Below are 144,179 nucleotides of genomic sequence, written 5' to 3' on the forward strand. Positions count from 1 at the left end.
CGATAATAAGAGTAATCGGTGAATAACAATGTACGTCGGGGGAAATGTTCGAGGGAAGGTGTGTGGCATCCTTCACAGGGAGACCTCTAGTGATAGTTTCATCTACCTTTGTCTGAAAACAATTTCTTATTCACATACTTTGTCCCTTACCCCGCTAAAAACTCCTGTTTATTAATTTCTGTCTATATGGAAGATGTGATCTGCTTATACAGCTTAACATGCAGCGCCCTAAGCAGCGAGACAAGGATCTGAGCCGCATTAACCATTTGTTGGTATAGAACACTGACCAGCCCAAGTATGATTTTCAGGTGGTTTTTCACGCTCGTTTCACTGTCCTCCACAAAAAATACGATGCACAAACAGTTAAAACTGGATAATGCACAATTCATAGTTCATGCGATTCACAGATAGATGGCACACACAACTTCCCATACTTAGGCTAACTGACGGTTGTGGTAATAGGAATGTCATCTGACCACAAAGTTAAATAAAGTTTTCTTCTGCTTCTTCTTCTTCTTCTTCTTCTTCTTCTTCTGGTGTTCAACCCTGAAGTTGGTTTGCAGCAGAGCGCCATTCCTCTCTTCTGTGTGCCTTACTCTTCATTTACACGTACGTGTTACATCCAACGTCATTCATGATCTGTTGCATGAATGATATCGTTGGTCGCCCCCGCAGATTCCTTCCCTCAATAGCTCCTTCTGCTATTGTTCCAATGATGTTATTGTGTCGTATGATGTGCCCTACAAGTTTGCCTCTTATTGTCTGGATGTGCCTCCACAGAGATCTGGTTTCCTCTACTCTTCTTAGCAACTCTTCATTTGTTACTTTCTCTCCAGCTGATCATCATCCTTCTATAGCACCACATCTCGAGCAGCTGTAGCCGTCATCTCTCTTCTCTTCCAATCGTCCAAGTTTCAGCTCCGTATAGGGCCTCACTCCGAACGAAACCTTTCATGATACGTTTACTTATTTTCAGAGTGATATTCATTTTGGTGAGTAAGTTCCTCCTCCGATTAAATGCAATTTTTGGTCTTTTGTAATCAGCTCAAAATTTCTTTCCGGCATCTACCATCCCTTGTAACTTTGCTTCCCAGGTAAGTAAATTCCTCCATCACTTCCAGCTCCTCTCTTCCAATTCTCATTCTCAAAGGTTCATATTCTGCTCCGGTACTGCATACCATCACTTTAGTCTTTTTCTTTTTTATTCTCATTCCATACTGGTTGCATAGAATTCTTTCCATTGTTCGGAGGACTTCTTCTAGATCTTCTTTTGTCTCCGTGAGTATAGGAATATCATCTGCATAACGTAGCAGGTCTATCTTCTGCCCATTAATTTTGATCCCCATCTCAGTAGTTTCTCGAACTTGGTCTATAGCTTCCTGGATGTAAGCGTTGAATATAAGAGGAGAAAGAGCACATCCTTGTCTTACCCCTTTTCTAATATTTTCTTCTTGTTCCTGGTGACAGTTCCTAATCACTGCCCACTGCCACCTCATTCTTATAGAAACTGAGTATCACACGGATGTCTTTGTACTTCATTCCAATTTTTCCTCAGCACTCTAAACATCTGTTGTCAGATAACGATATCAAATGCCTTTTCCAGGTCTACAAAGGCAATATAAATTGGTTTATTTTTCTGTAATTGCTTTTCGATAAGGAGTCTCAGTGCCAGAATCACTTCTCTTGTTCCCAACCTCCTTCTGAAACCAAACTGATCTTCACTCAGCATATCCTCCACCTTCGCTTCAATTCGCTTCAGAACTATTTTTACGAGAATTTTTGATGCATCTGATATTAGGCTTAAAGTTCGGTACTGTTCACATTTTGTAGCTGCTGCCTTCTTTGGTATAAGAACAATGATGCATTTCTGGAAGTCTGTCGGTATCTTTCCTATGCTATAGATGGATTCAAAATGGTTCAAATGGCTCTGAGCACTATGGGACTCAACTGCTGTGGTCATCAGTCCCCTAGAACTTAGAACTACTTAAACCTAACTAACCTAAGGACATCACACACATCCATGCTCGAGGCAGGATTCGAACCTGCGACCGTAGCGGTCACGCGGTTCCAAACTGAAGCGCTTAGAACCGCACGGCCACACTGGCCCGCTTTATAGATGGACCTAATAAGTTTAAGCAGCATCGTTTTCATACTGTCACGACCATTCTTTATTAGTTCTGTGAATAAATAAAGTGAACCTGCCAAATCATGAAAACAGCAGAGCCCGTATGACGGGAATGTGTGAAGTACAGCGTAATGCTGATGGCGTTGGTTCTGGAAGCAGCAGAGTAGTGTGGGTCAAATCACTACCGTTACACAGCCTTTTCTTAATACCAACAAAGAGGACCACAGATTTGACTTCCTCTTCCGACGGGCGGATAGTCATCGGTAATGTATGATGTCATCCTTACATAAGACGCCACGCGCGGGTCCAGATCGATTACAGGACACTGATAGATAATACAGTGTGAGGAACTGCAGGCTACCCCTTTTCTTTTACTGCACAAATCCTGCTGTCGCAAATTTCTTGCAATGCCATGATTGTAATAATTGTCTCCGAGCTGCGCAGCACCGCCTTGGAACGCGACAGTGATCTCGGTTATGGAGGCGGATGGATATTGGAAATCGAGGGATACAGCATTAAGTGCCGGTTTTCTTGGTTCGTTTTATTTTTTTCTGTCTGACAACATGATGGCATTTACACGAAGATGCAACGCTAACCGGTAATAAGCCAATTGGACATCAGAGTCACGCGTTGATGCACAGGCTTCCTATTTGTACGGTGCGCATCTAGAGGTGCTCAGCACTAACAAACACATGAAGGTCAGAAGTAGTTCTGTAATAACAGGCTATAACCATTCAATGGAAGTTTCCGTGAAACAGAGAAGTGGGCACAATATCCAGTAACAAAACATAATATTTTCTATGTGAAAATTCGCGTAAACCCAAGCTAGACGGTGTCCGAAGCCTTGCACTAGGTCTGATTGGGCTTCAGAAGTTGTCGTTTTCTTCCATACAAACCACGTAATATCACGAGTAGTCCGAAATAAATTAGCTGAGTGTTTGGTTCTGTTTTTGTGACGTATTGATTAAAGTATAAAAAGGAGAGGCTGTGACTAGAACTGGCTCGGAGAATTTTTGACTGATGGAATCCAGTATGTAATTCCTGGCGACACATGTTCGACAGAAACGAAAGTAATGTGTGTCCGTGACGCAATGAAGCGTATTGGCGCTGCTAAAATTCTGAGAATACATAAACTGATTTATAAGATATGACCAGCAGGACACTTTGAGATTGTTCTTTCCCGATGCTGTTGGCTATAGAAAAGTACCGCCGCTGGATGATGATAAGAAATTGCAGTACATGTTAGTTAGTACCAATAAACCCTCGATTCCTGAAAGAATCAAACTCCCAAGTATAAAACAGCTTCAAATGTCTGATTTCTTCACAAATGAGGTAATTTGTTAAATATTTGTAGTTAAGCATGTAAGCGAGAAAAAGTATATAAAAAGTCTGAAATTATGCTTAAAGTTTGTTGGATTCACTAAGTGCTCTCATTATGAAGCACTGGATGAATATACTCTGGGTAGTTTGCACTCCGTTTTAAGCAAAAGCAAGTTTCTTACACAGCCCAATTATGATGACGTCATATCTCCAGTACTACGTGTCATTCACTGATATAATTTTGCAGGTACCGTGCATTCAGTGGGCCATCTTAACTGGTAATGAGCATTTGGACAAGTGGTAACTCACGGACCTACAGATTTCTGCATATTACCGCATTTTGTCGCATGCATGTGCTTGACTTTGCTAGCACAGCGACCGGATTGGCTAATTTGAATGCTAAATAACTCGGAAACGGCGCAACGTACCGGATGTTTCTCTAAACAATAAATTCTCAGCACAACCTGCCCTGCAATACCCTTACAAGCTTTTCAGACTGTTTCTGACCACCCTGTATGTAGATATTGTCTACAAACTGTGTTGGGAATTGAGTTAGTAGTAAAGGAGTAATAAATTAAAACATCATACCTGATGTTGAAGATATACTCCGCACCATTTTCAAAAGAGTCTCTTTTTTACGCATCTAAATGTCAATGACACCATATCTCCTGATTTATGTCTCGTCCAATGATATAAATTTCTTAGGTACATTAACAGGTGTATGTGAATACTGTCTGCAGATTGTGTTGTGGGTAGAATCAGTGGTAAACAAATAATGAGTTAAAACATCACGTATGATGCTGAAGTTTTACTGCATGTAAGAGAAAATACAGTAGGTGATAAACGTCTTTCCTTTCGCCATTTCGTGAGAGGTGTTACTGCGAAAAAGTTTCGTAAAGGTTTGACATATGTGTAAAGCTTGTTGGAAGTCGCAAAGTGCTTACATTCTAAAATACTAGATGAACCAAGTCCGGGTATTTATGAGGCGTCAGTTATTCTCCATTAAGACAAACATACAGATCCTAACGGTAATACTGACCTTACTGTGCTAAGCTTTTAACATAGAGTTAGATAGTGACAGCATTCTACATTTTTAAATTCGGCAGATAATTACGCGAAATGTTGAGAAGCTTATTTTTCGTTGGTTCTGGAAGTCCAACTGGTACTGCATACGGGTTCAGGGATAATGTAGATTTGTAGTCGATCTACTGTATGGCATGTCTTTAAGAAAGTAGATAAATGCAAGTAACGTCCAATTCGTAAAGAAAGAATCCGCTAGCATTGTATTGAAAGATTCATAAAAACTCATCGTTTAAATAACTTGAGCTAATGGTTTGAAGCGATATTAAACGGCTTGAACATGAAACCAGTTGTAGCGAAAGAGAACAGAAAACTTAGATTAAGTGTTAGACTTCTGGGATAGTACGGTGCAGCTGTATAGGAAACCGTCTGCAACACGTTTGTGAGGCCAGTTCTCAGAGTACTGAACTAGAGATTGCAGTCCATATCTAGTATGAGAGCAGACATCGACTGAATTCAAAGTGGCCAGTACAGCCAACGGTTCACCTCCGCAGCTGGGCAATCAGCGTGTCTGACTGCCATGCAGAGGATACTGGATGTCAGCGATGTTTCCTTTGTGGGAGAACTCGTGACGCTAAATGATGAGTTACATTAGTGATAAGAAGGGGCTCCAACATCTGGAAAGCCGGCAAGGGCTGTTCTGACTCGATGCATCTTCATACCGCATTCGAATGATGCCACTGGGAGACTTTGACACGGCGGCTGGTCGGCTCCCCATCGTCGCTCTGGGCCGGAACACGAAGCTAAAAGGCAATACAGCCAACAGAGAAGTAACCCAGGCACTCAGGAAACGTATATGGAATCTATGAAGGAAAGCAACGTTGTTCTCAAGAAACGGTGTTGGGTAAATTTAGAGAACCAGTAGTAATGGAAGAGCGCTGAAATTCTGTTGCTTCCGACATGTTGCGTAGGTGGCGCTGTGGTTAAAATTTACAAACCATGGTCAGAAGGAGTAGGGTTCAAATCTCCGCCCAGTCGTTCTGTTATACAGGGTGATTTTTTCCATCGTGTGCAAACTCTAGGGATTGATCGATTAGAGGACACGGAACAAAAATGGTCCGAAAATGCGTGGTTTCCACGCTAGAGACCATTTATGCAATCATACTTTGTTGCGCAGACTGCGGTCTAATATGCGCTGTACCATGCAGCCTCAATTATAGTACAGGGCTATTACAAATGATTGAAGCGATTTCATAAATTCACTGTAGCTCCATTCACTGACATATGGTGATGACACACTACAGATACGTAGAAAAACTCATAAAGTTTTGTTCGGCTGAAGCCGCACTTCAGGTTTCTGCCGCCAGAGCGCTCGAGAGCGCAGTCAGACAAAATGACGACAGGAGCCGAGAAAGCGTATGTCGTGCTTGAAATGCACTCACATCAGTCAGTCATAACAGTGCAGCGACACTTCAGGACGAGGTTCAACAAAGATCCACCAACTGCTAACTCCATTCGGCGATGGTACGCGCAGTTTAAAGCTTCTGGATGCCTCTGTAAGGGGAAATCAACGGGTTGGCCTGCAGTGAGCGAAGAAACGGTTGACCCCTTTTTCTTCTGCGAAAAAAACGTTACAGGACACGTGTATCTGGACATGCTGGAAAATTGGCTCATGCCACAACTGGAGACCGACAGCGCCGACTTCATCTTTCAACAGGATGGTGCTCCACCGCACTTCCGTCATGATGTTCGGCATTTCTTAAGCAGGAGATTGGAAAACCGATGGATCGGTCGTGGTGGAGATCATGATCAGCAATTCATGTCATGGCCTCCACGCTCACCCGACTTAACCCCATGCGATTTCTTTCTGTGGGGTTATGTGAAAGATTCAGTGTTTAAACCTCCTCTACCAAGAACGATGCTTTCGAACTCATTGATGGGGCATGCTGCGCCGAGTGTGTTAGGAACTTGATTATCGGCTTGATGTCTGCCGAATCACTAAAGGGGCACATATCGAACATTTGTGAATGCCTAAAAAAACTTTTTGAGTTTTTGTATGTGTGTGCAAAGCATTGTGAAAATATCTCAAATAATAAAGTTATTGTAGAGCTGTGAAATCGCTTCAATCATTTGTAATAACCCTGTATGTGTTGAAAATGGTTCCCACGTGCCGGGCGGAGTAGACGAGCGGTTCTAGGCGCTACAGTCTGGAACCGCGCGACCGCTACGGTCGCAGGTTCGAATCCTGCTTCGGGCATGGATGTGTGTGATGTCCTTAGGTTAGTTAGGTTTAAGTAGTTCTACGTTCTAGGGGACTGATGACCTCAGATGTTAAGTCCCATAGTGCTCAGAGCCATTTGAACCATTTAGGTTCCCACGTGCCTCAACGCACGCGTTTAGGTGTCGAGCATGTTCTGTCCCACACGTTCACATCGGCCAGGCTGCATCCGAACAGTGCCTAGGGAGCATGAGTACGCTGTTCGAGTGTCTTCACATCTGGAATGGGCTCTGTATACACGATACTGTTCAGATGGCCCCATAACCAGAAATCGCACGGGTTGAGACCCGGTCAACGAGAAGGCGATGCAACTGGAAATCCTCGTCCATCCATCGACCAGGAAAGACACGATTCACATGCGTCCGGACGTTAACGGCAAAGTGAGCTGGAGCACCATCACGTAGCAACCACATAACTCTTCGAATCATGAATGGGACTTCTTCCAGCAGGGGAGACAAAGTCGCCCGCAAGAAACGCCGATAGTTCCGGCCTGTTAGGCGACGTGAAAGGAAGACTGGTCCAAAAATACGGTCGCCAATTATCGCGACCCACATATCCCGGCTGCACAGATGCTGATAATTCGCTGTCGTCATACCATAGGGATTCTGCAAACTGTCCCACAAATGACACTTATGAAAGTTGAGGATACCACCTGCCGCTGTGGCCGAGCAGTTCTAGGCACTTCTACATCTACATCTACATCTACATTTATACTCCGCAAGCCACCCAATGGTGTGTGGCGGAGGGCACTTTACGTGCCACTGTCATTACCTCCCTTTCCTGTTCCAGTCGCGTATGGTTCGCGGGAAGAACGACTGTCTGAAAGCCTCTGTGCGCGCTCTAATCTCTCTAATTTTACATTCGTGATCTCCTCGGGAGGTATAAGTAGGGGGAAGCAATATATTCGATACCTCATCCAGAAACGCACCCTCTCGAAACCTGGCGAGCAAGCTACACCGCGATGCAGAGCGCCTCTCTTGCAGAGTCTGCCACTTGAGTTTGTTAAACATCTCCGTAACGCTATCACGGTTACCAAATAACCCTGTGACGAAACGCGCCGCTCTTCTTGGGATCCTCTCTATCTCCTCCGTCAACCCGATCTGGTACGGATCCCACACTGATGAGCAATACTCAAGTATAGGTCGAACGAGTGTTTTGTAAGCCACCTCCTTTGTTGATGGACTACATTTTCTAAGGACTCTCTCAATGAATCTCAACCTGGTACCCGCCTTACCAACAATTAATTTTATATGATCATTCCACTTCAAATCGTTCCGCACGCATACTCCCAGATATTTTACAGAAGTAACTGCTACCAGTGTTTGTTCCGCTATCATATAATTATACAATAAAGGATCCTTCTTTCTATGTATTCGCAATACAATACATTTGTCTATGTTAAGGGTCAGTTGCCACTCCCTGCACCAAGTGCCTATCCGCTGCAGATCTTCCTGCATTTCGCTACAATTTTCTAATGCTGCAACTTCTCTGTATACTACAGCATCATCCGCGAAAAGCCGCATGGAACTTCCGACACTATCTACTAGGTCATTTATATATATCGTGAAAAGCAATGGTCCCATAACACTCCCCTGTGGCACGCCAGAGGCTACTTTAACGTCTGTAGACGTCTCTCCGTTGATAACAACTTCAGTCCGGAACCGCGCTGCTGCTACGGTCGCAGGTTCGAATCCTGCCTCGGGCATGGATATGTGTGATGTCCTTAGGTTAGTTAGGTTTAAGTAGTTCTAAGTCTGGGGGACTGATGACCTCAAATGTGAAGTCCCATAGCGCTTGGAGCCATTAGAGGATACCAATCCGCGTAAAGGTGGCCTCATCTGTGTTTAGGATAGGTGACACAAATCCCGGACTCGTGGTTGCCTGGTGAAGAAACCAGTGACGAAACTGCTCCCCATGTGGAAATCCTGTCCCTAGTAAGCTCTACACACGCTGTAAGTAATAAGGGTAGCAATAATTGTTATTAAGAATGTTCCAAACGGTCGTTTGGCTTACCCTGTACTGGCGGGCCAACTTCCTGGTACCGACATGGCGGTCACCTTCCACAGTGTTGATCACATTTTCCTCCAAGTCTGGTATCCGAACACTTTGGGTACGTCCTTCACGATTTACTGCTTCCTGAAACGACCTGTCTCAGATAAACGGTGAAACACAGTTCCAAAACTTGAATACTGTGGTTGCTGTCGGAGAGGATAGGTCTCCTGATACAACCTTGCTGCCTGCCACCCGTTGCCGTTTGCCTTTCCGTAAGCAAACACCATGTCGGCAAACTCTCGATTCAAATACGGAACCATTGTGTACAACACTGTATCACATTCACTACAAGGTGAGTCAGCAAGAGAAGTGAATCGGATACAGCATTACCAACTACTATGGTAGGAGAGGGCGCTAGGGCATGACGTATGAGGAACAGTACAACCTTCTAGGAGGAAACCAAGCATACTGTAACTGAGGCTGCATGGTACAGCGCGTATTAGACCGTGGTCCTCTAAAAAAGTGTGACTGAATAAATGGTCTCTGGCATGAAAATCATGCATTTCCTGAGTTAAGTTCATCAGACCTTTTTTGTTTTGTATCCTCTCATCGATCAATCCATAAAGTTTGTACACGGTGGAAAAAATCACCTGTAGATTCTTCCATGGTTTACCTAAGTCACCGAACGGGAATGGTTCACTCAAAAATATCATTGCCTATATCCCTCCTCACCCTCTCCATTTCACCTACCATTCCGAGTCAAGCATTCTCTACATCAAGGAATACATGATTATAATTTTTTCTTCAGTCAGATTGTCATGTACACTTCTGACAAAAAGTATTCAGATACCCCTACGTAATGCGGCATTGACTACTAGATGTCACAAGCGGCTGAAAATCCAGTGCAAAAGGAGTTGGTGAGAGTGTGTTTCGTCAGTAGGGAAGCAGGAACACCAAAATCAGAGGCATACCGACAATCTTTCTTTCCACAAGCAATACGAGACTGGAATAGAAGGGAGAACCGACAGAGGTACTCAAGGTACCCTCCGCCACACACAGTCAGGTGGATTGCGGGGTATGGATGTAGATGTAGATGTAGAAAATGGGTCAGTCAGGAGAGCTCAGTGACTTCGAACGTGGACTACTCATTGGATGTCATTTGAGTAACAGATCCATCAGGGACGTTTCAACCCTCGTAAAGGTGCCGAGCTGAACCAAGACCAGGCAGAACTCATGTCCTGACGGACCGGGACCATCGAGAATTGCGGAGGGTGGCTGTAAAAACTCAGCTGAAATCAATCAGAGGAAAGAATCACTCGTGAGTTCCAAAGCGTTACCAGCAGTCCATCTGGCACAATAACTGAGCGTGGGAGTTAAAAATAATTACAATGCCGGAGCAGCTCCACGTGACCCATACACTTCTGTAGGCAAATGTAAAAGTCGCTTGAGATGGTGTAAAGAGCGACGTCACTGGACGGCTAATGACTGGAAACGAATGATTTTAAATGATGAATCACGCTATAAATGGTTCAAATGGCTCTGAGCACTTGGGACTTAACATCTATGGTCATCAGTCCCCTAGAACTTAGAATTACTTAAATCTAACTAACCTAAGGACATGACACAACACCCATCACGAGGCAGAGAAAATCCCTGACCCCGCCAGGAATCGAACCCGGGAACCCGGGCGTGGGAAGCGAGAACGCTACCGCACGACCACGAGCTGCGGACGAATCACGCTATACCCTGTGGAAATCCGATGGAAGGGTTTGGGTGAGGCGAATGCCTTGATAAGCTTACCTGCCTTCACATATAGTGCCAAAATGTTTTTCGCGATTACTGTATTGTCCTTTTATTGTGCTTAAGAAAACGCTGCATGCGCAAGGATGTGAACACATTATGCAACACTGTGCACTGCTTACAGTAGAGGAATATTTCGGAGCCGATGGTTGTTTGTATCAACATGACAATGCATCCAATCATAGAGCGGCATCAGTGAGGCCAACGTTTATCGACAATAACATTTCTGAAATGGACTGGCCTGACCTGGACCCAGTGGGACGCCTGTGGGATGAATTAGAATGTCAACTTCGCTCCAGACCCTAACGTCCAAGGCCACTACCGGCTCTGGATTCGGCTCTTGAGGAAGACTGGGCTACCATTCTTCCACAGACTTCCACACACCTCATTGAAATTGTCCCCAGCAGAGTTTAATCCGTCCTAAAGCGAAGGCTGGACACATCACGTAATAATTTCCACTGGTAAGTGTCCGGGTACCGCTGATTAGATTCTGTATTCTATATTTTCACTATCAGGATTCAAAGAGTATTAGACTCTAGCGCACTAGCATGCGTAAGTATCTCCGGATGTGGAGGTGGGTTGCCATCATATGATTACAATGAAGCCACATGTACAGGATCAATTGTTTACCACCTAAGAACCGTACATACGCAGTATGAAATAACTCTTCAACCGTCGCTTCAAGAGCATATCCATTTTATGAATGCGATATTATCATATTGGCGCTCTATTGAAATTTGTTAATGTAATGAGATGGATTTCGGTTTACAGGCCGGCCAGAGTGGCCGAGCGGTTCTAGGCATTACAGTCTGGAATCGCGAGACCGCTGCGGTCGCAGGTTCGCATCCTGCCTCGGGCATGGATGTGTGTGATGTCCTTAGGTTAGTTAAGTTTAAGTAGTTCAAAGTTCTAGGGGACTTATGACCTCAGCAGTTGAGTCCCATAGTGCTCAGAGCCATTTGAACCATTTTTACAGTTTCGTAGTTTCTCATCATCGGTAATTAAGGCTGTAGGCAAAAATGGAAGAAGGAAGACTGTCTCGGTGAAATCGTAGTAAGAGGTTTTACAGACAGTAGGTGTGGTAAACTGATATCATATGTCACTGTTGACTGTGAGACACTGAGATGTAAGTATAAATGCCTCATTGAAAAGATTTTTCTTTTTTTAAGTGTATGGTCTGCATAGAAGCGATTTTGATCAATGCGTGCCGTGTTTAACTGTCTCGTCTGCGTTGTCGATGACAGTGAGAGAGAAGGGAAGCTACGAATCCTCTCGTATAGCATCAAAGAGGTCGCCGACCTTAACGTTCCTATGCAACAGACAGGTCACCATCAACTGAGTCACATACTCTCACTCTGTGTGGAGAGTTATGGAGTTTCATCCAGGGCTTTGGCATAAGTTACGATGATCAGCAACTGTAAGCCACCATTCTTGCTCCCCCTGCCGACGAAATACTCTTGATAAGTTATTTTTCAACGCTAGGATTTAAACAGCATCTAACAAAGACTGCAACTAAATTGAGGCCAAGAAATAATAGTCTGCAAAAAATATGTGATACAACTTGGGGTTCTGCAGCTTAGACTTCACGATCGTACGTCCTTAGCCTTGTCTATTCAGTGGGAGGATACTGCAGCCCTGTCTGGATAAACACACGAAGCTAGAAGACAATCAAGTAAATCAAATAACGAAGATTGTCACAGGCTTTCTCCAAGTCGTCAACAAACCATGACAACCTGATTTTTCCCGTAGGATATGGAGTACATTTAAGAGCACCCTGCCTAACAATAGGAGATACGGTGACGCATTAAACACATGGGGAAAGATTGCAGCTGGGGAGTGCACTTGTTGCTTTCAAAGGTAGACTGAGAGATACGCTGAAACTTCCTGGCCAATTAAGAATGTGTGCTGGACCGAGACTCGAACTATGGACCTTTGCTCTTTCTCGAGCAAGTGCTCGAACGACGTAGCTACTCAATGACAACTGACTAGCTTTCCTCACATCATGACTTCCACCAATAGCTCACCTCTGAGAAGTATGGAAGGTAGGAGATGAAGTACTTGCGGAAATACGAGGACTGTCCAGAAAGCAAGTTCCGATCGGTCGCGAAATGGAAACCACAGTGAAACGTTTTATTTGCAACAGTTAGGTACACTTTCCACTTACTTCTCTACATAGTCGCCGCTCAACTTCGAGTGTTGTCGCAGTGTTGTATCAACTTTCCAATATCCTCGTCATAGAAAGCAGCCGCCTGTGCTTTGAGCCAGTTATCTGCAGCTCGTTGTCTGAGGAAAAATTTTGTCTTCATAGCCAGCGGCTCTTGTGAGAAGAGATGAGACTTAGGGGGAGCCAATTACGGACTGTATTGAGGGTGATCAAACACTTCTCATCGGAAACGCTGCATGAGCGTCTTCATTGCCCCTGCAGTGTGCGGCCGAGAATTGGCATGAAGAAGGAACTGCTCGACAGTTGTGTTATGTGGGTTGCATGACACAGGCGAAATCTCTAACCAGGCCCTCTTACTTGGCGGGAGACCCTATTCCTTACGCATCTTCACGTGCTCACTGTTCACTCAAAACTGAAAAGAGCGACGCGACACGATCGACGGGCATACTAGAGACACTGCCCAACACATCTGTGCAAAGCTTTACCGGATTTTCCCAGTGGTTTCCATTTCGCGAACGATCGGATCTTACTTTCTGGACAACCCTCGTTATGTAAATATTTTTCTTGTATTTCTAATGTTATTTGTAATTCCACTTGTGATTAATGATAATAATACAGCAATAATATTGACAATAATACACTGAAGGACAAAATCACAAGAAGAAGTTGTGTGACATGAACGAAAGTTGGTAGGCGTGTTCCTGCATCTGAAACATTGCGTCTATTCCAATTTCTCGCCAGTCGCATAAGAGTGGTGCTAGTTGCGCCACTATAGAGATGCCAATCAGGTTTGCTTTAAATACACCCTGTAACGGTAGTGAGCTATAGTTGCCTTTCAGACTGGACGTGGTGAATTGATGTTAGGTAAGAATGCATTTAAGGCGCAAAGACTCCATTAATAACACCTCACTGAATGAGATTTTCACTCTGTAGCGGAGTGTGCGCTGATATGAAACTTCCTGGCAGATTAAAACTGTGTGCCGGACCGAGACTCGAACTCGGGACCTTTGCCTTTCGCGGGCAAGTGTTCTACGAGACGAGGTACTGGCAGAAGTAAAGCTGTGAGGACGGAGCGTGAGTCGTGCTTGGGTAGCTTAGTTGGTACAGCAATTGCCCGCGAATGGCAAAGGTCCCGAGTTCGAGTCTCGGTCCGGCACACAGTTTTAATCTGCCAGGAAGTTTCAACACCTCATTGAGTTTGAATGAGGTCGTATAATAGGGCAACGAGAAGCTGGATGTTCCTCATGCGATACTGCAGAAAGATCATGTAGCCATTGTACATGACTGCTGGCAGCGGTGGTCATCACAATGTACGATCGCAAAAAGACTGGGCTTCGGAAGGCCACGTGGAACTACCGACAAGAAATACCATCGTGTTCGGTGTGTGGCTCAGTTGCACCGTACACCGTCTGCAGCAGCAATCTGACCAGCAGTTGGCACCACAGTGACACAACAAACTGTTACAAACCGGTTACTTCAAGGAAAGCTCCGAGCCAGACGCCCCGTAGCGTGCACTCCACTGACTCCAGACCACCGCCATTTGTGACTTCAGTGGTGTCAAGATGGAGCTAACGCAGAGTAGGATGGAGGCCTGTTGTGTTTTCTGATGATAGGTGGTTCTGCCTCGGTGCCAATGATGGCCGTGTGTTGGTTGGGAGGAGGCTAGTTGAGGGCCTGTAACCAACCTGTCTGCGTGCTACACACACTGGACTAACAAAAAAATGGTTCAAATGGCTCTGAGCACTATGGGACTTAACATCTGTGGTCATCAGTCAAATGGTTCAAATGGCTCTGAGCGCTATGGGACTTAACTTTTGAGGTCATCAGTCCCCTAGAACTTAGAACTACTTAAACCTAACTAACCTAAAGACATCACACACATCCATGCCCGAGGCAGGATCCGAACCATGCGACCGTAGCGGTCACGTGGTTCCAGACTGAAGCGCCTAGAACCGCATGGCCACAACGGCCGGCACTGGACTAACATCTGCTGTTATGGTCCGGGGTACGATTTCGTATGACAGCAGGAACACTCCTGTGGTTATCCCATGAACCCTGAATGCGTATGTTTACGTCAATTCAATTATTCTACCTGTTGTGCTGACATTCATGAACAACATTCAAATCAAATGGCTCTGAGCACTATGGGACTTAACAGCTGAGGTCATCAGTACCCTAGAACTTAGAACTAATTAAACCTAACTAGCCTAAGGACATCGCACACATCCAGGCCCGAGGCAGGATTCGAACCTGCGACCGTAGCGGTCGTGCAGTTCCAGACTGAGGCGCCTAGAACCGCTCGGCCATCCCGGCCGGCTTAACAAAGTTCCAGGGGATTCTTTCCAACAGGATAACGCTCGGCCACGTAGCGCTCTTGTAACCCAATACGCTCTAAAAGTCACGGCATCTTAACTTGGCCTGCTTGACCACCACATCTGTCTCCAAACGGGCACATGTTGGACATCATTGGCCGACAACTCCAGTATCATCCACAAACACCATTTATCGACCTTGTATTGACCGACCAAGTGCAACAGGCATGCAACAATCCCACTAACTGACTCCCGGCACTGTACAACACATGCATGCACGTTCGCATGTGTGCATTCAACATTCTGGCGGTTACACCGGTTATTAATGTACCAGCATTTCACATTTGCAATGGCTTATCTCGCGCATAAATTAACCTGTGATCTTGCAGTGCTAATCAGCTGAATATTTTACCTAGACAAATGTATTCGTCGAATTTCATTATTCCACGCTAATTATTTTTTGGTGTTGAAATTTCGTTTCCGTCAATGTAATACGTCTGTAATTTTGTAAATTAGTTACATATTTCATTTGTATTTCTAGTGTGATTTGTACATTACCATACCAATATTGATAATAGTAATCTGGCCTAATCCATCGGAATAGGTCAGTGAAACATTTCCTTTGTTAATCGTGGATGACTATGTAGCGCAAGAAAACCGTGCTGGACGCATAGTGTCTGGATGAAGACACAGGGCTTTCTTTTACAATGCACAAGAAAGGAACTTATCACATATTGACCAAAAAGGTGCCATGCCACAATTCAGATAAAGAGATCTTTGAGAAGCACAGAAGCCTAATTCAGGACTTCGATCACAAGTCCTTCAGGATACGAGTCCAGTACATTAAATGCTGCTCCATTTCACTCGGTAGGACCTGCTAACACTACAAACTCAAGTTTCTATTACATATGTACGCACTGTATTAAGCGAAATGTTCTGTTACGGCGCATGGCGTGTTACAGGGGAACTGGTTACGATTATGAGGACGTACGGCTGTGCGTGTTCCGCAATGGCCAGCGGCCGGCTGGAGCCTGGAATGCGAACCGCGACCTTAGCGCCGGGCAGGGCGTGTCCGCTTTCGCGGCGCTTGCCTTGTACTTTCACCAGACTGCCGCAATTATACGCGATCTTGGTTCTTAATGCAGCACCTTGCAGCGCTCGCTGCGGAGCGTATCCAGCCTTCGCTGCTACCGTAAATCACGGAAAACCTGGTCGTGACCATTTATTCACCGATTAAGTCTAACTCTGTTACTATGGTCTGCAATGTAACGTGGTTTGGGTACGGTTTTGCGCAAGCCGTATCATGTTTTCAGTTGAATATTCAGGAACTTAGCGACATTAATTAAAGAGCGATAGATGCTACCCCTTAATGGAATTGGAAAGTTAGAGAACTTGAAAAGAGAAATGGCTAGGTTGATGTTACATGTAGTGTGCATTAATGAATTGTGGTGACAGTAGTTCTGGTCACGTGAGTACAGGGTGATCAACACAAAATCAAACTATGTTTAATAATGAATAAGAAATTAGTATTGAGAGTGGGCTACTATGTACAACACAGTAAACGCATTATCATTGCCAATACGGACAGAAAGTCAACACTCACCATAATACTAAAACTTGATACTTATACTACCTTCGCAGATGACGAAGACATAACAGCTCTTCGTCCAGGTCCTGAAGTCCCGAGGGATGTAAACCGGCCGCAGTGTCATTCTCTGCCATGAGGCGTCATGCGGATGCGGTATGGAAGGCCATGTGGTCAGTAGACCGCTCTCCCGTCCGTTTTGCCGACTTTCCAGACCTTGGAGCCGCTACCTCTCATTCCAGTAGTACCTGAGTTGGTATCACGAGACTGAATCCATCCCGTGCCAATCCTCCCACCAAGGAAAAATCCTTGGCAGTGCCGGGAATGGAATCCTGGTCCTCCGGGTGTCAACCATCTACGCAGACCAGTCAGCTACAGAGGCGGAAGATGAAGAGATACAGGGTGGGTAAAATAAAATAGGTCCGGAAAACGTCTACAAAAAGACTGACGCGGGATTGACTCTTGTTAATGAACATCACACAGGAAATGGCCATTGTTGACGCCTCTGCAGCGCTATGATTGATTAATTAGTCTGTGAGACGCGCATAACGGTTCTGACTGAGGTTTAGCACCAGTAGGGTTTTCAAGCTTCTGCTTACGATCTTCTAGCGTGTGTGGATGATCTGAGTGCACCAGACCATTCAATTTCTTTCGCAGGTAAAAATCACAGGAGAGAGATCAGGCGATTGAGGTGGCAAGGAGATTTCGTTGACTGTGCTGGTGGTCCTCTCCTCGCCCAACATCTCACGCACTGTTGACAAGGTTGTCAAGACGGAGTGCGCTGTTGTTCCATCTTTGTGAAAATATCCAAACAGTCTTTTCGTAAGTTGATGAACTTACGGATTTTAAAGTTTATGGACGTACAGGTTAGCATTAACGATTTGGTGAAAGAATAGTGTTAGGATGACGACACCAGACATTGCGCAAGGAAAGTCAATCTTGATGATGATGATGATGTTTGGTTTGTGGGGCGCTAAACTACGTGGTCATCAGCTCCCGTACAAAGTCCCAATTTTTACACGGTCCAATCTAGCCACTGTCAGAAATGGTGATGATGATGATGAAATGATGAGGACAACACAGACACCCATGCCCCGGGAAGATAAAATTCCCAACCCGGTCGGGAATCGAACCCGGGACTCCGTGATCTAGAGGCAGCAACGCTAGCCACTAGACCACGATCTGCGGACACTAACTTGAAATTATACAACAACTCTTCACAGTACGGAATGGGATTTTCCTATAAGTGTCCACATACCCTGACATGCTGAAAAAGGCCTCATCTAAGGAAATGAAAAACTGAGGAGCCAAAAGTCCTAATTTCGCTTCGCACAGAAACCGCAGGCAGATCTAAACACCATAAAGTTCGCTGGATGCTTTAATACACGCACACCAGTACATTTGTAATGATACACACGTAGGGCCTATTTGATAACGTTTTGTCACGACCATCTCTTAGTTCCTTCTTGGACAGATAAACGCCATGGAGACTTCGTCGTAGTTTGTTCCAGGCTTTTCTTCACTAGGGCAATGTTTTATTGTGTTCCAACACTTTTAGATAGTTGCGGTTTTATTTCGCAGCAGACCCCGTTCCACGCCGTTTTCCTATTGTGCTTTGCATTGCAAATTTTTCTGTAGGTTTTCCCTGAAGACTTTCGTTCTTAAACACTTGTGCAACAGTTTCGCATGCCTTTTTCACTTGTTGTGCTTTGCATAACACTCGACAACGAATACGCGCAGCTCTTTGGTGAGCACCATTTTGTGTTGCATTCAACCAGTCACTAAACACGTCTGCTTCTGTCATTCACTCAGACATGATGATACCGAGAAGTACTCAGGGCGCAGCATACAGGGGACATACGATCATGCTCAAAAGTATCCGAACGACATGAATAACATTCCACCTGATTGCATGCAAACCACATAACTTTAACTTCCTTTCAGATCGTCTCAATACTTTTCGGTACAGTGTTTTGACTATAAAAAATGGTTATCACAAGAGACCACTAGAGAACACAGTTCCGTATGGCAATAATTCCAGATTTAATCAAATAAGACGACTCTACAAATATCAATAAGCAACTCATTAGAGACGATAATACTTCTACAGCTTGAAAACTCAAATCTATTTCAAAAAGTGACTTTATAAACTGTTGCCTATCTCATCAGTACCTGAAAAAACTAATGCTCCAAACACAACCACAAAAATCATTCCGTAATACTTTCCCAACCTAAATGTTTTTCCAATAAGAGATTTTTCAACAAGATCTAGACTCCAGAAGTTCGGTGATAATTCGAACTATTCTTTCTCTCTAAAATGTTTCCAAAGCACTATCAACGGTCGTTTGCATAAACTGGTAAATAAATTAACCAGCTAGAAAATCTCGCTTAATAGCGTCAAGTGCTCTATGGGAACCTCACTATCAACGTCGTATCACTACTAATTTCGCTGTATTCATGATGGCACGTGGACCTATATACCCGAAAGTCATGATTTTGCAATCATTGAAATAAAATCACATAACGGCTGTATACACAAACAGACGGCACTGTAAAATGCGGGAAGCTTTGTTGCAATTGTAGCTACTCTGCTGCGCTATCTGTTTGTGGATGACCTCGCAAAGCGCAAAATATGCGCTGTGTTACTGAACCCGATTTTTCTGTAATTTAGTAAACCGCGTCAGATCTATCTACTAGCAGTGTTAATCTCTTGGAAGGTCAGAGATAATACCCTTCATTTTCTAACCCGCTAGGAGTAGCGAAGCCTTGGGAAAAAGTTTGCGAGAAAGAACTCGTGCTGCCTGTCCTGATCAGAACAATTTCTTCGGCATCAGGCTAAGGGTGACTGATGCTAGCCGGCCGGGGTGGTCGAGCGGTTCTAGGCGCTTCAGTACGGAACCGCGAAACTGCTACGATCGCAGGTTCGAATCCTTCCTGGAGCATGGATGTGTGTGATGTCCTTAGGTTAGTTAGGTTTAAGTAGTTCTGAGTTTTAGGGACGTGAAATATGTTCGATAAACAGAGTGTACACCATGCAGTAACAACAGTGTTATTCTCATGCAGCATAAGACGTGAGGGACAGAACATATGTAATCTGAAATTGTGAGCAAAATTTATCCGGAGAAAGGGAATTTTTGCATACATTCGTGACAATTTCATCTGGTACTTGGGCTACAGGTAAGTGTATTTACCAATCGTAATTTTTTATTTCAGCTTCTAGTATTGCCTATTTGAAGGTTATGAGTAGAGTTGTTTATTGGCCAAAAACACAGCGTTAAGTGGAAGAAAGTTTAACACTTGAAACGTTTCATTCTCATTGGATTTAATATAGGTGTGAAGACAGTGGAGGAAGGTCGAACATGTGCCTTGTATGAGGTGAGTGCTACCGAAGAAATCACGTCAGAAAATAGTTTTCTCTCTTCATGTAGGATCGTTGAGCATGAATTATTCACCATATTCAGGAAACCCAACAGCTGCAGCTCTGTAACGTAAGAGATAAAATGCTAATACCCTACGAAACTTTAACCCAGACCAAATACAGCACTGGAAATGACGGCGTAACGGGGTTTCCACGGACCTAGCAAACAATTACAGGTACTCCTCATTTTTGTAATGAATGCTAAGACAGATAATTTTCAACGATAAAGATGAACTCAGTTGTAGTTTCTGCTTGGAGTGACTTTCCTGGACTAAAAGCATGCATTTGATAGTTAAATGCACATCATAAATAAAATTTATTCTGAGTGTTTAAGTGAAATACCAGGAAAATATTGAACGAAGTTATCAGGATAATAACGTGTGAGTTCAGAAAGCAACTCGACTATCACAATTTTGCCAGACATATCCATAATGTTGAGAAGTCCAGGAAGAAATAGGTTTCCATAGCAGATGTTTTCCTTGAGAGGCCTAGCAATCCAGGAGTGAAGCTTGAGCTTCAAAGACGCAGCAGAAAGTCACCAGATTCCTGAAATACGACATGTATGGGCGAAGATGTATAATTTAACCGAAACACTCTAAACTAAGAGCAGGGGAAGTAACTGGACGGCCCTCCTCGCTATAGCTGTCATTATTTGACTTTTATTTTAGTCTCTATGTTATCAGAGAACTATCAAGAAGTAATTTTTACAGTAGACTGCTACGTGAGCTGATCATTCTAATTAAGGGCTTAATCCTTAAACAATAATAAATGTTAACAACTTGTTTTGGTGGCGCTTACTCACCACGCCCTAGTGCAACATGTGAGGTTACTAATGCGACGGTATAAATGGGCAGATGATGCTGGAATGTGTGGAGACTATCCAGATGCTACTGATTCATTAAGGCAGACTACCAAGGTTCTTTAACAGTGTACGTTGTCAACCAGATTATTACTGAATCTTGCTCAGCAGAGTATGAATGACCTCCATTCCTTTTGTACCCCCCACACAACACAGTTCCATATTACGTTAGTTAATACTGAGCACATTTGTTTTCACTGCTTTTTTCGGTAGCTAGTAGTAACGATCGACTTATTGTCAAAAATTTATTTCTTCACGCATTTCCGCCATAGGTTATCATAACCACATCGTATAACAGTCCATGTACAGTTTTTGATCTGCTGATGGCAGTAGCCGAAAAGAAGTAATAAATGGAGAAGTACATAAAGCGATCCAGACGATTTTATTCACAAAACATAGTGTTGCCTTACGTGATTTCAAACTTAATTTAGCACCAGTGTGAAGACTGGAACTATGTTACATGATGCTATGTATTAAACACTTACATGTGAAGATCTGATGATGGGGTATGCCAAAAATACGAAACAAATAAATATTTGACAACAAGGACCACAGGTATTAGCAACCGTGTAAAGAGATAAAAAACCACGTGCTCAACACATAATGGTTGCAGGGTTACTTTGCAGTTTTATGTCACAATTGATTCTAATGCCTGTGAAATACAGCATTATGACGTATGTTTACACGTTTCTGTAGACTATTTAATAACTTCCACAGCTGACTGTCGTCTCGTTGTGGAGCCGAGAAACAAAATCCACCTCCCTCCCCCGCCTCACCATAAAATTCCATTGTAGATTTCTCACTTCATCTGATAATTTTTTACTACTTCAGTTGAATACTCTAAATGAATTTCACTTGTGATGTGTCATCTATCAAATGCATGCTTTTAGTCCAGGAAGGTCATTCCACACAGAAACGACAACTTATTTCGTCTTTTTCATTGCGAATTATCTGTTTTAGTCATCACTAGGAAAATGAGGCTGTTCATAATTCTGCAGTTGTTCGTTAGGTCCGTATAAACATTGTCACAATGTAAAGCCCAATGCTGTGTTGCTTCTGGTTTCAAGTCTCATTACGAAACGGCATTTTATCTCTAAAGTAACGAAGCAACAGCTGTTGGACTTCTTGAATGCGCTGAATAATTCGTGCCTAACGATCCTACGTGAAGAGAGAAAACTATTTTCTGACGTGATTTCTTCTGTAGCACTCACCCCATACAATGCACAAATGTTCGAGCTTCCCCCACTGTCTTCACACCTCTATTAAATCCAAAGAGAAGAAAATGCTTCAAGTGTTAAACTTTCTCCCGTTTAACGCTCTGTTTTTGACCAACGAACAACCCTACTCATAACCTTCAAGTATGCAATGTTCTAGGTGTGAACGAAAGAATAATACTAGAAACTCAAACAAAAAATTATGACTGATAAGCAACATTCATACCAATCCACCAAACAAAATCCCCAAAAACGTATGCGCAAACACCCTTATTCCGTATAAATTTTGTCCACAATTGGAGATTACATACTCCATATTCCTCACACTATATTCTACATGAGAAATGGTTGCAACGTTGTTGTTACTGCATGGTGTACACTCAGCTTATCGAAAATATTTCATGCCGAAAACCAAACTACCACGTTCACAAATCTTAAGCTTGCCAAAATGAGTGCAGAAACAACTGCCGTAGATCATAGGCTTAAGTCGTGATGCGTCGCATTCACCTTGGCGCGTGGAGAAGAAATTATTCTTACCAGGACAGGTCACTATTTATCGCAAACTTTTACTATCGCTTTATTATTATTGGTGGGTTAGAAAATGAAGGAAATTATCCCTGAACTTCCAATAAATTAGGGGAAATCAGGTTCAATAACACAGCTTATCTTTTGAACTACGCGACGTTCACCACAAACAGATAGTCCAGCGGAGTAGATTAAGCGGAAGGCAACCATTTCTGCGAAAACTTCCACTTTCTACAGAGTCATCTTTTTGTGTAGGTAGCCGTTACGAGATTTTATTTCAGTGACTGCAAATTCATGCCTAATATACGGATTCGGTAGCCGAGGCCGCTGGTTAATGGCGATTCGATGAAACATGGAACTGAGTGTACTGAACAGGCTACAATCCACTCCAGGGAGTCAGGAGTACGCATTCCTATCCAGTGTGGCACACCTGCACTGCGACAAAATTATGATGCAGTTCCCACTCCAGGTGAAGGCTTTAGCTGTCGCAAACAGATCTATTCATCTCCGGTTACGCTAAATGAATAACGTGCGATGCACCGTGGTTCCTGGTCACAGTAGAGGTGATGTCCCTTCGCTCTCAGCTAGAGGTTAGGTTGGGTCACGACAGATGTGGAAGTGACAGCATGTAGAAAGTCATTCACCAGTAACCCTTGTTACACTTGTAACTTTATTTTAGTTAGTGAAACAAACACCTTGTAATGTCACGGGACACTTATTACATCTTTTATTTCGGCTAGAGACGTTGAGTATGTTGGTTCTGGATCCCTTCGTGGCGATAAGATCCATTAATTCATTGCCTGCTCAAGATACCAAACCCCTTAAATGTTACTTCTTAAGGTACGTGACTGGTTTCGAACACTGCTCGAACATAAAAATTTTCATCCTATCTTTTCAGTCGATAGCATGAGCTCACTTGACTGCTGGTGGAAAATAATTTTGATTTTTATTGTCTCTTCATTCGTTGTCGACAGTAACGATATGGGAGGTTTCGACTGCCAGTAAGACACAGAACTTCTCGTCACATCACGTCAGGTTCATATATGCCACTCCTAGCTACTGGTGAAAAGAAATTGGAGCGTTAATGTATCTTCGTATGTAGACAATGACGATATGTCCAGATTTTGATTCCCTGTCGCCACTGATCTCTCAGGGACGTTATTTCTGTTTGAAACATGCAAACATCACATCTATATTTAACGTACGTTTTGGGTAGAAAACAACAGCGATACGCGCCTCATTCGGTCCCCGGCAAGGCAAAAATTTTTCATTCAACTCATTTCAGGTTCAAACATCTCGCTACTGCTGAAAAAATTCGATAGCTAGGACGTAATTGTGCTTAGTTAACAATCCGATTAGATGCTGGGTTTTTATACCTGTCCAACACAAAACGCTACATCGTGTCATTTCAAGGTTGTTGCTTGTGAATGAAACAATATTTAACAGCTTTCATGCTTACTTAATATGGACAATAGTTGCTGGATAGCAGTTTCCTAATGTAATTTAGTTCAGATTTACTAACTGATACCAGCTAATAATGAAGTACATCAGGTCTCAGATGCCTAGTCAGCAATGAAGAACAGTCCTACTTTCGAGTCTCGATCAGGCAACAAAGCTTTGTTTATTTCGTATTAATTATAGATACTAATTTTGAATTCATATCCAGAACGAAACAGCTGGTCATATCTTCTAAGGTTCAGACATATGCAGAACTAGCTGCTCATTATTGTAATGACAACTTTGTATTAGATGATGAGTGTGGCAAGTGACTTTCGGACTGCAAATAGATCACGAGCCATCATGCATACAGCGAATTTTCTTGTGATACATTGTTGATAGTGCGGTTACCATACAGCACTTGAAGCTGCTAATCGTGATTTTCTAACTGGTTAGTTCATTGACCAGTTTGTGCAAACGACGGTTGATAGTGCTTTGGAAAAGTTTTGGAGAGAAATAATACTTCGAATTATCATCGAACTTTGGGAGTCCAGATATTGCTGAAAAATCTCCTAATATCCCAAAAAAATTGGGAAACGATTATGGAATGATTTATGTAGTTGAGTTACAGGCAGTACTTGATTCAGACGCTAATGGAGTTGCAGCATTTTAAAAATATCGTTTATTGTAATAAACTTACGTTTACGAACCTTAAGAATTGTGGCATCTCTAATAACGTGTTCCCTGATATTTGTAGTATAGTGGTATTAATTTGCATCAGGAGCTATTGTCATACAGACTGCCATCTTCTCTAGTGGTCGCTTGTGCTAGCCTATTTCATAGTCAAGTGACTGTACCGAAAAGAGATTCGAGAACCTGCAAGACAGTTACGTTATATGGACTGCATGCATATCAGGCGGAACGCAATTCAGGTCGTTCGGATGCTTTTGAGCATTGTAGTACTTGCGCAGATACGTGACAGCAGCCGACTGGTACTTCGAAATCACGGTTTGCAGCAGTTTCTATGGTGGGCATTTTCCCTGTTCATCAAAAACATCAATGCCGTGGCAGTCTTAAAAATATTTCCCGGGACAGTTTTATTTTGTCTAACCTGCAGATAAAATGTATAATGAGATAAAAGAAATTATAGAGCGTTAAAGGAAAAGAAAATTTAATTGTGATGGGGCACTGGACTTCGATAATAGGAAACGGATAGGGTGGAAAAATAGTCGAAGAACATAGACTAGAATAAGGAATGAAAGGGCAAACCGCCTGCTAGAATTTTACACAGAGCACAATTTAACCATTGCTAACATTTGGTTTAAGTATCATGAAAGAAGTCTTTTATGCGGAAGAGGCCTGGAGATAACAGAATGTTTCACATAGATTACATAATGGTGTGACAAAGAAGTCGATACCAGATTTTAAACTGCAGCACATTTTCAGGCACAGCTGTGGACTCTGACTCATAATCTATTATTTATGAAATAAAGATTAAATATGAAGAAATGGCCCAAACGTAAGGAATTACAGACTTGGATAAAATGAAAAAACGGAGATTGCTTAAAGAGGAAACAACAGACAACGACTGACAGAAACAGGCAAGACAAATGCAACCTATGACAAATGGGCAGCTTTCAGAGATGAAGTACTGAAGGCAGCAGAGGAACAACTAGGCAAAAGTATATGGCTCCCTGAACACTAGATACTCAATTTAACTGATGAAAGGCGAATATATAAAATGCAGCAGGTTAAATGGAATACAGACGTCAAAAAATGAGATTGACTGAATGTGCAAGTGGCAAAGCAAGAAGGAATGCAAAATTGTAGAAGCATACATGACTTCATTCCGGTAAAGGAAAAATCAAGAAACGTTTGGAGATAAGGGAAACGTCTTAATTAATGTCGTAAGCTCAGATACCAAGCCAAGCCAGAACTAATAAAAGTAGAGAAGGCAGAAAGGTGTAACGAATATATAGGAAGACTATATTAAGGAATGAATCTTGAGAACAACGTCACGGAATCGGAATCAGAAGTACGGAAGATGAGATGGGAGATATGATGCTACCAGAAGAATTTGACAGTAGACTGAAAGACCTACGTCGAGACAAGACACTTAGATAAGGCGAAATTCCCTGAGAATTACTGAGAGGCTTGGGAGGACATACGATGGTGAAACTATACCACCTAGTACGCAAGGTATGTGAGACAGGCAAATGTCATAATTCCAACTACGAAGAAGGCACATGCCGACAGGTATGAGTACTACTGAACCCTTAGTTTAGTAGCTCATAGTCGAAAATTCTAACATGAATCAGTTTTAGAAGAAGGAAAGAGTGGTAGAATTCATTCACGGGGAAAATCAGTTTAAAAATAAAACTAGAAAGCCACGAGGCATCACTGACTATGCGACTTATCTTAGAAGACTGATTGAGAAAGTCAAACGTACTTTTATAGAATTTGTAAATTTAGAGAAAGCTTTTGACCATGTTGACTGGAATAAAATTTTTGAAAATTTGAAGGTAGCAAGCGATAAAATACAGGGAGCGAAAGATTATTTATAACTAGTATATAAATCAGAGAGCAGTTATATTACTCGAAGGAAGGAAAGAGAGACAATAGTTGAAAATGGAGTGAGGCAGCTGTAGCTTATCCCTTACGCTATTCACTTTGCACGTTTAGCAAGCAGTAAAGGAAACTAAAGACGAATTTGGAAAAGAAATGAAATGGAAGAAATACATTCTTTAAGGTTTGTCTGTAACACTGCAATTCTCACAGACACGGTGTAGGACTTGGAAGATTTTTGCAGAGGAATGGATCATATTTAAGACAAACACAAAACAAAGATAATGGAAAGAAGTTGATTTAAATAAGGAGATGCAGAGAGACTTAGGTTAGTAAATGAGGCCCTAAGAGTGGTAGATGAGTTTTGCTATTTGTGTAGCAAAATAATTGACGATGGCCGAAGTGGAGACCATGTTCAATGCGGACTCGAAATGGCAAGAAAAGCGTTTCTGAAAAAGGTTACTTTACTATCGTCGTATTAAGTGTTAGGAATTCTTTGCTGAAGATATTTGTCTGCACTTACCTTGTACGGAAGTGGAACGTGGACGACAAACAATTCACGCAAAGGAGAACAGAAACTTTTGAAATGTGGTTCTACGGAAGAATGCTGAAAATTAGATGGAAAGCTCGGGTTGCTAATGAGGAGATGCTTAATCCAATTGGAGGCAAAAGCAATTTATGGTACAACTTCATTAAAAGACGTGATCATTTGGCATCGAGGAATAATTAATTCTGTAATGTAGTAAACTGTGCCCAGGGTTGGTAAAAATTTCAGAGGCGACCATAGATTGAGTATAGTATACAGAATCAAATGGAGCTAGTTTACAGAAGTAAGGAGGGGTGCAGAAGCTTACGCAGGTAGAGTTGCATAAAACCAAGTTTCGGACTAAAAACTACAACAAAAACACTGAGTATTTGAACTGTTATAATATAGTCTTTAAATACTGCCTGAATAAGTTTATAAAAATATGAGTATATCGCATACCATGTTGCAAATTCACATTCAAAGATGGAATCTCATTGAGTATAAGAAATCAGTTAATGCCGTTCTTGATAGATGTGTAAGATGCACCATCTATAGGTTATGTTAGGAGCTCTTGGCAATATCTTTGTTTTTATCACAATGAAAGATATCCCTCTCTGTAGTTACGTACAGTGAGCACATCTTTATAAAGCTGTGTGTCACATTATGATCTTGTAGCAATGGAATTATTCTAATATTCGAAATTTCATTTCATATAAGAATTATGGTCATGGCTTCATATTTGTAAGTTATTAAATCAGGATGATTTTGCTACTCCATTGTTACATGAACTTTTGTACTTTGCAGCCTTAAGTGTATAGAATTCCAGTTCTATCATAATTATTGTATGAGACATTGGTTGCCATTTTGCCATCGACGGACAATTTAATGCAGTGCTACTGCATATGTGCACTTGAACACAACCAAAGTTTGTGTTTTTAGAGGAATTCAAAATATTCCAGTGCCAAGGGATAAAATTTTACAATTACAAAAAGTGATTTTTGCTATCGCGTTGGATGATGGTGGGATAAATTGTATTGATTTGTGTTGGAAAATCTTTTATAAATTCCAACGTATATTAAATCCATTTTAGTAGAACATTTTATCCACAGGTACCATTACAAGTCATTAAATTCTCTGTATCCGAACATTTGGTGCTCGTCAAAAGCAGCTTGCAGTTTATTTCATTTGACACAATGTGTTTCATTGTCAGTATTCTATCGCATTTAAATTCTACAGTATATGTGCCAAGGAAAGCGTTGTAATTGGTTTCGTAACGAAGTTCCAGATCGGAAATATACTTTTTACCGTAGTACATGACATTTGTAACGAGCTAATTGCAGTGAAAGGAATACTATTGGAAGCTGAAACAACAGACTAAGACTCTTTCGAAACGCGAGAGAGTCTAACTTCGAAATTCACTTCTGCTCTAATTTATTTACTTCTACTATTCTTTTGTTTCTCTATGGCATACGATCGCATAGTCTTATTCTGTGTTTGTGTTTTTACCTCCAAATTACCTATAGAAGCATGTAGCCCCAACACCAAATACATGTAAGGCACTGGGATAATGTGACCATAATCGAAGGGTTATCATGCTAAAGGGGCTAAGTAACAAAATGTACTTTCTGAGTTATTCAGAGTAAACTTTATTCAAATTACAAGAACATAAATATGCACTATCTTCGCATTGACACTCGCTTATTGACTTTACGAAAGCAAGTTATCATTTGGCACGATGCACAAAAAAAACCGATAAACGCTGACTTTTATAAATAAATTTGCACTGAAATGTTAAATGGGCTAAGTCCACCAAACTAGTTTTGTAATATTTTTATCTCTTGCAATCATTTTACTGTTCAGTATTGGAACAGTTCACTGTAGATCTCTTTGAGCACCTCAGGTACGTATTCCATCATACTTCTGAAGGCTGAATACAACACTTTTGAACCAGTAACCTCATTGAATGTGATGGATTTGAAATTTTTACTGTTTTATCATTCTTGAGATTTCTCATCCTTTTATTTCATCGAACGTCTTTTTTCATCCGATTTACACCAGGCGCGCTGCTTTTAATCCATGAGGCAGAAATTATATTAACCTTAGTTATACTGATGATCATATCAGCTGCTTGCTGAAAGTCCACACAGTAACTGTCTTTCGTCTGAATAACTGTGAATGGTTGCTTATTACGAGCTGTTGCTATTGTGTTCATTACATCATCAGCTTTTCTGTTATCGTACTTCCCTTTGCTAAACTATTCATTTTGTTTTCACTATTCGTTTTTCCGACAGTGAAGAGACGCAAGAGACAAGTTACAAAACGGCAGGAACAAACAGACTGTTGTCAATTCTTGTAACACTTTCTGCACTTACCCCATTCAGCATGAACAAGTCATAGGAGTTACCTCTCATTCCACCTACTGGCCTTCGTAGCACCTAATATAGACATTTCTGGAGACAGCCCTTTGTGTACGTAAAAGCCCTGTTCACATACGACCTAACGAAGTAGAAAAAACAATTTACTCAAAACAGGCGCTTAGCTCGTTTAGCTAGGTTACCCTTTAATTGACGCGTGAATAATTTTCACCCAGTAAATTAGCTACTTTCCGTCTCCAGATTGATAAGGGTAGCCCAGCGAAGACATCAGCATCCGGTATAAATAAGCTGCGAAGCAAATAATTCAAACTTTAATGTTCAGGAGATTGAAACGACTGATTCAAAAAATCAGGTCTAACTGCACTGTTTCATCGTAGAAAGAATAATCGTGTCTAGGAGAAAGTACACGGGTCTTTGCGGTTTTCCGCATACCAAGTGACACTTCTATTGCCTTCTGACGCTCCAAGGAATGGGGATAGTTCAACGATAAGAACATAGTTTAATAAATTCAGCAACACTCGTTCTCTCGTTACAAAACATACAAGTACATTCACCCGGAAACACCCTCTGAGAAAAAGTGAACTTTACTCTGCAGTATGATTTCGCCAGCCTGTATCAGTAACGAGCAGAGTCAGATACGTCTGTCAAGCGGGGAGAATACGTTTATATCGTATCCTTTCTCTCTGTGGATAGTGTTTCTATAAGGCACATTGTTTCTGAAAACCTATGTAAGTAACCTAACTCATTATCTGTTTCCAAAACTGAGAAGTTGAGATATTCTAGTATTGGCATGCGAATCCTTAAGAGATCATTTCATACGTCTTGGGCGTATTAACAGATGTCTGAAAGATAAGTTAATATGCCATACTAAGGTTATGCGTTATAATACGTGCACAGGACACTCGTTAAATAATAGGACCAAAGTAAAAAGACCTATACTAGATTAACATTGTTGGAAAATCATGGTTGCACAGAGCTGTATTAATCAGTTTATTGCACAATCAGTTTCAGTTATAAGCAGACCCTTTTCAGGTAAAGTGCGTCGTCATAATCACTGTGTGTCAACCTAGAATCGCTATCGAGCAACATGTCAGAAGAAGCACCTTCATTCAGCTATAAATCAGTAGCACATATAGCATACAGTAAATCTGAGTAAAAGCACATGACAGTACTCATATGTTCAGTTTACGGCTGATACTGGTTGTGTGATAAATCGATTAAAACAGCTTGTGTCAATCCATGAGAGTTCAACAGTTTTAGCACTGTCTAAATCATCGCTTTGTCAAAACAATGTAGCTAAATTGAACTTCGTTTTAAAAGGTTCATGTTCTCTGCAGTAGGATCGACGATCTGCATAGTAAGATAACATCGTTTTATACTTGAAAAATGCAATGGAAGACCATCAACGATGTCTTTTTCTGTTAAGAACCACGGTTCTACCATGTGATTATCAAACAAAAAAATCCAAAGAACTGGAGCGGTAGAAATATGGGGTTCCAATTTTCTTCCCAAACATAGGTCATTGTATACCTGAGTGGCATGTGGCAAATCGTATGCGCAAAGGCACGACAGCTCTCGAAACTGTAGAATACATGTCTCCTCTTACATCAAAATGCCTAGCCGATAGAAGTGTAAATTTTGGTGAATCATGCTGGACCTCATAATGGACCTCATCAATCCTATATTAAAATATTCTCTTGATTTTGTCCCTCCAAACCAAGAAAAAAACATGTAACTGTGCATGTGGTTCCACAGTGTATCATAATTATTCAAGAAACACCTCTATAGAAGACTATAAGAATGGAGAAATGTGTTACTGATAACGATTAAGTTTTATGAACACGCCTGAAAGAAGGGCTTTTAGCACCGTGTCATAATTCCATCACACAGTACTTGGTAGACTGAATTAAGCGAACGTTTTATGGATGAGAAAGCACAATGATATGAGTGTGAAGTAAAAATTAAAAACAGTCAACGCAGATGTGTAGCTATATATGGTATTATACGTGAATTAAAGTAAACTGAAATACATGGAGATTTTAAAATTCTCGTAATTTCCAGAGCCAGCAGGGATCAGTGCTGAGATCCGCCCAATAGCTGCATTTTCCACACCCATAACGGGGTACTTTGTGTGGTAGTAGTTGCAGAGGATCTCGTATAAGTGACCAATGACAAGCAGCGGATTTGGATATTGTGTCTTTCTTCAGTATTTATTATATTTTTCCTACATGTTTGAGAAAGGTTGAAGTAAATAAGAGCACTGGCTGAAAGTTAGTCACCCCCCAGAGGAATCCACACTGATACAGTGTAACCCACCTCCCCTAGCCATAAAATGGCGTCAATTAGACGAGGAAAGAGTCCATAAGTTTATTCGCGAATACCTAGAGTTGCGCCCTACCAAAAATTCTGTACGGCAATTTTGGTACACAATATAAATGACGCAGTAAATGGTAGGATTACGATATTATTAGCAGTATTGGTAGGGAAAGGAACACAAATGAAAGTGTAAGAGAGAAACTGAGAGCCGACGATTTCTCTTTATTATTTTTTGTTCATTTGGTTGTTTGTTTTGCACATAATTAGAACCGCACATCGTTCAGTGTTAGTCCGTTGTGTATTTTACATCCTTATAGAATAGAAACTAAATTTTATAAGTGGTCAAACGTAGGTGACCGCTTAACTTCTGCGCCTTTATGTAACCAAAACGATTACTTTTGAGCCAACTACAGTTTACATGCACAAACAATACATAATTATTGTCGTTATTGTTTACTCAATACAAAGTTTTTCATCGTGATTAATGGCAAGAGTTTCCTTTTATTACTGACAAACGTGGAAGTTGTTTATGAAAAGCAGAAACATGTTTAATATAAGTTTGACGAAGATTTTAAACATGGCAGCCATCATATACCTCCATGATGAAGGTATGTTTAGATATACCGAAACCGTGGTCAAGAATTTTAATACATGTTTATCCTGAAACTGTTTTGGCTGTCATCATTTACCGTGAAGTTCGACGAAGTATTGAAGCGGTGTTTGATGTATTTCTATTTTGCGGGTTTTTTATTTTACCTTTTTGTTGAGGAAGCTACGTTTTCTTCTGCTATATGAAAAATCTGTATTGTTACCTTTTTTTACTGCAACATTCCTCTATTTCACGTTACAAATCAACAATTTCCGAACAAAACCGGAATTAAACATGGAGAAGTTCAATTTTGCTATAAGTACTGTTTCTTTTTGAGTGACTGACAGGAGGATAACTTTGTAAAACAAAAATGTTCCGTAGGTTTCCCGGCCCTTTATATATTCTCAATCAGTTTCTAAATGGTTCACCACTTCCGGTGTTTAGGGGAAGACACTGATCGCCGTATACGTAAAGAAAGCGACAGTTATGAGGTGACGCCCAGTAGGTATGCAACACACCTAACATACAGATAACACAGTTACGACCTTAGCTGACCAAAGATGCGAGGAAAACTAGCGTAGTCTGCGCTTACTTATGGTAAACTATGGTAGCCTATGGTAGTTTCACAACTCTACGTATGCCACATTGAGCTGATGCCATTCATTTATGATTAGATCCTGCAGAGCTACCAAATAACGAGGATATCGATTACTACATTTCACCCTCTTTAGAATTAATTTGGGGTAATTTAACACGCCAGTCGAGATGTAACATAGTGCATGGGTGTTCGACAAACCAAAACCTTTTGTGTGCAGACCTTTGAACGGGAATGTTGTCATCTTCGACGATGAAGGTGTCCACTTCTTACTCACCATGAAAATGTGGAAGAAATGGCAACTTTTACTCACCGAGAACGTTGAAATAAGCGTCCTGATTCATTTTCACGGTAGCCCGAATGGATATCCATTGATAGAACGTGACACCCGTCTCCTGATCTTTTACCAGCACTGTTTTGCACCATGTTACATGGCAACAAGTGGTATTCCATTCCTCGTAGACATGTGGGACAATCTGCATTGATACACCAAAAGATCGGGCAACTTCACTGACGATGTACACCATAGCTTTTTTCAAATATTCTGTCACCTCTCCGCGTCGACAATATTACCCCGTCTATTCAGTATAACAAATTGGCACACACACGTCACTTCACCGCCATGCCTTACTTCAGCGGTGGACGGTCACATGATCCCCTGCTACCACTTCTACACCGTCTGCAGCCCTACAAAAGGATCATTGTGCTCTTTTAAGGGGTGGCTAATATTATCACCTGCTGGCTTACTGCTGCTGTAAAAGTAACAATAAATTTCTCTTCTTTGCGACAAGAATTTTTCTGTTCATATAATGGCAAATCTTGTACATTTCTAAGTGCATAAATCCAGCATTATTAGCAAAGTAAATGTTTTAGAAACGCTAAAAGTGGTGTCTTACTTGACATGTGTAGGTAAATTTTTTCCTTCGTGAGAATGCATTCTTATGATGTCGTTTCTTAATTATTGCACTTATTTCAACAATGATTATCGGCTTCGCTCTTTACAGAACATCTTCATATGAGTCGCAGTTTGAGACACATTGTAATAATTGAGTAGTCGCAGATTATATCCACTTGATAGTATGTCAAGCTTTCAGAATACATTGTCGGATACCAGATATCCCTGTCACGTGTAATGTAAAAACCAGTACAGAAAGAAATCAGTTCTTGTTATCTATTATTTTAAAATTATGAGTCTTGTTGACGGTAGGTTCTGCGTGTCTTGTAAAAAATTATATCTGAATATTATTCAGTTGTATCGAAAATATAAAGCAACTGTATAATCAGACCGGTTATTGTTCTTTCACACAAAACTCTGCAGTATCTTCGTCAAACAGTGACATGGCAGGTATTTATAGTGATGAATCACACTTCACTTATTTTTATTTGTTGGATGAGTGTATGTACTAGGTAAATTTGAGCGAAACTTTAGGCAGCACTTAGACTGCTATTATCAAGATAGATATTGTAAACACAATATGCAAATGGCTCTGAGCACTATGGGACTTAACTTCTAAGGTCATCAGTCCCCTAGAACTTAGAACTACTTAAACCTAACTAGCCTAAGGACATAACACACATCCATGCCCGAGGCAGGATTCGAACCTGCGACCGTAGCGGCCGCGCGGTTCCAGACTGTAGCGCCTTTAACCGCTTGGCCACCACGGCCGGCACACAATATGCAGATTACAATGGTCCAATAGTGCTAGTGACACCGTTAGTGTACAGAAAACCATTCTAGTTAGGTGTCCAAACGATGAAAGCTTTCATTTCAAGTATCACTTTCAATGACAAATTTGTTTCTTGCTCCAACACTGGTCATATCATGTTTGTCACAGCAATTACATGACAAGTTGGGGTACGTAATTATCTGCGCTCTTTTATCCGTTGATGTCTATTTTAAATTTGTTCTTTGTTTATGTTGCATGTCATCAAAAATTACGTATAGACACATAGCTATAGTTATTCGTTTCATCATAACAATAACCTATAACTTTATCTTTACTTAGGAATAGTATCAGGTAAATGAAAAGGGGTATGTAAAAGGAATGAAAAGCTGGTAATTTTACGTATTAACGATTTATTTATGTTTTACAATACACTGAAAAACATAATGGAATCCAACATGACTTTACGGTGACAAAAATGAGATGTTAAGGGTAAAGGGAATGTTCTGGATTCAGATTACATGTAGAATGACAGAATATCGACGCGAAGGATCCCTGTGAATAATTAATTTTAAAATATTTTCACTTTCAGTGAACTGAGCAACAACAACCGCAGGTTTAGTAAATTGTTGTGCTTTTCGAAATTATTTGGTCGGTTACAGGAACGTCAGCAAGATTCACTGCTCCAGAACAATGACAGCACAATGAATTGTCAGAATGTGATGTCTGTTGCCAATATTCAGTAGCGTGAGTAATGTAGAAGAAGAAATGTATATGGGCTTTACTTGTACTTGATTCCACTTGCAGTCATTGGCAACGATGTAAAGTATTTGGTAGGATGTTTCAGTTGTGCTGTGGTGATGATTCCTTTCCCTATAACATTTACCACACACATACAGTACCTAACATACAAACTCTGACGTGTCAACGCCAGAATAACCACTCACGCCATCTGCTCTGACAGCAGCTTATTTCCGCGACCTCTTGCCCTCATCAGCGTACCACTTCTCACTGAAACGAAAGAAAACATGAGAATATTATTACTGCTACTGTACGTCATGATGGTAAATCCAAAAGATTATCTCATTACTATATTTACTTCAGTAATTCGTAAGTATGTGTCCTATGAATAAGGGTGGTAGGTAGCTGATGCTTATTATAAACTGTGAAAAACCGTCCTTAAAAAGCTGATATCTGTTTCTTTACTAAACTGCGCGGAAATAATGGCATAAAGCCATTGATAATGAAAATCTTCAGGGAGGGCAGAAAAGCATTTAGATGAAGTTTCTTGGAAAAAGAAGAAGTAAGATCCATTCTGAATAGCAGTTTTCACTAAAGTACTTACTGACGTTACAAAATATACTAGAAGCTCCAGTTTTATAGTTTTTTTACATCCCAATAATTACGATTACAAACACTTCACGTAACTTTAACATATACTAGAATTTGGTATTACTCTGACCATTATTGCTGTGGAGAACAGAATACTTGTCAACGCTTCCACTGAATTATTTTTAGGTTTAAAGAATATCTAGAACCATGAAGAACTGTAAATACTGAGAATCGTTTGCTAAGACTCATCAGCTGATAACTTAACGACAGGTTTTATTTTACAAGGAATATTTGTAAAGAAAAGATTTGCTCTCCAGCTAAATGACAAGATTTGTTATTTTAATTTTTGTTAATGTTTGCCAGTGATATCGGGTCATCGTTTCCATAGTTAACGAAAAAGTCATACTTTGTGACGTCGTGTCATTAATGCGGATACGAAAAGATAATATCCTCCTGGAAAGTGAACAGTATGTGACTTGAAAGTATCTCTCCATGGATAGTTCACTGCGTGTCAAGCGCAATTAGTCTAACAAAAAACACATAGATGCCATTTCTCGTTCTTGCCGCGAACTCTAATTTGTAACATGGTCTTGGTCAAAGATTGTTCATCAGAGAAGTTTCTGAGAGCTATGTGGTAAAATGTTTTTAAATCTGTTGTAAACATTCTCTACTGCCCCCCCCCCCTTTTGCTAGCTAATGGCCAGACCCACCACAGGGGTTTGCCGCAGCTAAAGGTGAAACACTGGGTATCAAAATTTTGTACTTTACACAAAAATCTGATATCTTGAAAGTTCCAGCTATCATCCAGCAAACGGTAGTTGTCGTAATGTGTCATTAGATGTACTATAATTTTGGACAACTGCTATATATTCATATGACACCAGTGATCCGAAAATAAAAATGTGTTACTAAAAGAATAAAGATCTGTAGGGTCATTTCAGCGATGGAAACTGTTTTAATATAACCATGGAAAGATTACAGTACAGCTCTTGGAGCTAAGGAGTAGTATCAATGAAAGAATTATAGCATAGCACGGATTACCCAGCTGGAACGAAGTGAGTGAATCTCTTGGTACCTATGATGGAATTCACGGAGAAGCGAAGGAAAGAAGCCAAGGATTCTCGTCTCGTAGTCGTCGATATCGTTAGAGACAGAGAACCGTCTCAGACTGGACAAGGGTAATATCTACATCACTTAGCTTTGCAGTGGTGCGAAATTAAACTTGGCTACTTCTGGATCCTAATTCATAAAAGAACCTTTGAAAGCCAAGTTCAACATTTCTGCATTTGCTCTGATACCATCAATTTTAGTTCCTATGCCATTCACGATTGTCAGGCCATTAGGTGTGGTGCCACTGAGATCTTTTACATATGCACAAAAGTTCTCTGGGTTTGGAGAGAGGTATTTCCATAAGATCATGCTACTGTTGTTGTTGAAGTCTTCAAGCAATGACCTTTCATCTGGAGACTTGGTGACAATTTGTTCCTCTACAGTCTTGTAAAGTCAGCAGACGATCAAAATCAATAGTACTGCAAATGATTTAGACAAGATATATATGTGGTGCGCAAAGTGGCAACTGACCCTAAATGATGAAAAGTGTGAATCTGCAAAATTTCGGTTACACGATAAATCACACAAATGTAAAGACTGTGAATTCAACTAAATACGAATGACTTAAACTGTAACCTTTACATAGATTATGTTATGGGGAAAGCTAAAAAAAGGCTGCGATTTATTTGCAGAACACTTAGAAGATGCAGCAGGTCTACTAAAGAGACTGCTTACACTACAGTTGTCCGTTCTCTTCTGGAGTATTGCTATGCGGTGTGCGATCGACATCAGAAAGGGCTGACGGAGGATATCGAAAAATTTCAAAGAAGGGCAGTTCGTTTTGTGTCGTCACTAAATAGGGGAGAGAGTACCACGGATATGATACGAGAACTGGGGTGGTAATCGTTAAAACACAGCCGTTTTTCGTTGCGGCAGAATCTGCTCATGAAATTCCAATCACCAATTTTCTCCTCAGAGTGTGAAAATAATCAGTTAGCCCTAACCTACATAGAAAGAAATGATCATCATAACAAGAGAAGAGAAATCAGAGCTCGCACACGAAGATTTAAGTGTTCGTTTTTCCCGCGCACTGTTCGAGATTGCAACGGCAGAGAAATAATTTGAAGGTAATTCGATTGTGAATTGCAAAATAGTCATGTAGATGCAGATGTACATGCACCTGTAGGACGTCAAGCTGTAGAACTCTTGCACGTCTCTTATAAATCAAGATTCAGCGTCATTAAAAGTTCATCCTAAGTTAATATTCGGTAGTGATTTGAAATTGCAGCAACTGATGTCTGATGCGAGAGCCCTGAAAGTTAGTATTTACAGCCAAACTCCTGTTTACTCTGATGGTATGGGAAAAACAGACCAGTTAAAACGGATACCGGTATTTTAGTTCTGGATAACCGTTATTTATCGGTATTTATTTTGTCTCGGTTATAATAGGTGTTCTTTATTTTTTACCAATAAACAGGTAAAAAACCAAAATATGAATTAGCCATAGCAAAAGTGCTAAAGTCTCTGGTTTAAGAAACTGGTAATTCTTATCCATAAAATTTCCATTGTAAATGGAATGGTAAAATTTCCTATATTTCAATATTGCTTTATTACAGAAAATGGCAACTGCGATCAGCGTTGTTTTCATAACAATGCCGGCAGAAACAAGCAACAAAGAAATGGAGTAAGGACTGTTACAGCTTTGCTGAAGACAATAATGTACTGTTACCATGTGGTGTCGCATATAGGATGGTACGCGTGTACATGCAGTGTGTGTGAGAGTTGCCACATCTGACCTACATGGTAATTTTTACGTGGAATGAACCTATGTTCATGTAGTGTGCGGACGAGAACAAAATGAAGATACAAAGGAAAAATACGTCTTTAAAAGCTGCATGATAAAAACGATTATACTGTAATTTTTGTGTTAGTATTAAATAACTGCATGTATTTTCTGTAAGACCTACTGTAATTACTGTAAAACGATTAAGAAGCAGTTAACAATCACGCAGTCTAAAAATATAAAATAAAAAAGCTTCACCTAGGTCTGGACTCGAACTTTCGAACTCGGGTATTCTAACGAAAAATTCAACCCACACTACTAATTGCACAACACAATTACACAGTACTGAATGAAGTTTCCTGTCATGTGTGTGGTTACAGAGTTGCCAAATTGCCTTCATTTGACGGCTATTTTCTTCCAAAAATATGAACGGTACGAAATTCTGGAACAGACAAAAATGACTATTCCATAATTTCGTACCGTTCATGTTCTGTTAGCATGCAAGAAAGCGCACTGTGGTATTCGAGTGCGAGAATTTTAGCTCATCCTGTATATTAATTGCGCCATTACTAGTCACATAATTCTTTAGCGACTTGGCGAGTGGTGTTAGTTGCTGTTGAGAACATTTCGCTGATTGTAAATATCCAGTCAGATCTCGACAGTTTTCAGTTCGCTACGAAACTGGGAACTAGCTCATACTGAAGTTTCCGTGCACTTGATAGAACATTAAAAAGTAGTGTGCTGTGAAGACGTAAGTAACGAGTCACAATTAGAATCAGACAACTTATACAAATACCTGTAGTAATAGTGTGTGGAGATACGAAGTTGAACGCTCTCATGTGCTGAGTTCTAGGTTAAGCAAGTGAGAGGCATCAGTTTGCTGGTAAAACACGGGTATATTTCGAGCTTATCTACGAAACAGATTTCTTACAAAGGAGGCAACTGATGTCCGCTGCGATAGCCTTGAAAGTTAGTCTTTACCGTGAAACTCCTGTTTACTATGGTGGGATGGGAAAAACCGACCAGTTAAAACCGATACCGGTTTATGATGGAACACGGGTATATTTCAAGCGTGTCTACGAAACAGATTTCTTGCAAAGTATTTAAGGGGAAATATTGGAATAATGCTCAATTTTGTGGAATCCATCTATTATTAAACTAGAAAGAGACATAGAGCCTATGAAAACAAAAGCAGCGTGGTCACAGATTTATTTTTTCCTCTCTACAGGCGGAAATACTCTGTGAGGGCGGATTGGGAGTCGTACTTGCATAGCTCACACAGTAGAGTATTTGCTCGTGAAAGACAAAGGATCTGGGTTGGAGTACCCTCCAGTGCATAGTTTTAACCTACCAGGAAGTTTCAAATCGTCAGTCCCTCTGCTACAGAGTGAAAACTCATTCTGGAAATAACTGATTTCTGTACGTTTCCACAGTAAGCACTTTTCCGTTTGTATTGCTGTAGTTGTTCAGCTTTGAAAGAATCCACGGTTTCAGGTGGTATGACAACCGGTCACAATAGGTCTAATGTGATCAGTTCCAGTCACAAGCGTGAAGACGGAGCACGTAACGCTGAGCTAACAAAATGAGATCGATGCGGAAAACGGGCGGGGAACAGAATCGTGCTACAGGGTCAGCCATCGGGTGGGCGAGGCGTTGCGCAATGGCGAAAGCCGGCGCAGGCGGCGGCGGTGCGGCCATGAGCGCAGACCAGCCGCGGGTTTGGGCCAGACGCTTATGCAACGCGCCGAGCCCAGCCGCCATTCATACACGTCCACGCTGCACAGCTTCCGTAAAGCGGCTCCTGTTTTACATTTGCCCTAATATAGGGCGCAAGCGAAAGCAGACGTGACACACTGATTTATAAATGTAGTTCGAGGCATGTGTCGCGCACAGCGGCAGCGATCTGATGGAAGATCTGGAGTCCCTTCTTCTAAATTTTCATTCGTAAGACGTAACTGAAACCATCTCAGAGCGAATGATGTACGTATTTTTGTAACAACCGAGATCTGAGGAATGATTAATAAGTAATGTGACATAATTTCTCCATAACGTACCGTATGAAAGAAATACTTGTTGTTCCCAATTATTGGTTCATGCAGGGACAGTCAGAGACGCAAATGCTCAGCAACTGAGAGGGACTATGCAGCATAAATAGGAGTCTTTACTAGGAAAAGCATTTTGCGATGGTACTGAAGTGGTTTGACAAAATCAGAATACATTTAACAAAGGATTTTGTGTTCAGAAGCCAAAATGTAGCTTTTCAATAGAGATCACGTTGAGTTAAAATTATCTCATAGTCTTTAAACAACACTTTTCTACGACAGTGAGGTGGACCACGAACGTACATTTCTCAAACCGGGTGCTGTTAAAAGGCGTGAAGACCTGAGGAAGGCAGGCCGCTGTGGCCGAGCGGTTCTAGGCGCTTCAGTCTGGAACCGCGCGACCGCTAGGGTCGCAGGTTCGAATCCTGCCTCGGGCATGGATGTGTGTGATGTCCTTAGGTTAGTTAGGTTTAAGTAGTTCTAAGTTCTAGGGGACTGATGACCTCAGATGTTAAGTCCCATAGTGCTCAGAGCCATTTGAACCATTTTTGAACCAGAGGAAGAAGGAAGGTTAGGGTTTAACGTCCCTTCGACGTCGAGGTCATTAGAGACGGAGCACAATCTCGGCTAGTTTGAAGGATGGGGAAGGTAATCGGCCGCTTTTTCAAAGGAATCATCCCGGAATTTCCCTGGAGCGACTTGGGGAAATCACGGAAAACATAAATCTGGATAGTACGAGGCGTATTTGAACCGTTCTCATCCCAAATGCGAGTTCACTGTGCCAATCAATGTACCACCTCGCTCGATAAGGCCTGAGAAAGCTGAAGAAGCAATGTAGCTGAAAGAACCAATTTCTGACTAGACTGAGGAAGTTTTATTCCACTAGAAACAACAGAACACAATTTTCCCTTTCTCAGCATAAGACAAGACTAAATAATTCAGGTTGAGATCTTAAGTTTTTGCTGATAGTTTTTTAACTGATTGTTTCGAAATATCAGCAGTCAATGACAACAGTGGTTTGATGTCACACACGTGGGTGCCATTCGGGAAAAAGGTAGTTAGCCTAAACAGTTTCAAGCAGACCCTACAATGGTTCCTTCAACTAGGTGTTGGACGACTGAGTCCTGTTTCGCCTGCAGTGGCCTAGACATCGACGAGTTCGTAAGCTGTAAACCAAATTTATTTTCACTCAGAAGAAAATACACAGGAAGTACAAACAATTCACTCTTCAACGTTCGCTTTTTCTGCTAATTTCAACCAATAAGTGAACTTGCTCTCGACGAGTCTTTTGAACCGCCGCATTCGTCACGGACTTCGAACTTAGTCCGTGAAACTGAATCGCAGTCCTATGAAAGCAGTGTAATACGAAATGACCGAAGATCTGGAACGCCAACTCACCCAGTTGGCTTTGCCTTTTCTTACTCCCGTCAAGACGATGATAAGTTAATATAGGACAATTGACACGAATTATGAGTATTATACTACCGAATTTAGTATCTAGCTGCGTGTAGGGTCAGAAACTAATACCAGTCAGCTGCAGAGGCCTAGTGGACACTCCCGATTCGTGGTGGTTCTAAATACCATAGTGTATGCCTGTGATCAACGTCAGGGGTCTGGTCCATCCAAAATTCACATTACAGTATTCGTGTGGACCGAGTTTAGTTTCTTTTTAAAATTACGTTTATTGCGTAACTGACTCCTTAATATCTCGATGTGAATACGGTATGGGAGAATCTCAGTTCACCAAACGCTGCGAGGTATGTACCATATTTTGTAGCAAAATTGAAGATGTTTTAACTAAAGCCACACAAATTCAAGAAGCGCAGTGTCATCTTAAAGCTTTAATCACGTATTAAGAAGAATCTGAGCGTTTACACGTGACAGCGTTGTAATGAAGTCACAACAAGGAACTAACAGTGGCGTCCACACCTCTCGAGATAAAAGTAAATTTCTGGTTCCATGTATGATGTGTGCAGATGTTTCCCATCATGACTATTCTATATCTAGACGCAACTAAAAATTTGAATTACGCTTCTTAGCAGTATTAATAGAAAGTACTAAAATTATTCCCAAAAAAAGTAGGCTATCAGACGCAAGTATGTGCCACAGTGAAAAGTAAACATTTTAGAATGTAAATTCTAAGTGAAATATAAGTTTTTACAGATAACACTAAAGAGTATTTTTTGATGCATCATTTATAGCTTCCTGAAAGTAAATACAACGGGCAGTGATTATAAAATTATGATATTTCTTTCACAGTTATTTATTCAATGTAAACAGTTAAATACAGTAGTTATTTAGGTTAACCCTTCCATTTTCAGTTTCGCAGTTGACTAGAAACCAAATGAGTGGACTAGAGTTCCAGATATTCGGTCGCTCCGGAATACACAGGTTGTATCTTATTGTGATTCGATTTCTAGACCACAGGGGACACAGAATATCTCTCAATTCATTCTCGAGAAATCCGAAAGTTAGAAAAGATCATTTACAACCATGAGTTTCCAGCAATGCTTCATTTGAGTGCCTGTACGCATGTATGCCCAATCTGAACATGAATTGAATGCATCTAGAAGAGTAGATTCGCAGAAATTGACCTTTTGGCTGCTGCCTCTGCGAAGAGGCCAAATTACAGGAATAATCGCAATCTTTTTTGTGGAGTCCTTCACTAGAATTGACAGGCCACGCTCTCTGAGGATTACAGGCGATTGTATCTGTTTTTGGAGAACTGGTATGCTGCCACAGATGCAATTGCAGTTTAGTTTCATGAAATGCAATTGCTACATATGACTCGACAACTAACAGTTCAGCGACAACTAGTACCCCACATAGTGAGAACTCGCGTTTCATCTGGGCGAAACCATAATAACAGTGTATGTACTGAGCTTAGGAATATACCACATAAACAGCTTCAGTAATTCACCTCTTACTGTACTTAAGCGTTCCAGTTACATTTCTCAAGTACGCTTTATTAAATTAGTTTCATTTTAGATAATTCTTGAGTAACTGTATCAAACATTTAATTTGTTTTTCTTCGGGGCTTTTAAACGGGGCCCAGAACATGAACCAACCTGAAGTCTAACTTTTAAATTAATTTGCAGAAATGATTGTCTTCCTAGCAGACATTAAGTCATACATATGATTAATTCAAATCATAGTTGTTTCGTGTATAATATGAATTCACATATCAAATCAAGTTATGCCAGAACTCTAGAAATGATGAGCTTATTATGGTGGTGCGGGGAAATTCCAGAGTTATGTTCTGACAGAGTATCTCATTAATATTTAATGAGACCATCACTGTAAGATTTCGTATTAAGAAATTGAAAATTGATCTCCTATTATTCAAACCCAACAACTTAATGTCAACAACTGAAGAAACTGAGTCAACATTATATCCGATGTCCTATTAACTAAGAGGACACCATGAATTCTCTGTTTTGCACTTCATAGATTCTGCAGGGTTGCTAGGAACCTACAGACAGTACTTCACTTTAAATTCTTTACATAGAGCTCGTTAAGACTAACACTTAATCTACGAAGTTTCTTAGGTCTGTGGAGTCTGACATTATCCTAATGGAAAACTCCACTCAAAGAGACCGACATTCTGTTTGGACTTCGAATGGTCGGTGCAACGTTCGGATATTTACGCTCTTTCTTGCTATCATTAAAACATTTTTAACTTTGACTCTTTCGTTCACGATTCGTTGACATGTTCTCTCAATCAAGCTGTTAAATATTTTTCAGTTTTGCAGTAAATGCCGAAAAATTCTGTTAACCCTTAAATAAATTATTTATCGCAGTATCCTGTTTTACCACTTCCTCGTCTAATACTCTATTTTTTCATGGTTTGTCCTACAATAACATCTTGCGCAACGTGTCGAGTGTATCAAATGCACTTTTTTTTTAATTTTTAAGTTCTATGCCCCTGGGGCATAAGTATCGATACGTTGATATTAATAAACTCTTTTATCGAAAGACCAACGAATACATCGTATATACCTGTTGAATGTATCCACTGGAGGTTGTTCAACGAAATAAATAACCCATTGCATTCTCTCTCCCTTCGCTTTCTGTTGCTCGTCTCTCCTGCATCTGCAGTTTTCATTGCCTTCTTCTTTACTTTCGTCCTGCATTTTCGCTTTCCTCTTAAGTTACGAATCCTTCAGCAAATTGCCTTTTGAATAATGTTAGTATTACACAATAGTGAGGGTCTCACTCGACGGAAATGACTTTTTCGGTACGCGATTCCATTACAGGACGGTCCTAGGATACTTATCGCTCTCATTGAGACTTTCACCTCTGAAAGTTCTTTATATAAGTATTAAGTTTTACTGACATTCAGATTTTGTTTTAATATGTAGGCCTCTTCAGCTTGCAGCATGAAGGAAAGAAAATATCATCTACAATGGAGCATTGCCTAACAAAGCTCTATGCTCTGAAAGCTGCCTCCCAGTTAAGGACAGTTCTGATTTTTTTATGGTAATAATTAACAATTTAATTTTCATATCGGTCGTACTGCTAATATATAATCAGCTGTTTACTAAGTTTCAAAAAGAGGTTCTGCGTATGTTCCATGTCTCTCATCGGTGATCTGTGCGGGTATAAATCAGTAGCTCTCTCAAGAACGAACATAACCTCATAAAGTTGAACAGAACGATACCTTGTTAGTGTAACAATACCGAGACACTAATTAACAGGAAATTCCTGGTTTTCTCTCCAGCACTGCTGTCGAGGTTCCCGCCAGGACCCACTAGTTTCCCAAATGTATGACTTAGCGGGTAAGTGTGTGCAGATAGTTACTGGGAACCAACCGATTCATAGCCTTCATTGAAATCTCATCGAAGAAATCAGTTGGGTCACAATGATCCTTTTGACTGCTCGTCTTGGGGACTTAGCTCAGTGTCATTTATTTGCCCGTAGCCTGATGTGATGATTTGAAACTTTTTAGTTTCGATGTAATCACTGTGGCTCGTCTACTACACATTATACTTCACGCTTGGGATGCGATTTTCAATATTTTGTTGTGAATTTCACTAATATGTTTGTATTCATTTTACTAGACATTAAGTAATGGTTTTCATTTTAAGAAAGAATTTTTTTCCTGACGCTGCTAGAAATAACCCGCTACGGGTTTCATGTGAGATGTAAGTGGTTATATTGCCCTCCGAAGTCGTATTATCTAATCACGTTAACACTAGGAGAAAAAGAGTATGAGATGAGGAGGAACATCTAATAAATTTAGTCACTTTGAATTCTGCACAAAAATAAATTAATCGTGAATGCGGCTTATCTGCAGTGTGTAAAAGTGTGGAGCTTTCAAAATAACATTAAGGTAAGGCCATTAAAATATGATGCAGGTGACTATTTTTGGGTGGGACTGTTGTGAATGAGATATTTACCATCCGGGCACGTTCTCGGGCTCGTCGCACTTGAAGGTGACCTCGTTGTAGACGGTGCCGGTGGGGCAGTTGCCGCGCTGGGGCATGCGGCCGTTGCGGCAGATGTAGAACTTCTGGCAGTCATCCGGGTGCGGGAACGTCGGGTGCGGCAGCACGCGCCCGTTCGGGCCTATCACCTCGCCGTCAGGGCAAGAGAAGCCGTCGTCCAGCTTGTCTGCAACAGGCAAAACACTCTCTGAGGAGCCTGCCAACGTATGTGCCCATCGTACCCTTAGCCAACAGAGGCGAAGGACCGTACTACTTCTGTCCTCTGTGGGGAGATTTTGTCAAATAGTGACAAACTGCAGGAAACGATCGTGAGGGGATAAGGAGCCAACTTCATGGGGTATATGGCCGGAAATGCGTTCCAAGGGAGGTACACAGACTTGAAGGTGCAGATAGATCTTCGATAGGCTGAAAGCACGCAAGAGAACACACCAGGCCAGTGGCCATGTTCTGTTTGTTCTAGTGTTGTTGTGTTACGTTTGCATGCGAATTAGCAACACCGATTCAGCCACAATATGTGGTCGGAGAAGACGTCGTGATGCCTCCGCACACAAAAGTGGAAGTGAGCTGGAGCATCATCATCATCATCATCGTACCACCAAAGGCACGTCTTCGACCACACGAGACAGGGACACCCGCTGGAAGTTCATGTATTACTCATCGCGAAGCGTTGTGGTAGTCTCCAAGAATCCCTGCCCACATATTATTGAGGCTAAACCAGCGTCGACGGTTTGCTGCCACCGTGCTAACAAAACCATAGTACGAACAGAATATTCCCACTTCCCTGGTGTGCTCTCGTGTTCATTTTCAGTCATTGAAACCTACATTGTCAAAGTTCTTGTATCTCCAGCTTCAAGTGGGTGTACCTCCGTTGGGAACGAATTTCTGTCCATATGTCCTTTTCTCCGCTCCTTGTTCTCTCAGTGGACGTTTCCTTCAGTCTGTCCCCATTTAGCAACATCACCCCGTATGGTAGTAGCCCCATATCCCAAATGTGTTTCACAATTTTAGCAGCTCGTTACAAGTAACACATGTCATTTTTAAACTTAAAGCTAATCGATTTGTATGTTGTGATTCATTTTCAAGGTGCTGATGGCATGCATCTAAATACTGGCGTAGGATCTGTCTCTTTTCCTGGTGAAGTGTGTCTATAGTCTAGCAGGATCCGATTGACGAGAGTCTAGTGCAGGTGTGTGTGTGTGTGTGTGTGTGTGTGTGTGTGTGTGTGTGTGTGTGTATGACAGAGGTTGGGATGTCTAGATATTGTCCTTATGGTTCTTGCTTTGGTTTGAAAAAGGAAGTCTGAACTGTTCTTTAATGGCACATATGAAACTGTAAAATTAAAATCCTTATCACGAGTGTCATACGCTTGGAGTTGTCCAGAGTCTCGAAGAAAGATGATTATGGGTTTAACGTCCTATCGATGATGACGTCTGTAGGTACTGAGCACAAGTTCAAACTGTGGAAGGATGGGGAACAAAACCAGCCTTATCCTCTTAGAAGGAGTGCCTACAGCTGGACGGCGATCTGAACGAAAGCGAATGCCGTCCCTCAACTACTAACCCATCTCGTTTGTCGCCTTGTCCTGTAATCTTGGGCTGGGAGTAAATGCTGTAGCGACAGAACAGCTCAGTCACCTACTGCCTGCAACCAGTTCTCCGGGATTGTTGACAATGCCCACGACAACTGGTTTTGCTTACGGTAGCCTGCCATAAACTGATTATATTGCTTACCTCTTGAATCTGATTTGAAAAGTTCTTTGGAGCTATGTCATGTACTGATTAACTACGTTACTGCCTGTCATTCATTGCTAAACTGTGATGAAATACGTCTCTGTCGAATACATACACAATACAGATTTAGTGTGAGAAACGTTCTCACATCAGCTTGATTTTGGCGCACTGAGACTTTCATCCCTGGAGGGACCAAAGGTTTAAGAGTGTAGGAGTTGTGTAAATGCATCTGTCACGTCTGTGTTTGATTGTTATCTAGAATATACGGTCTACAAGCAATCTAACTTCGTGACATGCACGCTGTTCCGTGTAGCGTGTTTAGCCGTTGCGCCACGGAACCCGCGCTCTAGTAAATGGTGTGTGCAAAGCACCCACGACTTCTGCCCGCTTGAGCCAGCTGCCACCTCAGCACAATTTCCTCCTACGCCCTTTAGTCTCTGGTGCGCAGATCACAAACGGAATAATCCTGACACATATTCGTATTAGGAAGGAAAATACAGTAATGTAATGTTCATAATGTACTAAAACAATTGATCGATGTTCTATGAGTACGATCAAGTGTGGAAAACAAAGACTTTGTTCCAGATTTATGTAGATTTTCATTGATTTGAGAAATAAGGTTAATATTTAACATCCTGTTGATAGTCTGATTCTTACAGACGGAAACTTATTCATATACGCACACGTTAAGTAACCTACTGATTTAAAGATCTACTCAGTATTTGTATTTTGTTTCCTCTGTACTCGTATTCATAGGTGTCTCTATAGCGTCATTCTTTGTTCACTGAATTTTTCCAGCAGCTTCAGCATGTACTGCCAACGAAATCACCTCTAGTTCCTGCAGGCCTTCCATTTTATTAACTTCTTATAGTTAATGCTTAAACTCTCATTCATATGGGGAATTTTTACGAGAGTTGCATTGTTTAATTCATACAGAATCACATTTTGGACGATTCTGTTACAGATCTGCGCCTCAGATATCACTTGATGACTGTTTACCACGGTTGAGACCTTATAGCGAAGTTTTCACAGTGTTGGAAGCATCGACAAAAGGCAGGAGGAGCAAGATTAAGATTTAAATGTACTTTCCCGAGACCAAATTCCCAGTAATCTGATTTAATTGATAGATGGTGCAACAACCTCTTTGTTACGTTTCGCTGTGAGATGTTTCCGCCACGCATAGTTCAACAGTTGTGAGGAGAAGTGTAGACAGAACAGTCCTACACAACCGTTAGTCACTTCCATCTAATCTAGCCGCTATATGCACTGCAAACAGCCGTTACAACGTACAAAAGTTGGTAGTCACGGTACCATAACCCGTCAGAGTCTACTATTTTATAATATCAATATCGGACAGACACTAGACATTTCCCAAAAAATTCAATACCACGAAAACAGACGCGAATCGAGTTCTCAGAACTGTTCGATTGATGTTTTACTTTTGGATTAAAAAATAAAACTTTGGTTACTTGTCAAACAACATCAGTCAGTTGTTTTCTGTCACACCTTGGCAACAGTGTTCCATTATGGTGAAAGTGTGACGTAAATAGAGTTCTGCTCCACTAGAAGCTCAGTAGGCGGAAAGAGATAAAGCTTCAAGGCGAAGGGAAGTACCGTTTCCAGAGCCAGCCGTTTCTCGAAGCAGCGGTGGCGGTCCCGTTGCTAAGGCGAAAGCACGGCGGCGTGACCGTGAGCTGGCGGTACTGGGTTCGATTGCAGCAGCGGCACAGCGGCTACAGTATTAATGGAGTTGAGCAACGGCGGCAGTGCTTGCATCACTGGCGCACGCAGATGAGACACAGCTCCGAGCTCTCTCACAGCTTAACGCCACCACGAAAGCGAGGAAAGGAAAGGTTAGGGTTTAACGACCTGTCGACGACGACGGCGCAATTGGACAACGATGGGACGAAATCGACCGTAGCCCTTTAACGGAAAACCATCGTACCATTTACCCTAGCAGATGTAGAGAAACCACGAGAATTTTTAATACGGATGGAAATTCGGGCTCTGCTCATATCGAATATGAGCCCGCAATTATTTTGCTGGTGCATCACTCTAGCGGAAATTCAATAGTTGAAGGAACTGCGCATGATACTGAGTTGAGTTTCCTCATTAACTTGATCTCTACCTATTGCTGCTTTGTAGTGCCTGGTGGTGCTCCAAATTCCTAGTGACGAAAGTTGGACTGGTTTCCTTTTTTAATTTTCATTACTCTATCTACAAAACAATCTTATAAGATTGTAAAGCTTGTAACAAAAATTTGTGGCCAAACATCCAGGAAACATTTCTCATATATATAGAAATAAAATGTGTTGTATGGACATAGGTCCGGACACGTTTTCATTTTCACATTAAAGCTCATTTTGTACTTCCCTTCACAATCAAATTAAGCATGGGAAACACTCATAAACAGAACGTATCAGCATTCCATGAAATGTTTTCTTACATGAAACGATCAAACTTAATAGTACCCTCCTGGTTACGTTTGGTTAGAACGTACTGTGGGTTGTAATTAATAAGTGTTTGTTGTTCCAATTGAATGTTGATATGTGACTCACTTCGTTGCCCGTGTTGACATGCGACTAACTTCATTGCTGCTGCAGCATCAAGCACGTAACAGCAGCCGTTTAGTGCTCATCGCGGACTTGGTTTCCGGTACAGTACAATGGAAGTTACTCAATACAGAGTTGGCAGATGCCCATTTTCTGTATGGATTAGCAGATGGTAATGGCCGTGGGGATCCTCTTTGTATCGGGAGAGATTCCCGGAACGAAGGTGCCACGACAGGGGGGACCTTTGAAGGAAATGATCGTCATTATAGGGAGCTTGGGACGTTTAAGTCTACTACTTGCGACTGAGGGAGGCCTATAAAGACGAGGACACTTCAACTGGAGGAGGAAATCCTTCGTGCAGGTGACGGCTGCCCTGGTGTCAGCGTGAGACCATTAGCTGCATCAAGTAATTTCAACCAGACGAGTATCTGGGGAGCGCTAAATGAGAGCCTGCTGTACACCCACCATGTACAGAGCGTGCAGCAGGCACTGTCAGAAGCTGATCTTTCGGCACGGGTACACTTCTGCTACTGGTTGATTCAACGATGTGTCCACCCTCACTTTCGTGCAGATGTGTTCTTACCGGATGTGGCTTCGTTTCAAAGTAGATGATTAATGCGTTGGAGAGTTGTAGAAACTGAGCTCTAAAACGGAAATAAAGCATTTTCGAACCCATGTCCATATAACATATTTTCTTCCTCTAGGTATGAAGAATGTTTCGTGAAAGTTTAGTCATACCTTTTTGTTACTCCCCGTCTATTCGTGTAGCCTTATAGTCTGTGTTACCTGATGGGAAAGGCACTTCTGTGAATACATAATTTAGGTAATGGACGGTTGGTTGTAAGCGACGTCTATCCTAATCTGCAGTAGCCCATCGCTGTAAGCTCTGAAATTCGTAAGTCAGACCTGATTGCCACAGGTCCTCATACTCAGATCCCTGAAAGTATAATTGCGCTGAAGTACAGAGCAGGATATTTAGTTTTGCCGGTTATCGGTGGCGGTCCGTAACGACGTCGGAGATTTCTTCCAAAGACCAAGTAAACTGTCGCCTTCGACTGTCCCATTTCTGCACGGGATATTTCACTTAAAGCTAACATAAAAAAGTTCTTATGTTTGGCAACTTAGGCGAACGTCATACACAGCTATAACAAAACTTTATAGAGAACCGTGATAAAAGGTCGATACCTCAAAGACAGACGAATGCACTGGTAGCACGGCACTTTTCTTTGCATTTACACCTACAATCATTCTACAAGAGCTTCTATTTAATTTTAATCTGTCACATTAGCTAATAAAACCAGTGATCCAGTTATTTCTAGCAGATAGAGCTACCGTTAACAATAAAATGCTAAATTAATATAGGAAAGAGTTTTATTGACTCGAATTTTTATAGACCTCGAAAATGTTTAAAGTAATAAGTCTAAATGCTCTTTCATGTTCATTGGGTGAATAGGTTTCGGTCAAAATAAAGATTTTGATTCATCATCGAGAAACGCTTGGTTCGTGGCATTTCTCGTCAATTTCCCGCATAATGCCGTAGTTGACATCTTTTGTGTGATTCGTATGAATGTAAAGCACAAAAGGGGTAGACCGCGCTCATTATTGTAAGCGTTTTTATTATGTAAGATTTATAACAGTCTTATGTATACTCTAAGGCATCTTGTGGGACTGGCGTGCTCTTGTACTGAACCCACAGACGTGCACAAATATGAAATCGTACGTCTTGAGGCCCAACAACTCCCAGGAGTGAGGGGCAGCCAGTCCCCTACTGAACAGTTCTTCCAATACTGAGTAGCACTGCTCCGGCTTGTGACTTATACTATTTAATCTTCTCTGACATACATATGGTTAAGAGGAAGCGAAATCAAGAGAAACGGATGTAAAGAAATATCTGATAGTTTATGAACCAAAGGAGCTATCGTAAATCCACAGTTTTGGTTTTCTGGTAATTGTTAGTTGTAAACTGAAACCTAAACCGTGTGGCTTACGACTGGCTTCATCGAATTATACAATAAGGAACTGGTGAGATTGAAGGTTTCATTCGTGAGTGATGCTATATCCTTCACTGCCGACTCCATGTGACGAAATTTATGCGTGTAGATACAATCTATAGCCTGAATACAGTAACTAAAGAGAGAACTGTCGTATATATAACGACAATTGTAACTTCGCTGAAACGATAGTAAAGTATGGGGATAAAACAGAGCAGGAAACTAGTCTAACAAACACCACAAACAAATTTGGAGATCACATGCAATATAATTACTAGTTCCGCGGTAGTTTCCAATGTAGGGTCTTCCGGGCTGTGTATAACAACAACAAAAATATCGAGACAATAGTACACAAAAAAGGAAAAAAAACAGAGATAAACGTACCTCAACAGGGCCTGAAAATACAGCACTTTTGTTTATGTAACTAATGGAAGGTCTTGATTATTTTTCAAAGGGAAACCTACTTTGGTTTATCAATGAAAGATTTGTTAGAGAAAGACTGTTATTCGCCTTCCTGGTATCCGGCCATCAACGTTCACAAAGACATATGGGAAACATAAATTTCGATCATCAGATCGATATGAAGTGGTGCAGTTGTTCAGACAATGGATACATTTTATGTAGAATCACAGTACAAGTACTCTTCCAGACATCCTTTCCAAAGGATCCTCGAAACTGTTAAGTCCACCACCATATTCTTTTTCCAGACTCCTACGGCTAAGTTAGTCAAATGGTTCAAATGGCTCTGAGCACTATGGGACTCAACTGCTGAGGTCATTAGTCCCCTAGAACTTAGAACTAGTTAAACCTAACTAACCTAAGGACATCACAAACATCCATGCCCGAGGCAGGATTCGAACCTGCGACCGTAGCGGTCCTGCGGTTCCAGACTGCAGCGCCTTTAACCGCACGGCCACTTCGGCCGGCGGCTAAGTTAGTCCTCCACCCCAAATGACTTCGATGTCGACTAGAATTTAAACACTAATCTTACTTTCTACTATGCTCAGATCAAGATTTGAATTGCTTTATTCTTCTCACAAAAAATTCTAGATATGAAACTTTCTGGTAAATTAAGACGGTGTGCCGGACCGAGGCTCGCACTCGGGACCTTTGCCTTTCGCGGGAAAGTGCTCTACCACTGAGATACCCAAGCACGACTCACTAGCCCTCTTCACAGCTTTACTTCCGCCAGTAACTCGTCTCCTACCTTCCAAACTTCACAGAAGTTCTCCTGTGAAACTTGCAAGACCAGCACTTCTGGAAGAAATGATTTCATTCTGGAATTAGAGATCTGTGAAACTCTGTATCGGCCGCAGGATGTCTGGGACTTTTATTGGATCACGTCAGCCCATAGAAAATCAATGAAGTACCTATTTTAATACCGACACTATTCACCAAGAACTTACGCATTAATTAGAAATCTAGGGGTTTAATACTGAAAAAATGTGGTAATATAAATTGAAAAACTGATTGGTACTGCTGTTTGTCTTTCCTGTCAATGCTGTCACCTACTTCAGGCTGATCAAAAGAGTTGAGTATTACTTACACTTTTCAGCGGTGCCAGAACTGATCCATGTTAATTCAAAACAGAGAGACTAATTATCCAAGCACAGTGAGAGTAAGAATCTCATCCTTATGGAACTGAGGCCACACGCTTATATGGGTGTAGTAAAGGCTAGGCTTGTACTGTTAAAAAGGACCCTGTGAGGTAAACAGTGTACCAAACCTCTAAAAACAGGAATTTCGGTAAGAATAGGAAAGCGCGAGCATACCCTTCTTGCTGTTGGTGCAGTCGTGTCTTTGGCTCTCGGCGGGCCAGGCGCAAGTGTTGCGGCTGTCGTCGTAGATGAGTCCAGGCGGGCAGGGCAGCTCGTTGGGCGTCCCGTCGACGCAGTTGACGAACTTGTCGCACACCTGCGCGTCGGGGTGACGGAAGTAGCCGTTGGCGCGCGGGCAGCCCTCTGACGGCTTCGGCTCCTCTGCACAAGGACCAACACCTCTGTTACAACTTCTTTACGTATCACTCAACTACACAGCTATTTTCATTTCTGTTTTCTTCTCCATATTTCTCGTACCCTTCATTAACTGTTTCTACTCTTCCAGAAGTTAGACTTATAGAACAACCAAGTGAAGTATGTTATAGTAAAACAAGACTGATTTTTAAAATACACGAGGACATAAGCCTAGACAGTCGTCTTTGGTCATAGTCGTCTGATTTCTTCTTCGTAGAAGAAGGCTATGTAAAGATAGTTCCTAGTGCTCCGCTTTTCATTTACCCTACGTACACAAACATCACCTTCTGTCCCTTCCCCCCCCCCCCCTCCCCAGTCACTCCCAAAAAAAAAAAAAAAAAAAAAAAAAAAAAAAAAAAAAAAAAAAAGGAGAATAAAATCGCCCCACACCACAGCGCTGCGCTCTTGTGCCACGCACACGCATTTCCCTTGGGTGGGCTATACTTTACATCAAAGCCCACCGTGACAATCATAACATTGATGATAGACGAAATACTGGCAACAGACGAAATATTATATCAATGCGTGGTGTCCATTCGGTCGGGCAGATCTCGACTCACAATCCCACCTATCGACAGTCCCCATCCATATCCTCCATGCTCGCTAATTCTAGATTCCCGCTGGACTCAAACGTAAACGTGCATTCATGACATAGCCGAAATATCTGAGTCACCTCGATGGGCAATGAATCCACAAACCCCAGTGCAGATTCACATTTACTTTCAACCTCCAGCAGGAATATAAAATTAGCGCGCATGGAGGACATAGATGGGGACTGTGGGTAGGTTGCGCTGTGTGGGACTCTGAGTCGGCCGGGGAGCGTGCCGAGATAATCTGCGCAGCTGTGACAAACACTGTGTCCAGCTGGGGGAAAAATGTGGCGCAGTGATTAACGCAACTGCCCAGTAAGCATGAGATCCCGGGTTTTTAGCCCCGGTCTGGAACACATTTTCACTCGTCACCAGTGATTCCGCATAAAGTCCCAATACATCTGACATCATTAGCTCCATCCCTTTCCTTTCCTTTCTCTCCCCTCCACCTTTCATTTACATGAGATGAAATACTGTCAAGAGAGATGCCAAAACTGTCTATTTTTAAAACATTAAAATGTTTATTGTAGTAGTCTCAGTCATTTGTGGCAATTTGCAACTGAGACAGTTACCAAAAATATTTGAAAATCAGAAGATTAGATAACTGACAGGAGAAGTCATTCAGACCACTGCACATCATATTTAGCCAGTTACATGTAATCCATCGAGTCAGTTCATGGCAGAAAATTTTACATTCTGTCATTACTTTGCTCAAGAAGTTCCTAGTCTACCACACAATTCCTGCTTTTCTCTTTTTCCCGTTAGGTAATCCGCTACATTCAAGGGCGACATATTTTAGTAACCGTTCAGAAATAATCCTGAAGGCAGTGAAGAGTACTTTTACAACGGCTGGCTACCTTTTCTTGCACAAAGGAAAGCAAAAATAATTACCGTGGCATAGTAATTTTCACAATGGAAAACCTTTTCATAAACACTGCTCTTTGAACATAAGTTGTGAACTGTAAGTCAACAACTTCACACTTATTAATGCTCAAGTTATCTCCTCTACATTAATGTTGAATTGAATGAGTCATCTGTGCAAGCTCCTCCAATCTGAACACCAATAATCGTTTAAAGTAAGCCAGGAACTTCCAGCAATGAAGGTAAATGTTAGCAATGCGAGACAGAAGTAACTGTCGCGATTTCGATACCCTTTAACGTAATTACTGTCCTGCTGGGATGAGTCAGTTCACACTTTTGTCCCTCCTTCCAGCACTATGATGACATCTCCCTCCGTCCTGCAGAATTTTCATTTAAGCTATTCCCCATGCTGCTTATAACGACTTCATCACCGCCTACACTTCGTGCTGTTGTTAACAATAATTCATTTACTGCTTTGTTTCAACGGACACGAAAACGTAGAGGTCACCTCTGTCGATTACGTGCCTTCACCCACTCGATAGTGCTAGTAGTGAACGTAGCCATAAAAAACCTAATGGAAGGCATGAAGGGTAGGAGCTGACTGACTGACTCATTCAACACCGGTGACACGTAGAGAGACGGACACAGAAGGCGAGATGTCTTACGCAGCTCAGTTCGGTCGCCGCAGTCGACGTTGTTGGGGTTGTCGCAGCGTGCCTGGTTAGGATTGCTGTCGTCGAAGACCAGTCCGTCTGGGCAGAGCAGCTCCTCGGGTCTGTTGCTGACGCACTTGTAGTACAGGTCGCACTGCACAGGGTCCGGGAAGTAGCCGGACGGCTCGGGGCACTTAAACTGCGCTGCTACCGAACCTGTAAACACAACACACGTTGCTCATAACACGTACTCACCATGCCGGTCAGATTCACTTCCTTGTTGCATGCGATGATCTGGATAGCCCTGCCAATATCTTCATTACACTGATAAGCCAAAACATCATGACCACTGCCTACCGTGACGTTGTATGCCGCCTGGTGGCATTTTGGGCCCGTGACGAGCTGACGAAAGTATGACAGCCGAGCAGACACGGACGGGGAATCTTCCTAGCGAAGATATGGGCTGCAGGTGGGGAAATCCATTGAGATAAGCCACTTTGACAAAGAGTGGATTACTATTACGCAAAGCGGTCGAAGGTTCATGTGTTAATGTCGTGAGCATCTACGCAAAGAGGTAGAAGGACAGTGAAACTGATGTGTTGGCAGAAGAGCCAACACCGTGTAGCTAGAGGAGGCCGAAATGCACGCGTTTAAGCTCACGCAGACTGGCGTGAGGTCTGGAACAGTTATGGGAATTTATAATAGCAAATAAAGTACGTAGTTGATGTAATACTTGACTTTAATCCATAATTGGTGTACATGGCTCTTGTTGATACATGATTTATAATCTCAATATAAACTGGTAATGGCGCCTTGCTAGGTCGTAGCAAATGACGTAGCTGAAGGCTATGCTAACTATCGTCTCGGCAAATGAGAGCGTATTTGTCAGTGTAGCATCGCTAGCAAAGTCGGCTGTACAACTGGGGCGAGTGCTAGGACGTCTCACTAGACCTGCCGTGTGGCGGCGCTCGGTCTGCAATCACTGACAGTGGCGACACGCGGGTCCGACGTATACTAGCGGACCGCGGCCGATTTAAAGGCTACCACCTAGCACGTGTGGTGTCTGGCGGTGACACCACAGACACTACCTCTAGGGGCTAAATAGTTGGACGTCCACGACTCTTCACAGAACATGGGGTTCGGTGGCTTGTCTGCAGTGTAAAATAGGATAGATGGTGATCTGGAGCAATTTTTCCGAAAAATCACAGTGCTGGTGCACGCTCAACGCACAAGAGTTCCGGGGCACACCGTTCATCGTACATTGTTGAACATAGAGCTAAGCAGCCCATCATCCCTACGTGTTCACATGTCGTCCCAACGACATCGTCAGTTACGATTGCAGTGGGCACGGGAACATCGGAATTCGATCGTCGCTTAATGGAAACGTGTCGGCTCTTCGGGTGAACCACATCTTTGCTACACTAGGTCGCTGGTCGTCTCCACAAACTCCATCATCGAGGTGAACGCCGGCTTGAAACCTGCAGCGCGCGACCGACGCAGGCTGGTGGGAGCAGTATTATGCTACGGGAGACATTTTCCTGCGCTTGCATGGGACCTGTAGTAGTAATCTAAGACACGCTGACAGCTGCGAACCACCTGCGTCCCTTCATGCTTGATGTTTTCCCCAACGGCGATGTCATCTTTCAGCAACATAATTATCCGTGTCCCGGAGCCAGAAATGTGCTACATTGATTTGAGAAGCGTTACAGTGAACTCGTGCTGATATCACGGCGACCAAATTCGCCTGATGTATATCCTGTGGAACCCATCTGGTTCGCTATCGGACGCCATCATCACGTACGCAAATCAGCACCCCCTTATTTACGCGAATTGCATAACGTGTGCGTAGACATCTAATGTCACATATCTCCACAAACCTACCAACAAACTGTTGGATCCCTGATACGCAGAATCAGTGATGTATTTCGTTCCAAAGACGGACACCCAAGCTATTAAGCAGGAGGTCTTAATATTTTGACTCATCAGTATATGTCCGCCAATAACGCTGAAAGTATCAATCCAATGTCAGTGTTTATAGCCTGGGATACAGGAAAACCCAGGAACAAAAGGAAGATTTTAGGCTTCATATGAGAAACAGAGAGCAGATTCATAAGGGGCAAGAGTAAATGAAATAATCCATTCCATCCTGAGGGATGGAAGTGGAGAGGAACTGTTATTGCCACTGCAGATGAAATGAAATGAGCGTATGACATCGTTGGGTGGGAGGTCTCATCCGGGAGAGTTCGGCCACCAAGTGCAAGTCTTATTTCAGTCGACGCCACATTGGGCGATGATGAGGATGAAATGATAATGAGGACAACACAATACCCAGGCCCCGAGCGGAGAAAATCTCCAACCCGGCCAGAAATCGAAGCCGAGCCCGCTTAAATGGGAGGCCAGGACGATACCACCCAGCTAAGCAGGCGCACACTGCAGGTGAAGGAACGGCTTGCGGAATAACATGGAAGATCATATAGCAGTACACAACACACCTGGTAAAAATCTTTATGGAGAGGCGTATAGCTTCTGCTAACTACATTCTGAGGGGAAAGTGTTGGATGGTGAATTGATAACATCTTCACATATTATGATTGTGCACATGTAACCGAATATAAATGTCCCTTTCTCTCTTTCTCACTCTCTCTCACACATACACACATACATACACGCATGAACGCTCTCACAAGAACGCACGCATGCACACTCATACGCACGAGCGCGCACGTATTCATGCATTATCTGTACAATGTACGGACCAGTGAGAGGTATGGTTTGAAAATGTCATTCAAGGTGGAACAGCCAATCCATGACTACTTTCTCGTGTCCAGTGCGAAACTATTTATACTACTACTTTTTATGTGCATATTTCCGAAATAGTTTGCAGAAATTTCACGGTAGTGTCTTAAATAATGTAGGAACATAACTATTCTTAATTACATCATGTATTTCAGCCAAAGATCACTTCTCTGTATCTATCAGCCCTTTCGTAGCTTAACTGACTGGGGTTTCGACAACTAGTGAGAAGTAACCGACAATCGAAGAGTAGGTGCATCTCTTACTTCTTTTTGGGGAAGAGACCTGCATAGAATTCGACGGGTTGTGAGATGTGGAGGTATACCCGACCAATATCACTTCCACGTAGATAGGGTAAGAGTAGTTTTCAGTCTCTTTTTTTTTCATTCACCTGGGTAAATGTCTCTCCAGTTTCACGTTTCTGGTTCATAACTACAACGCACAACAAAGACTACACGACTCACAACAAGCACAGCTTTTGTTCTTTAAGGTAACTACTAATTGTGGGACACTAAAACCAACAGGCAGCGGGATAAAAATAAAACAATGGTCAAATCATGTTTTTCTGGATTATGATCGTTAACGAACTCTGCCAGGACAGAAAATGGCTGAAGATAAAGAAGAAAAATGAAACGCGGTAAGACTTTTTCACTACACTTAATGAAACGATATACTTTTGATGAGCATTGAACAGCTAACGTTAAAGCGATGCTAATGTCACATGGAAAAGACACCCCACATAGTATCCAAGCACATTGAACAAATAAATAATTGTAAAAACAGAGTAATACTTTCAATACATTTCACGCAATGTATTATGACCCACGACGTATGATTATCGAAATTAAAATTTCTGTTCATCAGCCGAGGTAATGACTGATTTTCTCTCTTTGTGTTGGTTACACAACAGCAGCAGGAGATGGTAAACATAGCTAGCGAAGATCGTTATATGCTGAGGTTATTACATAACAGTGCGTGAGGGCAGCCGCGGAGAAAATGTGCGTAGCACGAATAAGGCATTCTATCCGCAGTTAGTGTGGGAAAGGCGCATCACTGCATCTGACCTTTTGCTGCAGGAGGAGAAACTCACGGAGGTAGGTGGTACTCAGTTTAGATGCTGCAACGACGTGCTTCACCTTTCGTGTCGGCGATGTCATTGACTCCCAACGTCCCTTTTACTCCTGGGAGACGTCCTGTTTTCCATTATTACATTATTTTCTGTCTGTTTTTTGAAACTATGGTTCAAATGGCTCTGAGCACTATGGGACTCAACTGCTGAGGTCATTAGTCCCCTAGAACTTAGAACTAGTTAAACCTAACTAACCTAAGGACATCACAAACATCCATGCCCGAGGCAGGATTCGAACCTGCGACCGTAGCGGTCTTGCGGTTCCAGACTGCAGCGCCTTTAACCGCACGGCCACTTTGGCCGGCTTTTGAAACTATGACTGCATTTTCTAGTAACAGTACAGTGCATAATTCTTCCACAATATTCGTTGTTAAGTCGGCATTTGGCGCGTGCATTGTAAACAGTAACAGTAGACGTCACATAACTCGCTTATTTTTCATGGCGAACGTGAAGAAAATTCACTCTCTCAGAGAGGTGGTTTGGTTAATGTCAGGCTACAAAGGCTCTTTACTGTAGGTTTCTTCTGACCACTTGACCGCGTCTGTATGAAAACTACCGAAGTTTCGGGTATGTTGCAGGTGCCTTCATAAGGCCTCGTCGGGAATCAACGTTCAACAGGCTGTCTGCAATGGTAGCAAAAATGTCGGTGTTTTTATCACATCATGACACAGTCACACACCCAGTGACATCTTACAGAAATGGACTCCGGCCAGGGAAAGTCTGCACTCTGATAGAGACTCTGTCGGGCAAGTTTCAATATGTATAATTCTGAAAATACGTTAGCAGCTATTAATGGAAAGAACTAACTGATGATGATGAGCGTTTGGCGTCATTGGCCGGGAGGCCCCTCGCGGGGCAGGTCCGGCCGCCTTGGCGCAGGTCTTATTACATTCGGCGCCACATTGGGCGACCTGCACGCCGGATGGGGATGAAATGATGATGAACACAACACAACACCCAGTCCCTGAGCGGAGAAAATCTCCGACCCAGCCGGGAATCGAACCCGGGCCCGGAGGACGGCAATCCGTCACGCTGACCACTCAGCTACTGGGGCGGACAACTAACTGATGAGGAAAGTTTAACCTAGCTGACAACTTCAGCTTAATCGTTTTGAGAATATTTCGGCTACATTTGTTTCTGGGATATGTTTTCCTACAAACTCAGAGATTTTCTTTTGGGTGGAGAAGAATAACTGGAGTTCAACTTGGTGAATAAGTTCGTCTACCAAATGTTTATCCATTTCAGGTTCAGAATGCTTTAGCAAACTGCAAACATTTTCAGGAGTCACTAGGTTTTCAAGGGGTAGCTTTCGCCTCCTGTTTTTTCGTGAATGCTTGGGCACTGGCATATTAGCTTGAAATTTTCCACAGTATTTGCTGCTTGTTACTCATCTTGTTTGTCTTTCCTTAAATAGTTGAAGACTAAGAAATATTTCGTAACAATCTCCTTTCGTTAAGTCACCGACATGAACATACGTCTTCTGTCCATCCATTGAGAAATAGTTTCCTTCTTCAAAGTTAGATTTGATGTCGACAGGTAACATGTGGAACTTTTTATACGAAAGAACAACATGTTTGGGAAAGAGGGACCTCTCATATCTAGTTATATACTTTTACAGAGAATCTCATAGCCCGTTCGGAATATCTAGAAGACTCTCCCTGGCAGAGCCGGCCGCGGTGGTCTCGCGGTTCTAGGCGCGCAGTCCGGAACCGCGCGACTGCTACGGTCGCAGGTTCGAATCCTGCCTCGGGCTTGGATGTGTGTGATGTCCTTAGGTTAGTTAGGTTTAAGTAGTTCTAAGTTCTAGGGGACTGATGACCACAGCTGTTAAGTCCCATAGTGCTCAGAGCCATTTGAACCATCTCCCTGGCAGAAGCCTCTGATGAAACATGCAGTGAAAGCTCGATAATATGCGGAAGACTTCACTGCTCTTTGGTGTGAAGATTTTGATTTATGCTGTGTTTAGTTGATTCTCTATTCGTCTAGTGTCCACGAGTCTGTTTCATTCGTCTAATAAAAACCTAGTAGGCTACATCAAGTGAAGGTGCGCAGTGATTAAGGCAATGTATTCGCTTTGGGGAGGATCTGCATTCAAATTCTCGTCCAACTACCCCATTTATACGGTTTCAAAAAATCTCTTCACGGTGTAACAGCCGATATCTTATTGTACCTTTGTCCAACTCGAGCTTGTGTTCTGTTTCAAATAACTTTTCATCCCCGATGGGATGTTGAATCCTAATCTTCCTACTTCGAATTTGGTTCTGTGCTCCAAGTAGGAATGTATTATAAGTTTCCGTCATATTTTTTCCGAAACAAACTGTTTATAAAAATTGTAACAAAAAATGTAGAAAAAGGCATGCAGTGAAATCAAGCTGCATAACATAATTTATCCGAAGTCACAAAGGCATTGCTAAGACCTACGTGGAGTGCCTGCTGGACTCTGAAGGCCTTTGAGATGCAACAGGAGTAACCTTCTTCTTCCCGACAAAACAAGTCATGCAACGCTTCAGAGAGTACAGTGAACAGAGAAATCGTACCAGAGCAACAGGATAATGGTCTGTTTGGCCTTGTAAGACATCTCAAGGTTTATTCTGTCCTATACTTGACAGAAATCTCGGATCGGGAAAAGATGCTTATGAAAAGAATTGGTGATTGGTGATAGCGTACGCAAATAAAAACCAATATACATTTCCACGTTAGTGAAATCTTCTACCAGCACATTATAATTAATTCCTGCTTTAAACACAGTGAACTATGCATCACAAATACTGTATGCAGTAGTCTTCCTGTTTTCGCACAGTAAGAGCTTCCTCTTTTGAAACGAAAAACTAAGTTTAAAACTAAAATATTTCACTTTAAGCCCGAATTCATTCTAACCTGAGACTAGGTCATTTCAGTAATAAATATTGTCGGAGAGTTGCATTTCTCTGTTTAACCAGTAGACAGCATTGTGATGGAAATATCAGTCCGTGAGGAAAAATACATGCTCGAGACAACGGAGAAATGTGACTCATTGCTCTCAGTCAGGTGGAGTGCAGTCAGTTCCACATCCAGATATCACGAACAAAATTTTCCGTCGTTTTCCTTGAATTCGCTTAGACGAATGCAATGAAGGTAACTTCGACAAAACTGTGACCAAGGGAGCCACTGGTCCATCTGTATAGTCCTCTGTCCTAAAGGGACATCAGACATTGGCCATTGCTTGTAGAGACTGAATTACTGGTTTTTTTTAATCTAAAATATCTCGCGGTTCCCAGATTTTATTGTTTTATGTGTCATTTAGCTATGTATTGAAGGCTGATAATGCATTTCAGGCATTTCAAGAAATAAATTCCCTCGTTAAATTTGTTAATATGATTTCTGACATTCTCTGCGATGTAGTACTGCTTGAGATCTTCAAATACAAGTCAACAGCTCGTATACGAACCCATTTAAGATGAATACCTTCTGTTCCTTCTGCTATTAAATTGCTTTAAAAATCAGTGAACGCCCAATACATAACTACTCTGCTAAATAGTTTTCTTGCTTTTCCTTGGTACTAAGCCTTGGTTCATTCAATGAACTCCATAACTCGAGGATGATAATTTTCATCAAACGTCAGTTGGAAATGCAGTATTATCAAGGTATATGCAAATAATGATGTTCACTTAATTTCTTCATTTGTTTGGCCATACAGTCGGTAGTTGCTGTATAATTATGCAAGTTACTTCACTTTCGTCTTTTCAACTATTACAGAATGCTTAATGTTTGTCGTTCACTTATTTTTGAGACAATATTGAGCTTTAAACTTTTTCCAAGAGCTGTTTTTCGTTATCACGTAGTGTTTTATTTCGGAAACTGACAATCCCTGAGTAGAAATGGTGTGTGCGCTTGTTTTTAGTAAGTGAAAAGAAGCAACTGAAATATTTTACATAATAACCTCGATTAGTATCGGCATACACTGTCATGTTTAACATGATTCCAATGGTTAATAACATTTCATTTTCTTCCCTTTAACCGGCATTACAGTCTGCATTTATTTCTATGTGTAGCTGCAGTGCACGTGTATATGCCTGTCTCGAAAAAGTAAGATATACATTCCGATTTAAATGATGACCCAAAGGCTACAAAACTGCCCGAGTTAAATGAGTAAATGTACACTCTCAGTTAACATAGACAGCTTCGATACCAATCCTCTCCGGAAAAAATAAATATATAAATAAAATTAAAAATAATTTAAAAATAACAGATCCACATGAATGAAAATGATCTTAATACTGATCTACGAAAGAGCAACCAAACTCATAATAAATACTTGCTGGTTTATTGAAATAAATTATAATATATACAAATCTTCAGTTTCATAAACTGCCCACGAACTCAAAATGCAAGCGGTATACTAATGCCATGTGCTAGACTCGTGTGAAATGATTGTAAATGACATCCATCATCACACGCGGTTATGCAGTACCGTCGTCTTATTCACTGTCTTCCGAAATGTCAGAGGAAGAGACATTGAGAGTAACCTCGCACCCCCAGTCAATAACGATGCGCAGTTGTTTGTACTGAAGTGAAATCACGGGAAAAGGGTTCGTAAAGGTGAAATTTTCCTGTTGTGCCAGAAATGGAAATCAGTGCGCTGCTCTCGTAAATACTAGTCACAGCGGACGAGTAAGGAAACGCTCCCTGCGGCTGTTCAAAACTCGAAAGTGTTTTCCGATACCTTAACAAGAATGTCGCCGACATTTAGAAACGCAGGTATCCTCTTAAGAGCAACCATTTGTTCAGAATGTTGATCTTTTGGAATTTTTAGCTTCTTTCCTGATAAACATAAACCTATGTTGAAGACAAATCAAGTGAGAGAAAAGGACACGAGCACTGACAATTTAATGAATACACAATATCCCATCTATGACGTTTTTCGAAATCACTTTTCCAGTGAAAAATGATTGATAACAGAAAGATCATCAACATAAACAAAAACTATGACATCATAAAAATGGAAAGTAGGATTAATTATCCTATTCCATTCGGTTCAGTTACCAACGGCAACATTTAATTCTCAGTTAAAAATCTGCAAAACGAAGACTAAACTCTTCCTCTTGACCAATTAACTACTAGAAAGAGATTCAAAAAGACAACTGCAATTATCTTACCACTCTCCAACATTTCAGTTAAAAGTCAAATATTAGGTTCGGAGTGGGTGGCGAATCATGGCCCGTGACCTCAAATGGAAGTAGCAGTTTGAACTCGCTTGCAAATGGTCTCTGCAATTTTCGGCTATTGAGTGAAACGTAAGACTTGAAAATGATCAGCTCTGCGTGTAGCTAATAATCCAAAACACGCAGACTGGCGTGTTCGATGCAGAGGTCGGCCACATCGGTTACATCGGTTGCCTAACTACGGAAAACTACTGATTTGGTACGGTTTCTGAGACTCAACTCGTTTACCTCGGAGATGAGTGTTTCGCTTAATCTTGCTGGTAGTGGAAATGTACCAGTCACCAGTGTCAAATAAATAAAAGACGCGTTTTTTTAAATATAATACGTTATTTTCTGTCTCTGGTAGCCATTGATAGCCATTGTGTTAACCTGACTGTATTTTATTTAGTGTCAGACACGTAACTGCACTGTTAGTTAATACGCAATGAGCATATTTGAAGTATAATAGCATGTTTACTTTATTGTGAATGAATGTGAAAACGAAGGGAAGGAAAAAACGAAATTTGTTGGTGGTGAGTGTAATGTGGCACAAAAATTAATGCATTGGATAGAGAGAGATTTCATGTGATTACCCTTAATCACTTAAGACGAATACTGGGAAGTTTCCTTAAACCCGACTACAATACATTTCCTTTCCTGTACTTGGTCATTACGTCTGTGATGACCAAAATTCTCAGAGAAAATTGAACTGTTTCTTCAATGCTCTTGCTGCCGATAGACAGCCTGCTCCATTCACAAAGCATCAAGGTGATTACCAGGCTTAAGATGGTAATACAACCAACTCATCAGTCCCATCGCTGTTTTGCTCTCACTTTACAGGACAACGGCGGGCATTACTCATGTATTTGATCAGATGCATCATAAAGTTGAAAACCAGTCCTGAATTCAACAGCTGTGAGAGAGGAGTATAGCACGAAGTCTTCGTAGGGTGCATTCTTCTCGTGTTCTACAAGAACTTCGTCTTTTCTCAAGACAACTGGTGAAACTTAAGCTGCTCCAATGAACATTCGTAATTATTTGTAATGTTGTTAGCGCGACCTACATTTACAAATGACGGCCGTATTCGTTATAGAGATATGGCCGAAACCTTTTCGTACGTGACACATCGATTTCAATTGCTCCATAAAAGAACATTGACAGTCACGGTCACAAGTCACAAACAGCAGATCATGGGTCACGGAAATTGTGGCTAAGATATGGAAAGTGTGAATTCTGTGTCTGAGACGAAAGTGTTTCTCTATAGCACAACTTTAACGAGACGTTATAAAACCTGGGATAAATGGTACAATAAGAATAAGAAGGAGGAAGAGAATGAGGAAAAATGTTAGAGCTTGATGTTCTGTTGCTATCGGTTGCACATATCATTGCATAAAAAAGCATAATCTCTGTTCGATAAGAATGAGACAAGTTAGCAAGCATTATCTTTTTGAAGGAATCATCGAGGCATTCGCCGGAAATCATTCGCGAGGACCGTTGAAAACACAAATGATGGTCAACCGTGATCTGGACCACGATCTCTTGAATATGATTCGAATGTCTTACTATGTATCACAAAAATGGAGAAGGAAGAATAGATTTTAACGTCCTGTCGACGACGAGGTTATTAGAGACATAGCAGAAGTTCGTTTTGAATAAGAACGGGAAAAGAACTTCCCCACGTCCTTTCCAACGGAACCATACCGACAATTGCCTTAACGACTTAGAGAAGCCAACATAGCGATGCCTGAACGGGAATATAAACCACCATTGTCCCGAGTGCGAATCCACTGTGCGATCGAAACGCAACCGTGCTCGGTCAAATAGGTCACGCCCGATGAACATAAATGCGTATAGTACACATGAATATACTGGTCTTTCCAAGTGGGGCCATCTATGAGATAGTGCGAACGACAGACATCAGTCGCAGGCATATGTAATGCAAATATTAAGGGGGAACTTGGTTACCCGTAGAGTCTCTCACAAGAGACGGGCCTGCGCCGAGGAATCAGACTAAGGTATTTGACAATGAAGGAAGGGGTGTAAGGGTTTAACGCACTGTCAATAGAGATATCTATAGACGGAGTAAAAGCTAGGAGCGGACAAGGTTATAGAAGAACATGAGGCGTATGGTTTTCGAAAAAACTACCCTAGCTTTTGCTTTAAACGGTTTTCGGAAACCAAACGAAACCAAAATGGGGGTACCCGGACTGGGATTTTATGCATCTACATACATAATCGGAAAGCCACCGCATGGTGCATGGCAGAAGGTACTTTTCACCACTACTAGTCATTTCCTCTCAAATGGGACGAGGAAAAAAGATTGTCTATACGCCTCAGTACGAGCCCTGATTTCTCTTGTGTTTCCGGTCCTTACGCGAAAAGTACGTTGGCGGCAGTAGAGTCGTTCTGCAGTAAGTTTAAAATTCCCATTCTCTAAATTTTCTCTACTTTGTGCCGTGAAAACGATGTCGTTTTCCCTTCAGGAACAGAAATTTTATTTCGGGAAGAACCTTCGTAACATTCGCGTGTAGCTCGAACCTACCGATAACAAATCTAGCAGTAAGCGTCTAAATTACTTCGTTGTTTTCCTTTAATAATACGTGGTGGCGATCCTAAAAGTTTGAACAGTACTCAAGAAAGAGTCACACTAGTGTTCTATACATGGTCTCGTATATAGATGAGCTACAATTCCCTAAAAATTGTCCCAGTAAAACGAAGTCGATGATTCGCCTTCCCTACTACCTTTCTTCCGTACTCGTGCCATTTCATATATTTTATTAACTTTATTCCTGGGTATTTAATGCACATGACTATGTCAAGCAGGATAATACTAACACTATGTTCGAAAATTACAAGACTGATTTACCTACTCATCTGTATTAAATTGCATTTTTCTACATTTCTGCAAATAATACAGATTCTGTCCAAATCATCCTGTACCCCACTAGTCACTCAATTACAACGCTATACCGTGTGCTAAAGCGTTATCAGCAAACAACCGCAGCATTCTGCTCACCCTAAATGTCGGATCGTTTATGTGTATAGAGAACAAGAGTGGTCCTATCACAGCACTCTGGAGCACTCGCGATGAACACTCGCCGTCGAGGACAACTTGCTAGGTTCTATTATATTTGAAAAGTCTTCGAGCCACTCATACACCTCGGAACCTATTCCGTATGCTCGAACCTTCGTTCACAGTCGGCAGCGTGGCACCATGTCAAACGGTTTTCGGAAATCTAGGAGTATGGAATCTATATATTGCCCTTTATCCATGGTTCGCAGGATTTCATGTCAGAAAAGGGAAAGCTGAGTTTAGTACGAGTGATGCTTTCTAAATCCGTGCTTTCTTGAGGACAGAACCTTTTCTGTCTCAAGGAAATTTATATATTCTAACTTACACTATGCTCAGGAATTCTGCAACATACCGATATTAAAGAAGAGAAGAAACTTTGAGCTTCGCCGATGACATTGTAATTCTGTCAGAGACAGCAAAGGACTTGCAAGAGCAGTTGAACGGAATGGATAGTGTTTTGAAAGGAGGATATAAGATGAACATCAACAAAAGCAAAACAAGGATAATGGAATGTAGTCGAATTAAGTCTCGTGATGCTGAGGGAATTGGATTAGGAAATGAGACACTTAAAGTAGTAAAGGAGTTTTGCTATTTTGGGAGCAAAATAACTGATGATGGTCGAACTAGAGAGGATATAAAATGTAGACTGGCAATGGCAAGGAAAGCATTTCTGAAGAAGAGAAATTTGTTAACATCGAGTATAGATTTAAGTGTCAGGAAGTCGTTTCTGAAAGTATTTGTGTGGAGTGTAGCCATGTATGGAAGTGAAAAATGGACGATAAAGAGTTTGGACAAGAAGAGAATAGAAGCTTTCGAAATGTGGTGCTACAGAAGAATGCTGAAGATTAGATGGGTAGATCACATAACTAATGAGAAAGTACTGAATAGGATTGGGGAGAAGAGAAGTTTGTGGCACAACTTGACTAGACGAAGGGATCGGTTGGTAGGACATGTTCTGAGGCATCAAGGGATCACCAGTTTAGTATTGGAAGGCAGCGTGGAGGGTAAAAATCGTAGAGGGAGACCAAGAGATGAATACACTAAGCAGATTCAGAAGGATGTAGGTTGCAGTAGGTACTGGGAGATGAAGAAGCTTGCACAGGATAGAGTAGCATGAAGAGCTGCATCAAACCAGTCTCAGTACTGAAGACCACAACAACAACAACCGATGTTAAAGCTATTGGTCTGTTATTTCATGTGTTCGCTCTTTTGCCCTTCTTATAAACTGGAGTTATCTGTGCTTTTTTCCAGTCGCCTGGTCCAATGCCGTAGAGTATTCATTGTAAAATCAAATTTGAATTCTATGCGAACCTGACTTATTTGTTTTCAGTTCTTTCAGTTGCTTCTCTGTGCCAGGGATGCCTAGTATCATGTCCTCCTTACAGGACTTGCGTGTAGCCAAACGATTGCATTTTTGTGCGACCCTCCTGCGTGAATGATTTTTTAAACGAGAATTTTAAAATTTCAGCTTTCCTTTTTGCTATCTTTAACCTCACACCAGGCTGGTCGACGAGTGACTGGATAGAAGCTTTCGATTTGAACCTAGCTCCTCCACAATTGACTCGGTGTTACACGTACCACCATTTTAGGTCAACGCACTTCTAAAATTTTTCCAGTGAGCAGGATCCATCCCTAAACTGTATATCAGGAAGGTCTTCAAAACAGCCATAATTTCTTCTTTGGATTCGAAAGGTTTTCCATCCACAGATTTCTTTAGATGTGCAAGAATTGGAAGTCAGAGGATGGTAAATCTGAGAACGGGTGCCTGCCCAAACGTTTCTTAATTCAAACCCGTAGTTTTTCCATTGTATTGTTCTTCTTGCAGTCTATGCCTGTTACGTATCTTTTCATCAAAAGGAGGTGCATAATATTATCCGATACTTGTTGTATCTCTTACAATTTAATTATGGACAATACCTTTTGTATCTCTGAAGACACTGGGTATAAGAGTTTCGATAATGACATTATGATCGTCTTTTTGTTCAAGGCGACCGGTTCCAATCATTGCTTTGAATGTTGCTTGGTTTCTAGTGTAGACTGATAGAAACACGTTTCATTCAACGTAACTTAAAGGCGCACAAAATTACTTCTATTCTTTTTACCCAGGCCTGATACTGACGAGATATTTGGTTCTGCATCTTCTTTCAGTCAGCATGAAGTGCGAGTACACGCGGCACCCACCTTGATTTCTCATAGTTAATTCTTCTTGTACACCGTACACATTCTTTTGATATGGTTGTGGTCTCATGTATTTAATGCGTCTGTATTTACCAACTGATCTATGGCATACATCTAATTCTTTACTATTTATAACAAAGGAGCAAATTAGTTTTAAATCTTGGCCAACTTTAGATGAATTTTCGTTAACGATAAACCGTGCATAACAAAGAATATACTGAAGCTAAATTAACCTATTTTACACATTTCAACGAAACATACTCATACAACTATTTTAAGAAGTTGTATAAAGGAAATTTGTTTGAAGACCAACTGCACACTTCTACCTACAACTGCGCAATATGTACCTAAATAACGGAAATACAGTCGAGGCACTCTCTGGGAAAACGACTTAACTGAAATATACTGAGATCTAGATACATAGCATCGAACAGTTTAAATAGTTTTTTTTATTCATTTTAGTCTTCAGTACATGGGCTAAGTTTCCGTCAAATATAAACGAAATATTTTGGTTTCAAAACATATGACATGATGGAGTAATATGTAAGAATTACTGACTGATTTGGGTTTCATTTCAGTCATTGTTCGAGAGAACGCTTCAATTTCACGTCAACTCCGTCTGTTGGTTAGAAGGAGAAATTTTCCCTCTGTCCAAATTTAGTTTTCAGAAACCCAACGTACCATGAAGAAGAATCTCTGAAGACATATATTGGCATCTACAAGGCAGGAGTGTGTCAGACTCATCAAATACATCCCATACCGCTCCCTTATAGGCCCCATGCGTGATAGATGTCACTAAAAAAATCTACACAAAGCATCCAATTTTCGTATCCGTGTGTACCAATGAAGAATGTACAGCCAAGATCACTGAAGTTAACTCATTTCACGTGAGCTCATAGCGACACTAATTATACGAAGGAATATTGAGGTGTAATTTCTCGTCGTCGTGAAGTTTCTTAGAGATGGGGCCTAGGTTCAGGTGGGGAGGGATAGACAAGGAAATCGGACGCGTCCTTTTCAAAGAAATCATCCAAGCAGTTAACCTAAATCGATTAAGGAAACCACGTTTAGGGAGAATTAAAATGTGGACTTATTACATGGTGGAACAGCAGAAGTTGTGTGTATTCTAGAATTACCAATTTTATCTCCTATCGTCTCTCTCTTTCTCCCTCTCTTTACGCTGCCAGAACACGATGCTCTAAATTCGCATCACTGACTGCGCTAATTTGAACCGTTCCGCAGGAGTGCACAAGGATCCGTTAGCCTGCAACAGACCTCTCTCTCTTTCTCCGTCTCTTGCTTGTCGCTCTCTCCTCCAAGGTGACGTTTCGCTGCGCATCTGTTGTTTGTACTAAACAGTGACTCGTATTTTGTACTGGCTGAACAGTTAAGCCTGATACGTGAGAATGAATCCTTGTCTTACGATCAGAAGGGAAACTTTTCAGATTTGTGAGGTGGCCAAATCACAAATCTATCTCATCGTGGTCCTCCGTTTGCCGTCACGGTCTATGTCTGTCCAGTTAATGGCGGTTTCCAGAGAATATCACAGCTTATGATTGAGTGTATCAACGTATTATGCGTAGATGAGAAGTGTGAGGTATACAGGGTAATATTGTTGTTTGTCTATGAAGACGTGGTTTTTCAATACCCTGTAGGGCAGCGTCCCATCGATGGTAAGATCACTATAAACGAAACACGAGCTTGGACTGTAGAAGAATCTGCAATAAATCTAGGAAATCAGCCGTGACATTTTAAAAGGAACTATCTAGCCATTCTTCTTAAGTGATTTACAGAAACGACAAAAAAAGCTGAATTTGGAATTCCGAATGGGGATTTGAGCCTTGTTCCTCTTGACTGCGAGTTCAGTGCCTTTAACACTACGTCGCCTCACTTGGTAAATCCTCTTTCATGTGCCAGAGCTAATTTTCCATATCCTCCTAACTCTAAACAACCAATTGCAAATATAAGAAAACGTCCGACTTGGGAATTGGCTTCCTAGTACGAGAAGGTTTGTTTGTCATTCGTGAGTAGCTGAGATCTGCTTGATCTGGTGATAAGAGACTGATAGTTATGCAGAGTGAACGCGTTTGGCAAGCAGTTCTGAATAAACCCGCCTGAGATGCCAAATGTACCTCCGTCCTAACCCCACCACAGATAAGACCTATAACTGGACTGCACATTATCAACTCAGTGAGTCGTTAGTGGATCGGAATGTTTTTTACAAAGGCATCAATCTCTGAGAAAACTCAGGGTGCTTCTTTCATTATATTATCTATTACTTGCTACTTTTAACTCAGTACTTTGTCTAAATGTGTTAACGAGGCTGAAGCATTCGATGTGTCCTGTTGTACAATAAGCATATACTGCTGCCGTCAATCCGCTATAGACCGCGTTTAATGCTCCAGCTTTATGACCTACCAGAAGACCGAAACTCTCCTCGATAGGAATCAACACGAACTCCTCAAACAACGATCTCGTAAATGCCAGCTCGCTCTGTTCGTCCACGATACCTACAAGGCAACAGACGTCAGCAGCCAGGTTGATGGTGCTGCGTTGCTTGACATCCAGAAGGCTTTCGATATACTTCTGTACTGTCACCTGATGAACAAACATACAACAAAATACGGAATATCAGATCAGTCTTAGGATTGGATTGAAGAGTTCCCAGCAAAGAGAAAAGAACATGTGGTGTCTTTAGGTGTAAAATTAGGTTCAGCGGCACACCAAACGAGAAATTTTAGACAATAACGTGCACAGCATACATATAAATCATACAGTAGATAACGTAGAAACATCCATGAGGCTGTTCGCGGATTGTGCTGTTGCGTAGAGAAATAGCAACGCAGAAAATTGTTGAGAAGGCCTGTGAATGATCGACCTCGATTCACTAATTGGCAGGTAACTCACAGCATGAAGAATAACGTATTGCGCAATAATACACGGAAAAGTCCATTACTGTTTGATTACAGAATTACCGAATAATCACTGTAAGCAGTCACTTTCCTCACTTGTCTGCTTGTATACGTTCGGAGAGTTTTGAACTAAGTTGACCCCAAAAAATATGAAAGGCAGATACCGGACTGAAGTGCATAGGAAGAATTCTCATGGTGTTCAAGTAGGTAACTTACAAAACTCTCGTTCGACTGACAATTCAATATTTCTCGTCAATTGGGGGCCCATAGTATATATAGAGTAAACAGAGAAGATCCAAAGAACTGTAACATATTTCGTCGCAGATCTGTTTAATAAACGCGAAAGCGTGAAGCAGATGCTCAATCATCTCCTGTGGCAAACATCAGAGGAGAGACGTTGAGCATTACGGTGTGTTTACTGTTAAAATTCCGAAAGCCTGCATTCCTACAAGGGTCAACCGACATATTTCTCCCCCTACATAAGGACCAAGACAATAAAATTAGCCGGCCGGAGTGGCCGAGCGGTTCTAGGCGCTTCAGTCTGGAACCGCGTTACCGCTACGGTAGCAGGTTCGAATCCTGCCTCGGGGATGGATGTGTGTGATGTCCTTGGGTTAGTTAGGTTTAAGTAGTTCGAAGTTCTAGGGGACTGATGACCTCAGATGTTAAGTCCCATAGTGCTCAGAGCCATTTTTGAACAATAAAATTAGAGTCGTTCCTCCAGCACACCGTTCACGACTGTAACAGGAAAGGGGAGAGATGAAAAAGGAGAGGACAAGGAGATTAGTGTTTAACGTACAGTCGACAACGAGGTCACTAGACATGAAGCACAAGCTCGGATTGGGGAAGGATAGGGAAGAAAATCGGCCGTGCACTTCCGAAGGAACCATCCCGGCAGTTGCCTTAAGCGATTTATTGAAATCATGGAAAACCTAAATCAGAATGGCTGAACGCGGGTTTGAATCGTCGCCCTCCCGAATGCGAGTCCAGTGTGCTAACCACTGCGCTACCTCGCTCAGAGGTGGAGAGGTGACAGTTGTATAAGAAGTATTTCCGTCACACACGATAAGGTATTTTGTGAAATATAGATGCAGATGTAAAAGTCTAAAAATAACGACAATACTGCATATAACCGTGGGATTCAATGCGATGCGTGTAGAAGCGGATGCCGGAGAGACTCGTCCAATCCATGGAACAGACTCCCCAGTCAACTCCAAACTGAAGAAAATGATGCCATTCAGCTGGATTCAAAAATTTTATTTTATCCTACCATGACACTCCGGTGGCGTTTGAAAAGATCACATCTTTTAGATGATTTCGGTGTGTACATCGTTTGTGATGGAACCGCTGATGGTTTTGAACAGAGTCAAAGTTCCAGGTCAGAGTCTTCGGTCGCGTAAACTCTCTCTCCCTCTTATTTCTATCCATTTGCGCCGATACTTTTGTCTATATTTATCGAATTTTTTGCAACTATCCAGTGTTTTACATTGTGACGTCATATTCGTAGTGGAGTGTATATACACGGTGTTCTGAAATTCCTGCCCCAGCCCCAGTGCCGGACGGTGTGGCCGAGCGGTTCTAGGCGCTACAGTATGGAACCGTGCGACCGCTACGGTCGCAGGTTCGAATCCTGCCTCGGGCATGGATGTGTGTGATGTCCTTAGGTTAGTTAGGTTTAAATAGTTCTACGTTCTAGGGGACTGATGACCTCAGAAGTTAAGTCCCATAGTGCTCAGAGCCATTTGAACCCAGCCTCAGTCATCAAGTCTGTAAACAGCTGCAGCAACGTTGTACCAACCGTATAGTTCCTCGACAGCAGAAATCTACTCCTTGGTTACAGAGCCATTTGAAAGGCACTTTGTGAGCGTCCTCATCGTCTGAAAATCTCTTTCCTCCAGATGTTTTTTAAGCTTGCTAATAAGATGGAAATCGTACGGTGCAAAATCTGGATTTCCCGGTCAGCATCGCCAGCCTTTGGTCAAATTGTTAGAACTGTTTCGCTATGTCTGGACGCGACGTGATATTTGGTCCATATACCGCTAAAATTTCGCTATGAACCTGTGTGCGATTTAGACGTCTTGCCTACAAGAATCATATTGTCCTGTGTATTTCAACTCTGAAGTACATTTACAATTGCTGCGCCACTTTACTTGCACACTATGAGGCACATGCCATCCCTACAGCAGCATAACTATGTCTGCAGGAAACCCGGAATATGTACTCTCTTCTGACAATATCCACCATTGTTGCACTATGACCTTGGCGTGGGACGACTTGTATAACTTACTTTCTGAAGTCCCTACGTACTTTTTAAAACGAGATATACTGTATTATTTTCAGTTTTTCAGTATAATCTGTCTTCGCTGTGGGTTACCAACATGCAGTGTTCGTAACTCGCAGCACCAGAGGGTTCTCGCACAGGATAGATGGTACGGTATTTTAACAACGTATTTTTTGTTTAAAGTTCAGTAACACGCCACATGACGAAGAGCTCGGCCGCAGATTTCCGAACACTTTACGCATTCTACACGATATTCGTTGAAGAAATGTCTAGAATTGTTTTCAGGCTTCCGGGACAAGGACATGCCATACGGAACTTAGGTGCTCTTTCTTCTTGTTAAGCTAGCAAGCAGCTTATGATTGTCTCACGCGATACAGTCGTGAGAGGCCTAGCTAGCGGCCCTGACTCTTGACTCCGTAAAGGTGTGTGCACTGACTCACCTCCTTCTATGATATGTCTCTCTACCGGAACACAGACGTTGTACGGTCAGTTAACAACGTGACTGTTGCTAAATTTGTTTTCCTGAAGACGGAAACATTTTTCGAATACTGCGGAAACAATTTGAGGGTTAAACTTCCCGTGGACGACGAGGTAATTAAAGATGAAGACGAGGTAGTACTAGACAAGGATAGGTCAGAAAATCCGCCGTTGCATTTTCAAAGGAAGTACCACAGTTTTCTTTTAATTTATTTACGGAAACAACGGTAAATCTAAGCCCTTACGGCCGAGAGGAAAGGGGAGGAGAGGAAGGGACAGTGGAGGGGGGGGGGGGGGGTTAGATCGAACATGCATCTCCCGTGTACGAATTAAGTATTTGAGATTGTCTGCTAGTGATCATCTTGAATGTCTTCAGCTGAAATGATTTCGGTGGACGTTTGAACATTTATTTACTGTCACAGTAGCTGCAGTTCTTCTGCAGGTAGTAGTAGATGTAAATCATGGTATCTGGAAAATGTTCACCTGACATGAGTTACTTTAATTTATTTTCTAACATGTAAAAAATATCTTGTGTTCTCACGGGAGTGTTAAAGAAAGTCTTACATGGTATCGAATTCAGTGAAATATTTTGTCTGTATTTCAGAGTTTGAAATAACTTGCTACGATGTGAAGTTCCTTTTGATGTTTTTCCGTGTTTGCAATTTAAAATTTGGGTTGTTTTCAAATTCCGACTTACGCGAACGTTATTTATTTCTTTTTATTCACCCAGTCATGTTTCGACACCTACGTGCCATCTTCTGTGGGTCAAATTTCATTTCTGAAAATTACATTACAATGGAAGCTGCGTTATTGTAGCTGGGCCTTTTTGCTCATTTTGGTCGTTTTTGACAGAATGTCATATTTTCTGTCCTGTTGTCCGTGTCTGGTGGATATATTCCTGCTGCTATTGGGTACACTGGTTTCACACTTATTAACAGAATTTCGCCCACCACTTTACTTCACACGTATTTTCTACAAAAGCTGATAGAACCTGATTTGAGAGGATACTTCTGTCTTCATACTATGGGTTTGAACAGTCACTTCTGTCTCCAAATATGAAGAATGCAATGGAAACAGAAGAGTCTGCTCAAATTATGTTCCGTCACGTGTTGTGGAAAATACGTGTGAAGTAAAGTGGTGAGCAAAATTTTATGGATGCCAGTGTGGAAACAGTGTACCCAGTAGCAGGACAGAAAATATGACATGCTCTCGGAAACGACAAAAAACAGCACGAAGACCCATCCATAATAATGCAGTTTCACTAGCAATGTAATTTTCATAAATAAAATTTGACCTAAAGAAGGTGACACATAGGTGTCCAAACATGCCCGGATCAATAAAAAGAAACAAATAGTGTATGCATAATACTGATTTTCAAAACAACTCAAATTTTAAAGCAACTGGAGAATGTGTTTTAGCCTCTATAACGCACTATAATGTCAACCATTCATTCGACGTCGAATTCAGTTAAGTAACTTGCTGGCAAGACATGATCTGTAGCAAATACGAAACAGCGACTGTTCGACCACCATGTCTCTATCATTGCGTTAAACATTAATGTAGAACAACGCTGCAAGTTATATGTACTTTCTGTCACCAAGTAAAATTCGACTTTTTATGAATGTATCATGGGAAGAGGTGAGTTTCTTAACTATTATAAAGGTAGGCTGAAACATCGAAATACCCTAGAACATTGAAAATCGTAATTTTTCTAAAAGAGCTATCTAAAGGAAACTAGATAAGGAATGTTTTCATAGATATTAAAAGCAGAAGGGTGAAATCATCGGTCATTACTTCTTTCTCCAGCGACACAGTTGTTTCACTGTCATAGAACTGATGAGTTAGATTAAGAGTTTCTTATTGCACAGATCAGAAGCGAAATTATCATTTCTAGTTATACCCGTAGTGATAAAGTGTCAAGGAAAGATCTAACCTACTGAGGCACCAAGATAGCATTGGGCATATGCCAAGTAATTATTAATAAATACCCGGAATAGGAAGTATGAGAAGTGGTCTGCCGTGCCGAATATGTTGACATTTATTGAAGTGGGACGTGACTGGGCAAACCAGCTGCGTATGTGGAGCGCCGCCCAGTTCAGCGAAAGTGGCGGCCGCAGCTGGCCTATCTAGATGTGGTGTCAGCGCCACAGGGGAACGCGTATTGTAATGCTGCCAAATCATATCTACCATCTGGACCAATACGTTGCAGATTTAGACCGCTGACGGCCCGCAATACCCGCTGTCCTGTAGGCCTACAATTATCGCTTATTTGTGTTCCCGTGCGAATTATGTAACTAATAAATTTGTAATTCGAAAATATTCCTGGCTGGCAGTATGATGTCGAAGCCTGATTTTAATTTAATTTTGATAAAATGTATTATCTGTAGTGACATCGAATCTTTCACTGTCCTCTTTTATTATTATTATTATTATTATTCTAAACACGTTTCGTCAAGTTCTCTGAAAAGGCAGGGTTGAATCACTTATATAACACATTTTATCCACAGTTCGGAACTCTTTTCCATCTCATAACAGTTAACAATCAGGTGGCAAGCTTAGAATATGTAAAGCTAAAATGTCATGTTCTGCAACTGATCCACAAATGACGATAACATATTTAAAGCGGTAGATATTCTTTAGTATAATGTTTCTCAATGGCAGTTGTACAGTATGGCAAGAATCCAGATCGTCAACGAATGTATCTACTCCTATATTTCGTTGTGGCTTCCTACAACAATAATTCTTCACGAAAGCAAAGTCTCTGCACGTGTATTGCAGACTATTTTATTTTTGATCAGGGTCATACGAGAGACGAAAACTGAAAGTAGTGACTTCATCAGTGTATACCTCCTGTGTGTAACAAGTAATACGGTATTGGTATGCTTTCCTGCCTTCAGTGGCGTCTAAAGTAGCTGGATCATGACTATTCTCAAAGCAAGCCATGACTTAATTCACAAAAGTTTTTTTTAAAGAAAAGAGTAGACAGCAAAATTCATATAAAGCATTTCGAATTATAAATCGCACTTTTAAGAAAGAAGATCTTCGAAATCTTGCTCAAAGTTCTCAGTGTCTGACGGATTTTTATGTCGTAAAGACTATACGAAAATTTTGCGTCTTAGAAATAGTTGTATTTATGCAATTTCAAGCCCGCCTTTTGTACCTGCGTTTCTTGTACCTGACAATATAAGCATCGTAAATACTGGGCGCTGTGTTTCATTCATAGGGGCTCATATATTGGTCCACGAAACTGGTATTTGTTACAAATAAACGAGGAATATGTAACAAGCTTTTGTAAAATCAGATGGCAGAAATAATAATACTTGCATCCCGGTCTATTTAATACCATAAATCTGTACTACTGGAAATTATAGCAAAATATAAACTAATTTAGAAGATGTTTCAGTACATCGCTAAATAAGCATAGGCTATTTTCTTAATTTTTAACATTTTTATGCAGCGACAGCAACTGGTATTGTTTATATAAGAATATACCTGCAAGTGTAGGCTGTATATTCTTATATATACATAGGCTATTTAATAAAGGAGTTGACATTTCTGGGACACCTGTGCAGGACGAATGAAAATAGATCAACCAAGCAGAAATTCACCTACCCTCTGTTTTAAGGAAGTCGAGGAAAATCTAGGAAAGTCTGACAATTAAAATTACTTATAAGTAAATACTTTAGGATCACAGAGCGAAATCTGGAAGAGTTTCAATCTGAGAGAAGAATTTTTTAAAATTATTATCATCGACAGAATAACAAAGCAGCCCAGCAAACACATGATGTCCTAGAGAAGAAGAAGATCCATGGAAGGAAAGGGAAATGAATTTTAGAGTGATCCTAAATGATTAATTGAACTATCCCTGAAATATGAGGCCATTACATCGTTTTTTTAAGGACGTTGGAGAATGTTTAGCATAGACTAACAATTCATATTATTTATAAGTTCATACATTTAGGAGCAGTTTGCAAAATTTGCAAGAGTTTCAAACTGAAAGAAGAATTTAAAAAAAAAATAGATTTACATTGAAAGAATGATAAAGAAACCAGGCCATCGGAGACCTGAACAAGTCCCATAGAAGAGGAGGACCCGTAGAGTAAATTAGTTTTAGCGTGATCCTAACTGATAGATTCAGTTACAAAGAATAATAATTATCGTAAAACAATTAAATAACAGGGATCTCGAAGGTAATATCGAGCTCGAACTGTGCGGGACGTATGTTCGGTGCTCTGACGATATCAACTAAAAAATAAAGTGACGGCTAGAAAAAAATGAGCATTTACTGAAATGTGAACGTTTTGAAGTCGGGTATTAAGAGTGTCAAACTGAGTTTGACTAGTCCTCTCGAGAAGTGGAAGCTCTGCATTGTATCTACACTAATTTATCATTTTCGAATACGCGTCAGAACACAAAAGCAACTGGTCTGTGAGAAGAGTGCGAGTAGCTGTTGGACGGATGGCGGCCGTTGTGGGTCAAGGCGGGAAAGGTTCAGCCGTTCCGGAGTGTAGGTCGCAGAGTCAATGAACTGGGAACTCACCCAAGAGGACGGCCGCGGATGCGAGGAGCAGAGCTGCGCTGGTAGCCATGGCTGAGTCACGTGAAATCTGTGAACCCTCCCGGCGCGCCTATAGCTTTATAGCAGGCGGCGGCCCCCTCCACACCCCGCATCCCCCACCCCAGGCTGGACGCGGCCCCGGCGCCGACGCCGCACGTCGCCTGATGACACCCGGCTCGGGGTGTGACTGACTTGTACGCACCCGGGGTTCTTCTCCTTCCGGCTGCCGGCAATCAGGCCCTGGCAAATTGACTTTCCCGCCGCATCCGGCCCGTGAAAACCCGCCAGCGTGCTGGGAAGTAATAATGCGGGCTCGCTTCATTCCGATCGTGACATCCACGACGGTTTCTTATCTCTCGAAAATTATTAACCTTCCGACATTGCGAGCGAATCCGTCTCCTCCGACAGACGTTTCATGAAATCTTGTATCACTGTTTGTTTTCTCTGTGAGCTCAGCCAGAATGTTGCGACACACCGAGGATCTGCAAAGGAATCTACATCTACATCTACATTTATACCCAACGGTGTGTGGCGGAGGGCACTTTACGTGCCACTGTCATTACCTCCCTTTTGTGTTCCAGTCGCGTATGGTTCGCGGGAAGAACGACTGCCTGAAAGCCTCCTTGCGCGCTCGAATCTCTCTAATTTTACATTCGTGATCTCCTCGGGAGGTATAAGTAGGGGGAAGCAATATATTCGATACCTCATCCAGAAACGCACCCTCTCGAAACCTGGACAGCAAGCTACACCGCGATGCAGAGCGCCTTTCTTGCAGAGTCTGCCACTTGAGTTTGCTAAACATCTCCGTAACGCTATCACGCTTACCAGATAACCCTGTGATGAAACCTGTCGCTTTTCTTTGGATCTTCTCTATCTCCTCCGTCAACCCGATCTGGTACGGATCCCACACTGATGAGCAATACTCAAGTATAGGTCGAACGAGTGTTTTGTAAGCCACTTCCTTTGTTGATGGACTACATTTTCTAAGGACTCTCCCAATGAATCTCAACCTGGTACCCGCCTTACCAACAATTGATTTTATATCGGAGGAAAAGTAACACGTACCCATTTCATCGCGGTGTCGATATTGGGTAATATGTATGAGAGTAATCCCCTTATATTTATTTCATTATCCGGAGATCTTTTCACAAGGATATAGCATTTGTCATGATAATATAATAAAAATAAATAGCTCATAAGGAGTTACCTCTACCTCCATCCTTGATAGTCCTTGTGTACTCGTATTTGTAGGATGCACATTTAATTGTAGAATTAGCAACAATGTTACTTTTATTGAAGGTAACGATTGGTCGGCTGTAGCTATTGTGATAACCGATAGTACTACTTCTACTGCTGAAGGGTTGGAGATTTTTGGTTCTCGTAATGTGATTGCTCATGTACATGCTCACAGAATATATAAGCACGTTAACGAGGATGAGACAAGTAATCGACCGAGATCTTGCTGAAGGAACTATCGCGGCATTTGCCTAAAATGGTTTAGAAAAAAAAGAAGCAAAACCTAAATCAGACTGGACGGACACAGCAAACTCCATCCTGTGTCTTAAAAACTGCACTTGTTCCTAGTTAGTGCCCTCTATACAATGCTCTTTTGATCATAATACTGTCTTACAAGATAACTTATATCAAACACATTTCACAATAAAATTCTGCCGTCAGTTTCAAACATATTTTTACTTTACTAGTTTCAACAGATTAATCTGTCATCGTCAGAAGCCTACAAAATTATGGTTGTTATGAATCATTAGACCTTGGCCATATATTAATGTACAGTATAAGAAGTGTATTACAAAAATTTACTCAGTACTTGTTTAGCAGATATCAGTACCTTCTTCAAGGAAGCGTAATGACATGACATGACCAAAACTGTGCATATTGTACTTGGTTGTTGTGAACACAGATTGACAGATTGATAACTTACAGTAAATGAATCACATTTAAGGACTTAGCTAAGTTGTTGTGTCAGCAGCAAGGAACTGGTAGCACAGCTACTTGACTAAGTGCATAAATGTGATTCTGTACTTTAAATTTATCAGTCTGCCAATCTGGGTTTATAATAGTAACCAACAATTTGTAAATTCCTTGCTGCTAGCACAGCTACTTGATTGTGTACATAAATGTGATTGCGTACTTTAAATTATTAACCCGTCCAACTTGGTTTGTAATAATCACATACCATACGTAAATTTTTGGCATGCCGGAGCCTAGTGCGTCTGTGAGGAAGATATCTGCAAAACCAATTTTAAGCTCCTGAAGATGAAATATTAATCTTTTGATACCAATAAAGCGAAATAAAAATATCCGTGCAACTGACGACTGACGTTTATTCTGAAATACGTACTACAGTTGCTGACAAAATAACAGCTACGAATAAAATAATACATCAAAAATAGTTTTATACTGTATCACTGCACAAAGTTTAAAAAGTGTCGAGTCACACTCGAAACATTTGTACCTGCAGATAAGCCATTCTTGCAGAAAACCTCTTTTTTTCTTGCAAAGGAACGGTAGAAGTTTTAGCGTCATTCACTATATAAGCAGAAAATAAAGCGATGAGGCACATACTAAATTTTTCTGTAGAACTTTACGCGAATAAAGCGTAAAACATACTAAATAAGCATATATCAACACAAAACAGTTTCAGTCCTGATAGGCTACAATAATCATCTGGTTTGTTATATTACAGACAGATCGAACTAGGTGGCGCTGTAGTTAAGATATTGACCACATTAGGGAGGAGCAAACGCATGTGTAGCAAGACTGTAGGATAGGGTTCCACCTGTTTACGCTAAAACACAAATACTGCTTAATTTCCTTGTCAGAACATTTTTGTCCTCATCTATGGATCTTTATTTTTGTTGTTTACCTAAAAACATTAAATGTTTAAAACTGCCAGTTATATTTAGGACATTAGGCCCAAACATTTTGTTATTTGTATTGCTTTTTTGCTTATTACCTTAACTGGTAGTTCGGTTTATAGAACATTAAGCTGTTTTGGTAGAGTATTCCGCCATCTGTTATTAATAACAGGCTATGCAAACAAAACAGGTGAATTTCCTATAAACTAAGCAACTTAGTAGTTACGGTGAAAAACAGAAAGGAATAATAACGATTCCCCAGTCATACTTGTTATTGTCAAAAGTTTGTTTTTTTAGACGTACTCTAAAAATGAAACACCGATGGTTTCACGGATTTACTGAAACATGCTTGGCCAAGAAAAGTAAGAATAATCCGTGCTTCATCAGAAACAAGCAGAATGCAGCTTGGTAATCTATTAGACAATGTGCAGAAAGAAATGGAAATGAAAGTGAGCTGTGGCGGCATATCGGCATATTTAGGCCTACATTCAGCTCTTTCAGATCTCATGTAACGTCTTGAACTGACTGTGTAAAACTGGTGGTATTATCATTTAGGAGCCTCTCGCTGTGAAGAAATGTAGAGGGAGTAGATATGAAAGCTAGTAACGAAATAGACATTAAAAATATTTAGAACTAAACAAAGAAAAATGTTTTACAAACTATTAGATTTTCCTGAAATTAAAACAGAGTAACTACTTACTTGTTACATGAATAAGGTATTTTAAATAGAACCTTATAATAGTCAATATAATTTAAAATAATTGGTTGGCAGGTTTTTGTTTTACTATTGTCAGCGTACAGATGGACGCCCGCACAGGAGCAGCTGTAGACGACTGGGGGACAGAAACCTACAACAAGAAAGAAATTTATACGTAAACAATAAATATTATCCATAAATGTCTTTTTACGCACAATTTTAGGAAAAGTTTTATGAAAGTATTAAGTATTTCGAAAATTTTCGAGAGATAAAATAAATTACTAATCCACAAACGTTTGTTCATAGATGAATGAGCGAAGGAAATATAATTTAATTATCTTTCATACGAGGTGGAATTTCGTTACAAAGATAAGTAAATGTTGTTAGTATTGCGAAAGAAGGATCACTTTCAAAGCGGGATAATCATGAATGCACGATGCAGCCCTGCCTATACGTGTGCACACTCATACATATAACTAAAATTCAGTGTCAGTCATAATGTAAAGTCATTCTAAACTTGTGAAATGTGTGTGAAAGCCTAAAAGCCGGCCAGTGTGGTCGAGCGGTTCTAGGCGCTTCAGTCTGGAACCGCGCGACCGCTACGGTCGCAGGTTCGAATCCTGCCTCGGGCATGGATGTGTGTGATGTCCTTAGGTTAGTTAGGTTTACGTAGTTCTAAGTTATAGGGGACTGATGACCTCAGATGTTAAGTCCCATAGTGCTCAGAGCCATTTTTTTTAAAGCCTAAAACAATGTAAACGATTTTCTGGATGCTTGATTACTAAAAGAATGGTAAATGAGACAGACAGTCTGAGAAACTTTTTAAGATTTCTTTTCTCAGTAACATGATAATGAGGCCTAACATTAAACAAAACATTAAAACAAGATTGTTTCTGGCATGACTCGATAAACTGAAAATGGAAGATACCAGATGTTGCTTCCCTTTCACATCGAAACAAATTCAATCTATCAACTGTGTTATGATATATTTTAATGACTTGTCTAGTGATTCCTGTAGTTGTTACTATTTTCTCAGTTCTTAAAGTCTCACCACCCATAGTTTTCTTACATTCATTCTAGTTTACTATCTCAAACGACATTAACACTTTTCTGCTGATTTAAGCAGAATTAATTCTACGCCAATGATCACTAGATGAATGATGATTTCAGAAACTAATGGCAGAGTATAATTTACAAGTTTTGGAAAGTAAAACACTGTTTAACGCTTTTTGTGGCACATTGGACGTTCGCTGATGTTTAATTTTTAACTACAAACCATTTACACAAGCTACAAGTTTGTCTTCTTTTAGTTAATACGTGTACATTTCAGGAATGTTCATATTAAACACAATATCAATAAATTTGAAAGTGTAACTTTAAAACAGGTAGTAAGATAGGGAAAACATCGAAATATTCCTTGAATATAACGGGGCTGTTTTTGGTGGATCTTAAATCCGCTGTAGGAATGATAAAACGAGAATTAACACCACGTAAATGCTTCATCATCGATCCAGAAGGCTTTATCGGAATGCAGGGAGAACTGCAAAGGATCGACGATTGGCGCTGGGATTAGCAGCTGACCCTGAGCATAAATACACATTACGTATAAATAGATGAGGAGACCCGTTATTGTTCGATTATGTAAATGGTGATTAAATCAGTGGAAACAGCAATAACCGTAAAATAGGAGTAACCGTCTGGAGCGACGTTAAGTGGAATGAACACATGAAACTAGTTTTGTGAAAAGTAGATGCCAGGCTGATATTGACAGGAAGAATCCTCAGGAAATGAAATTCATCTTTGAAAGACATGGTTACAAAATACACTCCATTAAAATTGCTACACCAAGAAGAAATGCAAATGATAAACTGGTATTCATTGGACAAATATATTATACTAGAACTGACATGTGATTAGATTTTCACGAAATTTGGGTGGATAGATCCTGAGAAATCAGTACCCAGAACAACCACCTCTGGCCGTAATAACGGTCCTGATACGCCTTGGCATTGAATCAAACAGAGCTTGGGTGGCGTGTACAGGTACTGCTGCCCATGCAGCTTCAACACGATACCACAGTTCATCAAGATTAGTGACTGGCATATTGTGACGAGCCAGTTGCTCGGCAACCATTGACCAGACGTTTTCAATTGGTGAGAGATCTGGAGAATGTGCTGGCCAGAGCAGCAGTCGAACATTTTCTGTATCCAGAAAGGCCCGCACAGGACCTGCAACATGCGGTCGTGCATTATCCTGCTGAAATGTAGGGTTCCGCAGGGATCGAATGAAGGGTGGGGCCACGGATCGTAACACATCTGAAATGTAACGTCCACTGTTCAAAGTGCCGTCAATGCGAACAAGAGGTGATCGAGACGTGGCACCAATGGCATCCCATACCATCACGCCGGGTGATACGTCAGTATGGCGATGACGAATACACGCTTCCAATGTGCGTTCACCGCGATGTCGCCAAACACGGATGCGACCATCATGATGCTGTAAACAGAACCTGGATTCATCCGAAAAAATGACATTTTGCCATTCGTGCACCCAGGTTCGTCGTTGAGTACACCATCGCAGTCGCACCTGTCTGTGACGCAGCGTCAAGGAAAACCGCAACCATGGTCTCCGAGCTGATAGTCCATGCTGCTGCAAACGTCGTCGAACTGTTCGTGCAGATGGTTGTTGTCTTGCAAACGTCCCCATCTGTTGACTCAGGGATCGAGACGTGGCTGCACGATCCGTTACAGCCATGCGGACAAGATGCCTCTCATCTGGACTGCTAGTGATACGAGGCCGTTGTGATACAGCACGGCGTTCCGCATTACCCTCCTGAAGCCACCGATTCCATATTCTGCTAACAGTCATTGGATCTCGACCAACGCGAGCAGCAATGTCGCGATACGATAAATCGAAATCGCGATAGGCTACAATCCGACCTTTATCAGAGTCGGAAACGTGATGGTACGCATTTCTCTTCCTTACACGAGGCATCACTACAACGTTTCACCAGGCAACGCCGGTCAACTGCTGTTTGTGTATGAGAAATCTGTTGGAAACTTTCTTCATGTCAGCACGTTGTAGGTGTCGCCACCGGCCACCGGCGCCAACCTTGTGTGAATGCTCTGAAAAGCTAATCATTTGCATATCACAGCATCTTCTTCCTGTCGGTTAAATTTCGCGTCTGTAGCACGTCTTCTTTGTGGTGTAGCAATTTTAATGGCCAGTAGTGTACTTGTAAGACCGATTGTTGAACAATGGTCATCAATCTGCGACACTTACGGGCTGGATTACTGGAAGAGACTGAGACAATCCACCTAAAATCGGCGCTTTTGTCACTGGATATGTATTTTCTTTTTAGCGAGAGCCTTATGGTGACGCTTAGCAAAATCCAGTGGCAGATGCCACAAGAGAGGCGTTGTGCATCACGGGAAAGTTTGCTGTCGAAATTCCAGGAGCGTACGACTTTGATGAAGGGCAAATACACTCAAACACAAAATTTAAAAAAAGAACAGACGCACCAGAATTACAGGAATGGGACCTAAACCGCTAGGTGTTATGTAAATCTACAACAAATGATTACAATTTCCGAAAAATTGGATGATTTATTCAAGAGAAAGAGCTGCACTAACTGAGCAAGTCAATAACGCGTTGGTCTACAAATGGCTCTTATGCAAGTAGTTATTCGGCAGCGCATTGACTGATGGAGTTGTTGGATGTCCTCTTGAGGCATATTGTACCATATTCTGTGCAATTAGCGTGTTAGATCGTCAAAATTCCGAGCTGGTTGGAGGCCCCTGTCCATAACGCTCCAAACGTTCTCAATTTGGTAGAGATCCGGTGACTTTGCTGGCCAAGTTGGGTTTGACAAGCACAGATACAAGCAGTACAAACTCATGCCGTGCGTTATCTTGCTGGAATGTAAGCCTAGGATGACTCGCCACGAAGGACAACAAAACGGAGCTTAGAATATCGTCGACGTACCGCTGTACTGTAAGGGTGTCGTTGATAACAACCAAACGGGTATTGGTATGACCTGAAATTGCACCACAGACCACCGTCCTGGATATTGGGCTGTATGGAAGGCGACAGTCAGGTTTGTATTCCACCGCTGTCTTGGGTGTATCCATACAAGTCTTCGCCCAGTCATCGGGGCTCAGTTCGAAGCAGGGTTCCTCAATGATGATTCCTGCTTCTAATGGAGCCAAGACGACCAGCGAAGACATGTCTGAAGACGCTCCAGACAGTAATGGAATGCCAATCTGACAGTCGCCCGACGTACGGCCCAACAGCCAGGTCTGGGGTGCTATTTCTTTTCATAGTAGGAGCCCTTTGGTTGTCATCCACGCAACCCTTACAACACAGTGGTACGTCGACGATGTTCTATGCCCCGTTTCGTTGCTCTTCATGGAAAACCATCCTGGGCCTACACTGCAGCAATATAATGCCCGCCCGCACGATGCAAAAGTTTCTATTGGTTATCTTCGTGCTTGCCAAACCCTACCTTGGCCAGCAACCTCACTGGATCTCTCCCCAATTGAGAATGTTTGGAGCATTATGGGCAGGAGTTTCCAACCAGCTCGCGATTTTGACGATATAACGCGCGGATTGGATAGAGTTTGGCACGATATCCCTCAGGAGGACATGTAACAACTCAGTTGAACATTTTTGTGGGCCACTTGCATCTCTGTATGCCTGACGTGTTCCAAGAAGAAGCTGAGAGCTTCCAGAATGATACGTCGATGTCTTGTCCAGCAAATTCGCCCTAGTTTAACTCGATGGAGCATATCTGGGTCGCTATCGGGCGCCAGCTCCGCGCTCACAAATCACAGGTCCGTAATTTACGGGATTGGCATGACATGTGAGTAGTCATTCGATATCACATAAGCCCGGAAGCCTACCAACGACTATTCGAATCCGTATCACCCACAATCGCTGCTCTATTGCGTTCCAAATATCGACCAAACGCTATTAAGCAGGTGGTCATTGTATTTTGGCTCACCAGCGTACTTCGACAGACGTGCTTCCCACGCGCCATTCACAAATGGGACATAGAATATGGAAAATGATAACAGTACCAGAGGTACCCTCCGCCATGCATCCTAAGGCGTATAGCGGAGTACTGATGTAGCTGTTGGTATCTAGATGTAACGAAGAAAGAATACGAAACAAATATCTACGACAAACACTCAGCATCAAGTGTTTAACGATAAAGTCGTGGGTTTTATGCAGATGTGGGGCATTATTTAGAACAAATGAGTGAAGTTCAAGGAGTGATCGAAAAGTTTCCGTTCGAAGGCCGTATAGTCCAGAATCGGTATGCCAAATAGGCAAATTCTCTGTGAACACTGAGGCAATAATCCAACCGGCGCACCGTTTGGTAGAACACCGTGTCCTGCTTCGTGAAGAAGTCCACAACCGCCTGCTCTATATCCTCGTCCGTCAGGAATCGTCGACCCTTCAAGACTTTTTTAAGGGACCGGAGGTTTGATAATCGCATAAGGAGAGTTCAGGACTATAAGGTGGGCGCTTGAGTATTTCCAACTTGAGTTTGCGCAACTTACTCGTTATGACATTTGCGATATGAGGACATGTGATATCGCGACCAGCGGCAGCGGCGGCGACAAACTAATTTTCACCGTTTAATTTCCATACACACCACATCAGTAAAGGTTTGGCGGAGGGTAACATAGTATTCCATACGTGCATTATTATCGGTGTAATATACAGGGTCAGTTCACATAAAATACCCAGTAATTTGATCCTTTCAGAGGGAACTCTACCAAACATGGGGCTTTCTCGCACCCCTCCAAAAACTGAAGTCCAGATAATTCTTTAAATAAGTGAGTTTGTAAGATGGATTTTAGCTAATAGAACTCAAAATCAGTTGTTTTGGAAACAACTGAGTGACCCATTCTTTGACATAATAAACCAGTGGAACACTGAGGCAATGGTCCCTAAATACCTCTTTCCTCATATTAATGGTTCAAATGGCTCTGAGCACTATGGGACTCAACATCTTAGGTCATAAGTCCCCTAGAACTTAGAACTACTTAAACCTAACTAACCTAAGGACATCACACACACCCATGCCCGAGGCAGGATTCGAACCTGCGACCGTAGCAGTCCCGCGGTCTCATATTAATCAAGTTGTATACTGTATAATTTGTAATCAACCGGTCGTCCACACACTGGTACAGTGATTTGAACGTGGCAGTCCTGCACGACCGGAGAGGTGTCGAAAGACGTGTGGGTGTGTACATTCCATATTTCTTCCACCATTTGTCGCAAGTGGTGAAGGGGTGTTGGGAGCACAGTTCCATCATGTCCCATGCGTGCTCAAAGAGATACAAGACTAGTAATTGTACTATCCATGGGTGTTGACTAATATCCAGGAGAGCGCGCTGAGTAACACCTAACGTACTGGAATCGGCAACAGAATGGACAGATTGCTATACTGAATGTGTTCCATCTACTAATACCTGAAGTATACTCACAAAATACGCTATCTGAGCGAGTTGGAGCAGTGGTTAAGACTCTAAAGTCGTAGTCAGCAGGAGGGCGGTTCAAATCCACGCCCGGTCATCGTGAATTTATTTTTCCGTGGGTTCTTTCAATCACTTAAGCTGATTTCCAGGACGGCTCCACGATAAAGACACGGCGGATTTCCTTCTCCAATCCAAAGCCGTCCTCCGTCTGTAGAGGTTTCGTCGTCGACGGGAAGATAAACCATAATTTTCCTTTTGTCCTTTCACCTTAGGTTATGGTTCCTGACACCAGTACTCAATGAGATTTTCGAGTAAGTAGCCCCCTGATACTCAGACACATGTTACTCTCCGGGTTCACTCCGAATTTCCAGATGACCATCGCTGACGTCGTGGCACAATATGTTCTTTCTAAACATAATTTCGCTCTATTCATCCTCAAATTACATCTCCGTTTGCATCAGTAGCTCTGCTTCCACAGGGAGGAGTTATGAAAGAGTGCCATTATTTTACATGACCCAGCATCCAGCAAACAAATCCTGATTGTCCCAGTTGACACTCTGGGTGAAACATTCTTCCTAAATTGTTCTTCTGTCATCGAATAATCAAGGATGGCTACTCTTCTGATGCAGCGATCCAGGAGTAATTCTGTGCGACACTAGCTTCCAGAACGGAGGCAACGAGCGTTGTTCCTCGCCGAGGTCCTCCTGTCGTATTTAGCGCATTTCCTAGCCCAGTACAACGCTCAGAACATAAAATCATGTAATATGGGCTCAAAGTTTTCATACACAGTTCTTGGAATGATTTCCTTACTGACATATGACAGTGTCCCAGAATGTTATGGTGTTTCAAAATAATGGCTCTGAGCACTATGGGACTTAACATCTGATGTCATCAGTCCCCTTGAAATTAGAACTACTTAAACCTAACTAACCTAAGGACATCACACACACCCGAGGCAGGATTAGAACCTGCGACCGTAGCGGTCGCGCGATTCCAGACTGAAGCGCCTAGGACCGCTAGGCCACACCTGCCGGCTATGGCGTTTCAAAACGATATCTGAAGAGATGTTCATTTCTCGTTTCCCATTGATGCTGTTGTTGTTGTGGTCTTCAGTCCAGAGACTGGTTTGATGCAGCTCTCCATGCTACTATATCTTGTGCAAGCTTCTTCATCTCCCAGTACCTACTGCAACCTACATCCTTCTGAATCTGCTTAGTGTATTCATCTCTTGGTCTCCCTCTACGATTTTTACCCTCCACGCTTCCCTCCAGTACTAAATTGGTGATCCCTTGATGCCTCAGAATATGTCCTACCAACCGATGCCTTCTTCTAGTCAAGTTGTGCCACAAATTTCTCTTCTTCTCAATTCTGTTCAATACCTCCTCATTAGTTATGTGATCTACCCATCTAATCTTCAGCATTGTTCTGTAGCACCACATTTCGAAAGCTTCTTTTCTCTTCTTGTCTAAACTATTTATCGTACACGTTTTACTTCCATACATGGCTACACTCCATACAAATACTTTCAGAAACGGCTTCCTGATACTTAAATCTATACTCGATGTTAATAAACTTCTCTTCTTCAGAAACGCTTTCCTTGCCATTGCCAGTCTACATTTTATGTCCTCTCTACTTCGACCATCATCAGTTATTTTGCTCCCCAAATATCAAAACTCATTTACTACTGTAAGTGTCTCATTTCCTAATCTAATTCCCTCAGCATCACCCGACTTAATTCGACTACATTCCATTATCCTCGTTTTGCTTTTGTTGATGTTCATCTTACATCCTCCTTTCAAGACACTCCATTTCTTTCAAGTGCTCTTCTACGTCCTTTGCTGTCTCTGACAGAATTACAATATCATCGGCGAACTTCAAAGTTTTTATTTCTTCTCCGTGGATTTTAATTCCTACTCCGAATTTTTTTTTGTTTTCTTTACTGATTGCGCAATATACAGATTGAATAACATCGGGAATAGGCTACAATCCCGTCTTACTCCCTTCCCTGCCACTGTTCCTCTTTCATGCCCCTCGACTCTTATAACTGCCATCTGCTTTTTGTACAAATTGTAAATAGCCTTTCGCTCCTTGTATTTTACCCCTGCCATCTTAAGAATTTGAAAGAGAGTATTCCAGTCAACATTGTCAAAAGCTTTCTCTAAGTCTACAAATGCTAGAAACGTACGTTTGCCTTTCCTTAATCAGTCTTCTAAGATAAGTTGTAGGGTCAGTATTGCCTCATGTGTTCCAGCAATTCTACGGAATCCAAACTGATCTTCCTCGAGGTCAGCTTCTACAAGTTTTTCCATTCGTCTGTAAAGAATTCGGGTTAGTATTTTGAAGCTGTGACTTATTAAACTAATAGTTCGGTAATTTTCACATCTGTAAACACCTGCTTTCTTTGGGATTGGAATTATTATATTCTTCTTGAAGTCTGAGGGAATTTCGCCTGTCTCATACATCTTGCTCACCAGATGGTAGAGTTTTGTCAGGGCTGGCTCTCCCAACGCTATCAGTGGTTCTAATGGAATGTTGTCTACTCCCGGGGCAAATTGGTGTAAACGGTGGTTTAAAAACAGCCTCTAAAGTATCCACATCATTCTTCAAACATCTACAGTCTCTATGAAACTGAGCCAAGGATGGCTCCGCTGGTGCACAATACGATGAGCAATGAACGTCTCGTCGTCACAAATGTAAGAAATGTTAGAATGCTTGGTACTTAAGTTGGAAACCTTTATACAAAAATTTATTTACTTTATACAGGGAGCTGTTAGAGAATTTGTGAATTTATTCAAAGAAATTTACTGGAAGGACGGAAATCGTAAATGGAGATGTGCAATGAAACTCGAGCCGTAATACCTCGGAACTTGTATTGAATGTTTTATCGTTTGCCATCACAGACAGCAGTAACGTGCATGGCGCACGATTTTAACACTAGAGTGAGATACAAGTATCGAACATCGTGAAATGTCAGAAGTCGTAACAAACGTACAGGCGTAGAACTATTGCGATGTGTCTGTGTCACCAACAGACGCAACGGCCGAGAGCATCACTAACACGAATTATAGCGGGAATAAGCTTTAAACAGCACAACATACAGCCTGCTTTGCAAACCATTATTCGTGACTTCGAGCACGCTAGTGTTGACCAAGAGTCTGGAAATGATTCAGCTCCAATTGAGTCTTTAGCTCGTTGTCGAAGTGGAGATAACATTGACTTACTGTTGGCATGCTTGCATAGTGTGATAGCGTGGCAATTTCTAATGTGTAGCGACAAGATTACGCCAGAAGAAAAGTTTTCTTATTTTACTTTTTGGTAACGATAACTATGAGTTAATATTTTAACTATATGCTCCAAAAACTGCAAGGAAGCTAATGTTTGACGATACAGAGGTTATGATAGATTATAAATTGTAAATTCTGACAGCTGCTGAGATGCCTAAGGCTGATCAGTATTCAGTTTATATTTTGAATCAGCTCTCATTAGAAAATGGTGATCTATAAGTTGCAACAAATATGAGGTGCTTTCCAAACAGATCGTGATTTTTGTAGCCTTATTACACAGTTCTTAAATAACTGAAGACCCCCTCCCTGTTTTGAACTTCTAATACACTCGTGTTCAGAAAAAACAGAACGCCTTGAATAACTAGAGATAGGACGTTAATATTCAAAGGACATGTACATTAGTATGTTCTGCAGAAATGATTAGCATTTCAGTCACCTCCACTCAGCACGTCTCCTGTTGTCTAGTAGGCACAGGGTCCGCTATAAGCTCTGATAACTTGTTCCATGCGTGATGATATCGACGGGTATAAGGCGCGAATGACGTCTTGTGATATAGCCACCCTCGTTGCATTCACCTGGTTCCAAAGTCATCTATGGTGGTTGGCATTGGGTCACAGCGCTGTACCCATGGTTTCACCATATACCACACATTTTCGATTGACGACAAGTCTGGTGAGATGGCGAGCCTGACATCCGCTGACACCAAGAAGGCTCGTGTTCATGCAGCAACACGTGGTCGTGCATTATCTTGCTGAAAAATGACGTCTGGGGTGTTGTGCAGATAGGGCATGGCTAAGGGTCGTATGATGTCACTGACGTAAGTCACACTGGTAATAGTGCCCTGGACATGCACCAACTGTGATTTGTGATTATAGCCAATAGCACCCCACACCATAAGTCCTTGAGTTGGCAATGTATGCCTTGTGCGAATGTAGTCACTGTGATGCCGCTCCCCCTGACCAAAATGCGGCCATCATATTCAAACAAACGGAATAGTCCGAAAACACCATCCAGTGCCATTGCTGTACCGAGTGACGTCGTTCCATACACCATTGTCTTCTAGCATGTTTCTGCACATTCGTCAAAGGTAAGTGCAGAAGTGGACGACGTGCACGTAACCCGTTCCTGATAGTGTACGATGTGTTACAGTGCTCCACTGTTGCGCCAGAGCTGAGGAAGGCGCAGATCTGTCCTGCAGTGACATTCGGATAAGGTGTGGATCTTCTTGGGGGCTGGTCTGGGGGGAGCAAACTGACCCATCTCGTCTTGTTCTACGGCCTTCCGTCAACCATTCTGCACACATCCGTTGCGCTGCCGGAACGCTTCGCCCCACACGAGTAGCAATTTTCCGGATGGATGCATCACATTCTCTCATGCCAGTAATGCGCCCTCATTCAAACTCACTGATTTGACAGTACGGTTCGCGCATACGTCTGCGAGGCATCCTCCACGTCTGTTCAAGGCACACTCATCCATTACCTTCGGTTTGTAACGTCGACGAGAGCCGCAGGCACATTTTACCTGTAGGTTCGTGTCACGCCACGATATACAGGGTGGTCCATTGATCGTGACCGGGACAAATATCTCACGAAATAAGCGTCAAACGAAAAAACTACAAAGAACGAAACTCGTCTAGCTTGGAAGGGTAAACCAGATGGCGCTATGGTTGGCCCGCTATATCGGCGCCGCCATAGGTCAAACGGATATCAACTGCGTTTTTTTTAATAGGAACCCCCATTTTTTATTACATATTCGTGTAGTACGTAAAGAAATATGAAAGTTTTAGCTGGAACACTTTTTTCGCTTTGTGATAGATGGCGCTGTAATAGTCACAAACGTATAAGTACGTGGTACCACGTAAAGTTCCGCCAGTGCGGCCGATATTTGCTTCGTGATACATTACCCGTGTTAAAATGGACCGTTTACCAATTGCGGAAAAGGTCGATATCGTGTTGATGTATGGCTATTGTGATCAAAATGCCCACCGGCCGTGTCCTATATACTGCTCGGTATCTTGGACGACATCATCCAAGTGTCCGGACCGTTCGCCGAATAGTTTCGTTATTTAAGGAAACAGAAAGTGTTCAGCCACATGTGAAACGTCATCCACGACCTGCAACAAATGATGATGCCCAAGTAGGTGTTTTAGCTACTGTCGCGGCTAATCCGCACATCAGTAGCAGATAAATTGCGTCGGTGTAGAGAATGCTACATCAACATCGATTGCACCTGTACAATATTTCTATGCAGCAGGAATTGCATGGAGACGACATTGAACGTCGTGTACAGTTCTGCCACTGGGCACAAGAGAAATTACGGGGCAAGGACAGGTTTTTTGCACGCGTTCTATTTAGCGACGAAGCGTCATTCACCAACAGCGGTAAAGTAAACCGGCATAATATGCACTAATGGGCAACGGAAAATCCACGATGGCTGCGACAAGTGGAACATCAGCGACCTTGGCAGGTTAATGTATGGTGCGGCCTTACGGGAGGAAGGATAACTGGCCCCCATTTTATCGATGGCAATATAAATGGTGCAATGTATGCTTATTTCCTACGTAATGTTCTACCGATGTTACTGCAAGATGTTTCACTGCATGACAGAATGGCGATGTGCTTCCAACATGATGGATGTCCGGCACATAGCTTGCGCGCCGGCCGCGGTGGTCTAGCGGTTCTAGGCGCTCAGTCCGGAGCCGCGCGACTGCTACGGTCGCAGGTTCGAATCCTGCCTCGGGCATGGATGTGTGTGATGTCCTTAGGTTAGTTAGGTTTAAGTAGTTCTAAGTGCTAGGGGACTGATGACCATAGATGTTAAGTCCCATAGTGCTCAGAGCCATTTGAACCATAGCTCGCGTGCGGTTGAAGCGGTATTGAATAGCATATTTCATGACAGGTGGATTGGTCGTCGAAGCACCATACCATGACCCGCACGTTCAGCGGATCTGGCGTCCCCGGATTTCTTTCTGTGGGGAAAGTTGAAGGATATTTGCTATCGTGATCCACCGACAACGCCTCACAACATGCGTCAGCGCATTGTCAATGCATTTGCGAATATTATGGGAGGCGAACTACTCGCTGTTGAGAGGAATGTCATTACACGTATTTTCAAATGCATTGAGGTTGACGGACATCATTTTGAGTATTTATTGCATTAATGCGGTATTTACAGGTAATAACGCTTAACAGCATGCGTTCTCAGAAATGATAAGTTCACAAAGGTACATGTATCACATTGGAACAACCGCAATAAAATGTTCAATCGTACCTACGTTCTGTATTTTAATTTAAAAAACCTACCTGTTACCAACTGCTCGTATAAAATTGTGAGCTATATGTTTGTAACTATTACAGCGCCATCTATCACAAAGTGAAAAAAGTGGTCCAACTAAAACATTCATATTTCTTTACGTACTACGCGAATATGTAATAAAAAATTGGGGTTCCTATTTTAAAAAAAAAACGCTGTTGATATTCGTTTGACCTATGGCAGTGCCATCTAGTGGACCAACCATAGCGCCATCTGGTTTCCCCCTTCAAGGTAGACAAGTTTCGTTCTTTGTAGTTTTATCGTTTGACACTTATTTCGTGAGATATTTGTCCCGGTCACAATAAATGGACCACCCTGTATATGTTAACTTTGAACCCGTGGGCTGACATGGTTCAAATGCTGATCATTTCTGCAGAACATACTAACGTATATGTCTTGTGAATATGAACGTCCTACCTCTAGACGTTCAAGGTGTCCTGTTTTTCTGAACATGAGTGTATGAGTTTCGTAAGTACGTCTAGCATACAATGTTTTATAGAAGTAAAACCACGGACCACACGAAATCCGGAAAAAAAGGCACGTGAAAAATTTGATATGTGGTGCTAAGACGAATGTTAAAAATTAAGTGGACAGATATAGGACGAAATAAATATGAGAGAAAAGAAGTACATCGAAAATCATTCCCGCAAGAGGTAAGTTGTTTGCCGGGCATTGTTGAAGATGTTTTATTATAGTTAGTGCACGATTAATGGCTGATGCCGTAAGAAAGCGAGGATATGGAGAATTATGTGGTTAATACTGATTCAGCGAGAAATGTTCCTTCTGTCCGTGACGCAACTTTGAGATGTATCTTGGAGAAGAAATGTTCTATTCCTCAGTTTAAATTTTTTAGTTGACTGAAACTTTATCATTTTCTTGTAACTCACACCACTTCTTAATTTATCACACGAACTTAAATTTTACTGCGTGTGTAATGCTTATTTCCAACAGTTGAGGATATGGAATATCTTCCAAGTGACACCTGGTCATGTATTAGGAGAAGATTCAAGTTGCAACTAAAAAGTGTGTGATTTAGGCAAACCTTGAAAATTAGGAAAGTTAAACAACATGAAAACGTTGTAAATATAATAGGAACATTGTCGTTTCACATAACAAATGTAAAAAATAACCAGTTACGAAATCTTAGTGTGAATCGTTTTGAAATAATTCGAAGATCTGCTAAAAATATAGAAAAGGTGTTGAATTTTGTGTCGAATGTAAATCAAGGTCACCTGACAAGGTGAAACTTGCGCTACTTTCTTGTGAACCGTAATATCCCGTGGCCTTTATTAACGTACAATGACTGCTTTCGCTGGGAAGAGACAAAGAAAGCTGCGAGTTCCTGAAGAAGTTAATGTCCCCATGCTGCCAGGAACTACTACTGCATCTGACGACTGCTTTGTCTATGATAGGTATCTCTCTTGTTTTTGATTCCTTGTAATACATTGTTTTATAGAGTTTTCAGAAGCAAACGGCCAGGTAGTGCATTAAGGGACGCTAGTACGAAACAAGTTTATGTATCGATTTCCGATGTATAGAAGTTTGAAATTTATGACATTCTATTTCTACAAAAGATTATTTTTCGAGAAGCTAATTGTAGTTTGAAGACTTGTCTCTAGAATGATGTAAACAAGAAAAAAATGTGCACGAGGAATAAATTGCGCCTTTCTTTGGTATTGGACAAGACACCTATAGCCAAAAAATACTTTTAAATCAAAGAAATGTGAAAAAGAGTTGGTATTGGAATATAAAATGTAAAGCGAGACAGTTCTATTTATTTTTGATATGAAAACGAACAGTAAAGTATTTTCCTCTTCTAATGCATTGCAACAGCTGAATCCAAAGAAATTACAATAACGGCTGTCCTAGTGTCTCATAGCTTTTCATGTGTGTCTCCCTTTCCATCCTGTAATGGAACTAATTCGTTGAGTATATTTCAAATGCACAGTACACTAACGCATTAATAATTACTACATTGATTTGAACGACATATTAATCACCACTCGCAAGTTATTTCTTTAGAATAATTTTAGAGAAAGCACCGTTTCTTGTGTTCAACTATTATCTTCAACATATCGATGTTTAAACATTGTAAACCAATTTGTGTAAGAAAGAATTCTACGAATTTCTTTAGTAGTCAGAATAAAATGCTGATATTCCAGACAATCGGGACATGAACGATGACGATTTTAGACGAAATATTGAAAGTAAAATGCTTTTAAAGAGAGTTATTTTAATGGACAAGCATAAACTATAGACACATGATTCGATGATTAAAAGATTACGAATAAAGACCAAAAGATATTGAAATTTCTGTCAGCACATAATGGCTGTTCTACATCTGATCCTTAATTATTTTAGATCACTACTATATATAGCTATAACGAAAGCCTCCTTTCTGATGACTGTTGAAATGCATCATCAGTACACATTCGTAACAGCCAGAAAAATAGAACGCAGTGTTTGCATTTTGTAGTTGTTTTATTATGTCCAGCGGATCATATTGAACTCTCGAAGGTTATGTGTTTTCACCATGAGACAGCTGAAATGTGCGCATAAGCAGTCTCCACAAACCAAACCGATTTCACAGCAAACCTTCGAATAAACCTTGAAGAACAGAGGGAAAACCTGTCAACAGGTGGACGTTCCGCAACTTGTTTTCGAGGATGGCAATGTCTGTTGGACTACCTCTGTTGCTACTCCATGGATGTTAGTCGCCAACTTATTTTTGTGCGTTTTCTCAATTGGCCACACAATACTTCAAAATAAGGAGATAGCAACAGGTGAGAGTATTCTACATTGGAATACTTTTCACGCTTTCGCCTCTAGCCAGCCCTGTAATTATATGTGTGCTTTCGTCTTTTTGTGAAATTACAAAAACTAGTCTGGCAAAGTAAAGCTTCTTCAAATGTGGAAAACAATTTATGGTACAGCGTTGTCATGTACCCATGAACAAGTTTTCTATCCAGATTTAAGTGTTGCAACCGAGAAAGTATTGGCAATACTGTATTTAGTCGTCTGTGTGTTACATTGTTACTTCAGACCCATAATCAGTCAGTGAAATCAAATTAAGAAGTGGTGTTATCAGAAACTAGTTACAAGTTAAAAACATGTTAAACTATAAGCCATTCTCACCTAGCACAAATTGCAATTTTCAAGACAGGGAAAATTTTTAAGACATTACACAGAAACTCAGTTCATTAGCACAATTTACGTGTTCCATGGCAAAAGACTGATGGTGCACGACACACGAAGTATGTCTTAACAGTCCACAAGTTATGTAACTAGTTTTAAAAATGGGCAGAATTTTACTCACCATAAAATTCTGTTACTGAAGAATTAACAATATCCTCCAAATAGCTTTCGTATATATACAGCACTTAAATATGCAGAACTAGCAATATTAACAAATATTGCACAAAACACAGCCTCGTGTTTGCAAAAGTAGTAGAAAATGCCGTAACTACTTATAGCGGCTTCCTTAATGTGTTCCTAAAATCAGTAGATTGAAACAGCGCCCAGAAAATGTCATGTGTTCCTAGGTACACTATCCTCAGGCCAGAAACCTCTTCCCTACTTTATTCTTTCAGTGACAGCCGATTTAAAACAACTCGTGCATGACCTTAGAACTTTGCATAGAAGAATGCATATCCCCTTGCCACTTTATACCTTTTTATTTACATTTTCTCCTCCTAATAATCGGCCACTCTATACTGTCACGGTTTCTTTAACATACTTAATTTCAGAGTTTAAACACTCAAGATAAACATAACACAGTGGCATAAAGAAATTATGTTTAAAAACACGTAATTTCACTGTTTCAAAATTCTTAACTTAGAACTAAAATAAGTGTCCCATTCTTCTCTTTTGTACAGCACTTCTATTGATCGGGCACAGAGTGCACGGTTGTCTTTTCACTCTCTGGGGTAGCAAAGAATGAGGCGTGTTGACCTTCATTGCCCTTTGTTGCAGTAACTGTCTTGTAATAGGTACAGTAGCGCTAGGCGTGAGGTTGGATGAAAAGACTCCAACCCCACCATCACTTAAAGATAATTACTAACTTGTTGTCATAAAAATCACAATTATAACAGAGAAATAGCGAGGTTGTACGACATGTATTACTCTACCTCTGACGACATTATACACCGATGCAGAAATGAAAATAGCATCGGCCACAGTCAAAAAGAAGTCAGAGACAGCAGTTCAGCGATAAAGAAAGACGCCCACTGGTAAGTTGGGGCAATTCTAATCTGAGAGCCTGTGCAATCGGAGCTGCTCTTTTCTTTGAGAAACACAAGGACGGTCAAGGCCACGAAGGAATATCGGGAAGAATGTATCCCTATATTATTACGGACAAACGAAGGGGAAAGTTAGAGCTCGCAGAAACTATGCTAATCTGATGCGTGTATGACGCCAGGCCAAGGAAAAAGTACAGATCAAAAATCCTCAGATCACAGAAATGCAAACCGAGAAGCTTAATATTATGGGTGTATGTGTTTTGTGATGAACTTGGTGGACTTACAGTTATTGATTATACCATAACCGAACACAGTTACTCGACAATTTTAAGATAGATTTTACACAAGTGTACAAAACTCTATGTCAGATCGATGTTCAGAATTTGGGAATATAATTACCCGACTTCGTAACTGCGCTAATGCTGTTTACACTGTATTGACAGGCTGAGTATAAGGAATGTTTTAATATGTTTGTGTATGTGCCCGTTAAGGAAAGTAGAGCAATGGTTAGGGTACTAGACTCTTTCGGGAGAAGTGGGCTGCAAGTGGCCATGTATCGATGCAGATTTAGTCTGGGATGATTCCTTCGAAAAAGTCGTGGCCGATTTTCTGTCCTATACTGTTCCAATCTACGTTTGTCCTCCAGCCATAAGGAACTTGTCGACGGCAGGACGATAAATCCCCTTCTTTCTTCCTTCCTTAAATATGTTATACCAATGATTTAAATAAATAAATAAATTTTGGAATTGAAGCTTCCAAATGCATTATGCAGTGTGGTGTCGAACCTTCTAATTCTCAAACTATGATGGAAACTTGCTTGTAGAAAATGGGGGGAAAATTGGAAGCTCGTCACCGTCCCGCACAAATCCTGTTTTATTTTGTTCTAAAACTATACCCGCATATGAATGAATGCCTCGATGTATTTTTGGGAACCTTTCCGTTATAATCCTATTTACACTTCCGAATATACAACATTTCATTGAGTATCAATAATGATTTCAAATGTTATAAAATTATGGACAATTTTAACAGTACCCTTACCGGATCTAGAACACCCGAAGTCGCGTCCTACGTCAGTATAATTCAGACGTTATGTTATAGCAAGATAAAACTTTATTACTTGTTACAAACAATATCTATATTTTCCCTCAACGCTATTGGCACCACTTCTTCACAAACCTGTTCGTTCACCAGACACGTTGCGATTGACCAAACATGTCCAATAAGCTACGATCAGTCGTTAGCGAGCCTGACGGTGACAGTAGCCGTAAGTGCAAAAAAAATCATCGATTTATTTTGATGCTAGCATATAAAATACCTGAAAAATATGCAGCGTCTCTCTCAGTTGATACTGCGATTTGTAGAATATTATCCAGTGTGTTGGACTGTATAACAGCCGATTTTATCCCAGTAAGGCGATGGTGCTAATTTGAATGTATAATTATCTTAACACCATTATTTACAATCCTCAATACAAACTTCTTTTTCTTCTGACGATGTTAAGCAGAAGACTCTTTGCATACTGGGATTTGAATACGTGTCATTTGTAATGTTCATCTCAGGCAAACCTGTAAAGCCACTTTTTCGTACATAATGTATACGAAGAATGAAAGTAAGTAAAGAAAATTAGTACGAATTCACGGTGTATAACATCAGCTCTACAGAGAATTTCACACAATAGTAGTACAAGTATGGCTCTCATCATTAGACCACACTCAGAAACCAAGTATAATATTTCTAGCCTTCTTTTTCACACTGTCAGCGTTTGCATGTGAAATCGTCTTTTTCTCATTAGAATATTCGAACGCAGCTTCTGTGAAAACACATAATATGTTCGTTAATGGCATACACAATGTATTTAAAATGAGAACAACAGACAGCTAATTTAATTAACCACGTCAAATAGGTATTGTGCATAAGTAATTTTTTTAAACATAGGCTGTCATAATCACACACTAAAAATTCATGGAGGTGAAAACAAGTAGACATATTTCAGTATGTTTTCGTTCTGTTGACTCGCTGATAACGTGGTTAATCTTAGAAATCATCACTGTATAATTTGCCCAAGTGAACACATACTACCAAGAAAATTCAATAGCGTTTGATTCACTATTGTAAGACATAAGGTAAAAGTTATAGACAGCACGTAATTGCACAAAACACATGTTTTGACTATCATGCAGTAAATAAAACTGTAAGTTCTTTCATGTTACTAAGGGAATGAACTTTCGGGTCTCTCATGTGAAATACTGAGTCTCCGTTTGTGTGTGGGCGTTGCACAGTGCTAGTAGTAATTACAAGATGGGCGACATGGAGCAAATAAACCTTACAGTCGCTTACACTGACGTTTGGTCGAATATCGATATTTAAGTTTAATGAGGAGAGACGTAAATGTATACCTGATACCATAAGAACTCAAGCAAAGAAGTATGAACTGTAACCTGCTTCCCAGATCCTTGTCGCCATGAACACGGCTTTACGATAATAATGCTTTCACTTCAAATGGGCCTCATTGTCACTATTATCAATAGGCTCAGACGTACCTGTATGCTTTGTGTTGTTTTTCTGCGTAATCACACTCCTTATTCCCCTTCGAAAGTCGGTACAAACATTTTTTGCGTATAAAACATGACTTTAGTTCGATCACAAATTCCTTAAGTGAAATTGTGTTTCAAGCTATTTTCTAACGTGTCATATGTTCTACAACTGCTTAACATTCATAGTAATTAATATACACATGTTTGATAATTTAATGATGAAAACCTGTGTGTTTGGCAAGATATTCTCGTACAATTTTCCGGATTTTATTTTGCAATTTTCACTAATAATGCTTTGCCATTCTTAGGAAGTACTTCATTCAGCCCGTTGAGTTGGGTCTAGTTCTAGAAAGACTACCACTGTCACCTTACACATATAATCACTGTCTTCTTTCAGTTACCAACAGTGCGAATAAGCTTTTTTTAGGTTACTTCGGGTTTAATAAGTACATACTACTAAGAATAATTCATTTAGCACTGCACGTAGCTATACGTGGTGTCCGAGGAAGAATGGTCAACATTCAGGACTATGACAGGAACGATCATTCGATGCAAAAAAATCTAATAAACTTTGGCTCTGAATACATGCCTAAGAGTTATGTGCCTATTTCAGTCGAAGAGAAGTGTTTCACAATAGTGAAGACGCACACGCGGTCATAGCTCTTTAGATATGCACTTTAGACCCCATATTTGCTGGAAATTTTTTCCTTGTTTGGACCATACTGCCACCTCTGAAAACATTGTAAGCAAAGAGTCTGTAGTAGAAGAGATTTCTTTCACACTATCGAAAATAAAGAAGTGTTCATAGCTCTTAACTTATGCATTTTGGAGCCCTGTCTGCAACAGATTCAACAAAAAACACGAAGCGTGTGTGACGTGGGCAAAATCAACTAACGTTTTGGAATAATAGTTGTTTGGACATATGTATATGTAAACACTGGGCTTGTTTACTATCTCTGTAGTAGAAAAATAGACTTCCATCATATTTTCTAGTGATAATTATACCCTACTGCAATTAATCCAACATGCTAAGTGTCCTAGGCTCATGAAAAATCGCGGTATTTTACATATCATACACACCAAAAAAATCTGAAATGTGTCATGAAAGTGATAAGTAATTGTGTATTGGACTGAACATGATAGGTAGTCACTGGTATCTTATGACTGCTTATTGACGTTAGGGTACGGTTGTGCATCGAAGCACATTTACACGTATCATGTTACTGGTTGTAATGTTGGAGCACAGAGCAAACTCATTGTAAAGCGACGTCATCGTCGTGTGATCAGCTTATAAATCCTTAATAGGTAATGCGTTAAGTCTCCTTGACACATTTCCTTCTTTAGGTATCTATATCTTTATGAGCAAGACAGTCAGAGGTCTAGAGATGTATAGCCATTCTCAGCACAACTCTCACTAGATTTCATCCTTAGCCTCAACTGTAGCATACAAGAAACCTCTGGGAAAGTGGTACTTTCGCCAGACATAGCAATTGCAAGTAATAAGCATGTTTCCCATTGTCATCATTCTACTCGGTCTTCACTCTATAAAAGCATCCAACTCCAGAAGCGTAACTGACAAATCGATATTCACATAAATGAAAATAAAGATCTACAAGGAAATTCCTCTACGAATAGCCATTACTCAACATGCTCTGGCCATTAACAAATGTTTCATTAAGTATTGAAAGTCTCTTACAGCATATACATCTCATACTGAATTTGCGTACTACCAATGGCCAGTCAGTTAGAAGAGCAACATAGAATTCCATCAAGACATTGTCTACAATACAACTGTTTGCATCGAAGTTTTCGTAGTCTTTGATATCAGTTTGCCATGTTTAAATCTGTGGGAACGCAGAACACAGTTTTATAACCAATCATTGTCCCTGATTACCTAGAATGTATGTACTTCTACACAAGTCAATTCTTATTAAGTGACATGTATTTTATTCTCCAGAAGGTGTTGTCTTAGATCCCAAGTCGGTTCGTCATAGTATTTGTATATGTGTAGGACAAACATAGGAAGGGTTTTTAATATGTTAATAAACTGTAATCAGAAAGACTATTTTTTTGGTGATGACAATTATTCGAACTGATAGCAAAAGCCTCCATGTGTAGATCAAGATGGTAACACTACTGCTCACATGTTCGTCTGACCATATCTTCCAAATGCACGCCTCACCCAGCCAAACATGCTACGAAACAAATGAATACTACACAGCCACAACAAAACCTAATGGCGGCGAAGACTCTGCCTATGTTTTGAAAAATTGGAGTAAGTCCAGTGTCAAGCGACCATAGGTCATGAAATCAGCCTATTCACTTGGTCAAGAACATACGAGAAAGCACCACAATATCAAAACTGTAAGTAACACACAAAAAACGTGATATACACTCATTTCCGTTTGTAAATGCATAATAAACTGCAAAGGAGCTTATTACCACTGTAAACAAACTGGAGAACATCATTAAACACAACACAAAAGCTGTTCCATACGTTATTCGTTAACTGATATTACATGGAAGTGATTGGCACAGTGTTCAGTAGAGCATGTTGGTAGTACTATTTGTTGGTCTTTGCACAGGGTCAGACAGATGATCCATTCTGTTACTATGCATGATATTCTATTCTGGCGTAAGCCGGTGGACATCCATTCGTTTGCCATACTGCTACTTCTGCACATAGGAACATAAGGGGAGATAAACGATCGATGGCGTACGCTACATCCTCTTACCTCCAGTTGTTTTATGACTAGAGTAATGTGATTTGTAAGACGCTCATCTGGATTCAAAATGCTGTGGTATTCTCTCCCAGTACATACGAGTTGCAGGTAGTATGTATTTGGAATTGTCAAATATTTAAATGCCAGGTAAAGTGGAATGATTCCATAAAGTGAAAAAAATGGTTCAAATGGCTCTGAGCACTATGGGACTTAACTACTGATGTCATAAGCCACTAGAACTTAGAACTACTTAAACCTAACTAACCTAAGGACATCACACACATCCATGCCCGAGGCAGGATTCGAACCTGCGACCGTAGTGGTCTCGCGGTTCCAGGCTGTAGCGCCTAGAACCGCTCGGCCACTCCGGCCGACCCATAAAGTGAAAACTGAGCCTGTGTGTGGGAGGGAGGAGGGAAGGTATGCGCTTCATAGCACACACAAACACACACACCCACACACACACACACACACACACACACACACACACACATACAAAGTAGTGTAATTAGATTGCAAGTGCAACCACATTTAGAAGACAGGACCTGAAGAACATATAATTGGAAGTGATACTACCTTGGTCTACGCCTAGAGATTTTTGCTACTGGTCCAAATAATCGCTTTCAGTAATATATCATTGTTTATTCTGATTATATTACCATTCCAAACGGCCTCCCTATGTTTGTCCTACATATACACAAATACTATGACAGACTGACTTCTGATCTAAAGCAACACCATCTAGAGAATGAAATACATATCAGTTGAGAGACGACTTATGCAGAAGTACATTCATTCCAGGTAATCAGAACCAATAATTTATTATAAAACTATGCACTGTATACTTATAGATTTAATTCTTTGGACATGGTAATCGATTTCACAAACTACCAGAACGTCGAAGGAGACAGTTGTATTGTAGAAAATCTCTTGATGTAATTCTATGTTGTTCTCTTGGGTGACTGTCCATTTAATTTAATAAGTAAATTAGATCTCAAATTCAATATGAGATTATATGCTGTAAAAAACTTTCAGTCTTTAATGGAACACTTATTAATGGCTGGAGTGTGCTGATTACTGGCTATTCCTTGTGGAATTTCCCTGTAGAACTTTACTTTCAATTATCGACTTGCCAGCTATGTTACTGGTGTCGGATACTTTTATAGAGTCAGGACCAGGTAAAATTATGATAACAGGCAACAAGTTTATTATTTTCAGTTACTATGTCTGGCGAAAATACCACCTTCACAGTTGTTTCTTGTTTGCTAGTGTTGAGAATAAGGATAAAAACTAGTAAGAATGGTTTAAAGGATGGCTATACATCTCTAGACACCTGATTCTGTTGCTGGCAAAGATATAGATACCTAAAGGAACACATGTGTGAAGGAGACCTAATTCAATACCTATTAAGGACTTATAAGCTGTTCACACGACCATAACGTCGTTTTAGAATGTGTTAGCTCAGTGCTTCAACGCTACAACCGGTAACATATGTGTAAATGTGCTACAATGCACCACCCTACGCTCATGTCAATAAGCAATCGTAAAATACTAATGATTACCCATTATGTTCGATCCAATCTGCAATTATTTATCGCCTACATAACACGTTTCAGACTTTTGTGGTGTGTGTTACGCATAAAATACAGGAGTTATTCGTGAACTTGAGACACTGGGCAGGTTGCTTTAATTGATCTGGGGTGTAATTATGACGAGAAAATATGATGAGAGTCTTATTTTAGTGTAGAGATGGTAAGCAAGTCCAGTATTTACTTACACGTATGTCCAAAAAACTATTGGACAGAAATGCTAGTTAACTCTCCCCACATGTCACAGATTCTTTATGTTTTGTTTGTAATGTGTTTCATTACCATCACAAGAGCATCCTACAAAGTGCTATTCTGGACTTCGCATTGGGTAATTGAATCGATGATATGCATGTGATATCTCAGTGCTTGGAGCTGTGACGCCTTGGACTTTTTTTTGATTGAGCGACTGCTGCCACGTTGCAGTTTACCTGGACATACGTTCAAAAGACTCTAATGTTTCTTTACAACTATTGTTTAGGACAGCATGGTAAATGCATGCTAGACCAGCCATCAGGCTGCATAAGCAGGATCGGCATCTGTGCAATGGCCTCAAATATTCTGTGAGTTCATTATGTTTCAGGGGGCAGTGTATCAAAGGCTTTCCAATTCGAGCAGCTTATTTGGTTCTCACATAAATGTCCTGATACTATTAGTTTATGTGTTTTACATATCACTAAAAATTGTAATGAGAGAAAAGTGTCAAGATGAGTTCCGTCCATGCTTGGTATCTGATATGCATCGTCAAAGCTACTGACATCTTTGTGTATGTGTGGCGCAGCTGGTGAGTTAAGATAGGCGAAGGTTGCAGTGGCCTGTGAACTGCACCCAGTGTAGAAGTGACTGCATGTCATCCTGGTGCTGCACAGTCTCTCCATGTTAGTTTATAGGTATGCATTAAGATGTGGTGCTGAAAATACATAGTTTCAGGACACTCGTTACTCCAGTATACCAAATCCACGGGACAGTATTAATTTACCATGTGACCACGTTGGCTCAGTGCGTCAGCATCATACCCAGCACAGTTTTCCAATATTTTGTTTGGTAGTCCACGCTTCTAGTGACTAAGTTCACATATCCACATTCAAATAGAAGACATTAATTATAAAATGACGTTTTCCGTGCTCAGTGTAAAGGCCAACTACAGTGGGCAACTCAGCGAGCTGTTTTAGTGGGCAAGGTGATCATGACGTCGACAACTCATATCCTACACACTTATTGGGTATACCGTGACGTCGTTATGTTGTATTGTATGGAGCCACGTATACCGTTTGGATATGTGTACGTGTATGTCGTCGTTGTCGTCTCTTCTTTCCCTCGTCGATATCAGAACATGAGAAATGTTTATGTTTGTGTTTACCTACTTGTTGTTGACAACACACAACTACACAGCAACGGTACCACCTGATTCCAGAATAGCTAGCTTAATATAGTATAAAGATAGTGGGTTTCGATGCAGCGTTATTTAAGTGTGATTTTATTATTCACTTAATCTTTGAGACTCTAAAGAGCACTTACGATCAGTCTGTCACAATATTAATAATACGTAAGGCTTTACACCACTATAAGAAAATATCACTGTTCATGAAATAACAAAATATACGATAACTTCTTTATGTCTTTCCTTTTGTTCAATCAAACGCTTTCAACTGTTTATTTCGCACCCACAAATTATTCACACCTCGATGTAGAGTGTAAATGTGTGCATGAAAAATAGTACACTGTTTCTGCTGATAACAACGTATGAGCTTTTCGGTTGCAAGGCTACTTCGATCAACAGGATTTATATTGGATTTTGAAATAGATCTTTCTATCCAAACTTACGTCCTCCACGATGGCCCATCAACAGTGGGATAACCATCAAATACTCTACCCTTTCGCGATAATTAAGAATTTGCGTAAACTGTATTTTCGCGAGTTTAAAGTAAACCATCGGCGGCGCGAAAGCGGTCTTGATATCGCGTCACACTCGCGACGCTTACTAGCCTGTCACGAAATTGACTTGCATACATCTACAATCAATTCCAAGGTCATAATTCGCCCCTCACGACTGTGTGCAGTTGAACTTCGTCAAATCAATTATTTCTCGAGTCGTAATCACTGATCCCGACACTGACCGTTCATAAACGCACAATTAACACTCTTTTTCTAAGAGTAAAGGAATGCCATCACGTCATCTACATAGTTATTAAAATATTATTCCAAATGACCTCAAACATTTATCGTCATTATATTTTAACGGTAATCAGAAAAAATATGATTTATTATCGGAAAATAGAGCATAACAGATCGCAAAGCGCACGTAGCTAAACGACAGCTTTGCATAGCGTCGGAACTTAATCACGCAATACTATATAACGAAATGCTCGAAATCTCAATTTCTCCATACCAACTGACAGATACATATAAGATATTCAAGACTTCATAGATCAATCCCGATCTGTAATGATATACGTCCCCCCGAACTGTGAGGTCTTGAAGAGGGTTCCAGACAGAACAGGCCTATCTGTTGTGTATTTTGATCGGATGGTGTACCTGTCATTGTTAATTCACTCACACTCTGATTCACTCAATAAATAAGTACATATACGTTACAACAATTTTATGATTAATGAGTGGACCTAGACAAAACGCCCTTAAATAAATTCCAAATCTGTCTGTTGAGTCGTATCAGAAACATTTCGAAATATCATCACATAATCACATAACACATTCTCTTGGACGAAGTCCTCAGTTCTCCAACCGACTGTGCAAAGCAGGGTTCACAGTTGGTTTCGACGAGTGATTTCCAAGGCTGCGACCTGCATCAGATTGCGTAGTTGGCTGGATACAACTTGGTCATCGTCTTCCTCTCCCAATTACAATTTCAAACCAGCCGCTCTTACCGTCAGGTTAGATGACAAATCGGACCTCAATATTGTCTTTGCCGTTGTACAGTGTATTGCAAATTCATCTCTGATGAAAGCAGTTATGTTGTTCACATTGCGACTGGTTTATAAACATTAAAGTACATTACATCAATATCGTCCATAAACTTCCTTGTTGCATTAATTGTGAGAATCGATGACGTTTATGTCAAAACAATGCTTTCATTAAAATTTTGAAGTAACATACATGTAATGGTTGACTTATGACATAATATTCTTCGTCACAAGTTGGTACGCATGGACTCCTTCTGTTGCGTCGCGCGAAGAGCGCGTTTTGAAGGACCGATCAGCTGTCGGTTGTTTACTGTAGCTGAGTATTCCTCAAGAAGCTACTGTATGGAAATCGTCGGTGCTTTACGAAATAATCATCTCCTGGATTTAATGTGAGCACCTTTTGCACTATTACTGACTTCCATGATGTTTTCGTGCAGTTAGCTCAGGCGCTTTAGTTAATTTGAATTTCTCTCAATACAGTAGTTTGCTAAAACTTCTATGACTTCTGCAATACGGTTAGGTTATTCATTTTCTGTTACAATCGTTTAATTGCATTAACTGTTTACTAACAGTTGATAGGTAGATAGCGTACGTAATACACTTCGATGAAATCCCTTTTCAGACCTTTAACACTCTTCAATTTATCTCATTCTGCGAGGTCCGTAATTTCTTACGATTTGTTTCAGTATTTCCTTACGTCTTTATTTCACATCATTCTTCAATTATTTCTGGTCATTAACCAACATAAACTTACAGTAAAATACTTTTTAATACAGTACCATAGGGTCTCATGCTAAGTTTCAGTATTTACATTGTTCCACATTTCATTGTTTCTTGCTTTTCAAATTAGTACAAACAGGTATTTATTAACAAGTATTTTTACTCTGTCTTCGCGTAATATTACGAAAAAAGTTCATTTATTCTCATTAGATATTTTTTTCGTTATCGTGATCAGTTGCATTTCCCATGTAAACATAGGGTAGTTATTGTCTTTAGACAGTTGTCTTGGTTTGCTTCCTGTCATTATTCCAGTACTTTATACATGCTATTCCGCTTCTTCTATTCCATGTTACTACATCATTTGATTGGGTTGCATTAAATTTCCTTTCGTCATTACTTTTCATCTCACGTGGTTACAGTGTACTTTGTGCTTTGCTTTACATACTTATCTATAACACTACAACATTATATTCTTCAAACAATTACTAAATAAAATCTTCTTACGGCTAACATAACCTTTCTTGGTATAACATATATACATCGAAGTCGAATAAATCTTCTTCTTACATCTTAACACTACTTTTGAATCATTTTCTTTAAGACTATTTACATATATACATGAGGATATGCAGTACTGTCTTTTTGCCATTAATTAGGTTGTGACACATTAATATTTTCAGCCACACACACACACAGATATATATATATATATATATATATATATATATATATATATATATATGCTACGTACTAATCTTGTCATTTACACATATACATAAAATAGATTCTTTCTACATAATTTCTTCTCTTACAAAATTGAACAGTCATTCTGTTTCACTGTTCATTTATTTCATAGCTCATAAAATCTTAATAATCTTATAGTCAGGATCTTCTTTTCTTCTTCCACTGATATTGTACTTGAACATGTTACAGTTGACATGTGGTCGAATTCTGCTAACAGTGTCCTATTGGTTTATTCTGTATTTCTCGATTCCATATCTCTTTAATCACTGATAATATTTCTTAATGTCTATGTGCGGTAACAAGCCCCTAATCACGTCAGCGTCGCAATCTGCTAGGATGTAGCTCCCTTCATGTGGTATTTTAATTATCCTATAGGGACCTATATACAAATATTGCCACTTTTTATTCAATCTCTTTCTGGTTCATGCTTTCAGGTGATTTCTGAATAAAACTTCTTTTCCTACATCATATGTGACTACTTTCTTCCATGTTTTATCACACCTAGCCTTTCTCAATCGTACTTGGTGCTTAAGGTTTTCGTAAAACTTCTTCAAAATATCTTCTCTCTTGATATTCTTTCCTTCCACTTGAGGTAATTCCTTCAACCATTCCGACAAGCTACTTTCACCAAATACTATTTGGCTGGGTGAATAGCCTGTCAGTAAGTGAGGTAAGTCATTATTCACTTTTTCAAATTCGTAAATCCAGTCGATCCACTTATAATGTTGGTTCGGTATGTATGTGCATAGGAATCGATTTAGCTCTTGGAATATTCTTCCAACAGGATTGCCACAAGGCTAAAATCGTGAGATATAAATATGTTTGATTCTTTGTTCTTTCATAGTGTCTCCCCATACTCTGCTTGCATAATATACAGCGTTGTCTGTCAAAATCATCGTAGGTTTGCCAAGCTCAGTTGTATAGTAGTTAATAAATTTGCTTACATTGGTCGCACGTGGAGATTTCTCAAAGGATATAATTTCACATATTTTGAAAAAAGATCATAGAATGCAAAACATATTTGAACCGTCACGTCACAGGACACCAACATCAAAGGGTGCTGTGGAATTATCGGGCAAGTTCCTTCTTACGACAATAATTTATGGGTTTTGCACTTCTTTAGAATATGTGTAGCTAAACGTCCCAAATCTGCATGATAACAGTAGTGTGCTAATTTGGCTGTACATTTTGCGGAACCAAAATGACCTCATTTTAATTGAGTATATCAGATTAGTGATTCCAAGTATTCTCTCGCAATACAAACTTTTCTTCTGTATAACATTCCGGATTTTAACTGATACTGCTCTTTGAAGCAAAATGTTGCTTTCAACTGTATCCTTAATGGACTTCATCTTTTCTTCTGTATAACATTCCGGATTTTAACTGATACTGCTCTTTGAAGCAAAACGTTGCTTTCAACTGTATCCTTAATGGACTTCCACAACATATCGTCGTCTTGTAGCTGTTGTAGCTTTCGACATTGCTGCGTAATCTGCTTCTCACAATATCGCATTGATAAATTCATGACTTTAAAGTCAATAGTTCGTTCTTCGCATTCGTCGTCATTCTTTGTTTTCGGTAGCCTTGAAAGAGCATCAGCTATGATGTTGTCTTTTCCTCTGGTGTACTGTAGTGAAACATCATACTCTTGGAGTTACAAATCCCACCAGGTTAAGCGTGAATGAAACATCCTTCCCGTTAGAATAAAAGATAAAGCTTTTTGGTCACAATATATGATAACCTTCTTTCCATAAACAGAATAGCGAAACTTTCTAAGGTGCCAGACTACAGCCAGTACTTCCAGTTCGGTAGTACAATAAGCACGTTCACAGCTAGAAAGTGTTCTACAGGCAAACCCAATTATTTTGATTGTATTGATAACTTTCGGATCGTCCATCTGGAAAAGAGTGGCACCTAATCCCGTTTCCCAGGCGTCTGCAGCAATATAAAAATCTTGATCAAGTTTTGGATGATGCAACAGTGGAGCACTGACCAACGCATTGCGGATGTTATCAAAAGGTTACGTGCATTCAGTCGTCCACTTCCACATGACATTTTTTCTTAACAGCTGTAACAAACAGTCTTGGCTTACTAACTGATTGGGTAAAAATCGTCGAAAAAAAGAAACCTAGCCGATAAAAGACTTTAATTTTTTTCTATTCTTCGGATATGGACATCTGTTAATCGCATCCATCTTTTTAGGATTTGGTTTTATCCCTTCATGAGTAATTATGTGTCCAAGGAATTTCAGTTGGTTGCGAGCAAACTCGGATTTGCTCAAATTTACAGTAAGTCCGTAATCTAAAAATCTTGTGAAAACTCTTCTTAATAAATTCAGGTGCTCTTCCCAGGTTTCAGAAGCAATTAACAAATCATCCACATATAAAGTAACTTTATCCAAAAGGTCTCTGCCAAGTAAAGTGTCCAATGCAGATATAAAAACACCACCGCTTAAATTCAATCCAAATGGTATGACGCTGAACTGGTAACTCCGGCCTAGAAAAACGAATGCAGTATATTTTCTGGATTCTTTCAAAATTTTCTTTTGCCAATATGAGCTACATATACCCAAGGAAATTATGAAGCGGGCACCATAAAATTTCTGTATCAGTTCAAGTTTTCGGGTCTGGTTTGTACAGGTATAGTGATCTTGTTTGTCTCTCTTGCGTCTAGCACCAATCTGATGTCATTGTTGGGTTTAATTACCGCCAAGAGAGGATTACTAAATTCGGAATCTGAGGGCTCAATAATACCACATTCTAACATTTTATTGATTTCTTTTCTTACTACCTGTTTCTTTGTCCAAGGTATAGGACAGGATGTACGACAAAATGGTTTATGGGGATATGTCTTTATAGTGTATTCAAAATCTTTAAACTCAGCAGGACGTTTACTGAAAACTGGCAAATATTGGTCCAACAAGTAGTATAGTTCATCCTTTTGGATCGTAGATAAACATTCTGATTCCAATGCCTTTTCCTGAAGTGACATTTTACTTATCGTCTCTTCAGAACATTCTATAGGGTAAATATCATCTACACTTTCATAATTGATAGCGATCTTAATTCACGATTAAGTTCAGACAAAATTGACTGGGAACTACTCTGCCCTTTATGATTGTGGCTGTCATTAATTACCATTGGAATTAAATACACATTCAGCTTCCTTCAAATTAATGGTTTCACCGGTCTCACTTAATAAATCCAAACCCCAAATACGTGGTACTGTCATTGTAGGAACAACCAGGAATGTGCTTTCTATTTGAGACCCCCGTATTGTAACGTCGACAGGTACCTGTTTTAAGACTTTTTGCGCTTTTGCGCTGAACGCGCCAGACAGGGTACATCCTGTAACAGGAAATGTGAGTACTTTTACTCCTCGGCTTATCTGTTTTAAACAGTCCAGCGTCATGACACTAATGGCCGCTCCAGTATCAACCAATAGTTCAACATTAACAATATTTATGCTTGCTGGAATTACTGCCTGTAAAATTTGTCCGCACTTGTTAGAAACATTAGGTTTTCTTCAATTAATTCATCCCTTACATCCATATCATTATTATACGTTAGTACATTTAATTCAAAATTATACCTGCCCTCCTCCTCCTTTCCAGTCATCCCAGAAAGGCATTCGGTGACTGGTTGTACTTTAATCTCTCCTGCTGTGTCATTGGGATGTTTCATGTACTTCCACGATGCGTACAGTATGATCCTAGTTATTATGCCTATCATGTCGCATATTTGATGCTCTATCGCCCATTGGTGAGACTCCCTGTGTTTGATGAGGACTCGATGTATTTTTTCCATCATCCCAACGAATATTATGCTTCGGATTATCTTCCCATGGTCGAATACAATTCGGATCATCCTCCGGATACATGTTACGTTTATTGGTATTACCTCTATGCACGTTCACGTCTCCATATCGACGTTTACGATTCAGCTTTATTGCACTAATCTGATTTACTTGGTTAACATTACCTCCATAGTTACTTTTAGCACAGTAAGTATCTCTTTTATATTGATTATGATTATTATTCTTGTTGTAACCATAGGAATGAGGTTGTCTTCTATCTTGTGGCATGTGGTTGACATTCTTTTCCGTATTATTATTATCATAGGTCAAATTATCACTATGATTGTTAAGCAAGTTGCTACGAGGGTGAGTATACATTTGACTACTACTCATCTGTCTCGCACTTCCATAATCATATCTATAGAGTCAACTACTTATAAGAATTGCTCCACGTCATAGTCAGGAACTTCATTAATTTTTCGCGTATATGGATGGGCAACCTTACCTTCAAAATTCTAATCACAACTTTGTGAGAAATCGGATCACTCCAATGTAGCTTCTTATTTATGTGCTTTTCAAAGTATTGCCTTAAAGTACTTCTTTTGCTGTTGAAATACTCGGGTTGATAAACCTCTTTTCGTAATTTCTCCTGTTTACTCGGTGACCAGTGTGTAGCTAAGAGAACTTGTTCAAACGTAACCCAAGTGTTGCAACTCTCGCTCGCTTCTGCAGCCCACAGTGCTGCTTCTCCTGTAGTTTTGGATACTACAAATTGAAGGCTGTCGTGTTCCGACCAGCTGCGCGGAAATATTCTTTTGAAATTATTGATAATAATTTTCTGGTTGAGATTGTTCTTTTCAGTGGAGAATGTTGGAAATTGCCTACTTTTGAAAATGCTATTCTCCACCTTTAAGGAAGACAAATATCCTTGCTGAGCAAAAGAATCATATTCTTTTCCAAAAGAATTATCAACATCCCACTGTAGATTTTCATAACAGTTGCATTTCGGATCACCACAAACTCTGTTATTTTTCGACCTACTCTCTGAACGTTCGTCCTCAGTTAGCAAATTCTGTGACAATTTTCGTTCCAACTCCGATAGTTTATGATTGGTTTCCTTTTGTCATTTAGGGAACTCATCAACTACTTTGTCTTTAATTAGATGAAATTCGCTAGCGAATAGCTTAACTAATTCATCATTACTTCTTTGGTGTTCATTGGTAGCTTCATTCTGATGGGATTCGATAGCTGTCTTGACCTTATCTGCAATTTCGTTTTTCTTTACCTTTATCCATTCCGATAGATCTTCGTCAAGCCTTTTAGTTTGATCTACTAAACATTTCTCGATCCCCTTACGAGCGTCCGACTCAAACTCTGCTATTTGTTTCGAAAGGTCTTCTATCTGTGCGTTAGCATTGAAACAACTACTTTCACACTTTACCATCCTATTGGACAGATTATCACAACTCTTCGAAACTATTTCATATTTGTTTTCTACATCAGTGATTTTTTTTCATTAATTTATTCTGTTGATTTTCTAAGGTGTCAGAAAACATTAAATCCAGTCTAAATTTCGCATTTAACTGGGTCTCCCAGTCGGCCTTTAATTCTTTCTTAGCATTTTCCAATTTCCGATCAAAGGTATCAAGTTTATTTTCCAACGAATCCATTTTACCTTCTAACGGACCAAATTTGACCTCAAATTTTACGTTTAACTTTTTATTGTCCTCCTTTAATTGTTTATTACCTTCTTTTAGTGAACTTGTGTCCTCCTTTAATTGTTTATTATTCTCTTCTAGCTTACTAAGTCCTTCATTCATCAAACCCATTTGAGTATTTATTGATACTAACATATCGAACATTTTTTATCAATATTCCAATTTTTGGATCAGCTGGCTGATCTACTTCCGAAACCTCGGTATCTTTATGTTTCTCCACATAACTTATCCTATTTGCCATTGTATCTGGTTCTACTGATAGCTCTAAATCAATAACAGTATGATCATCTGCACATGTCTTCTGTTCCATACTAGGCTCATTGGAGACATCACCCGTATCATCATCACTTTCCTCCCTCTCTCTCATCGTTTCCATACTCGACTGCACATTATCACGTACTCTTTTGGTACATTTCGACATGATCATTCAGTACTAAATTATACATTTTCAATATATACCAAAATCACTGGTATCAAAATTCATTTTTCAATTATTATGTCATTTTACTCATACCTGGCCGTATCGCTTACTTTAAGCGATTATTGAAGTGTACCTCCTTCGCTGGACTGATTCACTGGCTGCTACAGTGTTCTTCAACTCCAGGGTTCGTGAATCCGGATGGCGTTGAGGCGCCACTTATACCGTGACGTCGTTGTGTTGTATTGTAAGGCGCCACGTATACCGCTTGTATACATATACGCATATGTCGTCCTTAGCGTCTCTTCTTTCCCTCGTCGATATCAGAGCATGATAAATTTTTATGTTTGTGTTTACCTATTTGTTGTTGACAACACACAACTACACGGCCACAGTACCACCTGATTCCAGAATAGCTAGCTTAATATAGTATAAAACGTTCAACAATTTACACAGTTCCTTCATTAAATCCGACATGAAGCTGGTCCCTTGGTCAGTAATTATTGTCTCTGGTACAACAAAACTCAGTTATTTACTAATGCTTGCGCGACCATTGCTGCCTGTTGGTTTGGCACAGCCACCATCTCCACATACCTCGAAAAATGGTTTGCTCCCCTATGGTGTTCGACTGAAAGGTCCTGAGACATCAAAATCCAACATAGAAAATGGACATGTCGCTTCCGGAAATCGTTGCAGCTGTATCTGTTTCTGACTCAAATCTGCTCTCTGCGCACGTGGTATACAATTCTTGACATACTGATCCACATCCACTTTCGTACCTCTCCACCAATACCTCTCTACCACTCTTCTATTCGTCGCTCTTCACCCGCCATGACCAGATAACACGTGATCATGTGCTTCCTTTAAAACCTCATCTCTCAGTTTCGCTGGCACTACTATCCTTTGCCATAACTTCGCTTCCCTACACAGAAGACCGTCGTACATTTTAAATGGTGGCTGTGTCCGATACAATTTACAATCGTTGTCAGTGTCCTGTAATTCTTGCCATACTGCTAGGTCACAACCTATGACTTCTACTTTTGCCACCTTTCTACTCAGTGCATCTGCATTACCATGCTTCTTCGCAGGCTTGTGCACCACCTTGTAGTCGAATTCACTAAGCCTCACAGCCCACCTGGCGAGTCTAGTGGATGGATCCTTCAACCCGAACAACCACTTCAAAAATGTTCAAATGTGTGGGAAATCTTATGGGACTTAACTGCTAAGGTCATCAGTCCGTAAGCTTACACACTACTTAACCTAAATTATCCTAAGGACAAACACACACACCCATGCCCGAGGGAGGACTCGAACCTCTGCCGGGACCAGCCGCACAGGCCATGACTGCAGCGCCGTAGACCTCTCGGCTAATCCCGTGCGGCGAACAACCACTTCAACACAGCATGATCTGTCACTACCCGAAATCTTCTCCCACATAAATAGCATTTAAAATGTGTGATTCAGTAGATTACGCTAAGCATCTCCCTCTCTGTTGTTGAGTGATTCCTCTCTGCCGCATTCAACTACCTAGACGCATCGGCTACAGGATGTTCTTTCTCATCAATTTCTTAACTAAGAACACACCTAATGCTTGATTCGATGCATCGATGCTAGAATAAATTTCTTTTCAAAATCTGGAAACACAAGAAGCAGACTTAACGGTACACTTCTTCCAGTTTGTCAAACACTTTCTGACACTCTTCTGTCCACTCAAATTTCACCCCCTTCCATTACAATCGCGTCAATGGCTGTGCTAAATCTGCAAAACCCTTCACGAACTTTCGATAGAAATTGCAAATTCTGACGAATGATTCCACATCCTTACAGCCTGTACCAACCTCGGATCTGTTCTCACTCCATCCTTACTGATGATATGACCTAAATATTTCACTTCTTCCACTGCAAAATGACACTTCTCCAGACTCAACGTCAAACGAGCTGCTCTTAACCTCATAAAGACTGCCCTTAACCGCTGTCTGTGCTGCTCCATACTACTTGAAAACTCTATAATATCATCCAAACAGACAAGACACTGTCATGGTTTCAAACCTCTCAAACACTGTCTAGCAACCTCTGAAACTTTGCCGGAGCGTTTTTCAAACCGAATGGCATTCTGATGTACTGGTAATGGCCTCCAGGAGTAGAGAAAACAATTTTTGGGCGATCCTCTGGAGCCACCTCTAACTGATGATAACCACTTGCCAAATCCATCGTAGAAAAGTACTGACACTGTCCTAAGTGATCGAAAGTCTCCGATATGTTTGGAATGGGGTGTGCGTCCGTTACTGTCTTGAGGTGTCGCTAGTCACAATAGAACCTGTATTTCTTAGTTCCATCCATGGATTTTTTGGCATAATGACAATGTCCGCTCCCCAGAAACTATTACTATGCTCTATAATACCGCCCGCAAGCTGTTGATCACTGAAATCCTCCACCATCGGCTGCAAATACCTCGGTATTTTGTATGGGGTACAGTAAACAGGTGCTTCATTCCCTATTGGTATCCTATGTTGAACTAATGGAGTTGCTGGTAACCTCCCTTGCGGAAAAAACAAATCCTTAAATTCTCACAACAATTCTTCCATATGCTCCTTTTCTCCTCCTTCCAAATGCTTAAGTTTGTTACGCAATGCAGTTCTATCGGCAGTTTGTGGTTGATTGCTACGCCTACCGCTCGAACAGTCTTCGTCGTCCGCAGCTCGTGGTCGTGCGGTAGCGTTCTCGCTTCCCGCGCCCGGGTTCCCGGGTTCGATTCCCGGCGGGGTCAGGGATTTTCTCTGACTCGTGATGACTCGGTGTTGTGTGATGTCCTTAGGTTAGTTAGGTTTAAGTAGTTCTAAGTTCTAGGGGACTGATGACCATAGATGTTAAATCCCATAGTGCTCAGAGCCATTTTTGAACCAGTTTTCGTCATCTGGTACATCCATATTCGCTAATAAAACTCCTTTTCCCTAATTCGCGTCTACAGCGCTAAAATTATCCACGTTCGCGACGAATACTCGCCCATCGTTTCTGTTGTGGGTTGGCAGGAGAGCCAACACCGTATTATTAGAGGAAGCCGAAAGGCACGCGTTTTAGCTCACGCAGGCTGGCGTGAGGTCTGGAACAGGACAAGGAAATTATACTTTAGAAAAACGGACGTAGCTGGTGGAATACTTAACTTAATCCATTAACGATGAACGTCGCTCTTGATGGTACATGATTCAGTATCAATAGTAACTGGTAATGGCGCCTTGCTAGGTCGTAGCAAATGACGTAGCTGAAGGCTATGCTAACTATCGTCTCGGCAATTGAGAGCGTATTTTGTCAGTGAACCATCGCTAGCAAAGTCGGTTGTCCAACTGGGGCGAGTGCTAGGAAGTCTCTCTAGACCTGCCGTGTAGCGGCGCTCGGTCTGCAATCACTGATAGTGGTGACACGCGGGTCCGACGTATACTAACGGACCGCGGCCGATTTAAAGGCTACCACCTAGCAAGTGTGGTGTCTGGCGGTGACACCACAGTTTCCCTCTTTTACGTGTACAGTACTACGTTTCACAGAACAACCTAATGGATCCAAAACTTTATTATCTTCCAATGGTTCAATGACACATACGGCACCCACATGTTGATCTGACTCTACACTTACCCAAAGCGACTTCCCGGTGCCACTAGACACACACTCATGCGAATTAAACCTTAATGCTAATGTACGTGGTTCAATTGGTTTGTTCATTACGTTGAACGCCCCTCGTGACAGCTCTGCATCGACAACAGTTTTCCCTAACTGAAATAACATTCCACCAAGTTCCACAATTCTTTATCCAGGGTCAATTTTGTCGTGATGTTCATGTAAGAAATCTACTCCTAGGATGATGACGTAGCTCTTGCTTACCCATGGTACTACCTCCATGCATGCATCAAATCGGAGTTTCCCTATGCGAAAGTCAACTGTCACTGACCCCAAAGGTGTGACCTATTAAATGGGAGCTCCCTTAGGCGTGTCTTGGGCCACTCTGCCATTTAACGATTGTCCTCCTCTACTAACTCCACTTCTCCATCCTCCATGCTGCTGATTTTTGCCCTTCCTGTATTCCTCGGTGACTGGGTACATTGCCTCTGCACGTGTCCTGTACGACCACACTTATAACATTTTATACCCACTGTAAACACTGCTTGTCTACCACGTACCCCCACTGCCACGTGTATTTCCTCACGTTGAATTGCCAGCTGAATGGCCGAATACAAATCTTATAGAGTCCCTTCACACAATCTCCGCGACATATGCGCCGGTAACCCCCTAAAAATTACATCAAGTGCCCTTAGCTCGGCCTCCTGCAACAGAACACCACTCGCCTCATCGCTCTGACCCAACTCGTAAGTATACTCGTTAATTTCTCTTATCCTGTCTGCGAATTTCTCTACTGTCTCCCCCTGCCTCTTCGTCATTGTGCTCAACCTCTCCCTGAAGTACCGAGCGTTGTTCTGTTTCTTGTACCTCTGTAAAGGCCCCTCCTTCAACTGCTTAATCTGCCCTGCCTTCCTTAAGGCCTCAGAACACCTTACATATGTCTTTTCTTCACCGGTTAATCTAATCTTGGCTACATGTAACAACTGTTCTTCAGGCCAACCATTCGTCATAGCTGAAGTTTTCAAGTCCACAAACGAACGCACATCCTCAGATGTCTTGCCAGAAAACGGAATAATCAAACTTGCGGCGGCTGGATCAATCTCCTGCTGTGGCACCCTAGGCAAAAACGACTGATCTGATGCGGTTTCCAGCTTAGTTCTAGGTGTTAATTCACATCTCAATTGCGTATTGTCCATTGTCAATTGTGCTACCTTTTCCAACAAAATCCGAACCGCTTCAGATTCCGACACACCTTGCGTCCCTGACTTTGCCATTGTGTTGCTTTCATTCCCAGTTAGTCCCGAAACAAAACATTTAAGTACAAGAATAACCTGACTTCTTACAGCTCTGTATCATCATTCTCAGTATCATCATTCTCAGTATCATCATTCTCAGTATCATCACACACGAATACAAAAGTAATCAAATGCCCAGAGAAACAACATCTTACTGCCCCAAACACACTAACATTTAATCTGACAAAAAAAATTATGCCTCCGCAGAACATCTAAAATGGCCTGCCACAAGCCATACTCAAAACTAAACAAAAAAGAAAGAAAATGTCCAACACTCAAAAAGAAAAATAGGCCAAGACTCACTACATTTTGTGACTGTAATGCAAGTGGTGGGCTCAATGGTTGTACTGTACAGATGACACCCGCTATTCTGACACTAAATGTAAAGGATTGTTGGATGAGGATGGGCTGTCAGGATGCGCCATATTAAAACTCGTCCGAGTTTCACAAGTGATTTATTATTTCCAGCTGCAGTGCCCCCATTCCTCTCGGTCTGCGTCACCAGGTCCCACAATGCTGAGGACACCACTTTGCTGTCTGCTAAATGGCTTGGTGTGGAATGGCTGCCTCAGAGACCCGTGCAACACCCTGCTGTGTGCCAGCCTTGTACGGCCGCAGAGTTGTGACGACGTCAGGATGAGCCAGCAGTGTGACCCATTGCGTGTTTCCTTGCCTGCTTGGCTAAGATCGCGGCGGCAACAAGCGCTCACGATCCGGCGTCCGAATCTGCAGCCCTCGCCTCGGTATCCCTCCAGCGTGTGTTGGGAGCCAACAAGACTAACCGCAGTAGCGAGCTGTGGTGTGGCCGCCGCTGCCTGGCTGCAGACCCCACATTAGTCTCAGAGGGTCGAACCAGCGACCTGCCATGGACTGGAACGCTGGCACCCCATCTGTTGCTGCATGTAGCCAGTGGTGTGACACACCCCACCATCCAGGAGAGCTATCACTCTTGAATGCCTTGTTAGTGAACCGGTGCCTGTTTATAGGCAGCTGTGCACCTCTGTTTTGCTAACATGCTGCTCTAAATCATGTACTCATAATACCTGGGTTGGTCCAGTGGGCCCCTTCTACCTGTAACTCGCGCCATGCAAACCGCTGCATTTACTCCTTTCAGCAGGTCTACAGCCCTGTGGCCTCCATTCTATTTCGCAACCTCAGATAACGTAACTTACTGTGAACAGGCCTGCGCCTGGCTGTAACTTGTGCGCTCAGAAATATTGCACCGGAGCTAACCTTTTTCCATCTTAAATGGTGGTGCCGCTACGCATTGGACAACTTTTGGTGAAGTTGAATTTTTGCCATCTTGTGGAGAGCCGACAGAGAACAGTTTTAGTCTGGAAAACACTAAGGCTTCTGTTGTGGGAAAGAACAGTCTCGCCTAAAAACACTTAGCCTTCAGCCTCATAAGAGAAGACTTAACATTCGGCTGTGGATGAGAAGACTTCGCCTTTGGCTTCTCACAACAGAAAACTAGGGGTTCAGCTTCTGTAACATTTAGTGGCTGCCATGCAGCTGTGGGGAATTGACCACAGCACTCGTCACACCCAACTCTCGAGATTACAAATTATGGCGAGAACTCGCAACATCAGCGCCTGAGAAATGGAAGTTGTTAACTGTTGGTAGGCGCATTTTGTGGGCAGGATTAGGTTCCCTGATTGCTCTTTGTACTTCAGTTGACAATGGGCTCATCAATGACCAGACAATTTATCTTATTTGCACGTGATTCACACACACACACTTCGGCAACATCTGTTCAATCAGTGTGAGTTCAACACGCTCATCTTTTCTTTTCTTACAGTGATCGTCTTATGAGATGATAGACACTCTGATTTCGCCTACCTCTCCTGGGCTTTGCCGAGTCAGTCAGCCACCTGTTTTATACCTTATTAAATGCTTCTAAACTTTAGTTTTCGTTTTGTCTGTGTTTCATCAATCACAGTAACATTTTGTCTTTGGTTGAAGTTCATGAATACACACAACCAAAACTGAGATCAATTTGGATTGATATTTCGTTTCAATAAGTAGATGATCCCTTATTTACCAATTCCATAATGCTTTTTTAAAGAACCAACATCCGGGATTCACTTACCAGGGCCACCCATTTCATATTATTATTCTTTTGTGCAACAGTTTCGTTATAATAGTTGTGTCCATGTGAAGTGATGTGTCTCTCTGTCGGTCCAGCCGACATGGATCATTGTGACAGTCAAGTGGCATGTCGAGCTTTGTTGGCATCTTTCACATTGTTATGTCGATTCCCATTTCCGTACTGATATCGTCGATATTCTCTCCCAAATCGTCCGTGCCTGTACGACCCGTCCTGCTCATACAACCTACTTGGACTGTGCCATCTATTCTGTCGTAACCCTTCATAATAATCAGCACTGTGTTGCTCATTTTATGCTGAGTTCCACCCAGTTTCATATTCCAAATACTAAAAGAGACTTTTGAACACATCGACATTATCTTTGCACCATCCTGCCAATATGATGTGCTGTAGATGAACTACCAATTAGTCACATACATTGGAATTAATTCTGACAGACTGTACGGATGGTACAGGAACCGATTCCTCTGCATCATTCGTTCAAAGAATCTAGCTGGGTGCGAGAAGTTCAGCTGATTATAATTTAGCAGCATTACTATACCAGGTTATCGATATCTTGTGCCACTTCTGACCAATCTGAAGATAAGAAATTTTGACAAAATCTTCTATAAGTCACGCACCTTCCAACAACTGATCTCATTCTTAAACCAGGTTCCCCATCTAAATATCCACACAGGAATTCGACTCTGTATCAATCTGGCCTTGTGGGAGGCAATGAATGATAGAACAGTTAGCTTGCCGTTGTGACCGAGCGGTTCTAGTCGCTTCAGTCCGTAACCGCTCTGTTGCTAAGGTCGCAGGTTCGAATCCTGGCTCAGGCATGGATGTTTGTGATGTCCTTAGGTTATCTAGAGTTAGGTAGTTCTAAGTCTAAGGGACTGATGACCTCAGATGTTAAGTCCCATAGTGCTTAGAGCATTTGAACCAGTTTTTGATAGAACAGTTCCAAGCATACCCATGGGTCGATACGCTTTGAAGTGTTGCGAAATACCTCGCACTTTCACACTCATAAGAAATGCTTGTAGTCGAACCCACCCGTTTCTTGTTTTGCCAATAGTCCTCAGATATTTCACAAATTGTCAAACTAGGCACTGGGCCACAGTTCTCCGAACCATAATCATAATCGTCTTCATGGAGTGAGTCATTAAGTTCCTCATATTTACGCTGATCACAGTGACACCCGTTAATATTGTATTGTCCTTGCTTGAATTTTAGCAGGGGGTGAACCTCGCCAGACTTCTGTACCAGAATGGATAAGGTCCCATTTCTGCTTTTCTCTGTGCAGGCAAATTATTTAACGCTTTCAGCAACTATACCAAGTTCATCTCATAAATCTAAGTGTTTTTCAGTGGTGTCCAACCTTAGCACTTCGAATTTGCTATCTTAAACTGGGATAGAAGTGTCTTGTTTAGTAACTTGGCCTCTAAGACTTTTACTATTCCCTGGATTTTCAGTATTAACCTAGGCTAAAATTTCCTCCATATGCTTCCACTGTTGTTCTCTGAACATTCCTAAATCATGCCGTACTGTCTCTTGCAACCCCTGCACTTCTTCGTGCAATTTGGTCTTGTTCCCCTCAACCACTGAAATTTATCTTCTAATCTTTTAAGTCTCACTTCCCGTTCTGGCCTCAACACTTCCCGAAAATACATGACAAAATTTTGCAATCTGTCCTCTAAACTGTTTTGTGACCTTAATAATCTTCATCTTGAGTCTTTTTTTTGTCTCCCTACACTCTTCCATCCGAATCCGATCCCGTTTCTCAATCATTTCCTTAAGTCTGTTGCCAAACATTCTTCAGTTCCTTTACCTTTTTAGTTAAATCTTCTCGAAAACCAGTAACTAAACTTCTGAAGCATTCCATTAACGATTCATGACTAGAAAATCCCCTAATCATTTGTACGTATTTCAGTAGTTGTGGTGGTGATGGTAGTCATAATTAGCAATCTACATACGTTATCCGTACTATTTCCAGAATCTTGATGAATAACTTGCATACCACTCAGTCCTAAGGTAACGCAATCATTAAAACATTCAGAATCTTGACTGATGCTCATATATTCCAGTTCATCTGTCAGAGCCGCAATGTCTTGGCTTCCGTATCTACTGTGAAATCCAGTAACACACCCTCTGGACTGCACTCATCTCGTGCTTCACTAGCTATATTCTCTTCTACATCAACGCCCATTACTTTCCTAGAACCACTCATCTGTGGTGAGAAGCCATTTTCAATAGTTTCATCACAGAGAAGAAAAATTACGGCCGGCCGGGGTGGTCGAGCGGTTCTAGGCGCTACAGTCTGGAACCGCGCGACCGCTACGGTCGCAGGTTCGAATCCTGCCTCGGGCATGGATGTTTTTGATGTCCTTAGGTTAGTTAGGTTTAAGTAGTTCTAAGTTCTAGGGGACTGATGACCTCAGAAGTTTAGTCCCATACTGCTCAGAGCCATTTGAACCAAGAAAAATTACGGTCTCCGGAATATGGAGAGATACTCGGAAAAAACTCAATCAGTCCACCAGGGCAAACGAACCTTCGAAGCCAGTACTTCCTCTCATGAACAGAAAACACCTCAGAATTTTCTTAACAACACTTCCCTCTCTCCCAAAATTCGTCACACGGAACATATTCACGCAGTAAATGTGTAAAATTCCGCAAAATTTCAACACCATACGCTTCAAGACATGCAGAAGCATCTCAACACAACAGAACAACGAAGTTCAAGCAATGCAGAAAATTAACAACTTAGGTCGACATCTGAAAAAGGATTTATTCATTATGTAATGTATACATGTGTGTGTGTGTGTGTGTGTGTGTGTGTGTGTGTGTGTGTGTGTGTGTCTGGCTGCTTATCAGAAGGTCTTCGTGATCTAACCATAGACCTTGGTAAGGCACGCTAGGTAAATGAAACCTGTTGCTTTGGGTGCTATGTATATAAAAGAGGTTAATTCTGATGCCCTATGTTCAAACTCACTGGTATCGTCATAGGAAATCCTGGTTCAATGAACGAGATGCCCCGAGGAGACAAAAGTCATGGGATACCTCCTAGTACCCACATTTTGCCCAGCGTAGTGCAGCAACTCGGCGTGGAATTGACTCTACAAGTCTTTGGAAGACTCCTACAGAAATATTGAACCATGCTGCCTCCATAGCTGTCCATAATTGCGAAAGTTGTGCAGTATTTTGTGCACGAACTGACTTCTCAATTATGTTCCATAAATGTTCAATGGGATACATGTCGGGCGATTTTGGTGGCCAAACCAGTCGCTAGAAATATCCAGCATGATTTTCAAACCAATTTCGAACAATTTTGGCCTGGTAACATGGTGCATTGTCAACCATACAAATTGTATCGTTGTTTGGGAACATGAGTCCATGCGCGGCTGCAAGTGGGCTCCAAGGAGCCTAACATCCAGAGGACCCAGTATATTCAATGTAAACAGAACCCACATCATTATGGAGCCACCACCAGCTTGCAAATTGGCTTGTTGGCAACTTTCATCCATGGCTTCGTGGGTTCTGCGCCCCACACGAACCCTACCATCAGTTTTTACCAGCTAAAATAGGGACTCATCTGACCAGGCCACGGTTTTCCGGTCGTCTAGGGTCCAACTGATGTGGTCACGAGCCCAGGAGAGATGCTGCAGGCGATGTCATGCTGTTAGCAAAGGTCGTCTGCTGCCATTGCCCATAAATTCAAATTTCGCCGCACTGTCCTACCGGATACTTTCATCGTTTATCCAACATTGATTTCTGCGATTATTTCACGCAGTGCTGCTCGTCTGTTACCACTGACAAGACTCCGCAATTACCTCTGCTCTCGTTTGATACGTGAAGGCCGTCTGTGGTGAGAGGTAATGTCTGACACCTGGTATTCTCGGCACACTCTTGACGCTGTGGATCACGGAATATAGAATTCCCTAACGATTTCCGAAATGAAATGTCTCATGCTTCCAGCTCTAACTACCATTCCGCATTCAAATTCTGTTAATTACCGTCGTGCGACCACAATCACGTCGGACACCTTTTCACATGAACCACTTGATTGCAAATGACAAGTCGGCCAATGTACTGCCCTTTTACACCTTTAGCAAGCGATACTACCTCCATCTGTGTATGTTTTATGACTTTTGTCACCTTGGTGTAATTTTATAAAGAATTTAAAGATAGCAATATATATCGACTAACACAGAAATCTCATACGAAAAAGAGATAATCCCTTAATAATTCCTTTTGATCCTTTACCTCCAATTTCCACTGAGCTGACATTATTTCCAAGGTACATATAACGGGTAAATCTGTACGTTTAAAAATTAATTGGCTATGGGATCGTCAAAATAGTGGGCATGATTTCTTACAGATTCCAAATAGAATTCGCTAAACAACAGTAGAGTTGGCTATGAGCATCACAAAGCGTAAGTTAAATTGATCCTTACATGGAATGAAACAATCAATTGTTCAGGAACGCCTGGTTCTTGTATCTCATAGTTGTACATACTTGTTCCGAATACCACATTGTATCAGAGACTTTAGGATAGGCACGTCGTAACATATAATTCTGGCCTGCAGGAGAAAAACAGTCGTATGTACATAAATTCTACAAACAGAACTAAAAGGGATTTTCCCTTCTACAAATCAGAATCAGAAGAACTCTACAGCACTCTCAGTAGAAAAGGTGGACTGCATTTGTGGACAGGTACCGAGACATGAGAAATTTCATTAATTCGACAATCATTAATCTCAATAGCATTGACTATAGATATAGGTAAGATATTTCATTTACTCGTAAAATGAAGTTCTATTTGTTGTGGGTTGGCAGGAGAGCCAACACCGTGTTATTTGAGGAAGCCGAAAGGCACGCGTTTTACCTCACGCAGGCTGACGTGAGATCTGGAACAGATCAAGGAAATTAGAATTTAGAAAAACGGACGTAGCTGCTGGAATACTTAACTTTAATCCATTTATGATGAACGTCGCTCTTGACTGTACATTATTCACAATATCAATAGTAACTGAACATGGCGCCTTGCTAGGTCGTAGCAAATGACGTAGCTGAAGGCTATGCTAACTATCGTCTCGGCAAATGAGAGCGTATTTTGTCAGTGAACCATCGCTAGCAAAGTCGGTTGCACAACTGGGGCGAGTGCTAGGAAGTCTCTCTAGACCTGCCGTGTGGTGGCGCTCGGTCTGCAATCACTGATAGTGGCGACACGCGGGTCCGACGTATACTAACGGACCGCGGCCGATTTAAAGGCTTCCACCTAGCAAGTGTGGTGTCTGGCGGTGACACCACATTCCTCCCCCGCAAATCGGCGTACTGTTGTGGCATAAGGCTTCCGCCCGCCGTGGGGAGGACCCCATGTTGACGTATGCGACGAGGTGGGGAGCCTAACAACAGGCGAGGCTGTGCCACCCGCACCCTGCCATTCGGACCGCGGTGAGCTAGGAAACGCCTGAAAACCTGCTCCAGGGTGCACGCCAACATGCGGTGTATGCGCCCGCAGAGAGACAGGAGGGGCTGAAGGGTCGACCTCCATCGGGCCGGGGCACCCGACGGGCGAAGACGACATATGGTCCGGAGCGGGCGAAAGTTCCATGTCGGAGGACAACCGGTCACGGGAAGTGAGCGGCGGCGCGTGACCCAGGGAGGCGTCCGGCGGTTGCAGCGACGCGTCCACTGCGGGCGTCGCCAGCGGGAGAACAGGCGGCGGCGGCGGCGGCGGCGGCGGCGGCGGCGGCGGCGGCGCGTCGCCATGGGGCAAAATGGAAGGCAGCGTCGGTAACACCTGGGGCTGAGGCGAGCCAGTAGATGGGTCCCCAGGGCGCTGACCGGACGGCACCGTCGCTGAAAGCAGACGGGGAGCGGCAGATCCCGTGCGACGACAGATGCGCAGCTGATTGAGACGCCGACGCACCTCAACAGAGGCCCCCAAACCCAGATACATAGCGCGGCCGAAGCAGCGAAGAATGCGCCCTTCGAGCCAACGCCGTGAACCTCGATAGTGGCGGTAGTAGACAACGTCGCCTGGGGCAAAAGAAGGTGTTTGTCGCTGCACAGGAACCTGATGCGACGGATGTAGCAAAGCCATCAAGGTGCGATGAGGGCGACCGTGAAGCAACTCAGCCGGCGAGCGACCATCTCGGGGCTGAGAGCGATACGAGGACAAAAAGATCAATAACGCGTCCTCCCGAGAATGCGACTCTTTCAACTTCAACATCTGTAACTTGAAAGTCCTGACCAATCGTTCAGCGGCACCTTTTGACTGCGGCGAAAACGGCGCGGACGTCAGATGTTGAATACCATTGGCCTTGCATAATGACGGAAATTCTGCCGACATGAATTGTGGGCCATTGTCGGAAACAATAGTCTGTGGAAGACCTTCAATGCAAAAGATAGCAGATAACGGTTGGATGGTAGCAGATGACGTCGTGGAAGACATCCGGACAACAAAAGGAAAATTACTGAATGAATCTACCACAACCAACCATCGAGCATACCAGAATGGACCCGCAAAATCGATGTTGCCAAAGGGAAGTGGCTTTTGGTCATGCAAAGAACTTCCGCGGTGGTGCTGATTGTTGTTCGGCACACACCATGCAAGAAGAGCACATATTCGTAATCGCGGCATCGATTCCGAACCAAGTACAGTGCTGACGAGCAAGTTGTTTCATTCTCACTATACCCCAATGTCCTTGGTGGAGAAGCTGTAAGACAGAGGACTGTAACGAACGTGGTACCACGACCCTGGACTGATCATTATCAGAACGCAACAGCAAAACACCACGTCGCACAAAAAGTCTCTCCTGGTGAGAAAAAAATCGGCGAACCAACGGATCCCCGATGCGTGACTTTGACAAGGGCCATTGCGTAGCAACAAAACGCAGAACGGTAGCAAGGACAGGGTCGGCAGCTGTGGCTGTAGCTACACGACGAAAATCAATCGGAAACGATTCGACACACATCATCGGTTTCCTAATCAATGAACATGCAAGCAAGTTCGGAGGAATCGAATGCTCTATCCTCAGCAACAGGCAAACGGGACAACGCATCAGCGTTTCCGTGCTTAGCAGTGGACCGATACAAGATATCGTAGCGGTACTGCGAGAGGAAAATAGACCAGCGAATGAATTTCTGCGCTGTACGTGGAGGTACAGGCTTGGTCGGATGAAAAAGCGATGTCAAAGGTTTGTGGTCTGTGAGGATGGTAAAGTGACGACCATGCAAGAAATCATGAAACTTTGTAGCACCAAATACGGGAGCCAATGCTTCTTTCTCGATCTGTGAATAATTTTTTTGTGCAGACGAGAGCAATTTGGACGCAAAGGCAATAGGGCGATCGAGCGAACCATCTTTGTGCGCAAGCACAGCACCGATCCCGAAATCCGATGCATCCACCATCAACAAAAGGGGCTTCCGGGGATCGAGTGGCGTAAGGCAAGTATTGGAAAGCAACGCCGATTTCAACTGGCGAAAGGCGCGTTCGCATTCCGTTGTCCAGACGAACGGAACACCTTTACGGCGTAAGCGATGAAGCGGAGCTGAAATGGAAGGGGCCTGTGGAACATAGCGATGATAATAGTTAATTTTTCCCAGCACACTCTGTAGCTGCTTCAAATTCTGCGGTGAAGGCAAGTCTTGTATGGCACGGAGGTGCTCGGGACTGGGATGTATGCCTTGGGCATTGAGTACATGGCCCAGGTAGGGTAAGTCACGAGCAAAAAACACACATTTGTCCTTCCGCAAGCGAAGGCCATTTTGTCGCAAGACCTGAAATAATGTTCTGAGATTGGCTAAATGTTCTTCTTCTGTCTTTCCGGAGATCACAATATCGTCCAGATAGTTTGCTGCAGTAGGGACCGACGCACAAACAGTTTGTAGATATTGCTGAAACAATGCAGTGGCGGATGCACACCCGAATGGCAGTCGTTTGAATCGATACAAACCAAGATGCGTGTTAACCACCAAAACGCGCTGGGATTCTTCGTCCACCGGTATTTGCAAGTACGCATCCGCTAGGTCCAACTTCGAAAAATATTTATCCGGGCACAGTTCGTCAAAAAGATCTTCCGGGCAGGGTAAAGAAAAAGTTGCAGTCACTAGTTGTGGATTCACTGTTGCCTTGAAGTCCACACAGTCTCAATTTTCCAGAAGGTGTTGGCAAAATTACTAAGGGTGATGCCCAGAGAGAAGCCTGCACACGTTCAATTAAACCTTGTGATTCCAAATCGTGTAATGTTTTTGCGACCTCATCACACAGTGTGTGGGGAACATTGCGCACTCTGAAAAATTTCGGTTGCGTGTTTACTTTCATTCCAAATGTGCTTTATAGTTCTTAGCGCAACCGAGGCCCGGTGCAAAAATGTCTGCAAATTCTTCACATAGATGAGAAACACTGTCTGAAGGCACAGTCTGGTTCACTGATAGCACCTGATTTACTATAGACAAGTTAAACAACTAAAATAAATCGAAACCAAACAAGTTCACTGCAGAAGAAGAACGAAGGACGTAAAATGACACAAGTTTTGTTTGTCCCTTGTATGTTGCAAGAAGGCTGCACTGTCCTAACACAGGGATCTTGTGACCTGAATAGGTAGTTAACTTAACATTTGCGGCACGCAATGGAGGTGTGCCCAGCAGTTTTTAAGTGTCTTGATTGATCAGTGAAGCTGCAGCCCCGGCATTGAGCTGGAATGGTATCACTTTGCCGTTAATGTCCAAGTCCACAAAAAGTTTATTGTCCTGCTGACGACAAGAGCGACTGTCTCGTGCAACATGAACTGACACTGGTACAAAATCACTTGCTACTTGACGGGAGTTCCTGCGATGTCGATGCACACTATTTGTGGGACGACCACAGTCACTGTTGGAGAAAGTGGCACTCGGCAGAGTGGCACGAACTATATGAATTTCCATGGGCGAAGTGTCGCGAGTCTGAGTATCCTTGGTTCGATTCCGATTCCGGCGCGAAGCAAAGGGCCTGGAATGATTTTGAGTTTCCGATCTTAACTTTTTCTGGCAAACACTTTGAACATGTCCTTTTTTATTACAGTAAAAGCAAATAGCTAAGCGTGACGGGCAATTCTCACGCGAATGTCTATTAGGACACCGCGAGCATGATTTTAGCACTGCATTTGCTTGCCAGCGTGGTACACGTGGCTGAGAGCCTGGCGGCAGCAGCGTGGCTGGGCGCGAGGACTGTTTACTCTTCCGTGCAGCTCGCCCGGTGGGCCGGTTAACCTGATACACAGGTGGCGAAGTTTCAAATGATTCCTGAGCAAAGTCAAGTGTGTCCTGCCGATCCAATATGTCCATCACTTGTTGACGGGAGGGATTGACTAGTTTCAAAATCTGTTCCCATTTACGAACATCAGAAACGTTCTGTGCAATTGCATGACGTACCATAGTATCTGAATAAGTGAGTCCACATTGACACTCAAAAGCACAATCCCTTGCAAGGTTGCAACCCACTCCCTATTAGTCTGACCTGCCGTAGGTTTTGTATGAAAGAAGGTGTACCGTTTGGCAACTACATTGACTGAGTCTTTGAAATATGCATCTAATGCAGAGAAAATTTCGTCATAGGACAGAGTTGCTACGTCGCGTCGGGGAAATAATTTGATTATCACACGGTACGTGTGCACCTTACGGAAGACAATAAAAAAGGCTGCCGCTCGTTACCTTGAATTCTGTAGGCGGCTAGATGGAATACAAATTGGCGTGACCACTCCGTCCAGCTTTCCAGTGCAGCATCAAAAGGACGAAAAGTTGGTGCAACTGCGTGTTGTGGCTGCGTTAGCGGTGGACCGGCAGCTGCCGCATCGTTTTGCATTGCACGTTGACCCTGGACGAGCTGTCCAAGGGCATCCAGTAAGGCCTGCATCTGCTGATTCTGTAAGCGATAAAATTCGGACAGTACATCTGGAGATGTTGGCGAAGCCATTACACAAGTAAATCAGGGCAGTATAGTTAAGAACGCGGTCTGGCCTCGTCGCCAATGTTGTGGGTTGGCAGGAGAGCCAACACCGTGTTATTTGAGGAAGCCGAAAGGCACGCGTTTTAGCTCACGCAGGCTGACGTGAGGTCTGGAACAGGCCAAGGAAATTAGAATTTAGAAAAACGGACGTAGCTGGTGGAATACTTAACTTTAATGCATTTATGATGAACGTCGCTCTTGAGTGTACATTATTCACAATATCAATAGTAACTGAACATGGCGCCTTGCTAGGTTGTAGCAAATGACGTAGCTGAAGGCTATGCTAACTATCATCTCGGCAAATGAGAGCGTATTTTGTCAGTGAACCATCGCTAGCAAAGTCGGTTGTACAACTGAGGCGAGTGCTAGGAAGTCTCTCTAGACCTGCCGTGTGGCGGCGCTAGGTCTGCAATCACTGATAGAGGCGACACGCGGGTCCGACGTATACTAACGGACCGCGGCTGATTTAAAGGTTACCACCTAGTAAGTGTGGTGTTTGGCGGTGACACCACACCATTCATTTATCGATGCTATTGGAATGTCCATACACTCTTACAGATATGTGAATGGATATGGGCAAACTGAGAAAAACAATGTCCACTTCGTGTATCTGAAGTGAATAAAAATGACCATCGGTTTCGGTCTTAGATAAACTCAGAAAGTTGAACTCTATGTGTTTAACAACACTGCTGGGGCCTACATACCCTTTCGTGTACGTGTGGGAGGATACATGCAAACTGAGAAGAACAGTGCTAATTATGCATCTCAAAACTAAACAAAAATTGACAAGGGGTATAGGTATTAGATAGGCTCCAAAAGTTGAGATTTGTTCATTTAGCAACACTGTTGGAGCCTACAAGCACTTTGATGGACATGTGGAAGGTCGTAAGTGAACTGAGGAACAGAGAAACCAACTCTTTTACAACAAAATTACGTTAAAAATGGAAATGCTCTCGTTCTACAGACAGACGTGATAAATATGACCTCTTGTTACTGATTTAACAACACACAACATGATCACTAATATTGTTCGACTGAACATGAGGTCCGTGCAAATTCTCAAAAGTATTATAAATTTCAATTTCACGCTAAGTCCATTCACTTTTCTTAAGAGTCCTCAATGTAGTGATAGTGAAGTTACTTTGATAATCATTAAGCAAGTATGGTTCCTTTGTACCACATGGGCACGTGCTTGAAACCTGGCCTACACTCAAAGCATCTCCCTATGAAATTCCGAAATTCGTGTACAAACACAGTTGTACTCAAACTGGCTAATAAAGTGTTACCAACATCCTAATGTCACAAAAGAAGTTATTACTCAGAGTATTAAGCCATGTAAATGACATTCCAGTACTTTCGACATACCATTACAGAATGATTTGCAAACATAAATTCCTTACCTCGCACCTGGGAGAAGAGTACCGTCTAACTGTCTACTACTAGCCACCCGCCTAAGCAAATAATGGACGGGTCACCCAAAAAGGGTCAGTGCAAGCACGCCAACTTAACAGCACAAGCTTGAACAAATCAACTTGACCTACTGGCAAAGTTAAACATCTCTGCCTATTCGTTACATCCCAAAGATGGGAAGGGGGGGGGGGGGGGTGGTCTAGCAGACTTCTAATTCCCGTCACCTGCAGGTTAAACATTTCACTCAAATTTATCGTCCATTCACTTTCACACAGAGGATTTGTATATAGGAATAGTGCTGGTACTCTTTTATAGGGGTACAAATAAAGACTAAGACTCCTTTCCTTCCTCGAGGCTAACTACAGACTCAAATACGCAGCCAAAACAGCAAAACATCTCGAAAACGTGACTAATTATTTGCAGGAGATTTAACAGATCCCTTTCAATGCTTGTTCCTAGATCTGTATCTACAATTATAATCTGAAACATACTGTGAAGTGTATAATAGAGGATGCAGTCCATTGTAGCACGTCTTAGGCACTGTTTTCATTTCATTTGCATGTGAAGAACGAGAAGAATGCCTCTGTGTGTGCTGTAAGTAATCTAATCTGGCCCTCGTGGTCCCTACGAATAAGATATGTAGGAAGTTATACATTCCGAGATCTCTTACTTAATACTGATTCTTAAAACTTCGCAAATGTAGGATTTCGTAGGTTAGTTGGCGTCTATCTTCAAACATATACCATTTCTGGTATTTCAGAGTTTCTGTGACACTCCTCAATGGGTCAAAACAAGCAAATCACCGTATGCTCTGCCCATCTTTGTGTGCATCCAATTCTCCCTGTTACCCTTATTTCTAATTTGCCCCATATACTGAAGCACTATTCTACGATATGTCAGGCGAGTTGTTTTTTGGGTATTTCCTTTGCAGTCTGATTACATTTTTGCAGCATCCTATGTGATTATTTCATTTAACATCCTAATAAAATGTTCATCCAGGTAATTGTGTGAGGCGACTGATTCCACTTGTGTCTCATTGATACTATTTAGGATGCTGTTCTTGTGTGTTTGGTGTTCATATCTGAACACTTAAATCAATTTGTCAATAATTGTACCACTTTGAAATCTCATAAAGCTCTACCCGAATGTTTGTGCAACCGTTTCTAGATAGTATTTCATCCGCAAAAAGGCTGACGCTACTGTTTAAAATGACTGCTACCCCATGTGATAGTACTTTCGTTAATAAATGTTGCTGTGGTGCTGAATCAAATGCTTTTCAGAAGTAATGATATACGGCATCTGGCTGATTGCTTTGTTCCACGGTTTCCAGGATGTCACGTGAGAATATTGCAAATTGGATTTCGCATGACCGATGTTTTGGGTAACCACGCTCGGTGGCATGGAGAAGGTGATTTTGTTCGAGATGCGTCACTATGTTTGTGCGCAGGATAAGTTCCAAGATCCTAAAACAGATGTATATCGATGAGATTAGACAACACTCCTGTGGATCATTTCTCCCACGCTTCTTGTGACGGATGTGACTTGTTCTCTCCAACAACTGCTGGGCGTGGTTTTTGTTCGAGGGACCAATGGTGTGTTACGGTTACAGTTGGAGCCGACTCAACCCCAAATTCTTTACAGAATCTGACAAGGAATCCATCTCGCTCTGGGAACTTGTTTAATTTTAGATATTTCAGGTGTTTCTCAACACCGATGACACATCGACAGTACTCATCTTTGCAATGGCGAGACAATTAGTGTGTGGAAGAATAATGGAAGGAAGGAGAAGATACAAGAAGCTGAACGGCAATAAAAGAAGTGGAAGCCACGTGGAATTTAAAACAGCAGCAGAAGACGGAAGAACACGGAAACGACCGTATGAAGACCTATCTTCAGGCGGTAAACATAATGAGAAAACTGGAGTTTTTTTTTTATTTTGTCCACCTCAGTTGTACTAATATAAGATTCAGCTGTAGTGACACCGTTTCGGGCTGACACTGACACCTGGCGAAAAACATAAAACAGTTCCGACGCAATCATCATTCAAGGCGCGAAGGCCGCCTTCAAAACCAAGTTTTATTTGTGCATTAATCTTGTAAACGGAATAATCGTAGGTAAAAGTATTATATAAAATGGTTGTAATATATCGTTGCATAGGGCTACAACACAAAAGAGCATGTTACAACTAATATGCGCCACCGCGAGGAGTGAGGATTCTGGTAGTACACATTTGAATAAGTGTATCAAAAAATTACATGTGTGCGTACCCGAAGCGCGATAGTAATACAACAACAATTGCTTTTCGCTCAGAAAAGGAATAACCATAAGTACCGATGACACATACAGCACATTTTTGTGTGACCAATAATGAACAGCATATTTTAGGTTTTAAGACTGACTCCATCTATGAAATGTAGTAATGCTTGGTACTATACTCTGCTACAAAAATATGGGGTCGTATACAGGAGACCGAGCTATTACGTCGCTCCTTGACCTCGTATTTTCCATTTGAAAGTTATGTTATTTTCTAAAAAAATGTTAACATTTCTTCTAATGTAAAATTAATATTTCCATCTGAATGCCATGTTAATTTGTAAAACAAAATTGTCAAGGTTATCTATAATGTAAATTTCATATTGCTTTACATTTAAAATGTCAACAAAAAATGGACAATGGTTGCGGCATCATCATAGAAAACTAATAGCCAGCCATGTGCATGCACATACACTACTGGCTACTAAAATTGCTACACCTAGAAGCAATGCAGATGATAAACGAGTATCCATTGGACAAATATTTTATACTAGAACTGACATGTGATTACATTTTCACGCAATTTGGGTGCATACATCCTGAGAAATCAGTACCCAGAACAACCACCTCTGGCCGTAATAATGGCCTTGATACACCTGGGCATTGAGTCAAACAGAGCTTGGATGGCGTGTACAGGTACAGCTGCCCATGCAGCTTCAACACGATACCATAGTTCATCAAGAGTAGTGACTGGCGTATTGTGACGAGCCAGTTGCTCGGCCACCATTGACCAGACGTTTTCAATTGGTGACAGATCTGGAGAATGTGTTGGCCAAGGCAGCAGTCGAACATTTTCTTTATCCAGAAAGGCCCGTAAAGGACCTGCAACATGCGGTCGTGCATTATCCTGCTGAAATGTAGCGTTTCGCAGGGATCGAATGAAGGGTAGAGCCACGGGTCGTAACACATCTGAAATGTAACGTCCACTGTTCAAAGTGCCGTCAATGCGAATAAGAGGTGACCGAGACGTGTAACCAATGGCAACCCATACCATCACGTCGGGTGATTCGTCATCGTGGCGATGATGAATACACACTTCCAATGTGCGTTCACCGCGATGTCGCCATAGACGAATGCGACCATCATAATGCTGTAAACAGAAACTGGGTTAATCCGAAAAATTACGTTTTGCCATTCGCGCACCCAGGTTCGTCGTTGAGTATACCATCGCAGGCGCACCTGTCTGTGATGCAGTGTCAAGGGTAACCGCAGCCATGGTCTCCGAGCTGATAGTCCATGCTGCTGCAAACGTCGTCGAACTGTTCGTGCAGATGCTTGTTGTCTTGCAAACGTCCCCATCTGTTGATTCAGGGATCGAGACGTGGCTGCACGATCCGTTACAGCCATGCGGATAAGATGTCTGTCATCTCGACTGCTAGTGATACGAGGCCGTTGGGATCCAGCAAGGCGTTCCGTGTTACCCTCCTGAACCCACCGATTCCATATTCTGCTAACAGTCATTGGTTCTCGACCAACGCGAGCAGCAGTGTCGCGATACGATAAACCGCAATCGCGATAGGCTACAATCCGACCTTTATCAAAGACGGAAATGTGACGGTACGCATTTCTCCTCCTTACACGAAGCATCACAATAACTTTTCATCACGCAACGCCGGTCAACTGCTGTTTGTGTATGAGAAATCGGTTGGAAACTTTCCTCATGTCAGCACGTTGTAAGTGTCGCCACCTGCGCCAACCTTGCGTGAATGCTCTGAAAAGCCGTCGGTTAAATATCGCTTATGTAGTACGTCTTCTTCGTGGTGTAGCAATTTTAATGGCCAGTAGTGTACTTGTAAGGGAAAAACACCTAACGATCTTTTATAACTTTTCTAGTCATAGTTACGGACCATTGTATTAAGACCAACGCTTACTTACGTACTTACAGAGCACCTGGTATTGACCATATGCCGAAATCCGTTCATCCCCTGAATGATCTATAAATTAAAAACCAGTTAAAGAGCAGTGTAGCATGCTGATATTCGTAATAATCTTGTCATTAGAAGACATATTTTTGCACTGCGAGCCCCAAAGAACAAAAGTTATGGACCTCAGTGTCATACGCCGATATGGGGAACTTTCTGAAATACGTACGGATAAGAATAAAAAGGGAGAAACTTATCGAAAGTGTGAAATTCAATAAGGTTTGTCTAACGAAGAAACTCATCCCTGCCTTCGTCAACATCAAAATTTCAACAGAACCAACGCTGACAATATGGAGCAAAATTATGAATTCAACGAGAAATTAACAGTAAACTATCTTATAAGGAACACCTAATCAAGATATTCATATGGCTAACCCAAAATTAAGTAACAATACTACTCCATTAATTTTTGACACCATGTCACAGCTTATAAATATATATGCGCATAATATCAGCATCCAGATCAGATCTACACACAAAAATAAAATCAATCGCCTGATGGAAAAACAATAACCCATTACCAAAACTAGCAACATAATATCTCCTCTCAGTTTTCGCAAAAAAACCATCAACATGAGTAAAATTGCTTTCAGTGGCCAAGAGCAAATATTATTGGATAAAGGATTAAAGCATACTACCGAACCCAGATCCTACAATACTATACAAAAGCAACTAACAGGATCTGGAAAAGGTACACTAGACTTAGCAAACTTACCTATAAAACAACAGAATGGAATTACTTTTAAAATAGCAAACGCATGACAAAGAGGGTTCAAAATCAGGAAAATCTACAATACCTATTCATATAACCAAACATTAAGCCAAATTAATGAAAAACTAACCAATAACAATGCCCTAGCAATTAAAACAGATAAAGGCAAGGGTCTAGTTATCATAAACAAAAATAGCTACATATAAAAGTTAACCATTTCTTTAGTAGCACTGGTACTGCACAAATCGTTAGAATACCCACAAACAAATTTGTAGCCCAAACCAAGAAAACTATAAAAGCATGTCATAGAATACTTAAAGAATATGAAAGAAGGACATGTATACCTATGAAACCTCGATAGCCAAAGCTCTGTGGACATTCTAAGATACACATTTAATTTGTTCCTATACGTCCTGTAGTAGACAATGTTAACAACCCCATATATTCTTAAGCAAGAAATTAAACAACTTCTTTAATAAAAAAAATATATACAATAAGGAATTCTAAAACATTAGCTAAAAACGTCAAAGACATAAAAATACCCCTAAATGAAAGATTTCTATCTTTCGACATCACTACCCTATACACGAACATCCCAGTCCAGGAAACAATAGATATCAGAGAACAAAACCAACTCAAATACACAAAAATCTCAATACAAGGCACCACAGAAATGATACAATTAAAAAACTTGTCTTACACCAAAATTACTTCGAGTTTGATAATAACATATGTACGCAGAAAGATGGAGTCGTGATGGGATGTAGCACTGCTGGAAACATAGCAAATATATTCCTCAACAGCTTGGAAGAAAAATTCTTCGAAACGAAAAACACAACTAATCAAAAAATAATATATTACAGACACGTGGACGACACTTTAATGTTTGTATAAGGTAACCTTATTGACATAGACGAAATACACAAAGCACTGAATCAGTTACACCCTGAAATGAAATTTACCATAGAACATGAAAATAACCAAGCAATTAACTTTCTCGACCTATGCGCACTCATGTCATCCAAAAGTCCACGATGTCGCAGTTTTCCACCCAATGCTCAACACATTAATAAATTGGCCACTAGAAGACAAAGCAATTCAGAAGAAAATAAAAATCTTAAAATACATAGCCCAGCAAAACGATTATGACACCAAAACTGTAACACAATTATACTACAATAAAAGACAATCACAAAGGCACAACATACATAAATAAATAACACTAAACATACACACAACGAAGAAAACAACACAATCAACCACAACTTATCTAGGAAACATCTCAAACGAAATTAACAAATTATTCAACAAAACCGACATCCCCTTCGCAAATCAAAACACATACAGTCTCAAACACAAAATTCACAAAGGCAGCTCGAAAATTCCCATAACCAACAACCGTGGCATTTATAAAATTTCATGTAACACGTGCCACAAATTCTACATAGGACAAACCGGTACAAACTTCAAAATCACATTT

General features: G+C 41.4%; 1 protein-coding gene across 1 annotated transcript; it reads right to left on the bottom strand.

Annotated features, from left to right (window-relative positions):
• Window positions 1–35,075: 35,075 nt before the first annotated feature.
• LOC126184714 (protein obstructor-E-like) lies at window positions 35,076–81,360 on the bottom strand. Its single transcript, XM_049927236.1, has 5 exons — window positions 81,286–81,360; window positions 56,735–56,938; window positions 54,379–54,585; window positions 46,286–46,499; window positions 35,076–35,690 (listed from the first exon to the last, which is right to left on the bottom strand). The coding sequence occupies exons 1-5, from the start codon at window positions 81,332–81,334 to the stop codon at window positions 35,648–35,650; spliced, it is 717 nt and encodes a 238-aa protein (XP_049783193.1). The 5' UTR covers window positions 81,335–81,360; the 3' UTR covers window positions 35,076–35,647.
• Between the last annotated feature and the right edge of the window lie 62,819 nt (window positions 81,361–144,179).

Source organism: Schistocerca cancellata, chromosome 4 (genome assembly GCF_023864275.1).
Source record: "Schistocerca cancellata isolate TAMUIC-IGC-003103 chromosome 4, iqSchCanc2.1, whole genome shotgun sequence".
Taxonomy (NCBI): Eukaryota; Metazoa; Arthropoda; class Insecta; order Orthoptera; family Acrididae; genus Schistocerca; species Schistocerca cancellata.

Coding starts and splice junctions, on each gene's coding strand:
- LOC126184714 (XM_049927236.1), bottom strand. CDS start 81,334: ATGGCTACCAGCGCAGCTCTGCTCCTCGCATCCGCGGCCGTCCTCTTG. Junction 46,500..54,378: donor CTGCACCAACAGCAAGAAGG/GTATGCTCGCGC, acceptor TGCCTGTTGCAG/ACAAGCTGGACGACGGCTTC. Junction 35,691..46,285: donor CCCGAGAACGTGCCCGGATG/GTAAATATCTCA, acceptor CTTTCGTTTCAG/TGAGAAGTGGTACGCTGATG.